General features: G+C 43.5%; 1 protein-coding gene across 5 annotated transcripts; it reads right to left on the reverse strand.

Annotated features, from left to right (window-relative positions):
* Positions 1-16,396: 16,396 nt before the first annotated feature.
* On the reverse strand, positions 16,397-112,917 carry BCL11B (BCL11 transcription factor B). Of its 5 annotated transcripts, none has more exons than XM_013181362.3 (4): positions 111,965-112,917; positions 98,119-98,487; positions 70,081-70,296; positions 16,397-23,644 (listed from the first exon to the last, which is right to left on the reverse strand). In XM_013181362.3, the coding sequence occupies exons 1-4, from the start codon at positions 112,020-112,022 to the stop codon at positions 21,633-21,635; spliced, it is 2,655 nt and encodes an 884-aa protein (XP_013036816.1). In that variant the 5' UTR covers positions 112,023-112,917; the 3' UTR covers positions 16,397-21,632. The 5 variants fall into 5 exon arrangements, with proteins under 5 accessions (XP_013036816.1, XP_013036828.1, XP_047925796.1 ...); XM_013181374.3 differs by having other exon boundaries at positions 98,119-98,484; positions 111,965-112,913; XM_048069839.2 differs by lacking the exon at positions 111,965-112,917 and adding an exon at positions 109,364-109,868 and having other exon boundaries at positions 98,119-98,484.
* Positions 112,918-144,179: the final 31,262 nt, after the last annotated feature.

Consider the following 144,179-nt stretch of genomic DNA (forward strand, 5'->3'; position numbering starts at 1 on the left):
TTCATATTCAGAAAGTCAAGCTAGAGAGCTGCTGTAGATGACCTGGTCTGTCCTTTTAGAACAATGTAATCATGTGAGAGTGATCAGCTGAAGTAATAGACAGGCAGCTTCTGTGCTAACAAATAACCCCATCATGCCTTCCCACTACATATCTCCCCAAACCCTACCAACCGAGGCAGCACTCAGAGGGACAAAGAAATTCCTTAATTGTTTTCCCTGAATATGTCACAAACATCTCTTGCCCTGTGAAAAAATATCTCCTGCATACCCTGAAAAATCACAAAGTCGGATTCTCAGAATCTGTAAAAAGCATCATATTCAACAACCTCTACAATACTACGGCAGCTGAAGATTGGATCCAGTATGTATAATGGTTATGGGCAGCAAATTCCAAGAAACCATCATCATTTCAGTCGTCCCTGTGAGATTTATGTCAGACTGTATTAAATGATGGCTGTTAGTTGTCTGAGGTTTAATTTTCAGGAGGATTCTCTTCAAAGTCCCACTTCCAAAAAGCAACTGAGAAATTTGTTGTCCCCGCTGAAAACATCCCCTTATTTTGGGAAGTATTGGAATTGATTATTATTAATCTTTCTGTGTGAAAATTATCTCCTACAGACAAGTAGTTGCATCAGTACCTATAATATGCACCTATAGACTCAACGTGGTAGCAGAAGTGAAGAATTTCTTCCTTTGGTCACAATATATTTTTCTCTCTGTCTATCTATAGCTTTCTCTGTAGGGAAAGTGATTTTTGCTGTCATGGCTTCATCCTCACTATGTAAGTTAAAAACATGCCCTGTCTCCACTACATGATTACAGGCAGACTTTCAACTCTGATAGTCTATGAGCTAAAGTCAAGGAACGTGCGCCAGCTGTTACAAAACAGTTTTCCTGGAAAATAGCCACCGGACCAGCAGTCAAACTAGGACATTCTACATACAAGGAAGAATAAAAAAAAAAAAAAAAAAAAAAGCACAGCAGTACAACACATGATTTTAATAAAGTCAGGAATGCCATGAAATGTCCAGAAGAAAACATGTCTATGCTAACCACTAAAATTGATGATCCATGAACATTCACTGCAAGAAGAGTACCGTGGCACTTAAACACTCACCCCAGCATCTTCACTTTCGATTGAAATCTCTTGTAGAAATTCAGGTGTCGTTCTGTCCTGTTGAAGCTTGGATACTTGCTAATCTGACTATCTGAGGCCATCACATTATGTGATGTGTCTCACATCCATCACATGTTCTTTGTTCTCTCATCATCTCCCCATGGAGGAGGAGTATGTGGCGCCAGGCCTCTTGTTTTCCTAGGGATTTTTTTTCTGGTTTTGTCTGCACATGTTGCTGCATACTGGATAAAGCAAGGTCACAAAGCATGTCTCACACTTGGAGTGGAAGATTGTGAGGCTTGTGATGGCCCTTAGTTTCTTAGGCTTTTGTTTTCATTGACAGTGAGCTTTCCTAAGGCTGTGCTTCCTGCACAGACAAGATTATCCAAGTGGAAGAGTGCTCTCTTGAGCCAGAAAAAAAAAAAACAAAACTAGTGTCCACCACCAGAATTCTGTTTATGTAGCTTTCTGCAAACTTCAGGGGGAAAATCTCAGGTGTCCTCCAAAGAATTCAAGTGAGGAGTTGGGGTTTGAGTCCATTTCTGATCAGAAACTAATGACCCCTCATACTATGAAACATGAAAATAAGAGAAAATACAGGTACTGTAGCTTTATTTAACTGCAGAAGCAACCTCTGCAACAAATGTTCACACCGCTCAACAAGGAGAGATCTTTGGTAACTAAGCTAAGGCTCTGAACTCCCCACATAGTCAGAGGCTGGTGGTTCAAAGCTAGGAGTGAATGAACTTTAGGACTTAGCTCCCTCCAGATCACAATGTTACGTAAAAACCAGGAGAAGCAGTCACGAAATGTGACAACAGTACGTGGCCATAATTGCTGGCATGCACCAGAAGAGGAAGGAGGATGTTTAATAAGCTTGTCCAGGATGCATTGAGAGCTGATGACAGCTAGGAGGGACAGTTTTGGGCAGGCATCAGGGAAATTGCAGATGGATTAAACATTTTGGAGGGTCTGCTGAGTTACAGGAGAACAAACAGCAGGAAGGGGAAGGGGACTGTGAGCACTCTCATTGTGGCTTGGTGCTTCTGCAGGACTGTCTACAGTGGTCTACTGTGTGTCTTGACGGTAAAGCAAAGCCATTCTGTCATGCAAAGCTGAGGGTGCAGAAGCCAAGGGGCACAGGAGGGCATTGCTACCTGTTTGGGTTGAGCTTCTTTCTTGGTTATTCTGTTGCAGATTGCCCAAAGCAACTGGTATTCCTGGTGACTGAGGTTCACAGCGTGGCACTGAAAACCTAAGTCAAAGAAGGGGAGAATGTGTGTGCAAGCGTGTGTGTGGGTATGTATGTAGATATTAGCTATACTGAATATTCAAAACAGTATTAATTTTTTTATAGGCAAGAAAGCTCACATTTAGGACAACTAAAGCAATGTCAGACCACCAAGAAAAAAAAAAAAAGAGGATCACATGTTTAGCATATGTATATCAAGGTTTTTAATTTTATCAGAAGGGAAGTTCTTTCAAGAAATGCAAAGTATCCTGATTTGGCTTGAACACAAATATTCCTTTAGAAATGCTAATCAGTTAGGTGAAAATCTGCAGAAGAATATTTTGAATTTTTACAATACAGATCTTTTGTCCTAGGTATGGGTGAAACAGAAATAATTTCATGATGAGATAACTGCTGCATTCCCCAAACAGGTCTCAGTAAAACATCAGTTCTAGCTCTCCTTAATCTATGAAAGCACCCCTCTCATATTTTTTTTTTTCATTAGTACAGGCATGAACATTTTACTATTAATTGCAAGCATCATTTCAAAGCACCATATTTATGTTGTGCTTCTAATCATGCACAGATGTGTTTGGACAGGGCAATATGGGTTAATTGTAACTTTACCAGATATATATTACAAACAAAACACTGACAATAAAACAAGAGACAGAAAATCAATATGGTGTCAGACAAATTAATTATCAATGGTATATGGAGTTAAAAATAATGGAATGAGATCATCCACTTAGTTATTTTCAATGATCTGCCTCTTTATGATCTTCTTTTGAGTTTAGAAAATTCTCCACAAGTCTGCAAAAGCAGAACAATTACCTGTTCAATCACGCTCCTTTCCCCACCATCTCTGCAATGAAAACTCAACCAGCCTCACTTGTAGTCCTTTGCTTTAGCTCATACCACTTGCTATCTTGCTGGAATCTCCTGGTGCTCTAATGGCTTATTATCCCAAATGGGCAATGAGGACCTCCAGTTTCCAAATGCTTTCCCCTTCTCCCACTCCTCTGCCCAACACAGAAACCCACCTAACCTCTCTGCAGACCCTCACCTCCCACAAAGCCCTGCTCTTTCTCAGGGCTCCTCGCATAATGCCTCACTGCCTTCCCATTTCTCTAGCCTGGATTTTATTCCCATGTTTTCTTCTTTTGCTCCTTGCTTCTTTCCACCTAACCCATATTTCACGTCTTCCACATCACCCGGGTTTTCTGAATCTTTTCTCCAAGGTTGTTTGTGGAGCTTCCCCAACTTCATTCCACCTGCAGTTTGTCTCCTATCATTCTCCAGACAATCTCCTGCACTTTATGCCTTTAGGCCAGATTTCCAGCTTGAATGATACAATTACAGACTGTCCCTTTCCCAAGACAAAAGCGAATGTCTTTGGGCCAAATCCTGAACTGATATGCATCAACTTGGCTCCACTGGCTTCAGGGGAAGGGGCAGGCTCAAAGCAGCTGAGTCCAATACTCAGCTTTGCCCTGGGGGATGACTGCAGTACATCACACTGTTAGTTGAGAAGTTCTCATTACCCCAGTAATGGCTGCAGCTAGTTCTGCCTAAAAGCCAAAGACGGGAGCTGGTATATTGTGTTTTTTTATTTGCGGGTCATTCACAGTTCTGTTAGATGCATAATAATCACAGCAGACTTTGTTTAGTTGTTTTCAAAAACTTGGAATCGCTTGGGGGAAAAATGGGTGAAAAGCAACAAAAGGACTTAATTAAAACATATTCACTGAGGTCACCAAGTTATGACACATACATTTGGTTAAACAATTACATTTTTGTTCATTGTCACAAAAACTGGCAGTTTGGATTTACAAGGCCAGTCTCTAGCTGTTAACTCTGCTGGTCTGTCTGGAGTCTCCCCCAACATCAGCATGTGAAAGCAGTGGCCTCCCACAACTAATATTAGCGCAACATGTGACTGTAGGGTCCTCCTACCTCCTGGATTACCAACTTTTAATTGCCAGGACTCAGAGGTCAGTAACTCAGCCTTCCTGCATTAGGAGATCCTTTCATCAACAAATTACGGCCCAGATCACACCTCCAGGCACAGCCTCGGGACAGCAGTAAGAGATGACGGCCAGACCGCCCAGGAGCAGCCCTGGGAGGCTGAGCAGCTCCGAGACAGCCCCTGAGGTGCTCAGTCTTCCTCCTGCCCCGTCCTTAGGCAGAAAGCATTACTTACCAGCAGCCTATAACCCTCCCGGTGACAGCTCAGCCGGTCCCCCCAAGCCCCTGCCCACACACCTGCCTGTGGGAGAAGGAAGCAGCTGAGGAGCTCCACCCTTAGCACTGCACACCTGGGCACAGGCAGGTTCAGAACATCCTCGCTCCTCTGCACGGACACAGACATCTGCCCCAACAGGTTTCTCACCCCAGCTGCAAAATGACTGAAATATTCTGCAGATGATAGGTCTCTGAGCAAGATAAATGAATTAACAGCCAGGGCCAAACCCTCAGCTGGGGAGATTTCGAGCTGCGCTGATTTGATGCAATATGGAGATTGGCTCTATTTAAATAAAATAAAAATGAAAAAATAAAAATAAGAATCCCTGCAAACCAAAGCTGTTATCCTGCAGATTCTTCTTGCAGTAACCTTAGGACTAGAGATAATGCTATTGCTTTGGTCATCTTTCATTTTCATTCCTTCTTTTTATACATTTTAACATGATATCTTTTAAATAAAAAAATTCAGTGCTTACATAACTTCCAGCGTGCACTTCTAACTGATGAAATCTAGCAAATCTCAGCACAATACCTGTCTGAATAATGGTGCCACAAATGAAGAAATAGAAGACACTTAGCAAAAAGTTGCCAAGAGAGGCTGAGAGAGAGATGCCAGATAAAAGCCAGGGTTGCATCTGAGGAAACAAAGCAACTGCAAAAGATAAGAAGGCAGATATAGAGATTTAAGCTCAAGAAATAAGGCCGATTATTGTAAATCAGGACAACACTATAAAGACAAAGATGAGAGAGGAAAACAGGAAGAACAATATTGAATTTATCAAGACAACACTGAACCAACAAAACAAAACTTGAAAGTACAGTAGTAGGAAGAAAGCACAAGAGAGGGAAATATCATTTTATTGCAGCACCAGGAAAAAGACAGAACTCGATAAGTGACAGGGCAAAAATCATTAAAAGGACTGGAGTATTCTACAGAGACTTGGAGTCCTGCGTTTAGAGCAACTAGCCAAGAAAAGAGTTTTTGCCTTCAAAAAGCACGTCTGAAATCACAAATGAATGAAATGCGTGGCCTGACCAAAGCATACAGTAGGTCAAGGCACTGGCAGGCAGCTGCCTTTGATAATCCATGGAGCAGCCTGTCAGACAGCAGTGTGCCCTGTCTGATGTCTGTTTGGTGTCCTGTATAAAAAGAGCTGTTGGTTCCTGTTTGCAGGATGTTGCAGAGAGATGTTTGTCTCTCTCATAAAAAAAAACACTAGGGCATTTGGCAACAACTGATTCTCTGAGCAGAGATGCTGAGAAATGACTGGACATAGAGAAATGAATATATATATATATTAAGTAATATATTATTATTTGGACTACAGGAACAGAGATGTTTTGAATGAACAAATACAACATCACAACTACAAACATGCAAGATAGCCCCAACTCTTAGGGGCTTTTAAGGCCATTTCAGAAAAATTTAGAAAGATGCCATGAAGAGCATACACCAGCCTATAATACCATCCATACTGATTTGACTGTCAGCACCTGAATGTGACCACAGAAGCACTATATGTGATTAGTGTGATCAGAGCAAAGGTCTGTATATTCCTTCTCCAAGAGCAGCCAAAAACAGGTGCATATGAAGAGTCTAAGTTCAAGACAACATGTACAGCATTTCTCCAAATAGTCTTCCAGTCTCCAACCATTTGTGGCTCAGTGACTTTCATGGTCAGAGATGGTTTCTGTGTATTCAGAAATCCTCAAAGATTTTCTCTTCCGTGAGCTTGCAAAGCCTTCCCTCTAAGGCAAGTAAACTTCTAGAACCATGTGGGAAGTCGTTCTGCAGCTAACCTGCACACTGGGTGAAGAATCATTTCTGACCTTCCCCAAATAGTATAATTTCATCCATCCTTACCCACCCACACAAGTTTACAGGACTCAGATTATCCCCTTCCTCACCTGAAGACATCTAGTTTTCTTAATTGTCCTCTTTCCACATCTTGGATCTTCCCTGTGGACCTTCTTTGAAGAAGAACCACACTGAACCACTTCAAAAAGCAAGTACCAACAGTGGTCTTGGTAGCTGATCTGTGGTTTAATGGAAGGCAGTTTTGTATCAAGATTGATGTTTACTTTCTAGACAGATGGCAGAAGAGTGGAAAACATTGTTTTTATAAGAAAAGAAAAAAAAAAAAAGGCTGGGGAGAGTGAGAGTACATGGAAAATAATTTATTTGGTCCTGATGCATGTACAGACATCTATTGCAGGCCTAACAGAGCATTTCTTTAACACAAGTGGCTTATGCAATCAGAAGGGGAAAAGAGCCCTCCTCAACCTTTTTGAAGCCACGTGGCTCTGCACGTGAAGTTGCCAGATCTCAGGCCAACCCTTATTCGTTACCTCCTTACTAAACCGCTCCAGGCTGCCACAGCATCCACGAGCCAAAGCCCCTTAAGGATTGCATCAAGATATGTGTTCCTCCTGATGAGCAGGAGGGCATCTCTGTGCTACCTGGGCAGCTTCACTCTGCCCCTTTCTCTAACTTTAACTTATTCTAAGGAGGTGATTTTGCACTGCCCGTCTCTTAATCTCCATTAAATCATCCTTAACCCTATAGTGCCCCTTAATCTTAATGAGATCAACCACTGAGTAAAGCACTAATCAGTGCACGAGTGACTCTACCCTCTATTTTTTCCTCTAAGAATCCAAGTGCAGGAAAATACCTCAGAGTTGATACCTGTTACCTCCCCCTCCCAGGTATTTAAGAGACCAGTCTATGCACTTACAATATTCACTTGTCCTAGCCTAAGCAATCAAGTGCTATCCAGGGGAGCACAGCAACTCTGGCAGAGCAATAATGGACAAGCACTTACAGAGAAAAACAAGAGAAAAACAAGACAAAATGCTCTTGAACCCTTAAAGCCTCTTTCAGCATCATCTACAACCCTCTCCCACAAACACCATGGTAATTGCTTGCACTGTGGATTTGGGCTCCCATTAAGCAATCTGCAGAGGGCAAACACTTGGGCCAGATCTTGGAACTTTTGCTGATTTTTAGCAGCTAGATCTGGCCTGGGATCTGCTGTTTACCCGAGACAAAGGCGAGAAAGAGTATGTCTTATACTTCCCGTTAGCATCTGAGCAAACATTGTGTTTAATATTAGAAGCCAGTATGCATGTGGTTGCTTAGGAATGAGAAACATTCCTCCGATATGCCCTCCAATACGCACCGGGTTGCTGTGGGATGTTTTTGTGCATTCTACTTGAGCAGTTACCAGGGTCTAGAGTCCACGGGAACATGACATTGTAATCTTGGTCATGTTTTATTTATGGGGAGTAGTGCGGCAGATAGGGTGTGTTAACAAACAAAGATGATTGCTTCAGGGGCACTCTCTCGTCCTGAGGTAATTAAGACAAAGTAGTTTCACTGGTTGGGGGATTCGTGCTGCAGACAACCTTTTCCTTGCAAAACTGATCTGCAGCAACTAGGCCAAAAAGGCTAAATCAGAAGCAACATGGGTAGTGCTTTATCTTTGGTTAAAGGTGGATCATTAAATGGCACTGGCATAAATTATACTTCTTAAAAACCCATGCAACATTGAATCCTATTGCAAAGAAAATGTCAGGTTTAGAGATGTGCAGATTTTCAGCAGGAGAAATATCAGAAGAATTGCTGCTGCAGCCCAGTGTCTCTATCATGGCCTGAAAACAACGGCTGCCACCAAAGCTGCCCTAACCACAAACCCTGAGAGATGCTGGCCTGACAAAACATGTAAACTCGGAGTCAAGCTCAGCTGTCAGAGAATCTCAGCATCACGAGGGAAATCTATTCCACCATCAAAGGTCACAACTCAGAGACTTATGGATGCTCGCATTTGTTGGTTATTTGCAAGCTGTGCGGCTGAGATCACAGCCCTGCAGTACTTGCTTCAGAGGAAATTACAGAAATACACACAAGGTACAGCCCAGGTTTCACAAGAAAATCCACTAAGACCCTCCTCCTTCTCCATCACCTCTTCTCCCTTTGTTTGTCTCCATCTCCATTCCTTCCACTGCAGCAAACCCAGCAGGAAGCCTTCCCCCAGCTCCTCCTTGACCTCCTTGACAGGTCAGGCTGTCCCAGGGTCTTGCAGGTGCCTTGCCTGACTCTGGTCAGGTTGATCCCCTGATGTCCAACACGGTCACACTGTGCTCTCATGAAGGCAGAGGATAGTCTTGCCCCTTGCAGATTTTAGCTCACCAATGGAAACCAAGGCAGCTTTTTCACCAGTTCAGACAGGCTCTAGCTAAAGATTGTATGTAAAAGCATCTCTTTTTTGAAATATTAAAATGTCACTTGCCATAACAGCTCCTTCACTGAAGGATGGATGTTCCTTTAGGATTGAGGAACAATCAGAAATCACAGGAATTGGACTCAGGAGATCTGTACAAAAATTCTGGTGACTCCATAGACATTTCTTTTTATGATCTTGAACAAATCACTTAACCTATTTGTGCTTCATATACCTATTCGTAAAGCTAGTGTAATAACACCTTTTCTCCTACTGTTTATATGTGCTGCCCAAAGATGTTAAGTCTCTCACAAAGTCACACGTAGCAAGCTCCAGTGTTGCTTTTCTAAGACTGTTACAGGCATATGGGGTATTTCAGAAGCATCACCAATGAAGTATTTTATTTTCAGGTTTCCCCATCTTTCACTAATAGGCTACATTTGCTGTGTAGGGTGCGTACAGCAGTGCTGCTGTCTTCTGTCACCATTAACCCAGAAGAGTGGTCTTCTGAAATGAGAGACAATTTGAAAGGAAAGAATAAATACATTTAATGAAACGTGACAGGTACCTTTCACACCTTTCCAGGGAAAGACATTAATTGCCCCCTTTGCTTTTAACTGTCCTACGTTGATATTTTAAAATAGATCAATATAGTATAAAACCAGTATCTTGATTGCTTGAACTGTATGTTTAATTAGACTAATTTGCATTTTTCTCTGAGTTAAATTAAGGGCTAAATTCAGGTTTGGTGGAAGAAGGAAGAACTCTTTCAAAGGTTATGTTGCACTAGCTTGCATCAGCTCTGAATCTGATCCACAGGCCACTACTTATGTTTGATAAACCCTGGGTTCTCCACTTCATGTGAAGGCAAGTGTTACCACTGAACTTCCTTCAATGTTTAGTAAACATTTTAAAAAATCTTTGCTCTTTTAAGAAGCCAGTCAAGGAAACCATGACCACTGGCTTGTGAGGAAAGGAAAGGATTGCAAAGGAAAGGACTTGAGTTGTATAAGGTGAACATCCCTGTGAAGGTACATTGGATATATTTCATCTTCATGAAGGGCTACAAAACTATGGAGGGGGAGAATATGTTTACAACATGTTTTTGCCTACTTGACAACAGTTATTTTCCTCCTTCGCTTTGACTCATTCTTCTGTTGCTTTGTTATGTTTGGTGCTTTTTTCTTTCATGGATAAAGAATCCAAATGCTTTCAATATTTCCTCATCAAACTTAAGCTTTAGACTTCTGATCATTTCCTTTGTTCTCTTCAGGACTTCTCATTGAACTTAAGTGTTCCCATCACCTTTCACTGGTGGGTGAAGCACACGGTGCCATTGTGCAGACAGTCTTACTCAAAGGTAAAGAGGTACCTTCTTTTCTCCCTGTCTGAAATTCATACTCATAACAGACATCACCAGCTTCTCTCTGTCTGAGGTCTTTGGCAAGTCAAGGGATTTGGAAGATAACCTGAACAGAAAATCAAAAGCTCGTAGGAAGTCTAGCAAATAACTGGTAGACACAGAAACAAGCCACACAACACTTTACTTGCAGGTATGTGGGTTCTTCATGTCCTTTGTGCTCAGAGGATCTGAATTCACTTTTGGTTAAGCTCCACAAGCATCTGTTGTGTGGGAGAACTGCAGAAACAGAACACTAATCCTCTGGGCCAGGAGTGTTTCACATGAACCAAGAAACTCCCCTCGATGCACAATTGCATGTACAAATTAGTTCACACAGCATTTTAGGGAGGACGCAAAGTCCAGTCTTGCACATCTGAATACACAGGTAACAAAAGCAACTGCCTCTGATTGCAGAAAATCACGTGAACTCTGTGGCCAGAGATTCTGTCCATCAAGACAAGTACATACTTCTGGGAAAAATTGTTTGAGAGATTACATCAGACGGAAATGACAAAAAAGCTACTTAATTCTTCTGGCTGATCATTCACATACATCACAGCAGTTCCTACTGACATGCACAGTGTACTTAATTCACCAAGAGCTAACTGCTTCCCACTACTCTTTTTGAGGATTAACTTACTGGGGAAGTCACACTCAGCATCACAATCAAGGCAATTTGTTTTAAAACACTTCTTTAAAAAATCTGAAGAACATCTTACTTAGTCTTTCTTTAAAAAAAAAATGTATCAGATATTAAAGCCATTTACCAGTCTGGGGTGGATAGCATAAAATGATTTTCAAGTGATTAGTTTAGACCATCAGCCATTGGAAGTAAGCCCAACTGCCCTGGTGCAATAGAGCAATGCTGATTTACATATGTCAGTGTCGCGTCATTGTTTGCTCCCCCACAAAGTAGAATTTAAAAATGCATCTCACTAACTTGCTAGAAAAAATAATAATAAATAAATAAATACATAATCCTTCTTACTTCTGAATCCATCTTCATTGATCCATCTCCAACTCCACTGGTCATTATCCCTTATCCCTGTATACATCTGCAGTGGAGCCTCGTATTTTCACAGATGGATGAGATATTTTATAGCCAAGGTCAAACATCCATTGCAGAACAAGCTGTGCCATCAGCAATTGTACTGCTGAGGTTATCCCTCATCAGGCCATCTTGGTCTGTCAGCAAGGAACTAGTTAAACTACCTGACTTTGCACTAGAGTGGATGAAGACCATGCATTCAAACTATCCTGCAACTCTTTCATGGAGATCATAAACTATGACAGAGGAGTAAACTGCAAGTACTTTACATATCAGATTTCAAAACTGACACATACTTAGAAACATTTTCAAGTGACCACTTTTCAGACAGTGACCACTTTTTCAGACAGGCTTTTGACTCAGAATATGTTTTCCTCAACAGGAAAGTTTGTGTGGTTAGTAGCTGGCAGTTTGGGTGTTTTAAATGGCTATGATTTCATATTGTTACTTCAAGAGTCATTGCAATGAGCCAAATTATAGAACTAAACTGGAACCTTTACAGGTGGAGAGATTTCCACCAGGGTGTCATTCTGAGAGTTTCTCTCTAGGACTACTGGGACACTTACGAGATGTATTGATGTAGAAATGACTCTGAAGTCTTTCATATCTAGTGAAATCATCATTGTCCTGGCCAAGTTTTTATCCCCAGTTCTTGCTACCTGGTGGGTACTACCAAGTGTAGTCAGAAGTTATGTTTCTCTTCAGTAAATGTGGGTCTAAGTCTCAAACTGAGGCAGGATGAGTTTGGAATTCCAGTTTCTCTATATTCAAAAATGTTCAGACATTGAAAATAATAATTTAACCCATTGGAATATAAGCATAATAATGTCTATGACAGGAGATTTTTTCTAAAATAAATTTGGTCCATCAGTCTTATTTTCAAAAATCATTTGGAAATGCAAAGCTTGTTAAAAATCAGTGGTCCTTAGAACCCAAGTTACCTCTAAAAGGAGATTTAAATTCACATTTCACTTAGCTGTTTTGAAATGTCTACCAGGTTTGATTCATCAATGATCCTCCAACACATTCCTTTCATCTGAACATTATTACCATGTGAAACATGATTTTCTCCCTTGTTTATATCTCTTAACATCTCCTTCCCTCTCCTCTTCTAATTCTGTAATTGTATAATTTTGTTCTGTCAGTCACTGGGGGTATTTTGCAGGAATGGTGCTTTTCTCAGTGAAGCTGCATTATATTACATCATTGCTAAGAATTCAAAGTATGCTGTGGTAAGTGTCTGGTGTCTGATTAGATTGCTGCAGCCACATCCTGAATAGAAGCTACTATTGCTATCAATGACAATTTTCTCTGTTTTTGATGGTGGTTCACATAGGGAATATATCATAGAAAGACTTTCCTGCTTTGGCCTTCTTTACTCCAAAAATTCTTCCCACTCCCACATCAAGGAGAGTTTGTTCTAAGTTTTTCCATATCTACCTAACTTTTGTGATTTATCTTAGTTTCTCTTGTCTCTCCACGTTTCACAGCAGTGGGAAGATCCATGCCTCATGACAAATGAAGCCCTGCATGCCCCCAACACACAAGTAGTTTTATCCATCTTTTTGTATAAATTAATAAGTGTAGTGAGGAAAAGCATTATAAATGTGCCTTGTAGTGGTAATTTGGTATTGTGGAAACTTCAGATTAGTGTGGCTGAACTTTGCTTTCTGCTCTATTGGTTTCTAGTCAAAAAAAAAAAAAAGAAATCTTAGCAATTTTAATACAATCTACTAGAATGTTATATGGGTATTTGTCACATGTGCAATGGCTACTCCAATTGTGACTTTTGAAGAGGATGCATGGGATCCTCATTTATCAATGCAATATCCATTTTACATCAACTTTGATAAAGAAACAAGCAGTCTTGAGGATATAGTGCTGTGGATGTAAATTGCCTTAGTTATACTCCTCTCAGCTAATTAGGAGCAATTCAAGTGAAATCAATATTGTACTGTAGCTTTCTACAGATTCACTTGAAATTTGAATCTAAAGTTATGTACTCAGAGTTATACACATAGTTTCTGCATGTACACATAACTTGTTAGTCACTGGACATACATGCTTTATGCTTACAAGCCTTTTTAAGCGCAACATGTAGTTTTCTTTATTATTGCAATTCCTTGCTGGCTTGTGGATGAATATAGAAATCCTTAAAACATGATTGTTTTCCTTCACATTTTCATTAGGTTTGATGTACTTTGATGACACCTATGGCTTCCACCATAATCAGCATTGGCACTTGCCAACTCTACATGAAAATATGCATGTGGTCTTCACTTGCAAAAGAGGTATTTCACAGGTGTCCTGACAGATTAAGAAATAAATAAAAATGTACAAATAAAAGCAAACCAATGTCTAACTTCTGTGCAGGAAAAAAAAAAAAAAAGAAAAAAAAAGAAAAGAAAAGCAATCTGTAAAACAGTACATTGTCTGTATAATGCAATGGGCTCCTGATTAGTATAGGAAGTATAAGAATTAGAACCATATTTTTTGGAACTAGCTTCACCCTCAAACTACAGTCCTGAGGCATGTGTCCGCTTTCAATAAATGTAATACCATATTGTTAAATTCCATGATTAAACCCATGGGGAAACAGACAGTGACAAAACTGGATGAAGAATCTTTTTACATTCCAGTGTTTTTTTCAGTGGGTAAATACAGAATTATATCTGATTCTGTTCTGCATAAAACTGTGCTTAGGAAATGTTCTGAAAGGACTCATCTTGCATCAGTATTGGATAGGCAAAAGGAGTGAACAGGTCTTTCCCACCTCCAACATGTGTGATCCCTTACTGGAGAGAGCGGTCTGTCATCTGTCAGACAGTGAAATACATGTTGTCATTGAGTAACTAAAGGTCAGTGTTTAGCTGAGCTAGGAGAATAATTGAGAGCAAATCAACTATTAGGCAAATGTTGCCTCTTTTTTGCTTACAAGTTGTCTGCAAATAGATCACAATTTTCTCAAATATATCCATTATTCAGAATTATTTCCTGAATGATTTTGGTGTATAATTATTGGTCTGTTCACAAGCCTTTCATTTTGAGTACTCAGTTTTCAAGCTGTTCTAATTGGACAGATGGATCACATGGTGTGTTTCTGTCCTTTGACAGGGTTACTCTTTGACTTCACTTTGAGGTAGCATCTTCTCGATTATAGAGTTAGAGTTTAATGGTCACTGCTATTCTCCTATATGTTCTTATCATCTATGTAAAGGTCTTGTATGTAAATCAACTCACCCAGATTCAGTCCAAGGCATACTTATGTAAATCGGGAGTAAATCTATTGAATCCAAAGAAGTAATATGGTGCAGAACTGGTGTGAGGAATAAGGTCCTTGAGAAATCAAATCACCTTCATAACACATTTCTTCATTATAATGATTTTAATGTTGACTTAAAGTACCTCCCATCTCATATCAAAGTTTGAACTCCATTAATTTGATTTGGATTTCACAAAGATTTTTCTAAACATTGTTCCTTTACTGAATATAATAGAGTTCTTCTTGGGTTACACAAACGTGTGAAACAGGAGCATCTAACCCGAGGATGCTGCAAAAAGACTCATTTGTTTGCAGCCTTGTTTATGTCATTTCTCACATTTCCTCTGTCAAAAGGGCCTGATCCTGCTTTTTCCCTCATGCTCAATATGTATGAGTAATAAGCACTCTGACAGACAAGCTCTAGCAGATCCAACAGTGATGATTTAAGGCATTACCACTGCCAAGCCGCCCATGCTTCTCCTTTCTGGGCAGATACCACCTGCCCTAGCAGACGCAGTGGATGGAAGAAAAGTTCCCTTGTTCCCAAAAACCCGCCCGCCCATGGCCAGAATGTACAGCAAGAGCCACTGGATCTTAAAACACCACGGCCACATCTGCAAAGCTTGCAACACCTTCGGAGATAATGAAATGACATAGCCCATGTAAAGCTCCCTTAAAGTCATGTTTACGGCACGTCAAAAACACCCCTTTCAAATGCAAACTGTACACAATTTAGAAGTAGCATGCAACAGCCTCTATAGATCGCTGCAGAGTGCATTCAAAACAAACGTGGCATTTGGGAAACTACAGCGTGAACTATAGTCCAACGTAATTGCCAGAGTTGGGTTCTGATTTCATTTTCACTGGTTTTTCATGAGTGCAACTTTTCAAAGACTGTAACTTTTATATCATTCTGAAACCTTGATCCAGCAAAGCACTTACACGCATACCTAAATTTAGATTGTAGATTCAGGGAGCCCGAGATCAGGAAGGGACCATCTGTAGGAGCTCTTCTGTAGCACAAAACACTGAGCTTCCCCTCCTGACTTCTGAGTTGAGCCAAATACTTTAAAGTCCAGGAGCAGTTCCTTTGAAATGAATTTCAATTACCCACCTGCTTTGAATCACAAGCCTGTTACATGGTTTGTTGGACCAAGGCCTCCAGGAAATCAGAATCTGGTCTCCGGCACTCCACATCTTTCCTGAGCTTTCCAATAATTGTTTGAATACAATTCTCTCATTTAAGATTTCCATGCATTTGCCACTAACAGGTTGGCTTGATAAAGAGTATCAGGACAGTGAACTGCCTGTAGCTGTCAGCTCTTATCCTCAAACTGCAAATCGTGCACAATTCTGCCTGTAAATGTGCATGCCTTTGTCCCTAGCTGAGGAGGAGGAGCAGATGTGAAACTGAAGTTGTATTGCAGTGCTTCTCACATAATGGCACACAGTCTGTGGCCCAAATTCAGCTCCTGGTTATATCAGTGATTGTTGTCCCCATTTACGTTGGCATCAAAGAAGCAAAACACATTAACCAACTTAGGTGCATATGACTGCTAGCATAAGAAATTTGACTGTTTAAAGGATTATTCTACAATTTTCTCTCAAGATGCCTGTGTGGCTGAGGGGTGTGCAGAGGGGGGAGGTCTTTAGCTCCAAGAAACATAAGCAGCATTTAAGTGTATTTTTAACGTCACATTTACGTGTCCTCCCCAAACAAGACTTCTCTACTGATGGACCCCCACAAGAATTGACAGAAAACACCGCACAGGATCTTTCACCCATACTGAAGTTCCAACTCCTCACTTCCTTCTGCTGCTTTTTTTCCCTTCCCACCCCTCAATTTCAAATAAAAACAGGAAAGACAAGATTTGGAGATCAAGTCAAATGTCCAATTTATTTTTATAACTTGAAACTGGAACAAACGTTGTTTTGAACGAGCGTACAAATGAAATGGTAGACACATGCTGAACTCAACATTGTGACAATAAGGGAAAAAAAAAGAGGCCAAAAATCTTGTACAGAGAATAAAAGGAACAATAAATATTTCACTAAGCCATATTGAAATGACCTCCAGCCATCTCAACATTTTATCCATAATAAAAAAAAAAAAAGTGCTCTCGTTTTTTAAACAGAGCACAAATACCAAGCAATAATAAATAGTTCCAAACTTGTAGTAAAAGACAAAACCTCCAAGTACACAACAAAAGCTCATACAATAAGTAATAGAAAAAGGTAATAAAAATATTTTGCCTTGCCGGTACAAATGCAAACAACTTAAATCAACGTTACTTTGCTTTGCAGTTCTAAAATACAAAGAGCACCATAAAAATGAGTTTGCCTGTGATAAACAAAACCTTGGACTGTCTTTTACATAGGACTGGGATGAAATGCTGATTTTTTGAACCTTTCCTTAAAAATAAGTATTTTTCTTCCTCAAACCAGGTTCTTGGGCCTGTCCTGTTGCCAAGGAAGTCATCTGGAGTTTTGATCCAGACTTCAAAGGCAGCAGGATTAGACACAATGCAAGTAATAAATTCAACCTTGAAATAATAATAATAATTAAAAAATAAAATAAAATTGTGAAGAGAACTATGGCAGCATTCTAGCTATTTTACATCTATGCTATATTGTGCTTATGGCCTAGTAAACTACAGTTCTCCTAAGCAAGAAGAAAAGGAGGGCCATTTCATTACCACTATATCACTACAGTCTGCAGAAACACAACCTTTGTGCTTTTGGGGTGACTTATTGTTAGTTTCAGTAGTCTAAGTCACAAGACTAGACAACTGCTGGTGTTAGCTATCCTGGATTAACAAAAAAAAAAAAAAAAAAAGTAGGGAGACCGGAGCTCCTAAGCAGCTTACTCTAAAATGAAAGGTGAATTAATTCTTAAAGCAAAGAATCATGGACTGAAAACATTGATAAGTGGACCGTTAACTTCTGATCTTCATTACACTGATGTACGTCCAGGCCATTCTGCTGAATTCTGTGATATGACTCTGGTTCTATACAAATATCAGAGTTCTGAATTTTCACCAAAAAGTGAAAATATGCCTTTAAGGGATCAGATTCCTGCCTCAGCTGAGCTGGAGTAATCCAGCACTAAGAGTGATGAATAATTCCTGATTGTTATCAGTTTAATTGAGATCCAAAATTTGTCCAGAAGTCTTAAGGGTAGGTTGCTGGAGCCAGGAAGACATATCTGTTAGGTAGCTGGACCAAATTCTCCCTGCTGTCACACCCATGCCTCTCCAATTGCTCCAGCCGTTCTGCACTGATGAAAGCTGCAGAAGAATTTGGCATGGAAATTCTTTTTGTTTGTTTTAGTTTTACCGTCATTTCCTGCAAGGGCGGTGAGCACTTTCTCCTTCTCCCCTTCACTAGAGCATCAGTGCCTCTTCTGCCACCTGTCTTCCCCTCGACCCAAAAGGGAGAGAGCATGAGAGAGAGAGAGAAAGAACAGCAAAGAAGAGAGACATCAAAAGGCACAGAATTTCATCCCAGTCCCTCAAACATTCAGAAATTTATGGAATGTACAACTCGGAGTGAACAGCAGCAAAGCAGCTAATAACATGGACTGGCAAGACCTGTACATGGAGTAGGTCCTGTTCTGACAGGGAAGAGGAGGACTGTGCCTGGACCAATTTTACTTCAACCTGGTCACAACTGTACCGACAGCGGATCATTTTACCTGTGTCAAAGTGGACGCGCCAGCTCTCATTTTTTGCTATAAAATGCCTTTCTTCCAGAGGGCAGTGGCAGGGAGCAGTGAGTGGGGTGGCCGGGAGAGGGAAGATGTGTTGGACATCTTCTTTTTGGGGGAGGGAGGGATCTCCTCTCTCTCTCTTGAACCTGCAGGGAAGCTGTGGGATGTCGCCTCAGACACCTTTATGGAAACTGGATTTCATTTCTCACGAATAGGCAATAACCATCCAGCCTGGTTCAACCATACCTGGTAAAACCTTGATGCAAGGGGTCCAGGCAACTTTGAAGTTATTTAGAGCCCTGTGGGAACAGCACTTTTTTGTAGGCCATTTCTGACAAAAAAAAAATAAAAATTATATATACAACTAAAATTATTTCTGAACAACAACAACAAAAAAATTAAAAATAAAAAAGCACTTAATTATTTTGTTTTGTTTCTTTTACTCAAAGGTCGTCTAACAACCCCCTTTTTTCCTGTACAATAAGGACTTCACATACAAATTTTTTTTTATTTTTGTAATATTTTATCCTGCCAAATTAAAAAAATATATTATGGCAGCCTGTTTGTTTGTTTTTATTTTTATTTCCAAATTCACTAACAAAAAGGTACATTAAATCCCTTTAAAAGGACAAGCGTACAGTTAAAAAATTACAAGCTTCAGTAAAAATACAGCAAGTGCCTACATCATATGAATCAACCAATATCAATATCCATTCCAGAAGGGGAAGGGAAGGAGGAATGGGGGAGAAAAAAAGAGAAAAATAGGTACAGGTCAGAAACGTGATTTTTTTTTTCTGCAAAGCAATAACAATATTAAGCACTTTTTTCTACATACTTTTTCTACATGGTGTAGCAATCACCTTTTAATCCCCAAATACAAGATTCTATACATTTTTGAAATAAAAATTCAACACCCAAGGCAGAAAAAAATTTACTAAAACTCAAGACTTTACAGTTACAGTGACAAGAACAAATTTATAGACCCACCATTTAAATTTTACTGCAACATTTTCAAGGAAAAAAGAAAAGGTTTTTTTTTTTTTTTTCTTTCTGGTTTTGTAAAATGCCCAGGCATTCTCCATTATTACAAATACTGGTCCACTTTTACAGTAATCAAGAAATTTTAATATATATAATATATACTAAAACCCCGTCACCAAAAGAAAACAATATACACATGGCCATTATGGCATTTTTTAATAACCTATTAAGCAAACTTTGAAAAAAAAAAAAAGATTGCTCAAACACACATACACACAATTTCTTTTTTACCCTTGTATGTATTCAATACTGTAAACGTATTTTAAGACAGAGTGCACTAAATTTAACTTTTAAAAAAAATTAGCCGTTGTTCCTGAATTGTTTTTTCTCATTCAATGATAACAACTTGTAATTTGTGTCATTTGAGTTTTAATTCAGCAGTAAATCATTTCCATTCCATTTCCTAAGCAGCGTTGTCCTGAAAAAAAAAAAAAGGCTGAGAATAATTCAGCTAATGGATGTCCGAAGTTGTGCTGGGTATACATCTTCATTTGATTGGGTCTTATGGCATTTTCATGTCCACTATCTTCAACCAGTAATATTTTTTTTTTAAGTAAATGTGGCTCTTTTTTTCTAAAGAATGTACTTTTCTTGTTTTACTTTTTTTTAAAAGTCTTTTCATTTCACAAAAACATTTTGCATTTGTCTCAAGAGACTCAAATAGGAAGATCAGTTTTCAAGGCACTCACGTCAAATTGAATGGCAGTAGAAAAACTGTCCAATAAATTATTTTTATTTATTTTTCTTTATAGTGCCAGTATTGTGAATGCCATGCTTAGCAACACTGACACTTAATCTCAGCTGTTCCCTTACAGTTTAACCCACCTTTGGGCCAAGTAGAAGAATATGATGTAATTTCTTGTTGAGAAGCCATTTTTCTCTTAACCACAAACAAAAGCTTTAAAGTGCGGGTCAACATAATTAAAATCTCTAACCATAATTGTCCACTGTTTGTTAATATTAGTCATAATGGGCTTTGAAAAATTTAAAATTTGAAAGTAGAGCAGGTGCATTTTTCTTTTCTTTACTTTTTTTTTCTGTCATAATGCTTTTCTCATAATACAACTAACTTCTGTTCCTAATTAAGTCAATGGGAAAACTCTTAACGACTTCAGTGGGAGCAGAATCTTGCCAAGATAGGTAGATCAACTGTAATTTATTTTTTCCTTTCCTTGTAATAATGCCATTGTACATCATAGAAGATAGTTCTGATATTTCCATTCACAAAACAAATGACTATGAGTTGAGACTTTTCACTGAGAAATTGCCACTTGCCCATCCTCTAGTAATTATTTCAACTACAGCAAATCTGGTCTAAAGGAGAGGCACATACAGACATCCTGGACTCAGAAATATGTTTGTGCAGTTTAAAATGAAAAAAGATGGCATTTGGCTCCTCTGAGGTTTGAAAAGAATATTACAATACTTGAGATGTACTTTTACTGTCTCTGGGAAAAGTGGCAGGAGGGGAAGAAGGAGGGAAAAAAAAAACAAAAGTGACAAAATGGCACCGTTCTGTTGCCATAGCTTTAACAACAAGAAGAAACTATCTTGTAATAATGCACAATTAAGAATGTTACTCTTTTTTGAATGTAGCTGCCGTCTGCACCTATGTCTTTTTAGCTGGCATGACTTTAATGATGAAATCCATCTATAAAAGGCCTCTATCGTTAGTGACATTGTCAGTGCTACATAATCCACCCAATTCCAAAAGAAAGTGCTAATTTTAAAGATTGTTATCCGCTGTACAATTTTGTTTTCACTAATCTTCAAGGTTATTTAAAAGAGGAAAGGAAAAAAAAGGAGGTGGGGGGAGGATTTGGAAAGAAAGAAAGATCTCTGTTAAAATGCTGGCTTCTTCACAAGAAATTACACATGCTTAGCTTAAATTTCAACAAAGCAGCGGCCCAAAAATTATAATTTAAAAAGATATGTTTCACCCCTACAATGCAAGTAATCTCAGGCTACGACTGGGTAAAATTAAAAAGGGATACCCAACAAAATTTTAAAAGAAATTTAAACAGAAAGAATAAAAAAAAGTACCTGCACATGCCAAAAAATTACAAAAACCCAATAAATACAGAAATTATTGCACAGTTAAAAGGCTCCACAATTTTTACTGCCTTAATCAACCCTCGGGTTTAATAGAACTTTGTAGACACAGGTTATATTTAAGTGCCAAAGTCTGGCACCTACCATAGTTATGCTAAGTTATGTTTACGGAGGCAAGTTAGGTCATCTTTTCTCAGTTGGCAATAGTTAAACTGTACAAATAAAATGTTACCTAGACCCCTGAAATTTAACCTAGCGGGGGGGAGGGAGGGGAAGGGACAGGGCAGGGCGGGGGGGGGGGGGGGCTTAGCTTCTTTCTGCCTGCTCAATTTTGACGTCATTTGTCAGCAAATGTTCTCCATGCCACTTTTTCATGTGTTTCTCCAGGGTGCTGTAAACACTGAAGGGCATCTGGCAAATGTCGCAGCGGTAGACCTCCTTCCCTATCTGGCCATGCGTTTTCATGTGACGCGTCAGCTTACTGCTCTGGGCACATGCATAGTTGCAGAGCTCGCATTTGTAAGGCCGCTCTCCAGTGTGGCTCCGACGGTGCACCGTCAAATTGCTGCAGTTCTTAAAGACCTTGCCACAGTACTCACATGTATCGCTCCTGCGCCCTTCCTTCGAGCTGGGTCGCCCGGGGCCCGGACCACTGATGTGGGGGGTGCTGCCTCCGCTGGCTGTGCCGCTGCGCCCTGAGAGCCCCCCGTCCAGCATGTCCCCCGGCGGGGTGGAGAAACGCAGGCTCCCGTTCTCCGATGAGTGCTCGGAAGAGGTGGCGAAGGGGGATTGTCGGGAGTCTGTGAATCCTAGAAACGGATCCTTCATGAAGTGCCTAGATGCTGCGTACCCTACCAGCCACTGGGAGTAAACGTTTTCGGAAGGTATTATTGTTGCTGGTGGCAAGTCCAAATCTTTCTCAACCTTTATTCTTTTAGACGAGTTGTTTAAACTGGGGCTCGTGATAGGTGTTGGCTTGCGAGGGAACAAGTTTGGGAAGGGCTCGCCTGGGCCAAAGTTTCTTCCATTGACCGTCCCTTCCTCGGTGCGGTCCAGGTCTCCTACCACTGAGTCTTCATCACCTGTGTCTCTCGGACAGAGGTCTCGAGGACACAAGTCTCGCTGGTCAGAAGACCTTTTCATGAAGCTACTCCTCTTCTGTTTCTCAGCTAGCATGTCGTTGTATTGCTGGATGGCACCGAGACTTACATTCTCTATAACTTTTCCTAGGACGAGGGACTTCTCGTCCGGCAGCGATTTGGAGCCATTTTCTCGGTTACGACTCAGCTCTGAGTCCATACTGAAGCTTGACTCTGGCCTGCTTTCATTTTCCAGCTCCTCTTCCTCCTCCTCCTCCTCTTCCTCTTCTTCATTGTCATGGCCCAGGGAAGGATCACTCTCGTTCCTGAAATCTGTCTCACCGGGTTTCAGTCCCTCTCCAGTGAGTTCACTTGTGCCTGGCTCGGGGGAACTCGTGGTGGACAGTCCATCGTCTGACCTGCCTGTCATGGAGCCAGCTTTATGCATATGCGTTTTCATATGACGCTTTAGCTTACTGGCCTGGGAGCAAGCGTGGTCACAGAGCTGACATTTGTAGGGCTTTTCTCCTGTGTGACTTCGCCGATGGACAATAAGGTTACTCTGGAACTTGAATGTTTTCCCACAGAATTCACAGGACTTGCTCTTGGCCTGAGGCTGGGGAGGCGTAGTGCTGCTGGGGGGCATGGGGGGCAGTGGCGGGGTGCTCAAAAAAGGTGATTTAGGACTCGGCTGGAAAGGATTCAAGAGGCGATGCATAGGGTTGGTGCGACTGGGCGAGACTGGCGGAGGGGTGGAACTGTTTCCTGCCAGCTCTCGAAGCCTTCTGGAGAAATCCATCGCTGGGGACTCAATTGCCATGGGGTTTAAACGCATAACTCTGTCAAAGGCACTGGGATGCTGGGCAACTAACCCCATTTCTTCGGCACTAAGGCGATGTGGATCCAGATGATGACGAGGTGGTGGGCTGAACAGTGGAGGCGTGTTTGGGAGCCGACCCTCACCAAAGCCTGGGTGTTCACGCAAGATGGGTCCTGTCATCCGTAGAAGATTGAAAGGGTTGTTGTCTCCAAGGAAATTCATCAGCGGGGACTGTGCAACAGTCTCTGGTCCCAGAGGAGGAGGGATGGTGATGCGTGGAGTAAGGGAACTGTTTGAAGGGCTTGTTTCCAGGTAGATGCGGAATCCATGTGTGTTCTGGGCATGCTGTAGCAAGAACCAAGCGCTATTAAAAGGCTGCTTGCATGTTGTGCAAATATAGCTTGAAGGCTCATCTTTACCTATAAAAGAAAAACAGAAAGAACACTCAAAAAATAATACAGTGGAGAACATTTAAATACAGTTGGCATGCACTTTATTTTGCTAACACATTTCCTCCTTGGCATTTCTGAAAGAAGGACTTAATTGCAATGTATTGACTGATATAAATTGTTGAACAGCACATTTACTCACCACACTTATTCACTTAACATGTATGACAAATATCACACATACGCACCGGTGCTATATACATTTATATCCTCCAACTTGCAAATAAAACCTTTTATGACGCATGAGGATCCAAATCCTTTCACATGTTTATTCCACAAAAAGGAATTTGTTTCAAGGGATTTATGGCTACATGTGAAAGTCAAAGAAAATGCGGTATAGTAGGTTTTATGGGGCACCTGCAAGGAGCTTCAGTATCATTTTCACTCTTTCATTTTATATTTTTATATACTTCACGCACCAGTCCCCTGAGATCTTGTTGAATTTAATTTATACATGCTTCAGTCATGCCAGCACTTCCATTTTTAAAATACTATGCAAGTATTTAGCTGCACAAGTCCTATCTGAGTCAACAGGAGCTTGGAAAATGTACCCTTGCATAAGCCACTTTGACATTATTTTTGCCAAAACACCAAGAAGCCACTCAAATGAAACATCCGGTAATCAAAGCCGACAGCACAGTTGCAATTAACAGTAACAAATGTCGGGCCGTGCTTCAACTGTGTCCCGAGAATTTCTGAGCCTGAGCCTGCCCTCCAATACAGTAACGCTCACTGGAGCCAGAAACATTGTTCTGTTTGCCTTTCTAGCCTCTTTGAACAACTGCATAAAGGTGGAAAGCATTCCTTTAACCTTGATTCAGCTTTACATAAAGGACAGGTGTGGACAAGTCTGTGCTACAGTCATAATTTTGCTAGCTAGAAAATTCCAGTCCCGGGCACAATATAAACTATGTGCTATCTTCAAAAAGCACTTTCCCCACACACACACCCCCAACCCTTTTTCTATGCCTCTGAAAGACTGTGATAAATTTATAAATACCTGTCATCCTGAACATCATGATCCAGGATTTATTTTTTTTCTTAAAACAAGGGAGAGGCATCCTGAAAAACAACTCCCCACTTTGGAAAATCTACAAGTAATTTTTTGCTGGACAGTTTGTTTGTTCATGAAAGCGTGCATTTTAACCCCACTGTACCTAAATGCACTGAACTTCTTGCAAGTTCAAAACCTGGACCTGGCTCCCCACCATGTCTGTGTAGCACCCCCAGCCTCCCCACCAGAGCGCGGGTCCAAAGCTGAGCTGTACAGCCCATGCCTAGATAGGGAAGTGCGATTCAGAGCAGGCCATTGCTTGAGTTTGAAAAGGGAAAAGTTTATAAGGTGAGCAGAACTGTATCATCAAAACTACCTTTGTGAAGAAAAATGACTCATAGCAGTAAAAAAAAAAAAAAAAAAAAAATTAAATCTGGGGCACACCAGGAGCGGAAGGATTGCTGCTGGCTGAATTTTCCTCTTCTAGCTGTTGCGGGAACGGCTGCTGCTAACAAAACCTACAAAACCCTAGACAAGGAGACTAGGGGATTATCTGCCTACCTATCAGCCTGTCAGTCTATCTAATCTTATCACCAATGAACATCCACAAAGGCGTAAAAGAACAAGCATCTATCAGATTGGGACTTATATACAAAGGTATGTGATAAATGTGGTGCAGTTCCTCCCACTCCTATTGATTTCACAGGGCTGTTGCTGTGGATAGCAGCTTCAGACCCTGATTTCAGAGAATCCAGGTGTCCACAGCCAAGAAAAACTCTGCCCAACGCCACGGGCATGTCCGACTGACGCACCCCCACACCCAGGCCCTTCATGCCGCTTCGCACCGAATGCGCTCAGTTGTTCTGATTAATCTCTAGCAACCACTACTGAAGAAAAAAACAAGTTTGGGAGCTGTGTTCTGCTTGGAAAAAAAGTGCCCATAACTGCTATTGACACTAATGAAAGCTACATACAAACACTGAAAGGAACTGATACATTATCCCTTAAAATCTACTCAGCACTCAGGCAGTTAGGGAGTTTTATGTCAGCTCTGCAGCCAAAGCAACAGTAAATGCTCCCATTATTACTTCAAATATTTAAATTTCTGTTTCTTACAGAAATATGATGAAAATGTCTAGACGTTTAACTTTTCTTGCCCGGCAACATGTGTAGTATGAAAAGTGACAGAAATCACTGAAGCAGACTAAAGTATATAACATACTCTGTCAAAAGCTTTTTTTAACAATATGTTTTACCTCAGCTCACCCTAGAATAGATTTTAATAAAGCCCCTTCTGAAGTGTGATCTAATAGCAAATGAAGTGCAGCATCTTACAAGGTCATATATCTTCAAATTAAAGAGTGCTCTGCACCCTTCACCTTCATTTTATCCACTCTAATTAATCTATTTATTACCCACAGCTGTTCGATTCTTTCATTTTTAAAGTCACAGGGTGTTTTCTTTTTTGTTTTTTTTTTTGTGTTTTTTTTTTCCCCTTTAAAAAATAAAGCATGTGAGTGTGTGTGCATGCATTCTCCTTGCTTAGCTCAAGAGCTGACAGGAGGAAGAAAGCAGCTGTGCATTAGACGGCAACAACAGCAACACGTTTACTTCAGCAGTGGTACATACGTAAGGAGAAGAATTCCTGAGCAGGCTGAAGATCAAGGCCAATCTAAAACTGAAATGGCTGATTAAAAAAATTACCCTCAAAATGGCAGCTGGCTGGATTCTTGCTACTACACGTTATGAGGAACTGAGATGTTTTGTTTTGTTTTGTTCTCCAAAACTTCACCTCCATGAAATCCAAGTGAGGAAAGTAAACCCTCTCCTTTTTACTTTTCTTTCAAACAGCAAATTAGTGCTATTAGTGATGTAAGATTTACAAGCTAGAAGTCGTAGAACAGCTTTCTCTTCCTTTTTCGCTTTTTTTTAGCTTTTATGCTCCTAAGCACTCATCTTCAAGAGATCCCTGCACAACAGCAAAATTAACTGCAGGCTGCCTGGCTACCAACCTCTGACTGCTCTATGAGTGTTTGTGTGTGTGCCTGTGTGTACGTATACATATATGTATGTATGTATATATATATATATATAAACTTTCACAACCCTCAAAGACTCTCCCCAGACTCCTCCTTTAAAAAATAAAAATAAAAAATAAAATAAAATAAAATAAAATAAAATAAAATAAAATAAAATAAAATAAAATAAAATAAAATAAAATAAAATAAAATAAAATAAAATATAAAACGTTCATTTCCATATTATCACTTCATGGTTATCTTGCCTAGAAGTTGCCCTGAGCAGTGTAGATGCTCACTTTTAAGAACAGAACAATGTCAAAAAGTCTTTGAAGATCCACTCCGAACATTTTTGTATTCAAAAACTTACTAAATATTTTAAACATGCCCAGAAACAGCCACGTATTGCTCAAGAATGATCCTTGTATTTAATAATGCAATGCACCTACACTATAAAACTCTTTGTTATAAGGCTATTTTTGATATATGGCTATCTTAATCCCTAGCCACCTGCACTGAAGTCTGTCTAAATACCCACTTTATGACAACTAGTCATATAGGCTTTGCCATGTGTAGTCTTTATTGCTTTAGCATGTGCTTGACATTAAGCATGGGAGTAATCAACACCAGAGAAACTTAAGCACAGGCTGAAGTGCTCTGTTGGATAGCGATGAAATTATTCATGTGCTTAAAGTTAAGCACAAGCCAAGACTTCATTAACACTGTTCAAGGAATTGCCCATGGATTCAACCCTCCAGTCTGTAAATAGGCTTGATTTTAGCAACCAATGGCTCAAGTATAATTTTTTTATCTTTATGTTGTGGGAAGGTATGATGAGACATCCAGGCCACAAACCCTGAGTATGTTGGCAGTGGTGGCTTTAAGACTGCACTAAATATGAAGAAGTACTATCATTGGAGTTCAGACACCTCACAGGTTTGTAGGGCCAAATCCTACTGAGATACCAGTGTACAGATACAGAAATCTTGACTTTAATGCTAGCAAGGACTATGAAATAAAGAAGTAAAGGATCTTAATAGCCTTAAAGGTTACTCTGGTCCCATTCCTGGGCCAAGGGATGTCCATATCTTTGCATCTGTTCATACCCATGTTAGATGCTCTATTACCCCACTTCAAAGGCCACTCAGATGGAGAGTCTATAACTGTTTTAAGTCTATCGCATTCTCTCACTTCTTTACTATATGAAGGTTGCCCAGTTGCCTAATCTAAACCTTTCTTCCTGCAATTTAAGATGGTAATATTGTGTCCTACCTACATGGACATGAAAAACACAGGAAACAATTTAGTCTTCTTCTCATAGGCCATACAGATAACATCCAGCCCAGTGATTTGCAGTTGAGCCAGTTCATGTCTTTTAGCAACCCCTTCCCCCAGCTCAACTTGGAAATATCAGCTGGGAGAGAATCTACTGTGCCTGTCTGTTGGGTAGTCTGTGCCAATGGTTGACTATCCTCAGTGTTAAAAAAAGCTGTCGTCTTTCTGATTCAAATTTCTGAGTTCAACTGCCAGCTATTAGATCTTTTTATGTTTTTATCTGGTAGATTAAAACCTCCCTACTATCTTCTCCCAAAGTAGGTAATTATAAACTACAAATTTATTGAACACTCACCCTTTCTGCTTATTGTGATATAAGATGGTCTCCTCCAGAAATATTAAAATGTGTTCCCTCCATTACTGCATGACAGATTATATTCCATTCAAAATGTCAAAGCCATAATGAGCTTTTTTTTTTTCTGTTTCATGAACAGCACAAAACAAAGTTAAATTTGGATTCTGCTTGCCAAATTCTGTCCTTGTGGAGGGCACTAAGAACACACAGGTAGGTTTGCCCAACTCAGAACAAGAGTAGCCTGGATCTGTGGACATTCATCCCACTGTAACAGGCAGCATGAATTCCCTGACTTACATGTCCTCTGCAGTCTGGCTTGTATCACGTAGTGATACACAGATCTTCCATGCCCAGTTGGTACATGACTTTCTGTACACTCTGAATGCTGAGCGCCTTTGCTCTGGAGATAAATTTCCTTCAAAATATCCTCAGTTATTCTGGATACCATAAACAATAATCAGTGTGAGATAAGAACTGTTAAGAATTCATTATTTTCTGCTGGGCTACAGTGACATCCAGTGCCTTACAAAGCCTCCCCTCAGCATGCCTGAATAATTGCATTAGCTTTAACAGAGAATGAACCCCCCCCGACTTTTAATCACCCACCCATAGCCCCTGCCAGGAGGGGCTGCACTGCGTACCAAGTCAGGTCCACATAACTACTGCCATTCTTTACCTCTAGCAATACTTTCCAGGTAATGTTTCTGGTTCCCTTTACAAAGTTACAAAAGCAGCAATAAAAATGTTAAGGAATTTTAATGCTGCTTTACTGCACCTTTAGAAGTTCAGGAAAAGTAGAAACTTGGAAGCTTTAAAGAAAGGACAACTTTTATTGTAGCACTCAGGAACAGACATGTATCAGGTTCCTACAGTCTTTCCACCAATGTTACTCTCTTCTCCCACTTGATTTTTAATGAGCATTTAAATAATTACTCCTTGTTATTACGATGGTTACTCTAATAATACCAATAAAGGTAGCGTAGATGCTCCATAAAAAACACACCTTTAATTGAATTATTATTAAATTAAAATGCCATAATTGAGAACACTAGTTTAACAAGTCTCCTTATAAGACCAGCTGACATTAAAGAGAAGGGCATTAAATACTAGAAAGATTTAGTGCTTCATACTGAAGAAAATATATGCTTCTACGTGGTTTGACAGATCACCTAGACAAGGACCAAATACTTTCCAGGTGCCTGCAGTATGGATCTGCAGTGTGAACTATTTTGGTTCATAACGAATGCATCATCAGGTATGTAAAAATATCTGTAATATAAGTCCAAAACAAAGCCATTACCTTCACTGTCTTTCTGCTGAAGAGGTTTTATAAGCCATATTACCATTTAAACTACTCAAGTTAGCAAGAACATTTAGTTACGTAGTTTTATGACTGAATGCTGTTGAATACTATAGCTGAACACTCCCAATATTCTGGGGGAGTTTTGCCCTCCCTGCATTCCTTAGGGTGTTTGGAAGTGCTGTTACCTCCATTTCACAGAGGGACTGACAGTCTTCACTAGAGAGACTGAGGTGTTAGGTTCAAGACCGAGTGGGGATCACCACTGCCAGTCCAACACCAGTCATTAGTTTTAAATACCAAATGCAAAGGAACCATTTCCCTTTATACTTCTCTTCATTTTAATTTTGTTTTGATAGCCACACAAGCTGAAGATGTAAAACAAGTGCAACTCCTCTACCGATCCCCAGAGCTAACACAGTGCTTCCATCCCTACACTGTCTTCTCTAAAAAAAGGGCTTGAGAGAGACTTGCAGCACTTCCTGCTGAGGGTGACAGGGACTATCACCAACAATTCATGAAGTAAGCATCAACTGGCGACAAAAGTTGGTGTTTTATAACTTAGCAAGATGCCTGCAGTCTCACAACCTAAGCACCTCCAATTCTCCACTCAGATAAACAGCCACACTCTCTCATAAAGCTCAGCCGACCTGAAGTGCATCTTAGTCAAGGAGAGGAGATGAAGGTTCTAGTTGCAAGAGCCCAAGCATGAGGGGCCATACAGCCTGTCATCATCTGGAAATGGGGAATCTCAAGATGAGGTCGGTGAAAGAGAAGAATGTGACAGGGAAACAAAGATTAAATGTTTTTAAGAGGTGGATGGAAAAATAATAAAGTCTGAAGGAGGCGAAGTAACTGAGAAGTGTTACTTCTCACTAACAGAATCCTGTCTCATCCCATACTTGGCCCTGTTCTCTTTTCTTGCCTTGTCCTTTGAATAGCCTATCTCCTCCAGTGCCATCTTCAAACAGAACAAAAATCACGACTTCTTGCAGTATTCTTCTCCCACACACTGCCTGCGTGCTTTACAGCCTTCCCCATCCTGTTCCTACCTTGACTACTGGGACTGTGCGTTCTCTACAGAGATTATGCAAGAAGATTTATGCCAAGAGCACCTACAAACCCCACAAGACCCTCTTATTCCTGGCTCTGATTTTAATTAGCAATGTGAATATTCTTGAGAGCATTTTCCACCTGTTGAAAAAGGTCTACGATAGCACTGGTTAACACCTTTATTGAAATATATTAATATTACACTAATATTAGTAATATGCTTAAACAATTAATTATTTCTATGCTAAAGCCAACTGCCAAGCTCTGTCTTTGCTGGATTAAATTCTTTGGGAAGCCTGTCTTGTTTTCTGAAGTCACTTGTGCTTTTCAGTAGTGAGGGCAATGCTGATCATATTTAGGCAGAACAGAAAGTCATCTCTTTATCATTCTTGTAATAATAAATATATTTTTGCAAAATAACCTATTTTATCATGAGTGGAAATTCTAAAAGATTAATTGCCAATCATATTGTCAAGAAGTCACACCGTCATGCTGTTTATCTACAGCCAATCCTCTCACAATTCCAAGAACAAAGAGCATGAATCCTTGAAAGACTGAGATATCCAACTGATACCTTAAAATCATACTCTTAGACAAACTCTGATTTGAATTACCCTGCTATGAATTCAAAGTAGCTCTGACCACCACTGCAGCATTCTGAGTTTTTCCACATAAGTTATACTAGGTTATCACAAACAAGGATCTTAACTAGGCTTATATAATAATATTAAAAGTCGTGATTTTTTTTCATTTAACTTTCCCCAGAAGTATTTTATATGTCCTCCCCAGCATTTATGCTTACAAAAAAAAGGAGGTTGCAGGCAGAATACAGCCATGCATAACACAAACAGATGCTTCCTGCTTCTTAATGGACACAGGCGACCTTTGGCTGCAGATACAGCTTGTGTTCAATAGTCCCATTTTCAGTGAGACTTAATCATACCTCAGAACTGTACTGCCAGATTCACATAAATGAGCCAAATGCACAGCTCAGTTTAATTTCTAGTGCATTACAAAATGGCAATATTATATTTTTAGGTATAAAATGTCAATAGTCATTTGGGGCAACTTCCTTCTGGATGTCCAATTTCTCATTCCTTAACAGAGCTTGTGGCTTACTGGAAGTTAATGTTCAGCCTACAGAAGTGTAAGAAGTGCTTTTACTTAGTATAGAAAAAAAAAAAAGAAAGAAAAATGCATAGCAAAAACTGGACTCACAACATAGGAATTTTGACCCAGAAGGACTATTAAAATAGAAGATAAAAAACGTGTTTTTCATCTCTGAACATCTTCTTCTAATTGGTGTTAAATTCTAAAATACAAAGGCAATTTATAAAACCGAGAAAGGGAGAAGTGTGAAAAGTAAGGAGCAAACAGGAAAATCAATATCAAAAGATCAATAGTGAATGAGTTAACTTTTAAATTAGCCCTTTGTGATACAACTGTTTCAATTGACTCCACCTTTAGCATCCAAACAGCTTTGTGTCTTTTAGTTAGTTTCTTTGAACCATCAGCTGGCAGATTGTAAGGACATTTTACAAACCTACTGCATAAAATAGTGAAAACCATCAGTGAAAATGGGGAACATAATAAAAGAGGGTAACTGTACCCACTGTACAGATGAAAAGACCATAGGAATACCCCTGGCTGGTGGTTTTATATATAGGATCCCATTTACTGCATTCATGAAAAACCCTTGTACTGCTCAAGGACACTTTTAGGCCTTTTCTTTTGCATAAAGTATTCAAATGCATTTGAAATAATGTCAGTCTTTTCTACAACATATGAAATATGCCAGCAGCTTCCCTTTAAATCGGTTTCCTGTAAGTAGTTTTGTTTGAAAACTGGCAAGTGCTGGGATTTCTTTTTTTTTTTCCCACAGAGTTTTCTAAGGTGCCATTTTCTCATCTTACAAGCAGGAATTCTGAGTAATCTGAATAGGAGCTTAAAGGAGAATACATAAAGGAAATTGTCCATGTCATATATGGAAAAATAAAGAGTAAACCAGTAAACAGTAAAAGAAAAAAAAATAGAAAAAGCCAAAGGGTGAAAACAAATCTCCTTGTTGGTTTTTTTTTTCTTCTTTTTTTTTTCTCCCCAGGAATACTTCAGTCTGTTTTACTACAACTCTTTCTTAAGGGTATTAGGTGCCTATTCATAGTTAGTAAATGAAATAGCATTTTTGTTTTAATTCATTGCTTCTTTAACAAATGCTAACTCCCATCTCTGCTTCTTTAAATCCACAAAATCTCCACGTTCAATCCTAAGAAGTAATATAAAGGCTGTAAATCTTGTTTTAATGGAATGTACATTTAGCTATGAGGAGATAATTGACGTTATGGAGGGCCTAGATGCTGAATTATATAGGTTATCTAATACAAAGGGGACTCATTACTGAAGCACTACAAACAAGTAGTAATATATGTATATTGTTCTGAGTGGCGTTATAGCAAAAGTGTTCGGGTCTGCAGGGATTTATAAAACACAAGAAAACAGCAGACATGCACTTGTAAATTTGTCTCATTTGTCTCTGAAGTTAAAGGTTATTCCCTTGATCTGAATTTGTAATAAAAACATGCTAGACTAAGGTTTGTGGAGAATGTTTGAATATGTAAATTGTGTATAATGATAGGCAATTATAGGGTAAAAACTGGACCTTATGAATGTTACAGAATTGCATGGAGCATCAAAGTATTTTCCTTCAGATGAAATATTTATCTTTTATGCATGTTATAAGCACTTTTTCAAAGGTATTCAGCAACCTATTTGAGCGGAGAGTTGACAAAAATCAAACCATTACAACCGACTAAGACTGTGGGCTTATGCACAGGAGAAGCCACAGCTTTTTACAAAATATACATAATAAATCTCTTGAACTAATGGTTCCGGAGATGGATCCTCAAGGACAAGTTCCACTGATTTTCACTCCCTTAGATGAAAGCTGGTCAGATGTTTCTGGATTTTTTTAAAGAAGCTGTGGGGGTGGAAGCGTGGGGAGGGAGGCTGGGGAGGGTAACTAGGTAAGAATGTGCATTTTCCTGGACTGATTCAACAAAACCCTATTTCCCTTTCAGTTAGTTGGCTGCTGTTTTCAGGAATTTAAAAAAAAAAAAAAAAGGAAAGAAAGAAAGGATGCTGCATCAAGAGAGGCAGGAGTAAAGCCAGGAGATGATACTGTAGTTTATGCTACTGAAGATAAGGTTTTCTCCTTCTCTGAGCACGACAGTCTGTTCAGGTTAACCAACTGCAGTGTTAGAATAACTCCAGCCGACTTGTCACAGAGTACAAAAGTCATCAGCAACTGAATGTTCTTTTCTGCACCGCAATTAAGACGAATCAATACGACGTGCCACAAATGGTATTTTACTCTCAATAAGAACTCGGGCTGAGTTTATTCAGAATATTTTAGCGCTTCCCCAGGGGATTTTGGTCCGACGCAGATGGCAAATAAAGTACTCAGCCTAGGGCTAGAGCACATTATGCTAATTCTAATGTCAGATGTACTTTAATATACAGCTCTATTTAATCACCCCATTATTTCACATTTCCATATGAAAAACCTGCGGCACTTCTGCAGAGCTTTCACTCTGCGACAATGCCAGCTTCCTTCAACTAGCTCCCTGCGAAACAGAAAAGAAGACTGGTCATTCTCGCCAGTCAAAATGTTACAGTTTCAAAGTTTTAGTATTCCTGAATTTAAAGTGGGTCTTCCAGCACAATTAGCAAATCGCTCTGCTAGAATGCTGATATGTACAAAATGCTAAGGAGGTGTGATTTAAAAAAAATAATAATAACAGCCCTCCCTCCATGCCGCATCCACTTGTGCACGCAGACATACGCAGGCACACATCTTGAGTCTGCTTGCAGAATAGGAATAATAAAAATAATGAAAATATTTTCCTAGTGCAATTCAACCAATATTCTCACCACTTGTCACCAAAACACTGCTATTCCTGGCTGGATGGCTTTCGTTACTTAGAAGAACAGACATGGCTGGCACAGCTGCCAACCTACAGATGTCTCGGAATAAAACCTTCCTTGTGTATCAATAATTTTTGCCTGTAACAAACTACACTTCTAATTAGATTTAGAAGCCATACACCTTCAGCATGGGCCACTATCCAAATTATCTGAAAATTCACCTTGATGCCACATCTCTGGTGACCACAGAAATTGAACGATGGACTTGAAGGCAAAATGATTCCAAACTGGATTTGCATTGAAAAGAATGAGGGAAAAACCTTTTCTATGGAGCTGGGTTTATTTTCAAGCCATCTAGACTTTAGATGCACAGGCAGGGAAAGCAGAGGCAATCTTTGGAGCACCTCTTCAGTGGCTTTCCCAGCTTTCCCTTCATAGCATTTCTGTGAAGGACCCTTAATTCAGTGTTCGTGTAGAGTCACAAGTGAAACGAGCTGCATGGTCTCAACAAAATCCTCCCCCAGTTTGGCATCACTGGGGCTCCATGATAACTACCACTGCACATCAGGGGGAGCCAGGTCAGGACTGGATTATTCTGAGATGCTATCAGAGGAATGCACGAAGCTTAAATGGATCAGTTTTCTAATGATTGCACTAAACCTACAACATATTTCACCCCCCCCCCAAAAAAAAAATCTATTTAGAAAAAGACCTACTTTTTCCTCCTTCAGTTACCCAATCTGAATCCTTTAAAAATTGTTCAGCAAAGCATGCAGCAGCCAGCACCTGGGGCCAGACCTCACCTGGTTTCACTGCATCAACATTTAAAGATACAGAACTGCTCTGCTGTGCCTTGACACGGCATATGTCACAACTTCCATGTCCTATTTTAAACACATTGCATGATATCCCTCACATTGAAAGCCAAAATTCTTATATTCTAAAGCTTTTGTTATATATATAATGAAATACATATATATAACAAAAAATATATATACCCATATACTTTTAAATATATACATCCACATATACACCAATGTGTCTGTGATATATAGATAGATATATATAAAGTGATTTGTTCTCTCTACGAATGGCTATGAATATAGCATTGTGCCGGAAGGAAAAAGGGGGCTGAGTACAGGGCACAGGTGCATCCTTTTCCAGCTATTCCAACTAGACCTTAAAATACCCAGCTCGATCCTAGGGGAAGCAGATACAACAGTTTCATCCTCTCGGAAGTTTTGCCTCAATAGAAAATACAGCACAAGTTAATTTAGTAAATTAGGGCAGCTTTAAGATTTATTAAGTAGAGAATATCTCACCCTGGATATGAGCAGTTAAATTCCAAAAAGGAAGAGGAAATGAATGTTTAATATCCTAATACAAAGCCCACCAAAGTCAATGTGAATCTTTCCACTAACTTCAATGGGCTCCACACGAGGGTCTTCTTCCACACTGGGATTTGTTAGTCTCAAGACACCGTCTTCAATGTAGGGATAAATCTGGTTTGTGGTGGTGTAGTTAAAAGAAGAGAACTGAGTTCACAGCAGCTATAAGCTGTAAATACATTAGCGGAATAAATGGAGACATAGCTAGTAAAATATCTTTTATATCTGTAGTGGGGAAAAAAAAAAAAACAGCTGAAATAGGAGAAATACATAAGATGAAATTAATCCTTGACAATTCTGTTGCTTTTTCTTATGTTGATATTATGGGGTTTTTTGGACGTAAAAAAGAATAATAATAATTCTCTGTAGATCTATCTTATTTCTGTAGCTCACTTTAGATAAATTGACTGCATATTTAAGCTCAGTTATTAAGAATTCTTTGCAAAAAATGTAGCTGAGAGTAGCAAAACATTTTTAATAATATATTTATTCTTGGTAATAAACAAATTTGAGGAACCCCATTCAATTTCCATCATTATGGGAATTTTTTGAATGCCAGAATGTCTACAGACACATCTTACACTAAAGGGTTCCTACAGGACTCAAAGTGCTGCAAAGGAAAATCCCAAACTGGCTGAACAAAGAAGCAAAAAGAGCAGAAGCATTAAAAGTCTAAATATTAAGGGAGCAGGGCAGGGGACAGGGAGGAGTTGTTGGAGCAAGAGATAGGAGGAGGAAGGTATAAAATACTTCAGATGAAAAATAAAACCCATCCCTTGCAGAAGCAGGGATCTTGGGGATTGCTCCAGATGAAGCGGTTAAAATGCAATCTATGTCTATGAAGTTACGAAAGATGAATATACGATCATACTTCCTGAAGTGCAAAGATAAAAATACAATTTTTACTCTTTAAATAGGTGATGTTTTATGCCACTATAACAGTGCAGAAAATAATGCCAATATTGGCTTAAAAGAAGATGCTAAAAACTTCACATTTTATTTCTATACAATCCAGATTGATCACCTAAGAGAAGCATAATTAAACAATGCTAAGCATCCCAACCCCTTTGAGAATGTGCTGCCTAAAAATATTTTTAGAACAATCACTGTAGTAATTCTTCTTAGTTGTAGAAACACTCCAAATCAGAAAGTCAATTTTTCCTCTATTTGCAGAAGTGTGCTGGTTTTCACTGGAAAGGCGCCTGTGTTTTGTTTGGCTGCTGTTCATATACTGCCTTGGCAGGATTTCCTTGGATTGCTTACAGTGAACATTGCTCTTGCATACAGTAGCACTCCCATTTTAACCGTCCCAGCCACACGTTTTCTAATAACACACGGAGAGCTGCAAAATCCCTATAAGCACAGCTCTTTAAAGCAGCAACAGAAGGGGGTGGGGGCGGAGAGCTGGAGGGGGGGAGGCTTTGCCCGTTCAAAACCCAGTGCTGCAAACAGGGGATAGTCCTTTTAAAAACAGCCAGTGTGAATTGTGTTTAAGGAGCAGCTTTCCAGGAAAAGAAAAAAAAAAAATCATCTCCGAGAAGAGGGCCTGATTCAGCTGATTCACTGAATCTGATCTGCGCTGGCTGGGCTCCGAGCGTTGCTGACTTGGGTCCTAAGCAATGTTTATTTTCTTTCTTTTTTATTATTTTTCCTCCTCTTCCGAGGGGAGCACAGATAATTTAATAATCCCTGGCATTACCTTGTGTGTTGGAGCCCTGCACCTGAGCCTGTTCCCCCTGCACGCACGTTTCCCACCCCAGTACAAGCTCGGGGCGCACGGGGAGCACTGTGGGAACCACACGGGCTAGCGAGGCAAGGGCATCGTTTATCTGGCCAAAATAGTCGCGGGAAACAAACACAGCATTTCTACCTACGGCTGGGGCAGAGAAAGCCGGTAACAAACCCGTTATTCAGCTCCGTGCCCTCTATAGATAGGGCTGACTTGTTCGTGGCCAGCTGCGGCGTGGCCCCCCCACACCATCCTGACTCGCCCGCGCTCGCCACCCTGCTTCTGCAGCTTGGCGGCGATTTGCATCTCCATGCATCTCATTTCTCGTTAAGTAACTTGATTAATTTGGGCGAGGGAAGTTGTCATTCAAAAAAAAAAAAAAATTTCCACCAGCATTATTTGTGCCTTTCAGAACTCCCCGACCTCCCCCCTGCCAGCCTGGCCCCCACTTCGCACTTCTCTTTCTCCCTGTCCCTTTCTCCCCCCTCCCTGCTCTCACTCTCCTTCTTTCTCCCTGTTGTTTACAAAGGTTTCATTATGTTTTCAACTAATCAGAAAGGCCTACTAATACACAATTAACATGTGACTATAAAAAAAAAAAATAGCTTCCAGAAGAAGGAAAAGTAATTAAGTAGAGAATGCTTTTCAGTAAGTGCTCGCTTTAACCCATCGTCAGAGAACAGAGTCTAGGTTAGTCCACAATGGATGGAACAGATGCCAAGGGCGAAATGTTAAAAGCAAATAAAAAAGGACATTATTTTCTTTGGGAATAATAACTATCAACGCCACAAAAACGAACATCAGACTGCAGTTGTTTTTATCTGACCTCCTCCTCTTTCGTCCACTTTTCTAAAGTGCCTTTTCTGCATGTTTCATTAAAATAAATACAGAAATAAAGGTATCGTTTATTGCGTCTTTGCTTCCAAGGTGACAGGAAGTCAAATAATCAGCATCACCATCAAAACAGCACAGAGCTGGAGATTATTAAAAAGATTTTAGGCCTAAATGTACACATAAACTAAGCTCCCAAAAAGTCAGTAGAGTTTCTGCCCCAGCAATGACAAGGGGAGCTGGACCCACTGCAAGTGGTATTGTGTTATCACAACACACAGGCAATATAGGAGAGAGATTAAAAGTTTTAGTGTTTGCAGCATTTCAGTTATTAACTTTGCATCTATCTGCTGACAGAGTCCTCAGTCTGAGTGTTGCCACACAGGTTGGCAGCCTGAGGATGCTTGCATATATGTAATATATACCATACATGTGTGAGCGTGTAGGCAGGTGTATATATTCATGTATGCATGTAGATAGAGACAGAGTAAACCAAAATGTTATCTAAATAGTTTCAACTTTTTTCTTTAATCCAAGGATTGTCAAAATGCATCCAAATGCTCCCTGTGTTCTTGATGCATTCAGCTGACTTCCAAAGAAAAATGGTTCCCTTTGGAAAAATATATTTCTCTAGACGTCTGTCCTTGGAGCAGAGTATTTGGGATATTTTTTATTTCTGTTCCCCTCCCCCAAATATCTTCTAAAACAAACAGATGCTTAGTTGAGTATCTTGAAAACCAAATTCTGCAAGGAGTTCAATGTTTCCAGCAAGGCTCCAAACATCAGTTAGGTCCCGCTGAAATCAAGGGGGGGATGCAGGGTGCTGGGAGGAACAGCTCTTCCAAAGCCACAAAGGAGCCTATGCAATAACAACTCCTTTTCCTTGAATTCCCCACCCAATGAATTTATATTCCAAACTATGTATCATATAGACAGTATTTTTTTTCTATCCAAAATCCCATTAGTTTCATTGGCACTTTAGGTAATAAGATTTGCATGGTAAAAATTCCATTTCTATTAGATTGGGTCCATAGGACTCACCAGCCTGATATGATTGTCAGAGGAAAGGGAGGATCTGTGGGTTTGCTACAATATGAGGATTTGTCCACACAGAATTTGGCACCAGTTTAATCAAAAGGACTCGCTTTAACCACTGCAAACCCCAGTGTAGCCTCTATTTCTGTCAGCTTAGAACTGGCTATATCAGGAAATTTCTCACTGTAAATGTATGTAGGTAGGCTGAAACAGGTCAGCTAAACTGAGGTGACAATCAATTAAAACAATTTGTACCCAGAAGTATTCTGGATTATCGGTCTGAAAGACCCCTTTAGTTAAAATACAGGAGAGGGCACTCAGGCCAGACCTAGATGTTGCATTTGCTTCCACATCCGAAGCCTGTAATAGAACTGGTGGTGTCCTGGGCTGAATCACCCAGTTCTCTGCAAGAGCCAGGCACTGCTGCTCTTGCTAATAAAAACATAACCCCCCAGGTCATGTTTGTCATCCAGGTGCACACACAAGACCCTTCTTTTCAACCATGGCCACCAGCAGAAGCTTAGGGAAAGAATACGTGAATCAACTTCACAAGCCTTCCCTTTCAGCCTCCCTGCACCAAGCGACAGGTGATTTAGTCCTTCAGTGCCAGAGACTGATCCAGAACAGATCAGCATAACCACCCACCAACCTATCTGCCTGATTTTGCCTAGTCCTTTTCTGAAGGCGTTTGTTCCTTTTAGCTTCTGCAACATCCTGCAGCCATGAGTTCGACACCCTGGTTCGGTGTGAATGAAAAACTACCTCCAACTGCCTTAAATCTGCTGTACGTCTCCTGGGGCATTTAATGGGAACACTTGCATTGCTGAGAGGACCTGAATGAGTCCTGGAAACACACCATCACAAAATACTATCTAGCAATATGAACAGCAAAATCTGGCTCTGCTTTTATGCAGTTGATACGTAAACCAAAGCCTTACCAATTCCACAGAAGCCTATCGTCTAACAGCCGATGGAAAACAGTGTTGGGCACAAGTCAGGTATAGCAGCTCCTTCCCAAGCCATCCTTCCCTGAGTGTGCTTGCTCTTGATTTTCTGATCTGCTAAATAGTTTCTTTTTCCACTCCTAATCTAAGTTTAATGTCTAATCTACGCTTAAATGTCTCAGACAACAGAGATGTATTCACCAAATGCTGGGAGATAGATTTACAAGAACTTTGCTGAAACTTGACATTTTTCCACCTCTTAAGAACAGTATACAACCTGAAAATCAGTCATGGTCTGGAAGTTTTTCCTAATGCTCATTTCACACATCATTCAGTTTACCCATTATTCATAGCTGCAGCTCACGTTCTGAAAATGCACCTGGTGCTTAGCATCAAGCAGATCCTGAAGCCCCACCGCCTTCACGGGCATCCTGACCTCACTACAGCCTTTTGGAAATGGGGGACTGACGGGGATGTCACGCTACTGAATTACCCCTAATGTTCCTTGCTACATGAATCATATTGCTACCTATCCACTCCTTATTTAACTTCCTCATATATTTTTAGTTCTTTTCATCTTTCCTTGTGAAATGGTCCTGCCAACATTTTAATCACTTTTGCTGTTGTTCTCTGAATTACCTCCAATTTGACAACACCCTCCAATTAGCAAGGTGTACAGAATTATGCACAGTCTTGGGTCATTGTTCTGCATAAGAACAGTTTCCTATTTAATGTCTTGCTGTGGATCAGATTCTGACTTCAAGCACACTCTGGGTCTGAATTTGGCCCATAACTAGGGCTGACTGAAGTGTGCAAATTGAGAACTGAGGGCATTTTGCACAGCTCAGTGTCGTTGTCCCTGGATCAAGCAGTGACCAAGTATGTAGCCTCCTCTACCACCCCTGAGACAGGCAGACGGAGTCAGGTGATGGTGCGATCAATTGACCACCTTCAGTATGAACTGTTTTGCCTCTATCAATCTCAGATAAATGCTTAACTCTAGTGAGAAGTTATTTTCTAATCAAAACATCACAGCACACTAGATTTACAGAAAATGCAGTTCAGGGATATGGGATGCAAAACAGCAAGAAGGGCCCCAGGCACACACGGTGCAGGCAGCATCAGGCTGACCTATAGCCTGAGTTTGGTGGGAGGCACCAGATAAGCATCCAGGAGTGTCTGACAGGGGACAGATAGTGAGGATGTCAAGGAATTGTTTGGGGGAATCCCCTGGGGTATAACAAGAAGCAGTGGGATTTAATTGGGGCAGTGATGGTGCAGGCTGATTATCAGGAAAGCGCTTCCTAATTGTGAGGCTGGCAAATCCTTAAGAGAAGCCCCAACTCGATGTTGTCTCTGATGAGGAGAAACACTTGAGAGCACACGACAGAAATAATGTCACATTGCCAGAGTCAGGGCAGCATTATGTAACCAGCATTTTCTGCTTTTTAAATTCATGGGCGTGATTCACAAAAATTAATCGGGGTGCTCCAAGCACCCCATGTGGAAATACCATCCTCAGTGTGAGCTCCACACACACCCTCTGCCTTCAGTGGTGTCTGCGCCTTACAGGAGCCTCCGTGCACTCTACAAATGAGTGTTATCAATATCCGTCACTAAGAGATCAGGTCAGAACTGTTAATATCTCATCAGTCATGCGAGCTGCACATCTCTTTCCCAACACACACCTATGGATTTATTACTAGGGTATTTCAGCTCTTTTGTATTTTCAAATCAAGCTGATTCATGTAGTTTAATATTCACTATACAATTAAAAACATATGATAATAAGAATGTTTTCCTAGCTCATTACAAAATACATATGATATATATTTATATAATTCATATTATCATCTTTTTAGATCAAATTATATATGCTTTCTCAGGCAAGATGACCTATTACACAGACTAATTGATTCAATATCATATCTACAACCACAAGGTATTTTTACCTAAGCTTGGTCATTTCAGCCTATCCACAAAGCATGCTCATTGGGTTTTGCTGGAAGGGTCTGGGGGAGGGAAAGATGATTGAACACTTGAGTCAATATTTACCCCTTTGTTAAGATGGATGAGGAGTGGATAAATCTGGTGTATGTGCTTTGTCTACTGAACTTGGCAACGTGGACTCTGCTCAGCAGACCCATCAAAGTCAACAAACACACTCCCAGCTAACTAACTGTGCATGCTAGGTAGCTGACATGCAGAGAAGTCCTGACTGAGTGAATAATGTGAACTTTCACGGTGACAAAATGGGCAGCACTATCCATTACCCCAAAGAGTAACACTGAAGGTCACTGAAGCATTGGGAGAAATAATAAAATAATTTTTGAGCTGCAGATTCAGAAATGCTAGTCTCTAAAGCCACTTCCTCCACTGAGGAAGATCGCCTCCATTTAGTGGCCTTCAATTCTTCCAATACCAAATGCATGCACAATCATTCTGAGATTTTTGTATTTGGGGGAAAAAAAAAAAAAGAAAAAGAAAATAAAAAAAAAAAAGGAAAAAAAAAAAGAAATTGGAGTAACACATAAACTTTGCCTTCCTGAAGACTAAAGTGGGACAGAGGCATGAAAACTCTCCTAATTCTCTAGCCCTGAAAGCATGAAAGGGGACTTGCATCTTTTTATTCTTCATATCAAAGAGGACTTAAATCAAAGTGGTCACTCCTGCCTCAGCCTGCAGACCTGACCTTCCTCGGAGGTTCTGAGCAATTTGTCACATCTCTTGCACAGTGTGGGGTACTCTGAAAACACAAAGTACCGGCCGGTGAAGGCTGGAGCTGTATTTCACACAGCTGCCAGATCTCCCTCCCCAGGTTCCACCAATGTGTTTGTGTCAGGATGTGGAGCTGGCAGCTGACTGAAAGCAGACCAAGTTCCTCTGTGCCCCAGCCATGCATTGCTCCCCTTTACCTTTGTCAGCTCCGCAGGGAGAAGAGGCTGTGGCCACAGCATGCAGAATTTCAGCAGAATGGGGAAGCAGCACGGGGACCACGAAAGATAACCAGAGGTGGTTAACTAGAGAAAAGGACCGTGAATCTCCACTGAAGCCATAGGGAATCAGAGATCCGAATGCCTCCCCGGATCATCAGCTACTGAGGTGTTTAAATGCACAGCCTAGTTTCAAATCTCACTCTATTTGGGTTTCCCATCTTTTGCTAACTAATTATAAATTAAAATGTTCTTCCCTCCTTTGCCAACTACCCCTTTGTTTTACCTCCGATTATCAAGCTCTCTTCAGGTGGCTTCTCTTTAATTTTCCACTGCTGAAGTGCCATTCAGAAACTAAGCAGACCAAATTTTGCCCTACTGTAAATCTGCTAGAGGCTTTTAGCAGAGATAAATGTAACCCTGCAGACACAATAGGGTGCAACAGAGTGGCATAAGGAGAGATCTGATTTTTATTACTATAAGGATACAGACAATGCAGTTATGTGGTGATTATTGTATAACCCACACCTCTATAATGGATAAACAGGAGTCAAACTTGTGCACTTAAGTAATAAAAGGTTTACGAATGGGCCTCTTCTATTAATGTAAATAGTCTTCCCTATTTTATTAAGATCCATCTATTGTACGGTGCACTGAGCTAACAAGCAATCTTCAGTTGCCACCTCGCGTGTCTGCATTGCATAGTACAATTCCTCCTAGATAAATATCTCGAGAGAAGCAGGAAAACAATTAAAACTAGAAGGTAATAAATGATGAAGAAGCCTATGAACAGCATGCTGGCCCTCTTCCCAGTCTTCATTCATGCATCAAAAAATCCCATAGCTCTGAGTCTTTGAGAGGGCAGCTGGGCAGTAGGGATGTCCACAGTAATATAAATGGGAATTAGATATGATCAAATGTGCTCATTGCATTTTCAACAGCACATGTAATCTTCTCCCCCCCTTCCCTCCAGTTCCCCCACCTCTCACCCTGCTACCAGAATAGCTGACAAATGATCCTGTAACCAAGCAACTGGGCAACTGAGGAGTTTCAAAGTTTCAATATGTGAGAATTTAGCTATGATCATTTGGGCGATCAGGCTCTGTCTGAAGAGGCCATCCCTGTTTTCTGTGTTAAACACTTTTGCAGTTTCCATGCAGTTGTACCCTGGCAAGGGTTTGCAAGGGTTGTTGGAGGAAAAATTTTGTCCTCTGAGCTCATCAGCTCTGTCCATTACTTCTGCTCCCTGACATGGGCAAGCGGGTGAGGACCACAGAGGAAATGAAGATACATCTAATTGACAGTCACCTCCATGGCAGCAACGGAGTCAGCACAGTTAATGCTGCCTTGGTGATTCTCCATCAATGATACATACCCCAGTGACATTTCATCCCTAACTCATGATTGCTCATACCGAGTCCAATGTTAGGTAAACTCAGCACAGTTCAAACCACCACCAGCATTTCATTTCTTTGCATATTGCAATAATGCTGATAGTAATAGGACAAGGGGGGACTGTTTTAAACTAAAGGAGGGGAGATTTAGATTACAGGTTAGGAGGAAATTCTTCACTCAGAGGGTGGTGAGGCACTGGCACAGGCTGCCCAGAGAAGCTGTGGATGCCCCATCCCTGGAGGTGCTCAAGGCCAGGCTGGATGGGGCTTTGGGCAACCTGGGCTGGTGGGAGGTGTCCCTGCCTATGGCAGGGGGTTGGAACTGGATGGTCTTTAAGGTCGTTTCCAACCTAAACCATTCTATGATTCTGTGATTCTATGAATTAACACTATTTAAAATAATTAAGTCAATGAAAACATTTTAAAATATATAGATCTTTTTCATGGACCTATTCAAACCACAGTAGTATTTTCCATGGGGGGGCACAGATTGTGAGATAATTGATTTTGATGCCACCATGTGCGCCCTTGCTTTAGATTCAGGACACATAACTCACGTGGAGGTCAATTATGTCATAGTACAGCCTCAAGTGCCAGGGTCTATGGCTTTAAACGATCCTATGCTAGAAAAGGTATACTGTTATCACAGGCTGGCATTTGCTTCTAAACAAAAATGTGATGGTAAAATTGTGTTTTTTGCCTACCCACATATAAATGGAGATACAGGTGCATTTAAAATATATTTTGAACATGAAAGGAGTATGTTGAATGTATGTTTATTTGTACAGATAAGTCTGTAACTCACCACTACGCTATCTTTGACATAGATTTAGAAAAAAAGTACAGCAAGGATTTTTAATTCTTGAATTGCAAAGAAATGGGCAGATAAACAGATCCTTACTATAGGCATTCAGTTCTACCCATTTAAATAAACAACACCAATCTTTAAATGAAATGCAGCCCAGAATATATATAAATTTATTTTAAATTCTGAGCTGTATTAAGCCTTCTCAAATCCTTGCACATCCTGGTGATATTAAGTCAGTATTCACGTATCATCCATAATTGTCAACTAGCCACCACAGGTCAACTAGCCACCACAGATGAAAACTGTCAGCGATAAAACTTGACCCTATTAGGTTGACCCCAGATTAAGTTTTCTGGCTGATCACTGAATGGGGGTGGTCAGACAAGCATTTGTACATCTCCATTTAGCAACAGGGGCCCAGAAGAATGCAGCATTATTCTAAAGAAAACTAGTCATAGGTAACTAAACCCCCCACAAAAGACTTGGCAAGCCACCCTGAGATCATGCTGCCAAATTCCAAAGAGGGGTGAATGCTTTCCAATCCCCAGAAAGCATTTGGGTTATACTCTTTGGTGACATAGAGGTTAAGTCTAATATCGGGCAGAGAAAATCAGTGCAAACAGTGGCATCCTTACCAGGCTGGCGTTCTAGGCTGTGCAATAAGGTGGCTTACGGGTAAGGGGATATGACAGGACAATAAGTCAGCTGAAAAATATCACATATCATTTTTTTTCATCCCAGCTCCTTGTTGCTTCTCCATAAAAGCACACTTCTCCAGTCTCAGTTTTTAAGTTACATCCAATTTCTGACCCCAGGTGAATGTTGAAAGTATTCACACCTTCCCGCTTACACCTCCATTGTTTTTTTACCACCTTAAACCCACAGAACATAGCTTCAGCCATTTGAACACCAAGCTTCAACAGCCCCATTGTGAGAGATTTGCCTGTGGGACCAAGATGTGCCTCACAGTGAAGACAATGAAAGAAATTAGGAAAACTATCTTGGGAATGTGCATCACTGGAACTCTTTAAAGTGAAATGAAACCTATGTTCCTCTTCTAAGTCAGGCTGAAAATCAAAGAGCTTCAAGTATGAAAACACACACTTCGGGAAATTAAGAGGTTAGTACAGCTGGAGTTTTTCATCACTGCTGCTTAGTGTAGGTTTATTGGCCACTTTTAAGTAGAGAAAAGAATGTCTAGCAAAGATCATCTCCAGTGTGCAGGTTTTCAAACCTGGAACTATTGCCATGCTCTTCAGGGTGAATAATTACAATTAATAAAATCACCCTCTTCATCCATGTTAGAATTACTGTGGCTATGGATGGTGCAGATATGCTGGAGGGATTTCAGGAGCTTATCAACTCCTCCAAGAGTAGCCCTCCCCACTGCACTACTCACTGAATTTACATCTCATTGCATGGGGCAGCAATTAACAAAAACAAAAGGAGGGAAAAAAAAAAAGAAGAAAAAAAAAGAAAATTAAAAAAAAAAAAAAGAAGAAGAAAAAAAAAGAAAACCCCCTCCAGATCTTGTGAACTAAGGGAGTGCAGGAGGCCAGGTCCCTGTAGAGTCTGGCTGGTTTAATAACACTGGTAAGAAAACAAGAGTGGTAAAAAGAACGATCAGAGTGTTCAAGAGCAGCGAACAGAATATCAATCACGGCACAACTGCCAAAACGCTGCCCGTTCTCCTCCTTGCAGAGCCACTAACCCCGAACAATTTGCTGCAGCAAAGGAGCAGATTTAATGAAACAACGGGGCCGGGAGGGCTGCCACAGCAGGACGCCCAGCAGACCCCCCTACGCAGCACGCAGCAGGGCAGTGCACGGGCTCCCACCTCTGCGCAGGGCGCCGAGTCCCTCCCCTGCTGTCCAGCTCCCTGGCAAGATGGCAGACCCCGAACAGTGCTTGCAAGAGGCAGAGCCACAAGGCCACGCACTCCTGTTCCCTCCTGTACCCTTCCTCCCCTAGAGAAAACCCTGGGGATGCAGCTTGTGCACGCCAAAGGCAGACTGGCGCTGGGAATGCTGTTGTGAGCTGAAGCAGGAGAGAAATGGAGGATGCCCTCACGGTGGTGTTGGGAGAGGCCTCAGTCTTACATACATAACCAATTTGGAGGCCTCCATGGATTCTGACTTTGCTCCCCGAAACAGCTCGCTGACCCTCGGGAAGATCTACTTGCAAACAAATTGCCCCTTGGCAGGAGCCAGGGTGGAAGGATTTAGGACCAGAGGATTACCTTGGCACGAGTCACCTGACATTTTCAACACCTCAGGTTTTGCTCCAAAACGTGCCCTCCTAAGTTTGGACACAGGTGACCAGCATGCCCTACGTTTGCTCTAATGCTGCCCACTTGATTTATAAGCTGCTGGGTGTCACAGAGCCCTGTGTGTTGCAGGCTGAGCACCACAAGGCTATCAATTTGGCATGACACAAATTCTCATAGTGGAAAGATGTTTTGCACTGGGCTATTGTCCACAAACCTTTATTTGTAAAAAAAAAAAAATATATAAAAAAAAAACTAACAAACAAACAATAGGAGAACATTGGAGATACTTTTACATGATACTTTTCTGGTTCCTGAAAATGTGAGATAATGAATAAAAATGTTCATTACAGAATTATTCACTTTTCTCCATGATTCACGTCCCGGTAATTACCGTGACCAGCCTAATAAAAACTGCTACAAAACGAAGGTCAACTAGCAGTTAGAAGTGTTCATTTTCATTTCAATGTATTCATCTCTGGCTCCTAATGGCCTCATTTTCTCCTATGCTCTTTAATAAATACCACTGAATTACAGGTTAAATAGCTAAATTAAATTATTGCAATTACAGCGTGTGGAGCACTGAAACTGGTTTACCTTTCCCAGTTCAATTAGAGGGGAAGTTTCAACAGCCTGAGACTCCTGATTGCTGTCAATATTCTGAATCACTAGGAATCTGCACTAAAGGCCGAGTTATTTGGTTACAGGCTGGCTAATTTCTACACCCCTCTTCCTTCCCATACAAAGATGAATGACTTGAGCACTCTCAGCTAAAACAAAATCAGGCAAAGTATTTTGGGGGAAAGCCACCACAATGCATAATTGATTCTTTTCAACTGAATAGAAGGAAGCCTTGAAGTGGCTCAGGCTGAGGGAGAGTATAGGAAATGACAACCTTCTTCCTCTAAAGGAGAAGCAAGTACATTTTAATAAATATGAATGCTTAACCTGCCATCGGCCCACAATTATTTTACATGTACAAATTAAAGATGTTCTTCATTATTTAAATATATTCCAGCATTTGTTGATGTTGTCCTTTCCACAGGCTTAATTATTTAACATCCTGTTATAAGAATGAATATCTTAATAATAAGTACTGTTGGAAGAAAATTTAAAAAAAAAAAGGTTTGTCTCCAAAAGATCCCAGAGCATGAAGCGATATTTGTTGTGGAAGAGCTCCCCCTTACTTCTTCACTCTCATGTTTGCAAAAAGCACCAAAAAAAAAAAAAAAAAAAAAGAGCTATCAAGGATGAGGGATTCTTTCCTGCAATGATAACAGGACATGAAACACAGGCACACTCATGCACAGTTAGAACAAGACAGAAATATTTTGACTTCTCAGGGCTATTGCCATTTCTAGCATGAAGGGAGGAGGGAGCCTGTCTTTCACCAAAATCTACATGTTCAAAGCCACATGCTCTGCACTGCACTTAAACGGAGAAGCGATACTGTCACTGTGGGAAAAGTGAGGTGGACCACACAGCTAAATTACTCACAGGCTTTGATTTTTCCTTCTGGACACCTAAGGGAAGCAGCAAGAAAGGGCGTTACTTCGTGCCAAGTTGAGGAGCCACATTAAAATGTCTCTGCAGCCGAAGTAAAAATATATATACTCATTAAGGTAATTGGGAGCATATACAAAATCCTGTTCTTTTATTACCTCATCTTTAATAAGGTTTGCCACTGAAAGTATTTAATTCCTGGTAATGTCAAGTGGGTATAAACAAAAACAGAATACGGCCAACACACTAAACCACAGTGGAGAATTAATGTGATTGCTCAAGAAGGGGACACTGATACAGACACAGCTGTGTCTTCAAAATGCCACCAAATCCTTGCACAAGCCACATCAAAGCAGTGGAATATAAATACAGTTTTGCCTACAGGATTTTGGGTTGGGTGTTTTTGGATGTGGATCCTGCTGCAAATATCATTTAACAAGTCACAATATTGCATTGGGGTTCGTTCTCAGCAGCTTGAGCTGACCTGGATTCCTATCAGATTTTGTACAAATTACAGACCTCACTTTTCATGAACCTGGGTGGACAGACAGATTCCACATGTGATTTACCAAAAGGAGATTAAGTCTGCAAATGTAACGTACAGTATGGGGCAGATCCTGAACATACTTCATAACAATGCAAGAGGTAATTAGTGACAGCACCTAGAGCCCCGAAGGACAGGAAGGTATTCTGTAGTGTTTTGGGTGACTCAGCAGAGAAGTCAGAAGCACAAATGGAGAGAAGGTATTACCAGAATCACTATGAAGTCCTGATTAAGGAGTACAAAAAGGCTCAGTGTGAACAGAGTAAGAGGATGAGGAGTTCTGAAAGTGTGAATTTATCAGACTCATCCCTCTAAGCAAACCTGAAAGGTTTGAATCTCCACCACCCACCCTTCCTCAACCTGAGAGCAGGGTTCATTTCACAAGGTTGTATGTGAACTGAACCCTGCAGGGCTTGAAGAGTTCCAGCCAAAACTGTAGCAATGGAAATGAAATGAGTGTTTTGTGATAGCTGACAAATTAGGTTACATCTTTCCAACTGTGAAGCGCATCCATTCTACAAGGTATGTTTGCACTGCTTTCCTCCCAGGTCTAAGAGGGTACCTGTAACACCTCAGGGCTGAGTGACCCATATCTGGATTTTCAGATCCTATTTGGAATCCACCTGGGATACACAAGGCATGCAAGAGATAACTGGAAGGCTTTTTGTATGTTCACCACATTAGAAAAGCTTGAAGGATAACTGGACTAGGCAAGCAATGTAATCAATGTACAAGACTCATTCCTTTCCACAGGATACCATGGATCCTACCTTGCAGATTTGATTTATATGGATAAAATTAGAACAAATTGGAAGACTGGACTAGAGCTGGAACACTTGGAACACTTCTTGCAAAGCTTCCTGACAGCTAATCTGGCCTGTTTCAATAGCTGAGATCAGTGAGCCTTCGTCAGAAAGACTGCAAGAGTGAGAAAGAAAGTTGTCTAGTGGTCAAGGACCTGTCCTAGCAGTCAAAAGACAAATATTCAACTACCTTTATCAGACTGAAAACGATCTGGGAGAAAAATGCTGAAACAGCATTGATACTGACCTAGAAGCCATTGTGACTGAACCAAAATATCATGATTTTGCCTTAAAAAAATGAACACTAAATTCCATTTCTCATAGATCTTTAAGTTTGGGTTTCATTCCAGTAGGAAGAAAAATGCAATTTGAAATTTTAATAATTGATGCAAAGTGAACATGTGCTAGTCTTCTCAATTCTCAGGACACAAATCCGTAACAGAAACCTGACAGAAGTCACCATGACACTTTTAGTGAGTCATATAGATCACAATTTCACACTTTTTTTTTTCTTTTTTTCTTTTTTCTTAGAACACCAGTGCTAGCACCTGAAAAACTGAAGGAAGATGAATATTTCTGAGCAATTTCAAGCTAATATATGATTGTGAAGTTCAAGTTTACTCAGCTAGAAGACAAGTAGGAAGGAATGCTAGTATATTAGTAGTAATAAGCAATGAAAGGAAATAAGGTAAGATGCATTTCTACAATCCCTTTAACTGCAGAACCCAACAAAGCACAGACAAGTTAGGAACACCAGCCAACACTAACTTCTTTTTGACTGTTTTTGCTCCACTCTGTGAGGCATAGTTTGTACCCTCTTAGGGTGAAGATCTTAATACATTCCCCAAGGAAGAAACTTCAGCTTGCTAAAGTCTCTCCCCTTAGGGCTGAATTGCCACACCCTCCTTCAAGGGGAAAGGGGCAATATCACCATACTGCACTGTTGAGATCTCAGCAACTTCAGGAGGCTTCAGACCAGCTTCTCAGGGCTGGTGGCGAACTTCATTGCCTGAGGGAGAAGTAGTGATAAAGTCTAGAGACTTCTCCAGGGCTGACAACTGCATCACAGCAGTCAGATGCAATTATGGATGGGAGCAGCTGGCAGGAAAGGGGATTGACGGTGACCAAGGGAGTGGAAAGGCCTATGAGAAAGCAGACCAGAAATTAGTAATGCAAAGCCCATGCCTAGATTGCTAAATCTATGCATTACACAAAGGACCTCCTCTGGCAACCGTTACTCAAGATGAGTAACGTTTGCTCATGCTGACTTCAACGAAAATTAAGTGCCTGAGAAACTGCTACCTATGGTGAGGAAGGGTATGTCTACATGGTATCTGGCAGGCCGACAAAGGCTCACCCTGCCTGCACTCCAACCTGGCCAGATGCAAGCCAGCACCAATGCAAGAGGCACGTAGCTGTGGTTAGTGTAACACCAAGCCCAAGCGAACAAGCCCTGCAGAGATACGGGGCTCGGGCTCAACATCCTCGCTCGCACAGCTGAACGGCTTCCGGTGTGGGGCTGGCGTGCATCCAGTTGGCTTGAAGCATGGGCAGAGCAAGCTCATGTCTGCTTGCAAAATACCATGCACACCTACCTTAACACAGCTCTGCTTTCACCAAGAGGTTGAAGAAGTGAAGAAATCCCACATAAAGAGGCCATTCTGGATTCGTGGCTTCTTCAACACCCAGAGATTAACACTAAGGAGCCAACCCTGCTTTCCTAGCGGGTTCCAGGTATGGAGTACTTTATCTCAGTAAGATAAAATAAACTATATTTAAATATTTTAGGTCCTTTCTTTTCTCAGTTTATTTCACGTGTTCTCAGCTACAGTGGAAGTTAAAAGCCTCTACCTTGGGCCAAAATACCCTTATCTCTTGCAAGATAACTTGATGACTGCTGACCTGGATTATGGGTCTAATCCAAAACCAAAGCAAATCACTTTCAACCATACAGTCATTTTATGCCCGTTGTTCATGTAGCAACGTGACCAGAGGAGATGTCTAGAGGCTCGAAATCTACTAATCAAGTCTGTGCCCAAGCCCACTTTTTTCCCTGCCTGCAAAGTGGTTATACTTACCTGTGTGGGCTGATTAGGAGAAGTCACAAAAATGAACTATGCTGCATAATCTCGGGCAAGTGGTAGTAGTGTTTTTAAGGATCATTGCTGCATTTCTAAACTACCAAAAGACTATACTTCTGAGAGCATAAGGGTGAAGAAACAGTATGCTTTCTAACACCTACACAGCTTTACTTCTTAGAAATCTACATATCAACACGATGGCCACTAATCATAAATAACAAACCTGGCCAGTGTACCATGGTGCTTTCCAATCGGACCAGATCACTACACCCATTGCCAAAAATAATGACTAATGAAATGACTAAGAGGGATGGGTAACTGAAACGCAGATGCTGCAAAACGAGTGACACAATACTGAGAAGCATTAATTCTGTCAGGCAGCCTGGCACTGTTTTATGCATTTTATATTGTTTTCTCTTAGGGAACACAATGCCAGTCCAGCCTGGTCATTTTATTACAGAGCAGAGGGGAATTCCTCCTTGCGGCAAGAACCTTATTGCTGCAAAGCAAAAAGTAAAGATATCCAGAGGAACAAAAACAGAATGTTAAAACAAGTTTGTGTATTAAAGCTTAAAGCGGGACTCAGAAAGGCAGCAAATGGCAACTGAAACAGACATACACTCTTGCTACTCATGGTATGCAGACATAAGAAAAGGGAGAAGTGTGACAGGAGCATGGCAATGGCAAAAATTACTGGACTGTGCCAAACCTTCTCTTACAACCTTTGCCAAAATGCCCTGCTGTCTCCTGAAATACAACTTAATGGCAGTCAGAGAGCAAGAAGCCTGATCTAATGTCCACTGAATCAATAGCAATTGATTTTTCTGATAACTCCCATGGACTTTGTCTAGGTCCTGCCCTGAAAGAGTTCATTTCTTCCCTGGCTATTCGATCGTATTTCTTTCTAGAGTGGATCTCCAAGGACTGAATTTCTCTGAATATATAAGTCTATTCACAGTAATCCTGTTTAGATTCTTGCATTGCTTTCTTTATCCGCATACCTGTTTTCCTGAGATTAAGCCTCACGTTATTAGCCCTTACATGTCCCCAGCACAGAGACACAACAGGGGAAAGGCAGCTGACCACATTCACAGAGGGACTGACTAGTGGGGGCAGCAGCAAGAAGCCCCAGTTCCACTTGCTTCTCAGTTCAGCATTTGAGCTACAAAGCCATCCTTACAGTAATGACTCATATTTTATTGTTTATTGTTTGCCTGCTCTTCAAATTAGGAGTGCTGTGGGCTTCTTGGGATGAAAGGTTCCAGCTAAGTACATATTGTTGTTATTTGTTATTATCATTAAGATTATTCACAAATAGAGATGTCAAGGTAGATTCAGAACAAGTTCTGCTGAGGCTCATATATCTTCCAGGCATCTATCCATGCTGTTATATAGTATTAAGGTGTGAACAGGGAAAACCCAGTCAGTGCTGTGTTTAAGTGGCCTGCCAATTCCAGCTAATCACCAAGTTATTTACTTCCAGTTTATTAGGCCGAAACTGCCACTAGCTGTTGGCAGCCTCTAATATTTACACCTTACTTTCCTGGGGTCTCTTCAAGCACTGCTGTAATAAAAAAGCCATTTCTTCCAGGTTTAGATGCAAGAATTAACACACAGAGCACCACGCAAGGCCAAGCCAAATTCCAATCTCAGTTACAAATGTGCAACCCCATTGATTTCCAATGGCTTAATTTGCAATGGTCTTGAGCTGCTGTACCTGAGAGCACAATTTGATCCACCGTTTTCACAGAGAGGAGTAACAGCAGTGCCTCTTCTACACTTGTGAGGATTTCAAACACTCACAACAACAGTTGGACAAACATCACTCACCATCAATGGCCCTCAGTCTCATTTCCATCATATCCAAGAAAACCCAGGAAGAGCAATTACTCAAAAAAAATTAACCTAAATTATTCTCATTCACTTTATACACTTCTGTAGCTTTGTATTATTTTAATATTTGAGTGCCACAGAAACTTCCACATATTTATCCTCATAATACTCTCATGAGAGACTGAAGAGTTGGAATTCATTACTGAATTGGTGGGAGACTTTCCATGGAGAAATTAAGGGACTTTTCCAAGATCACAGGGGAAATTCAATGGAGAAACAAGGCTCGGATTTAGATTTCCCAAACTATATGGAAAAGGACATGTGACACAAGAATCTCTGTCTCTTATTAATACTTTTCATGGGATACCAATAAAAGCACACAGCAAATTCTCAAATCCACTCATGACAGTTTCCAACCTGGGTTTTCCCTTTTTAGCCAGATACAAGGTTGTTTCAGAGGTATCACTGGGGGCTCCTGTTCTGTAATGCTTCCCTATCTCCCACTGTAAAGAGAGCCTGTTTTTTTCTCCTAAAGCTGCCTTTTCCACTGGAACATTCCCTGTGCTTAGTGTTCTCCTTTGATTTTAGACGTGTGATTAAAACTTGCAGCCATGCCCTCGGTTGTGTAAGGCCAACAGTGTATTTGCCTGTGCAGACCAAACATGAGATTTCAGATGCCTCAGATGAGTGGTGAGCTGTGCGCTCCACGTGAAGTTCCCAGCCCCTTTGCACCTTCCTGGCTGCCAACACAAGGGAGTTCCACAATTTGCTTAGGGCCAGACACACCTTTGTTCAAAGGAAAACCTGCTAAGGAACAGCCAGAGCAAACCAATACTGACTCATAGCACAAGTGTGCTCACACAGATGACCACTTCCAGAAACAATAAAAAAGTACGGACAAGCCCTGTCCTGCAAAATGTATGCATTCACAGCTCAGTACAGCCATCTGGGCTCACTGCAATGGGGAAATCCACCATATTACAAAAGGTTACTTGCTTTACACATTTTCTCAAGGACATTTTCTCCTATCCCCAAGTAAGGATGTAGCAACAACCATCCATGAGACCACATCAAGGGACACTGCAACAGATATTGCTGAATGCACTGCCAGCTGTACCCCATCGCTTGAATGTGAAGTCCTGGCTCCCACCCACAGAAATTAATTTTACCATGCACTGTAGACTGAGCAGTGACACTATCAGCCACATAAATACAAGAATCTCACCAGCATCATTTAGAATAGTCATGTTCACATCAAGACATTTCTTCCCTACAAAAAAAGAAAGCTAAGGAGAGAGTGAAAAAGAGAAAAAGAAGTGAAAGACAAAAAGCAGGGTTTTGGGGGGTTTTGTTTTGGTTTGGTTTGGTTTCGTTTTTGGTTTTTTTGTTTGTTTGGTTGGTTGGTTGGTTTATGTTTGTTTGTTTGTTTGTTTGTTTGTTTGTTGTTTTTGTTTTTTTATAACCTGGATGTATGACCTGGTAGGGAGAGAGCTACCATATATTTTCTTTTGGTCCACTTTCAGATCTCCAATCACAGCATATCAGTTGGGTACTGTTGATTTTATAGCACAGTCAGGTAGACATAGGTCAGGAAAAATCATTAGAAGCAATCTAGAAGTCCAGGTTTTACCCCGGTAAAGTGTGGTTACTTTAATGGAGAAAATCTAGCTGCTTAGTTTAGCACCAGCTGTGAAAAAAAAACCCAAGGATTTCAAGAAATAATTACACTTGAAATGAATGTCATTATAGTTACTTCCCAAATGGAGAAGCCAAATAAATGTAAAACCGACCTCTCCCATTCTCAGCTGCCTGTTGTATTACAGTCCTGTTCAGGTACCAGGGAAGTGGAAGGTCACACTGGAAGTATTTTTCTTTGCTGTAGTTTTTACATCACCACAGAAGAGAAACCCTATGTAACCAGAGCTCTGGGATTCTGGTACCTATCCTTTTCCATGACTCCAAGTCCTCTCTCTGTCCCTTTCATCCTCCATCTCCCCTTCTCTCTCTTTCCCTCTCTCTTCTGTGACACAGAGGCATCCCAAATCAGCCTGATTTACAGACACCAAGGAAGATTTGTGTTGGGCTTTACATCTCTGTCTGTCCATCTGTGAAATAGCTTCTAGTCACAGAAATTATATGAATGGTAATTCAACATAAAATAAAAATGAAAAGGGCATTTCACAAAATTTAAAAAAAAAAAATCAAAGTGATGAAATGTGTTAAGCAAACTATTTTATCACTTTGGTTCACAGTAATACTGGAGAACATTTTTTAAAAGTCCAGGAAATATTTTTTAAAGGGGATTTAAAAAACAAGCACTCTCTGTTTGTTGGAAACACTGACAATCCTATTGCCATTATCAGAAATGCCTGCCCATAGCCAAAATTTCTGAACTTTGACATGCACTGGCTGCCGACCTAGTGTTACACACTGGTTGGGAAGGCGTACTCGGATGGCCAGGATAGCACTGCTTGTGAAAAGACTGTAAAGCATCACGCATTACCAAACTGGAGAGCCCACGTGAAGCACTCTTGTTTATATCTGCTTTTATCTAAAAAGCTGTTGCCCTTATTGTGTGCAGGTGTACGACAAAGTTGGCTGAACGCTGCAAAAACTGATCTTGTGCCCAGGCAATTTGGTCTTTTGCTCTTTCCCTGCATGCTCTCCACAGATCTTCATGAACTCAGGCTAGAAAACTTTGAAAAGCATTTGGCCTTGCTTGCCAGCAATGCTTGAGCACCTAGCCAGTCCACTAATATAAAAGAGAACTGTACCAGCTACTTTTGTTTTTTTTTTTTAAGGGTTGGATTAGCTTCAGAATCAGAACTGCACATGCAATAGCACTAAAACTGAACTTACCTGCCCTTGGACAACATACCAACACAGCTTGGTGAGTAAAAACCCAGACTCAGAGTTCTGGTTGTGATCAATTCACAGTGCATTTCCCTGAACTGGAGTTTGTCAAGCACTTCTGACAATTTGAGGATAACACTGTCTTGTGTATAGATAGCTCACAAGCAGAGAAAAAAAAATACCTGGAATACATTATTTGTTAACTGTTTGCTCAGCTCATGCTAGGTGTGTGACTCTGAACTGTATTTGGCATCTAACATCTTTCTTTTGATAGATAACGATATCTCAGCAGCCTGCTCTCTGAGCCAGTGCAGACAAGGAATGGGCAGCACACGTTCATCAAACCAGCATCTGCTTTCAATTCTCATTTATAGATGTGGAATCCTTTCAACTGGACATTAATCATTCTCTACAGCAGCAGTTAGATACTTGAGACAGATCAGAACAAATCAAATTAGCCTTATTTATTAAACAAACAAACAAAAAAAATCCTAAGGAGTAAATAGAAAAGACACTAGACCATTCTGTGTGCTGAAACATAAAAAGAAAATTAAGATACTGAAACACAGGAGCCTAAAAGCTTTCAGGTGCTATTTTCAAAGCCTCAACTGTAACCAAATAGCAGAGGGCTCTACTGCAGAATGCCTCATGGATTATTTTAGCAATAAGGTATAATTGAAAGGATTAACGTGAATGTAATGTTTCCCTTCCAAAAATTCCAGGAATGCAGAAATGACTCTCATCTGCACTGTATGACTCATGGTTTTAATGCTAGAACTTCATTTTCACTTCTGAGGAATTCAAGCTCAGGGAAATGTTACCACAGAAATAGTCAGACAATTGACAAAGGAAAATCTCTCCCTCTCTTGCTGCAGTTAAACTAACCTTAAAAAACATATCTTTGGAGAGTCCAGCTTGGTTCAGCTTCAGGCAATAGACATCCTGCACACCTAGGGGACCTGATGAGGAGCAAAATTCTCCAAACTAGCTTGTACCAAGCAAAGCAGCTTCCCCGTGCTGGGTTTCCCTGGCTTAACATGGCAGACAGCTTTCAGCAAGATGGGGGACACTGCCACATTCACGTGGCAATTTGTAGCAAAGCATCTGTAGACTTCAAGACAGATGTGGACGAGTCTAGTGGAAGGTGTGCAGCTACACACCAAAGATATGGCGCTTGCTTTCTCTGTCTTTCCTTCCACATGGAGACAATGCTTTTGTTTTTTAATGAGGAGGTGATGTACTGTGTTTGTCACAGCAACTAAGTGGAGAAGAGCTCTCACCATCTAGATTACATGTATCAGCAGCACTTTAGGGTTTGTTATAATGGAGGCTAAATGTTAAGCAGATGAGACGTTTTTTGAAGGAATATGTTTGAATGGCAAGCAGGGCTTGCCCTTCCACATGCACAATGATCCTCGTCTGTCTGTGCAATAGATCACAAAGCCCATCATCTGCCCTTCGCCAAAAAGCCAGCCCCTGGCAAGCACGGCGGTGGGACGAACAACTCCAGATACCCACAGCCTCCCAGGCTAATCCTTCCCTCTCCCTTCCCTTCTCCGCATACACCTGACTGCAATAACAGCGGAGATACCATCTGGGGTTAGCTCGTTACATGTTTATTGCCCCTTTGTTTACTTCTTCATAAATATAAACTGTTGTTACCTGCGCAAACCTGTGCATCCAGCCTAGTTCTGGTGAGCCTTAAAAGCCCCAAATTGAAAATAGCCTAAAGATGTGAAGAATTGCAGCACCACAGTCCAAAAGGCAGCCAGCTATCTGAGGTATATAGGGAGAACCATTGCAACATACGGCATGTATGTATGGTTTTATATTTAAGATTTCCTGGCTCAGAGGTACTACATTAGCTAGTTAGATGTGGTTATAAATAGAAGCGCCTGCCGACATTAATCACAATAATTTGGCGATGTGGCTACCGATGTGAAATTACAGGAGGGACAGGTACCTTGCAAAACTAAGCCCGCTTTATCGTCGGCCAGATCATTTATCAGCCAGGGAAAATAACCTTTCCTCTATGTTCTGTGATCTCATGCAAACAGGAATCCGAGCGAGAGAGGGAGGAAAGGGCCTTGTTTTTAGATTTGATTTGATTTTTCATTTGGTTCGATGTAACTTTAAGAAATATTAATCTGTTCCTTCGTTTAATTTCATCTGTACCACTGGCCAAGAGAAATGCACTAATTTATAAGTTGAAGCAAGCCTTGAGATAATGTCACCCACCATTCATCCAAATTTGTCACTAGCATCCCATTAAAGCCGTAATTATTTTTTAATTAAAACTAAGGAAGCTGGCATGCGTGTGCCTACTTTATACATCTGTTATGGGTTAAAATAGCTTTTAAAAAATGTTTTTTTAGACCGCAGTCTTTTGTGGCCATGGCCTATGCCAAAGAAAACGCAAACTTGCTTATTTTCTCCATGGGGCGCAACACTGCCTATGTGTGCCTGAACAGATTCGACTGGCCGTGAAAAGAATTCTAAATAAAACACAAACATGGAATTTGGCAACGCCACAGAAGCGAGCTTAAGACTAATTCCAGCATGCGGACGGCTCTCACACAGCAAGTCTGGCTCCACTATAAATGAAACCAGGCTCTGTAAAATCGCCAGTAAAGTTTGAGTTAGGATTTAAAGCAACAGCACACTTATTCCGTGGTTTAAGGGGGGAAAACACACGCGCGCGCACACACACATGCTCCAGCTTATTAAGGAAATTCATGCTGGCCCAATAAGTCTGCATGTTGCAAGCTGTGTTTACTTTCAGCAGTCATTTCCATTTAAAAAAAATGTTAAGGGGGGGAAAAAAGAAAAAAAAATACTTTGGACTTGATTTTTAAAAGGAAATTTAAAAAAAAAAAAAATGCTGTCATTACTGCAGGGCCCAGTGGCAGAGGCAGCAGTGAATGAAGGACCTACCTGACAGCAAGGATGAAAAGCTGTGTTAAGAAGGAAAGAGGCTCGAAAGGCAGGGGCAGAGGAGGGGAAGGGAAAGGTGCGGCCAAGGAGAAGCTCCATGGCCAGGGCGGCTGTGGGCAGAGCAGGCCGGTCCCCGTTCCCATCAGATAGCCCAGCCAGCGGGCTGGTGACTCACTGGGACTTGCTGGGAGGGAGCCGAACACTGCATGCTGCCAGGAGAGGAGCAGAGCTAACCCGGGGCACTGCCAGCCCCTGGGCAACCCCTCCTGGCAGCCCCACTGGCCCCGGGGAGCAAAGACATCTGCAAAGGAAGAGAAAGTAAGGAGACAGGGAGCACTGGCATTCGTTCAGTTTTACCTTTATAGGATAAAATAAATTTAAGAAATCGCAGCTTAAAATCATGAGGCATAGCCTGACAAACTTAACAGGAAAGGGCAAGGAGCAAATTATTTAAGGCAGTGATAGCAGTGTCTCCCACACACCCTTATGCTCCCTTACGGATCTGGGTGTTATCAGGCCAAAGAATTCAAATTAAACCTCAAGTGCCCACCTCAAACCCTGACCATTGGGCTTTTCTTCAAAACAGGGAGAGTAGGTCGGAAGGTTTGCTGGCTGGAAGCCTCCGAACACTGGAAGAGCTCAGACATTTATGAGTGCACTCGAGTGCGCTAATGAACTTCGACAGTGGTGGTAGAAGCAGGGGTGAGCACCGCTGTAGCTTTTACACTGCTCCTTCTGGAAAACGCGCAGAGAAAGTACGAAGGAAATTGGGGGGAGTTCACAGCCATTTCTCGGGATTATTTCACAACTATTCGATGTATCTACTGATTACAGCATGACAAGTTTGGCTTCAATAGGCTACAGAGTTTTGAAGACTCTACATTGACTTCTACAATCAGTTTGAGGAGAAACAAAAAAAGATTAGGGAAAGAACTTCACTTTTTTATTATATTTTATAAGGTTCTGCAGAAAGGTAAAGTTACTCACTAATCTTGTCCTGACCGTAGGCAAAACCACAATGATCCTATTCCCAGTTTAATCAACAGTTCACACGTTTTTATAAAGGATTTAGATTAATCAATTCGTAAACACTCAGACCTAATTTCTGGACAGCCTTTGCATTTTAAACCTGCCACTGCCATAATAAGTGAACTTACTCTTTCCCTGTTCAACCAGAGGAGAGAATACCCCAGATTTCTTTTAGAAGATCCAAAATGGAAAAAATACTTCCCCCACAGGCAAAGGGCTCTACTGCCATGCTGAGGTCTATCTGTATTCCATTAATTTTTGGTTTTTCACCTTAATCCCACAATCACTTTTAAATGGTACTTGTTTCCCAAAAATGCTCTGATACTCACTCGATTCTCTGTAGTTTCCTGAATTCCATAGCCCAGATTCACTGCTGGCGTAACGATACAATGACACTGAACTCAGAAAATGCCTCCTGGAAGGACGCTCAGCTAAGCATCCCGCATGCCACAGCAGTCCCTAGCCCATCCCTCAGTGGACCCCTGGCTCGCTACAGTGTGCCCTGGAAGCATCATGTTCGTCACGCAGCCAAGGAGGAGATGTAAAGATCAGTTTTAGATCAGGGCCTCACGTGAAATAATCTAGGTCAGTACAGGAGATGTAAGGAGACAGTCTGACACACGAAGAGGATGGGGTGCTCTCCTTGCATTTCCAGGGAATGGACTGAGCACAATACATGGACAATTGGCTCCAAATAGCCAAGTGACATTTAAACAAGCATAACGGCTGCAGGTATGCTGTGCAAACTGGCCTCCCTCTAACCAGCAGTCCTTACATTATTAGCACAGACAATAATTTTAAAAAGCATTGTTTCGTGGCATGATTCCAGTGCCTGCTTCTCCCCACTGCCTTGCTTAGTGCCTGCATTAACCTCATTCTATAAGTCCCAGGACCTCTGACTCTTACAGCTGAATTCATAAAAAATGTAAGCCCTCACTATGTGGGATTTTTGCTTGCTTCCTTCCAAGTGCATGTTTTTCTGACTCATTGAACCTGGCTTCCCCAGCTTGTGCTACAGCAGGTTGCATTAGCTACAATAAGCACCCATGGAAATGGATTGATTAAGAAAAAAACAAGAGGGAAAAAAAGATAGCAAAGGCACATGCTACGCTTTAGCCTACCAGATTCCTGTACATGCTACAAAAATGCTTGGAAAAACCCTGTCCAAAAGAAAGCAAACAGCATAAAAACGTATGTTGCCAACAGTTGCTCAGCTGTTTACTGCTCAGCAGAAAGGAGGACCAACACGCAGCACAGAGGAGTCCAGTGGGACACACACGAGGTGCACCAGCATGGCTTCTTTGACTCAAATCCCCTTCTGAACATAAAGAGTCCCATCTGAGAACAGAACTCTTCCTTTCATCTATTTTTATGAAGCACGCGGAAAAAAAGAACCCGGGTCCTCTAAACGAGGCAGCTCTGGAGGGACAGCAGGTTATTCCTTTGCAGAACCATTCTCTGCCCTAAACCTGAACTACACCAGAAATGCGTGATCCAATTCCTTTATTAAAATAAATAAATAAATAATGTTAAATATATCCATTTCACTACAAAATGTGCAATGCCCCGCTCTTGATTCTACCTTTCCTGCTCTGGCCTGTGAACTGAAGAGCAGTCCTCATCATAACTACCTACACCATACACCACGGCTTGCCCTACTTTTGTCGACACAAAGCATTATATTTGTGCACAAGAGTTCCGTCTCTGTTCACACAAACAGAACAGCCCAGTTCACTTCCTGGCACAGACAAGTACACGAACACATCCGCCTGTATCTGACAGAAAGAGAGAAGAGAAGTGATGACAAAAATCTACTGCGGAAGGGACAGAAGACGCCATCCTGAATACGCCAGGTGAGGCTGTACAAGTGAACTGTTTAGCATATGCTATGTACAAGTAAATGGCAATTTACCATGGGAAAGAAAGAATAATTGCAAACATTTATGCCTCATACATGTGTATGAAACAAAACAGCTCTTAGAAAGCTCGCGCATTGCCCAACCAGAAGGCAAGGCACCTGACAAACACTACCCCTAATTTTGTCGCTTTGTAGGTGATTGCTTCCTTCCTTCTCTTCCTGCATTTGATTTCTTATCTTCTTAGGAAGTGTTCACCAAGAGGCATGCAGACAACTCCCTGAAAAGGGTGGAAAAGAGGTGGAAGCAGGGAGAGGCTGGTTCTATCCAGCAAACCAGCCACCAAACACGAAAGCAATTCCTCGCCCTTCGCTGAGTACAAAGATGCACCATACAACAACTTCAAAGCCAGGTCTGTTCTTCCTTCAGACAGCCGAAGTGTTTCTGGATGTATTGGCTGCCAATAGCCATGGCGGTGCCTGAGCCTTGACTACTGTGCCCCATTACAGCAGTCTTTATTTATGCTGGTGTTTTCTGGAAAGTACTGCACAAGTGCCAAGAAAAGAGAAGACTGATTTGTTTGGGTCTTCTGTCAGAGCAGCAGGCAACCTGCCATCAGCGATGCCTCTTTGTAACCAAACTACTCTCTCCCTTGCAAAGTACTGATACTCCCAAATATTTCATGAATCAAGAGGAAAACCAGGGCGTTATTACTGATGTGAACAACAAGGCACAAGATAGGAGCCTTGTACAAATAACTGCTCAGTGAGAGAGACCAAAAATGTCCTTCCTTTGCTTTCTCCCAACCTCGCCTTTCAACTCACCTCCCACCTAATACCGATGAAGCACATTTGAGCTTTAACAAAGATGGATCAGTTGCTGCGCAGTCCCCTGGTGCTTACCTAGACACCGAAGTCACCTAGTCCTAACCCAGTCATCCCTCAGCAAACTCTAAAAGGAAATAAATTCATCCATGCCAATAAGTAAATTGTAAGACCACCTTCATCCATCTTGTTCCTGTATTTTTAAAATTTGATTGTGGCCAAAGAACTGCTGGCTGGAAATTACCCTTCCCCCAGCTCACGCATACACCCTTTAAAAATGCAAAATCTAGCCCTCTATTTCAATATTTCTGATGTCAGTGACCGGTGTCGACTCTCCCCATACAGTAACTGCTTTAAAGCGCTGCATACAGCACTGCATTAAAAATTAATTACACATGCTATTTTATTGATAGTGCATAATGTAATGAGCACCAGCTGTGCTAAACATCCAAACTCCTTTTTAAGACAGCTATAAAAAAAGAAAGAAACTGCACTTCCAAATGCTTCTCCTGTCAGAGGAGAAAAACAGCAACATCTTGGATGGATTTGAAACAGGATTCTTTGATTTAGCTCTCCATTTGGAGCGTTTGAAGAGTTCAGACTCTTGGGCTCAGCATAGTGGTATGCGATCGAGTTAACTCTCTAAATGTTGGACCCATTGTCTTTACTGCAGGCAATGTTTCTTGCACCCTTTTGTCTTGAGACTACAAGATTCAGTTCCACCCGTTAATATTGCAATTAAGAGCTTTTCATTTTCCTTGGATGTCTGGAAATTGCAGGCATCCCCTTTAAAGCACCTTTAAATATCTCTATTGCCCCTGCTGGTTCTTAACTTTAGGTAATTAGGACTTACAAAGTTAGAGTGATAGGGCGCCTGTCTAGAACAAAGCCTCAGCCACGCTTAAATTGCCAGTGCTGCTGCCCCATGCAGCACCCTAATTTTAGCTGCCTCTTTGCTCTGTTAAGATACCTTCGTTACCTCTTGGCAAACACACCACCCAGTCAAAATATATAAGTTTGCAATTAGCTACATCTCTTTTGAGTTTAGATCTGAGTTTAATATCTGGTGAGAAAGAGAGCTGCGCAGACAGACAGGTCACATATGATTTTAATACTTGAATAGATGGATGAACACAGAGATTGATAGACAGATGAAAAGATAGATGCATACATACAAACTGATGCATATCTGTTTTTAGCACATACATCTCTCACACAGCCCTGCACTCTGTAAGTACTGTGCACAATGTCAATTCTACTATAGCACACACTAAATATTTCACTAAAATAAATAAATACATGTAACCATGACAAATAGGGCACCTCTCCTGAATGTTAGCCAGGTACTTTAAGCAAACCTTTTCTTTATGGAAGAAAATGAAAAAATACATTTTTAAAGGGTGTCAGGGAAGCTGCCTTCAGTCTTTTTCTGCCCTCAGAATCATATACCCAAAATATGTCTTTCTCCTCTCAAAAAAAGCACCATGAGCTGATCAGAAATTGAGTATTACAGTGGGTTTTTTTTTAGTTTTTTTTTTTAAGATTCCACTCAGAAAAAAAAAAATAGGAGTAATGTATCAGCCATCGTCCTGGGACTTGATGAGTTGGGAGGTTTTTGCTGGATGAGTTTGCATTCTCTGCTCTGATTACTGTTTTGTTTTCCATTGATCCTCCTGTGTTAATAAAACCCAGTCTGGAGTGAACAAAAGCTTGCTTCTTGTTCTAGTAAGAAATGTGCCGAGCACATACCATATCATTAACATAAAAGTTTTTGAAATAATACTGCTTTCTAGACAGCCTGTATTAATTGCAGCAAGCTTTTTACAGCAGGGTGGTCTAATCTAGCTCTTCTTATTGGCTGATTCCAGTTATAAAACCAGAACAAAATGAATACTGTGATGTACTTGAAGAAGGAAAAATCATTCTTTTAAAACCTATTATTTACTCGCAGGTACTTCTTTTATCTTTATTGCCACCTTAACCTTTGCTAAAAAAACAGAAATGATGCAGTAAGTAGAATTTCAGCAGCCAAGTAAATTGACATTAACTTTACAAGATGACCGTGTGATTTTCAGAATGTCCTAATGACTAACACAGCTGATTCCTTGAATTAAAAAGAGCTTGTTCCACTCTTCTGAGCTATGCCCCATGCCTTCCTCTGTTTTAGCCCTTCAGCTTCACAGCCCTGTCCATTAATCACTGCTGTCCATGCCCGCTTGCTGTTTTTATACATGCAACTAAGTATCATAATTGCTTTCCACCTCCTTCCATCAGCCTACATGTGGGAAGCAAGCAGTTTTGCTGGTTGGCTGAATGTATGTGTACTGGGCAGATTTAATTATCTTTACAGAGATATATAAAACCCTCGCTCATGGGCCCAGGTCCAAAGACTTTGGATCAGGTATGTATCTGAACACAGGCAGAAGGGATAAATTATTGTCTGTGGCACTGCAATCCACTTTGTCTTACACTGATCAGAGCTCCTTTCCTGGGGCTTTTACACGGTAGGATCTTCAGGGCAGGGACTTTTCTCTTTGGAGAGCACATTGTAAAGTGCCATGCACTTCTGTGCTGAGATTTTCAAAGCTCGTTTCTCGTTAACTTTAATGGGAAATGGGCATCCAAATCTCTTAGGCAGCTTTGACAATTTAAGACTTAATGTACAATATTAATAAATCAGCATCATAAAAAGAGCCCAATGAAGATGTATTGTGAAAAAATAGCCCCACAAAAAGCATTGTAGTGTATGTGTGTATGCATACAGGCATATACTTTTCTTTACATAATTACGTCTCTCAACAATCATTTGCATGACTCTTATGCAGAAAAACCTGTGTGCATTTTACAGTTACTCTAAGCAGTTGCAATTCATTGAAATGAAATAAAAAGCAGGCTCAGAAAAGCACCCTAATCTGGCAAGGGGTAAAGCAAAATGAATGCTTTGCCCATTTATATTTTAGATCCAAGCTACACAACCCTGTGAATTTCATGACTCTATTCCAACTTCTAATTAAATAGGCACTAAAAACATTTAAACAGGAGAACCCAATTCAGCAGACAGAAGCCTCTGAGGCAAAAATAAATAAATAAATAAGTAAATAAATAAAGAGACAGAGAGAGAGACTTTTCCAGTGGCAGATATTTTAAAAAATCACATAGAAAAAACATAGAACTTCACCTGCACATTCCTCACCCTGTGGTGCCTTGAACACAAAGAAAGGAACAAAGACAGGAGGGACCACAACCAGCACTGTTAGGAGAGGTGCTGGACACCAAGCGGACTTCCCAGCATCGTTTGCTGTGATCGAAGCTGCTATCAACAGCACATTTCCTACAAATCACAAGCCACTCTGGACGAGGCAGAGGACTTCCCGTCTGCACGGCTAAATGCTGTTCAGCTCTCTAGGCAATTGCTCTTATCTAGATCCAAGATTTCCAAACACAACTTTTCCACCTGCAGACCCCAAACCCAGCAGGTTTGGGATCCCCAGCACAAAACTGCTGGGCCTGATCTGGGAGTGCCTCGCAGAGATCTGGGGGTACCTGCAACTTCCAGCCTTCAGGGTCGCAGCCTGCTTGAGAACTGCATTGAAAAACTCCAGGTCCTGCATTAAATGAATGCTGAAAAACAGGAAAGGTAAGAAATGATGAAGGAGGAGAAGAGGCGGGAACTGTTGATGGCTTTTGTTCAAAGAAGGAAACAATTCCTCAGAAGCAAGAACGGAGCTGACAGAATAAAAGGCTAATCAAGTCAGAGAGACAAGCAGATCTCTAAAGCTGTAGCAAGTGACTATTGTAAATGGCTATATTAAAAAAGAGGGCACAATGCAGGGATCGTCACTAGATTATTAGTCAACACAAAGAGCTCACTTTTCTTTCATTTCCACAAAACATTTTGAGCGCAGGAAAGATCCTGCAACTCCTGCTACAGGGTTTAAAGCATGCCCAGGCTCATTTACTAAGGGAGCAAAGAAAGGGTTAAACAGATATAATCTCCTTTTCAAGGGAAGAAAATGCTTCTTTCAAGCAGAGCTTGACCAACTACTGTCATAAACACGTATCATGCACTTTGATATAACCTATTCTCTAAGTGCCACAGACTGCAGCAGTAATTACAGGAAGCCATGATAACAGGTCTCTCTCTCCGCAGAGCTGGCATCCTTCTCCCAGCAAACACACCACTCTGAAAACTGGCCCTGCACAGCTCCAAAGCGAGAAATGAAAGTATGTAACACACTAAAGCATCGCCCTCCCACCTCCTTTAATCAGTCATTCCTTCCTTCCTTTTTAGTTTTGCTTCCTTCCCTCCCCACCGGCTGTTGGCATCAGGAGCAATGGAGAACCAGGGCATCCAGTTTGCTCTTACAGCTACCTGCCTACCAAAGGCACCTGCGTGCATCCTGCGTTGTTGAAGAGAGCAGGCAAATGGGAGATCAGTTCCAGTGTGCTTTACCAGCTGGTAAAGGGGGGAAGCGGGGCACCTATCTGACTTTCTCATTGAGCATCCACCACTCAGAAGCCCATCTCCACACCGTTTGAGGCCAGCTGGTCAGACTGATGAGGTCAGAAAAGCAGAGCTCAATGAGAACAGCATCCCGCCATGCTGCATATGGTAGCATGGATGAGAAATCAGACCAGGTCCAGGGGCATCATGCATCGCTGCAAGCCCATCACGAGCAGCTGGGCGCAGGCTGAGCCCAGCCAGGAGGCTCGGGAGCCTTCCTCGAGCACCACGAGCTTCACCCGGGGTCCACAAATTGAGAAGTGCAGGGACCTTCTCGTGAGATAGAGCACACTGCTGCAGTACCACTGTTAATGGAAAGAAAAAGTTGAACAGAGCTAACTTTTGCCACGTTAGGGGGGCAGGAGGAGCCACTGGCCAAAGGCTTTATTCATCACAGTCCTTGCTATATCTCTAAATCTCCTGGTCCTCACACATTGCTTATCCAGCATCGTTCTGGGAGCTCCCTATTAAAGCTCCACACACATTAGCGTGAATGAAGGCTGCAGGGTCTGGCCCACCACAGTCAGACTCCACCATAAGTGCTTGCGGATTTCACCACAGCTGTATTTTCTTTTAAGCCCCCCACCCCCCCCCCCACCCCCCCACCCCCCATTTTCACCTCTCCAGCCTGCAGTTCACCACAGCCCCAATCTTGCAACTGAGCCACACTCAGAAACACCCACTGATTTCAAAGAGATCGCTGGGTCTGAAAGGACGGGGTCTGGCAACCGTATGGCCGTGTCCTCTTGGGCTCGCTCAGCGCACCCTCATTTCCACATCACTTTCCCCTCCTTGCAGTGACAAAAGTCAGGCATCCAAAAGGAATAAAGGAAAAGAAAAGCTGCTGGGGGAGTGGGGAGGGATGTGTGGCAAGTTACCAAAGAGCATTTTCTCAAAGCAAGGGAGAAAACTGCATGGAGCACATACATCCTGCGTGCACATGGACTCAGAGAAAAGCCTTTAATACGAATGATTAGGGGGGAAAAAAAAAAAAAAGGAGGGGGGGAGACCTCAGATGTTAAATGTTATCCAATTAAGCTTAAAATAAACATCCCAGAGAGATGAAATCTTGATACCAGGGTATCACATTCTGCGAGGAGTCTCAGACATTTGTTCACAACGTGGCACAAACGGCCCGGCAGCGGCCGCTGGTAACATCTGAAGGTGGGCAGGCAGAAGGGGAAGGACGGGGGAAGAGGGAGCCACACACCCCTTCCCGCTCCCCGTCCTCCGCCAGCACGGGGAGAGGGGCAGGAGGGAGGGCAGGGGGTGTTTGGGACATTTTCACTGCCTTCCCCACACGACCCAGCGAAGGCAGCTCTCCCACAGCAAAGATGACATCACTTGGCAGCACTACTGACCTTCAGATAGCAACAAAAAAAAAAATGTTTCTATTACCTGACAACTGACAATGACATCCAAATGTGCCTGACGTCTCAGTCTGAATCTCAGTCTGAGTCCCGCCAACTGAGACTGCACGTGCACCACAGCAGGGCAGGCTAAGGCAGGGCGGGAGAGAGGCCAGTGCGCGGAGAGGTGACGTGATGACGGATGTGTGAGGGTGGGAGGAGGCAGCTATGGGAGCCCCCGGCAGGTTTGCAGGCCTGGACGGCCCTGGAGAAAAAACAATAGAAAAAACTGTCAGTCGGACCTAAGTTTGAAGGGACAGAGGAGGCATCATCAGCGGGAACGGGTGAGGCGGGGGCTGGCTGCCTAACGCACTACGCGCTTGCTCTGCACTGCTCCCTGGGGAAAGGAGCCCTTGGGGCTCGCGTTGGGCTGGGAAAGAGCAAGAAGGGACCTGGGGGCCCTGCGAGCCCGGCTGGGGGCACAGAGAGGGGCGAAGCAGGGGCACAGCCGGTCCTGGTGCGGAGGAGAGCCGGAGGCGGCGAGCGTCGCCACCAGCACTTGCTCAGGGACCGAATCAAAAGGGGGATTATTGTTTTACGGCTGTGTTAATGCATTTAGCTGACACAAAACCAGGCAGGCTCTCTGCCGAGCCGCTGCTGAAGCAGGCTCGGCACACCAGTGCAGACAAAGTGCAGTGACTTGGAGCTCAAATGGCTTCAGAGGGGTGCCAGGAGCCAAGCTCCCAGAATGAGGCATTCACGGGCCACTGTGCTGCCCGCCCGCCTGAGCCGCAGCCAGTTGTGCATTTTGCATGCCCCCATTATGCAGTCCGCTTCCCTGTCGAGCCTGCAAAGAATGGAGCAACCTTTTTTTTTTCCTGGTAGCTAAAAAAATGATATTGTAACCTCCAGCTGTATTATTTATTTTTAACCCCTCTAGGAATCACCTGCCATTTCAAAGCTGCCTTTAGACTTCTCTCCTGCTCCACTGGAAACGCGCACTCCTCCTGGCACTAGTCCAGATGGAGCTCCGTGGTTTAAAAAACTCAAATGCAAGCCTTACATATCGATATACACCTGTACAAATACAGACAGGCACAAACAGACATGCACACGCAGAATCAGGTAAGAGCCACATTTTTGGCTGGCGCGAAATCAGCAGAGTTCAGAGGGAAGTTGCGAGAACAGCACCGCTCTGCATCCCACCCCATTTATTTAAAACTACCCTCTCTGCTTAATTATTACATAAAGGGGAGCTACTAATCAAGGGCAGTTTCTAAATGAAGATATGCGGTGGAGTGGTCGCCATTAAAAAGCTGGCATTTGCCAACAGCTACCGCACAGTGGTAGGTCAGAAACCACAGTTTCCCCCTTTGTTTAGATCAGGAAATACGTGTGCTAATTGCGGGGTATCGTTTGGCAAATGCTCTCTTTTTTTTCCTAAGGGTGGCGATTCTGTCTGTGCACACATGTGCGCCTTGCATACACATGCAAACACCATGGCAGCAAGGAGAAATATGTTCACCCGTCCTCCCTTCAGACCTAGAAGAGCAATGCTTAGAAGGGACAATGTCCACCTCGAGGATCCTGGTTCAGAAACCAGGCCTACATGTTGATCTGACAGCTACACATGTGAGGCAAACGGGGATACTTCATCCTTGGCACAGCATCCAGCACTCCAGTCTGCAAGGACTGCATTTGATTTTGTCGTTTATCTTAAATGGCTAAGAGACCACCAGAGCAAAACATTTGTGTGAAGCTTTTGCCAAAACCACAAGTGAAGAGGCTAAATTCCCTGTGTAAATACTTGAGCTTCAAGCATCAAGGATAAAATTTGTGCTCTTTTGTGAGGACTGGTTTTAAATAGAAGCCATCTCTGTGGCACATGGAGCAAGGAAGGATTTTTTATTTTGGGGGCTCAGTTGCCTGGCTTTTGTAATTGTTTTGATCTCCCTGGAAATACTACACAGGCAGGTAATGATAACTACTATCTAGAATGTACTAACGTTGCATTTGGGGTAGAAATGTATGCTAGGTGCATGGAAATGGATGTCAGACACTGATTTCTGTCTGTTCTGTAACACACATGAATAACAACCTTTTTCATGGAACAAAAACTTAACACAAATTCCCTCAAGTTACTTAACAATTGTATCTTATATTCCTGATGTTATAAAAACAACTAGGCTGGCCAAGACAAGGTTGAGCTGCCTGGGCACTCATCCTTGCTGGGAAAGCCATGAGCTGGAAATCTGGTTTAGAGTTGGACCACAGCTGCATCTCAGGTGGCACCTAAACATGTCCACAGCCCTGCCACGACAAAAGACACAGGTCTTGCAGTCAGTCAGTCCCTCCCACGTCATGGTGCCATACTACAGCTCTCAATAGGGTTTGGAAGCAGCCCATCATACAACGAACCACATGAAGCCCACCAAGCCCACCAACAACCACAACTGCACGGGGTTTTAATGTGGAGGTGCATGGGTCCTAGCCTGCAAAACTACCCTGAAGGTGACAGCCTCTCCCCTAGTTCTGGTGGGTCTCTCCTTTCTGTTAGCAATGAATTTGATATAATCTGCACAGCTCTGAGGTGTCTGAGAAGATGCTAAGAGGTCACCAGGAGGGTACAGAGAGGCCCTCCCTTCTCTTACCCAGTATATTTCCTCTAGTGTGGAAAGGATGTTAAGGTTTCAAACAAGAGATTTCTAACCCCTGGGGGAAAGGGATCCTGTAAGAGCCTTCCAAGAGAGGTAGTGGGGGCAAGCCAGCCAACCGCTTTAACAAGATGCCTCCCAACTTTATGGGAAGGACTATATGGTCTGGTTGCCAGTGAAGGGGTGGAACTGCAGATGTCACTCAGAAGGCCTTTTTGTGTCCTTTCACTTATATATCAGGAAATTTAAAATGAGCCAATCTTGTGTCAGAAAGGAAATGAGTAGGAGGGAGAAGAAGAACGGACAAAGACTCTGGCAGATCTTCAAGGAGTACCACTACCTCTCCCTGAAATGATGAAACCGGGGCTGTCAGACCAGAAGGCTGAGTCTGCCCCTACAAGCCACCACAAACCAGGAAATTCTTTATTTTCCTTGCTACTACTTCAGGGTTTGCTTCTTTGTCACGGATAACAGGACAGTCCTCTAGAACCAGATTGATTGGCAAATCATGAAGAGGAAAATTGTATCCACTGCCCTGGAGGAAAGGCGTGGAGAAAAGGAGCACTCCACCGTTAGGTACTCAACGCCTCTTTATAGCTATAGAAAGAGTAACAGTGGAACTCTGAAATACTCACTTGTGTTTGCTAAGAGAATGCCCATGTTTTACCTCTCTAGCTCCTCTTCTGCGGTATTTTTTCCCATATAGCCTCCCTATTTAAAGCTGAAAATGAAGACGAGGGCTCTATGTTTCCTCACCTTAACTGCTGCAGGTAATGGACATACACAGGCTGAACAAACAGATAAAAACATACCCAGCTATGGGTAGACAGACAGATAGCTGCTATCCTAAGGTGGTGCAGGAGTTTTCTACTCAACCCATGCAGCACCAGATGAGGGAAGGGATCGAGTCTCTGGAATCCTATGGCAGATTGACTGTACCACATTGCACACTCATTTCAAAAAGCAAACACTCCTGCGAGCCCTTGTGTGTCACACAGGGCACAACCACAACCTGCAAGAAGGGAAAGCAGACTGCAAGGACAGCAGTGCAATCGTAGAGGCTGATCTGGAAAAACTGATCCATTTGGGGTGAATGTGAGCATGCATGCAGCTCTGTGTCTCTCCATGCCCGCTGCCACGACGTGTAAGGTTTGAGTCTCCTCTTGGGCCAGCACCATGAAATCATCCACCTGCACTGCAGATCTCAATTACATATTCTGCATTCATTCTGCATGGATGCGAGGGGGAGTTTTGCACGTAGCATGAGTGTGGAACATGCACAGGGACTGTCACAGTGCAAATAAAAGATCTGCATTGCTGATAGGAAAGGAGGATTTTGTCCTTATGCTTTAAACAGGCTCAGCATACGCTCACTGCCTGCACACGGCAGTAGCTCCCAGGTTGTGTTGACTCCCAGACACTGCTAAAAGTAATTTTTTTGCTCTCTGCTATTTTTAAACTTGCAAAGAAGAAAATAAGGTAAATTGGACATGACCCCAGAAGATGGAAATGAGCATAAGAGCCTAGAAGAACGTGACAAAAGCCACAATCAAGGCATAAATTGCATCCTTTTGTTGTCCCTCTCCCTGAGCCTAGGCATGACTGGCTGTATGACATGGTATATGTAAAACATCACGTTCCTTTAGCACATCTGCAGAAAAGTACCCGGGCAAAGCACAAAGATGGGGCTGCAAGCAACATTCACAACGTCCCATCTCAGGCAGAGGACCTGATCTTAATTTAAGAGATCTTGCCTTATACCTCATGTTGTGTGCAAATGCAGCCATGTGTAGCTATGTGGCTGGTGCATCCCTCGTGGTGCTGTGTGCTTGCTGGGAGGGTGGCTGCATGTGCGTCTGCACGGGCAGACAGGCAGGTGCACACACAGACGTGTAAGCCACTTAACAGGGCACGAACCAAGTTTTTGTGTGTCTCTCTGTGCCTGTCTGGTGGTGGAAAATCAATCAATGGCTGGTTAAAGACTAAAGCTCAGTTCCATTATTAAAAAACTCTCTCTTTTAATAAAAAGAAAAACATCTGTTCAAACAGTGAACAGCTACAAATTCAGAGCGCAGGCTGCAGCCTCATCCCTTCCCTGTGCCCATCGTGTTCAGGGAGAATATTGCAGATGTTCTGAGATGGGTTTTACATGTACCATTGCAGCAGCCTTAAACAGACACATCCAGAAGTGAAAGACAGATCCATTCACTAATCTTTCCAACAGACTTTTTCCAAGCTTTTTCTCAAACAAGTTGTCTCATCTGTATTATACCATCTCACCCGGACCATTCCCCCATGGTGTTATATCTTTCTACCGTGTCTTTTCACACAGGCACCAACAGGATTGATGGAACCAAACGTGCACAGCACACGTGCACACACACACGCCTATGCACATACACACACGTTAGTGAGACAGAGGCAGAAACGTTTCCAACAGCAACTAGGAGAGCAACGAACGCTCACCCTGCAAGGGGCAGACACACGCAGCATCCCCCAGCGAGGGCAGAAGGACTCTGCAATATGTGCAGGCAGGCTGTTACTCAAGCACAGAGCCCGGCTCGTGGCCAGACACACCTGCACACCAGCCCACTCCTCGTCCCCCTGCACACACAGCGGTTTTGGAGCAGTTCCCCCGCACCGGCTCACGATGCGCTGCTAAGACTAAAACTTTACTCGAGCTGGAAATGGAAAGGCTGCACTGGGGAGAGAAGAAGCGGAGCAGGGAAGGGATTTCTTGTTATATTTTGCTCAGGGATTTTTTTTTTAATGATTTTTTATTTTTTTTGGCAGACAAGGATTCCCTTTGAATTGATACATTTCTTTCTCTCAAGAATTTCAAATGATAATGCATAAATGAGTCATAGATCAAGAACAGCGACGTGGTGAGCAAGAAGGAGAAAGAGTGTGAGTGAGGGGCACTGGCACAGAAATTTGACAGTACCCCAACTCCCCCCCTTCCTCCCCCCATGCCAAGACATTAATTCTCACAAGTCGGAGAAAATTACTATGCATGAATGCAAAAAGCATGATCAGGAGTAATTAACATGGCTTCATATGCAAATTTTATTAATGCAGAAGTACAAAGTCATTATGCAAATGAAACTTACGTCAACTCTCTTGACAAATATTCATCTCTAAAGCTCAAGTTTCTCCCTTCTATTTTTTTTTTAATTTTTGGTGTAAAACGAAAAGAAAAAAAAAAAAAGCGACGAGGACTGTTTGACAAGTTTGCAAAGTTGTTTTTCAACCGGAGAAATTTATTCTTGCATTGTTGATATTTTTTTGTTGTTGTTGGCAGGTACACGACAGCTCATGGAGGAGAGCGGGAGGATGGGGGGACGCGGGCTACCAGCAGCAGGCAGCCAATCAAAACGCCAGCGGCTGTAATGAGCGCGATTGATGACTGTTTGGCTTTACTGCAGGGTAATGAACTAGAATCCAGTCTGAGGAGGAAAAAAATATGAATATTCATGAAGCTGTGCTCCTGCCTTTGATGATTAAAGAAATTTTTAATATTCAAATAAGCGCTTGCCAAGTGATTAACAAAGAACAAGCACGCAGGAATATGGAAATGGAGCTGTGGAAGATTTGGGAGTCACAGTCTGTGCAGAAAAGACAGCACAAAATTTCATAAACAAGATAGGCAGATAACCCAATTCAAATCTGAGCAAATAAAGGGGAAAAAAAATCCCGTTCTTTTTCATCAGTTTGGATATTGTATCAGTCACTTTGTTTTAAAGTGCGAGGGAGAATAAAAGCAACCGATGCAATAAGACCAGGGGAGAAAATCCAAACCCTGAGAAACCCAACCCAGCAATTACAAAGTAAGAGTCCTGGGTGAGATACTGATAGGAAAATGATGGCTAAGTCCACTGTCTGCTGTGGGCTATTGCTTTTCAAAAGAGGGAGCCTGCCTGATGCTGAGAGCCTACCAGCTCCTGCAAACCGCCAACTTGTTGTGCGTGACCGGAGGGAGGCAAAAGTATCCCGAAATAACTGAGCCAGTCCCTGCCGTTAAATCCCTTTCCTCAGCTATAGAGTGCATGGTGGGGCTTGACCGCTGTCTGGGAGAGAAGCGAGGGAGTGCAACACAAAGCAGAAATGTTATTGCCAGGAAAAAAAAAAAAAAAAAGAGGGGGGAAAGTGCAAAAGGAGGATGCAAGAAGGTCTCAACTGCCCACCCTGGTAATCAGACGGTAAGAAATGTGCTTTCTGTGCCTGAGAGAGAAAGGTCCTCCCCTCCCCACAGGTTTCTGAAGAAGGATACAAAAATCCAGCCACATTACAAAATGTCTGATAAGTTCAGGCTCTCACAGTTTAATAGCTTCACTAAGGATTCACACTGAAGCACATAATAACAATATTAGCTGCTAAAATGACTTTGCAGTTAAAATACATCTAATTAGCAGCCAGCGACATCCTTTTTTTTTTCTTTTTTGGAAAAAACAGTTAACTTCAGGGCTACCTTATACCAGAATGAAATGTGGTTGAGCTCTTTCTGTTTTCCAAAAACAAAGTAAGGATAAGGATGTCTTCAAACACTTATGGCATTGGAAAACCGACTCACCTTCTTTGTTATCCTGGGGTTTCACAGGCCTGTCTGGCTTTTCTGCAGAGCTTTAAAACCTCTTGTTAATTATTACTTATTTTAAAATCTAAAGATAGGATAGTCTAGGTACCATTTAAAAATTAGCTGGTGTATTCAGAATGTAACGTTTCCACTCTACTCCAAAAAATACTAATGACAATAACAGCAGCACAAGGACAATGCTACAAAATGCACAAAACGTCCACGACTGGAACCTTCATAGTTGCCGTGAAAACACATCAAGAAGCTAATGGGATTTCCCCCCCCCAAATGCTCCATTTTTAGAGATACAAATATACCCAGTGTTGATATATTACAGGAAGGAAAAGGGGGAAAAGAAGAAGGAGTGGGGAAGAAAAAAAAAAAAAAGGAAAGGAAAGAAAGAAATGGTAAAACATAAGTAAAGATAAGGTTAAACACCACGCAGAGGTATTGCTGGGAGTCTTTCCTCTGAATAATGCCAAGACCTTTAGAAGATGCCTCTTGTCTCTAGGTGCGTGTGGGAGGGTGAAGTGTGATATTACATAACGTACATGCTGCAGTGGCTATGAACAACCACACTGATTAAAAAGCTTGACTGTGAAGCTCAGCTTTCCGTTTCCTGGGCTTTTCGTAGCTTGTGCCAGACCCTTGAACATCGTAAATGTTATCCTTTGTCTATGAGATTCCTTGTCTTTACTTTAATCAATGCATTTTCTTTCCTAATGACACAGAAGCAACTAACAGCTCATGCAGTCGGTTGCTTTGAAGCCCTTCTTAAATGGCAGTTGAGTTCTACCATATAAATGTGAATACTTAATATTTATGCCACATTTTCTTTTTCTTTCTTTCTTTTCTTTTCTTTTCTTTCTTTCTTTCTTTCTTTCTTTCTTTCTTTCTTTCTTTCTTTCTTTCTTTCTTTCTTTCTTTCTTTCTTTCAAAGCTCCCCATCTGCATATTTCTGGCGAATAATGATACTTCAGTAGGGCAGGTGAACATACATTTCAGCATACAGAGTCAATGGGAAAAAGTATTAAGAGTCAATACTGTAAAACTCAGCCCCTAAATTTAAGTGGCTTGAATTGAGCGTGCAGCTGTGGTTGCCTGTCAGTAGTTAGATGCTGTAATAATAATAATAACAACAACAACAACAACAATAATAACAATAATAATAATAATAATACGCCTTTCATTTCTCTAGTGCCTTCCATGCAAAGATCTGGAAGCACTTTACAAAGATAAATAAACTGAGCTTGGAACACCCTGTGTGGTTAATAAATATCCTAATATATCTAAATATCCTGTTTGGAGCATGCAACTCTTCTCACTGCGTAAAATTCCCCATTTTAGATTGTCCACATGTTTGCACATGGTGTTTTGGAGGCTCAAACATCGAGGGTAGGCCGTGGAGATTTTTACTTACCTAAGAGGCCATGTGGGTTTCCAGGAGCAGCCTGCTTATGCAGTGCCAACACCTGTCTTTTGGGCAATAGGGGTGCTGGTTGTGGCCGGACCCGCTCCGAGGTCTGGGCGTTGCAGCATCCCGGGTCCCCCGGGGGCTCCGGTGAGGCCACCCACACCCCCCGCACCACCCACCTGATGCCCATCCAAACCTGACCCTGGCCCCGTGGCTGTGCTTTGACGGAATGTGGAGCTCAGGTTAAAATTGAACTTCTTGGCTCACCCCCATTAAATATGTGAGGAAAAGGACTTGTCCCAGTGCTGCATCCACCGCTCCCTCTCACCTGTGCCCCCTCCCAGCCCACCCGCATGAGGGACTGCGGTAACCCCCCGCTATGGAGAGCAGCCAGGAGTGAGAGGAGGGGAAATAGGGCCAGGGTTGGGCCTAAAATTCCACTAGGGATAAGTAAGTACAGTGCATCAACAGATGCTGTGGAAATATAACGTAGGAAACTGGAGCTTTTCTCATTGCAGGAGGGGGCTCTCACAGACAGGACTCAGGGCTGGGGATGTGGCTGTGGCTGCGGTGCATACCCCGGGACAGAAGCCACGTCCCTACCCCAAGCTCCACTTTCCCCTTCCCACCCTCTGCATGCTGGCCTCTGCAGCCCCAAAACTTTCCCAAGCCAGGCCTGGCTCTCGCTCCGGGGCTGCCAAGCGCCTCACACAATGGTTCCCTGATCTGAGCTGCAATGTCCAGAAGCCACCGCAATAAACTAACAAATAACAATAATCACCCTGATCTGTGGAGTTTGTTTTCCAAAAGGAATAGAGGGTTGACAATAAACAGTTCATCAATTTTCCCAACTTTTTTCCTCAACTCTTGTAATTAAGTCCTGAGGAGTTTCAATGGTCATAAAAATCCTTGTGGGGATTAAAGTTTTCAGTCCCAGTTATACCGTGAGTGTTTCTACATGCCAGCAAATATTCCTGATATAATTAAAACATATAACCACCCCAACAGACCATCACAGCAATTTAACAGGCCCTGGAATTAATAAACGATCTCAGTGGATGGAAAGAGCTGTTTCAAAGAACAGTTATACAGGCAAAATAATATAGGGAGGCAAGCAAGGGAAGAAATACCACAGTAAACTGAGGGCTTGACCACAGAAGCATATGGCCAAGAGGCTAAAACTGAAGTGGTCAAGGCAGAGCCACAGCCCTCCAGGAGCCAGTAAGGCTGCTGGCCTTCACCTCTGCCGTGGCCTTAGGGAACCGAGCCCTGCCCACACCTGCAGATGCTGCACCACAGCCAGATGTCCTCGGGCAGGTAAAAAAAAAAAAAATACAGAAAAAAAGAAGAAAAAAAAAAAGAAAAATCAGTGGTGGAGTTAGGCAGGAGTGAGACTTTTGCAGCTCTGTAGCTGCTTGGTAGCAAAAACAGTTCCTGGAAGGGGAGGGAGCTTGGGGAAAGCGAGGCAGGTGAAGTCACTCTTCCGCTGCGTGCCTCAGTTTCCCCGTCTGTGAAAATCAACTAACGAGATCTACCTGATTTTGTTCAATGTTCTGGAAACCAAAATGACTCTGTAACAGCAATATATTAAACGGCAGCACCATTAACCGCTTCTCTGCTGGAAATGCAAAGCAGGACCATCAGGTGATGCCAATGTCCCTGCAAAGCACAGATGGACAAATTTAATACACAGACACGGTTAGCTTTGAGAAGGAATCACAACTCTCGTTTTTTTGGCTCAGCCCTTGCCAAAAGCAACGTAAGTGCAGGCACCTTTATAAGTGCTGAATTTCAATGTGAAAAATAGTCTACCTGTCGAGTGTAAACGAATACATTACACTTCAAGTAATTTAACGGTGTTTGGGGGGGGTCCATTAAAGTGCACATTTAAAATTTGCAATTTTGCCCTTGTGCACTGAGCACATTCACACTCAGCTGAGCATTTCATGAATGCCAGGCAAACTTAAAAAGCAAAGCAGGGCAAGCAATCGTAAGGGGGAAAAACGAGCAACAGAAAATTTAAAAATGAAGAGTTACTTTGAGTTTTGGATCTTTCAGGGGAAAAACATTCCTGCCGTGCGTGTACAAGTGGGCCAAACTTTGATAACTGAAACTGTCAAATTAAATGAGTGGAGAAATCAGCTGAAAATGGTAAAACAGTCCACCAGACAAGGGGAACCCTGGGGATGTAAAGCTGCAGTCCTCAGTTTACTGGACAACGGACCACAACTGAGTAAATAAACAATGCTCTCTTCATGGAAAAGATGCTAGAAAATTAACCAAACAATTTGGTTTTGATTAACAAAAGAAAGCAGACAAATAAACCAGAAACCAAGGAATCTAATTCAGACTGTTATATAAGGTTAAAAAGGGAAATAATCAAGAAAGAACCGACATTGCATTTGCATGAAGACCGATGTCGCAAACCTGCGCCCAATCCTGCTGTTAAACTGCACAATTAAAAGTTTCACCCAAAGACTTCAATCTGAATAGAACTGGGCCAGCACTAATTAGACAGGAAAACCGAACCCTATCTGGAGAAGTAAAACACAAGTACGGTAAAAACAACCCCAGACTCCTTTCAATATGACACAAAACTGCTAAGAGAAAAGCCAACTATGAGAAAGGAAGAACCATTCTCAGTACAGGATTTTTCGTGGGTGTATTTTTTCTAGACTAGATTATCCTGTAACTCTCAATTCACCCATTTATTTATACAGAATAACATCTTCCTCCGTAAGATAAAAGTATAAGGCACAAAAAGCTGTTTATTATCAGGTCTGCTTGAAATGGAAGCTGAAGTTGATTACCGTGGAAAGCGTATTCAAAAAATAAATGAGAACAAAACAGATACGGTGTACAAACCAAGGCAAAGCAAAAGAATTCCTTAAAACATCCACAGTCAGGATGAGGAAGTTATATTAAATTCATATGTATCACCCCGATAAAATAAAGGCTAGTGGTTTTTTGTTTTGCTTTTGATGAAAATGTCAATATGCTCAAACAGCAGCTCATTGCTGTGTATCACAGTCTAACCAAATCTTTCTATAACCTCTTGCATTACAAGCAAAATCTCTGAAATGTCACCAACTAAAAAATTGAACTACCCTGTAATTAGTTTCAACAAAGTAGTCCTTTTAACCCTAATTTTCTAGATGTAGATGGCATTTCCGAAGTAAGTGTTATGAACCTTCCTTAAGGACAAGCGGAATCAAATTGTAAAATCACAAGCAGTGATCTAGGGGTTCTTCCTCTAAGCAACCCTTCTATTTCCCTGTAATAAATTCAAACCCAATCTCTTAATAGGTGATCAGAGAAAATATGCATGCACACCTAAACCACCACAACAAACTATTTTTTAAATACCACTCCAATTGCTAATATAATAAAGGCTGTTATAACACGTTAGCACTGGTATCATTATTCCTTATGATTCAATATTCTAATGACTGGCTGTAACAGAGGTTTATGTTCTGCCGAGGTTTATACCACTATTTAATGTAATTAAGCAAACTGGCAGCCAAAGCCTCTACGGAAATATCATTTCTGTTGCAGAGTATTCCCACCAGAAATTCACAGCAATCATAACATACAAACTTTGATTCTGTTTATTTTTTCCCATTCTGAAACTGATCCGGCATTTCTTGGACTTACTAAAGTGGAAGAAGGAATTAATTTGGCCTTTGAAGACATGTTATTATTGACAATACTAATAATCCACGGCAGTTGGGCCTTCCCCTTTCCTCTCCTCCACCAGGCAGCGCAGCCTGCAGCATCGCTTTGCAAAGCCCCAGAGCTGGACTGCCCTTGTACCGGGAGTCTGGCGAACGTAGCAGCACCGGGGTTTTAAGCAAGCCATTAAAATGCTAATATTCAGCACGGACCAGATCCCTGCTACCACTGAAAGCTGAACTAAAGCTCCTCTGGAGACAGGATAAGGCCCTTCCAATGTGATCAAAGAGTAAATACATGCAAATCTCTGAAGGGAAAAACAATGGTGTTTCTTTCTAATTTTAAAACCAAACAGGGAGAGTCCACCAGGTTCGCAATCCATGTTACAGTCACACTTGGGATGCCTGACACCTGGGATCACAGCAGAAAGGAGGATGGGAGCAGGCTAAAAAGTTGCCATATGAGGTCAAAGAGGAGCTCGTAAGGTCCAGGATGACCTCTGCTCGCTCAGGCACGAAGTTACCTTCTGGGCTGTGCTCCCCACCACTACTGCGGCTCTGCTGACCAGAGCAGCTGTGCCACAAATGTACATACAGGTTTTGTCAAGTCCCCCTTTAGCCCCACCACCATCCAGGGAGCTCAGGCCCCTTCTGCATCCCTCGCTCAGGCAAGAACTCAGCCCCACGTGGGCTCCAATAACCAGAGGAACCTGATGAACGTGAGCCAACTGCACCCGCTGCCCGCAGCAGCGCAGCTTGCGAGCCGACTCGCTTAAAATAAGGGTTTAGTTACCTCTTGCTCCCAGCTGAAAGGCTCTCTGTAGAAAATAAAACAAATAAACAAAAAAAAAAACACTGAAATGAAATCCACACCCATTTGGGGGGGTCAAGGAATAGTAAAGGGAAAGGGAAAATGTCTGGTTCCTATTATTGCTATCTCCAGTGCTTTCACCTCCACAAACAGCTTAAAAGAGGGCTTCTGTAGCAGAAGTTCAACTTCCCTTAATCTGGGCTCTTAAACTGCCAGGATCTAGTTACATTTTCTCCTTCTCCAGATTTTAATACTTTTATTTTACATCCTAGCGTTGTGGGGAGGGAGGGGGAAGGGGGAGAATCTCGGTGTCACTGCACGGAAGAAGTCACCGGGTTTTGCGATCCAGCAGCTTCCTTGGCAGAGGGAACTGCTGGTTGGCATAATCCACTCGCTTGACAAAACTACTATTTCTGGGCACGCGCTCAAAAACAGGTAGGAAGCAAATGCTGAGAAATAAGGAAGTAAAAACAGCCAACAGATTTTTCACTACCAAGAACGCCAAGAGTAAACATGATTTATTTAGCTGTGTTTAACATGTCTCTTCTGCACTAGACTGCAGAAATCTGCTTGCATTTAGAGCAGGAGGAGGAGGCGGGGGGGGAGGGGATAAAAAGGGAATCCATTACGGCGCTCGGCTGGTACTTTCTGAATTGTTCAGTCACACAGTTTTATTGAGTACAAGTATTTTCTAGCCCAAAATATATTCATGTGTCAGAAGAAAGCAGCACTAATCTGCTGTTAATTAACAAGCTGCTGCTAACAAAAGATGAAGGACCCAATTCATACAAACAATATTTACGTGGGTGTCGCATGATTTTGTCACAGATCTTTTCTTTTCTTCCTCCATCCCCCTAACCCCACCGCCTCCTCCTCTTCCTCGGCAGCGAGTTGTGGGGATGTGGCGTGCGGAGCCCCAACTCCTCTTGGGGTCGGCACCCACAGCAGAGGATCCCGACCCAACCACGCTCCCCATCCCCTTGGACAGGCTCTCGCCACGGCTCCCTGGGGCACCCAGCTCCAAGGGCTCCTTTCTCCCCACGCCAGGCAGAGCCCTATTGCACGCTCACAAGTGAAATTTCCTGAAGATCCTTATTCAATTAGGAGGCAGAAGCCATCTTCTGGCACCGTGCCCATGGCAGCAAGGCTGCCGAGGCTCTGGAAGTGGCACCCTCCCATCCTCCATCCATCCTCGCCAGCGGTTTACAGGCCACGAGAGGGAAGGGCGAGATCTTGGCCCTCCCCGGTGCCCTGCCTGTGATTTCACGTTTGTTTAATGCTACCGTTTTGCTAAGGAATCTGGGGAAGGGAGAGACTTGCTAAAGGCACCGAGACCTGGAGGGATTGGGGCTTGTTCAAAAATACCAATGCACGCACAAAAGGGTAGAGCTTTGAGCGCTGAACCAGAGGGCAGACTCGTGGCAATAGCCCTGCTGCCATCACCTGCTCCCTGCTGTGATTTTGGACTGTAGCCCTTGTGGCCTCATCCAGAGCAGTGCTGAGCACAGCAGGCGCCCCCGAGCCCCCACCGGCCGCAGCCAGGCACTTTGGAAAATCAAGCCATTCACATCTTTCTGCCTCATCTGAGAAATGAGAGTGCGTATCTGCATATCTCCTGTGGGCGGTTTAAAGCTGGCGCTGGCAAAGAGATGGGAGGGTTAAAACCGGCATCAACGAGCCAGATGAGCACTAAAAATTCCTGGACTTGCTCCACTCCCGGGAACAAAGGTGGGATTGCGGGTTTAGGGAAAGGGCTGATGGTCTCCTGTGCTCTGCCCCTCACGCCACGCAGCCCTGCCCTAAGCAGGCTTACAGGAGACCGGCTCTAGGCTCTGCTCAGCGCTGCCATCACCCAGCCACGTGTGGGGGAAATGCAGGGACAGGAGGGTGGCAAGAGCACAAAACAGAAGCATCAGAGCATGATTTTAGAAGTGCCAAGGTTCTTCCAAAACAGCACACTGGGCTGGCATTTCTGCTAGCACAGCGCTCGGCACACCCAGGTTAGCATCTCACCCCTCCAGCCACACTCTTCCCTTCAGTAAGAACCAAACTCTGCTGGAGCAAGTGCACATGTGCCCCTCCAGGTTCTCTCTCTGTACCCCAGCCCTGTTGCCCAAAGCATGGGATTTTCACCCCTGGCAGCCCTGCCTGCTGGCGCCCCTGCAGCACCCGGTCTGGGCTCTGCCCTGGAGGGGTCTAGCCCCAAATGTGAACTAGCACCGACTCCTCCCACTGTGCACATCCAGAGTCACCTCTGGCATTTCTAGGCCAGCACTTTAACGAAGCCCTGGCCTAGGGTTTTACAAAGTCTAATCTTTTTTTGTTAACAGTGATATTTGAAACATTGACATTTACCATTTGAAAAGTGAAGTGAACACATTTAAACAAGCATCTTAAAAGAGCTAATGAAAGAGAGAAACAGATCCATCTGTATTGCATTCTCCACCCGCTATCGCTCAAAAAATAAACCTTTCCAGACAGCGGGGAAGTCTCCCAACAGCAAAGACAATAGGAGTTCCCGCAGGGGAGGGAGCGAGGGCAGCCACACACCGGTGCAACTCCCCTCGTGGGTAGGCTGCTGCCAGCTGCCCGTCGCCCCAAACAAACCCCAGCCTGAGCAGAGCTCCAGCACTAACGGAGACCTCATCCAGCTCACCAGTCCTTCCAGCACAAGCAGGTGCCCTTGTCAGAGGCCTCTGACAGACACCGCTGCACCCATAACTTCCCTCTGCTTAACTGTTTCCGATGGACATTAATTGTTAGATTGGGAGCAGTGAGGATTGAGGGCATTTTTCCTCAACCATAGGACCGATACATTGAGGCTGAAGCCAGCCCAAGGCAATGCACTGTCAAAACCCGTGACCCGAGGGGTGACAGCTGGGTGTTGCTGGTGGCCAGCTAACACGTCCTCCGCCCCTGTGTACTAGCACTGCTAACAGAAAGTGCATCACGCGTCTCTTTCAAGAAACAGCTCCAATCAGGCATCCTCCATCAACTTCAAAATCAAAAATAAAGCGCATCTTCCGAAATGATGAACTTTGCAAAAAGAGGAAGCGTTCTACGGTGGAGTCCAAGGGGGCTGGAGTGGGAGCTTGTTTTTTTTTTTTTGTTTGTTTTGTTTTGTTTTGTTTTTGTTGTTTTTTTTTAGGAGGTTTTGGGGTTTACTGCTTTATCTTCTTTTCACAAAGAGGCCCTGCACCATAAACATTAATCACACACTATATTCTGCCTTTTAGTCTTGAACAATTATGAGTACAGTTTTGTGATCTTTAGCCATATTTACTGATACTCAAAGGCAGATTCTATCTTGTTAGATTGTTATAAATGAGACCCCAGGGAATCGGCGCACAGGCTGAGGCAGATGTGAGAGCCTTCTCAGAGCTCGTGTGCGTTTCAGTTTTCCAATGCCGAAATTATGAATGTTTTGAAAAAAAAAAATGCACTTTAGATTCTTCTGCCAGATCACTACAAAGAGTTGTCTATAGACCTAGAAAGGTTGAATTTTGCTGAACTTAAGATTTTTAAGGTTAACTGTTTAAATTTCAAAGTTTGGCTTACATGTGCTTGCCATTTGTTTGCACAAAAGTTTCACAGACAGATACAGAAAAGGTCTCTGGTTATAAACCATTAAAGAGAAAAAAAAAGAAACCCACAAATTCTATCTCGTTCTCTCTTAGTTAAATATATTGTTTCTGGTCCAGACCTGTTTCATAATACCATAAAATAGAGGCATGTTTCCGACACTAGATTTGAGAAGCTGTCACATTAAAGGTAAACTTTTAATCTGCTATAGACAAACAACACACATTTTTATTTCCTGAGTAACAGCTTTGGAGAAATGTTTAAACAAGAATTTAAGAGCTCTGCGGTAAAGCCACATATAGGGGTCTCAGACAGCTACTGGGTTTGAGCTTCTTTTCTTTGTTGTTGTTCATTTTTAATTCTTTAAATAACCTACTTAAAAGTAGACTTCCAGGAGCAGAATAACCAAGATGCGCAGTAAAGTGAACCTCTTGGCTTGCTTTTCTTTCTACTTAATAAAAGAGAAATGTTTGAACTGAAACACAGGCCTGAATTCCTAGCTATTCATCTTCATCTTTTTATTTTCTCGGGACTTGCAATCGAATACTTTAAAGAAGTTAATTGTGTCACAATTAGTAACACATTAGTCCTCCGATATTTTTAATAGCAACCCAGGTTTTTCCCCAAGGCACTTAAAAATGGCAGGCTCAGCTATACTCTCCTTTTTTAAAACTCCCATGCACTTTCTTCTTTAAAAACCTCCCACATGCATTTCACTTGGTCTGAAAATACCAGCACAGATCTTAATCCTGCCAACGCTTACAGACATGCTTAACTTTCTGCACATCAGTAATCCCGCTGAATGCAAGAGGACTGTTTGCATGCCTACAGCTTGGAGCAGGCGAAGGATGAAATCCTGCCTTCGCTGAAGCCAGTGGCAAAACCCCCACTGATGCCAATAAGGTTACGATTTGACATCGAACTTGTTGCAAGATTGGGACCATCCTCGTTTTAAGGTACTTTCCCAAACTCTTTTTTTTTTATTATCTCCATTTTTCTTCCTGCTGTTTCTCCCTCTCACCTCCCACACTCACTCTTGTGGGGCCCCATATTGAGACCACTTGAAAACTTCTGCCTTTCAAATCCCTCCACGAGGGAAACCCCCTCGCTGAGACAGGAAACATCCTTTGCAGGTAAAGCTGAAAGAAACTATTTTGCCCCGCTGCGTGCGTTTGAGTAAACTAATTAAAACCTGGGAACTTTGGTTCCAAACGATGCCAAGAAGCAATCGTTAATATGAGCTGAAGTGAAATGGGAAGCTCCAGACATTTAAAATTAGCTGTAGGGAAGAAAAAAAAAAATAAGAAAGAAAGAAAAAAGGAAAAAAAAAAAGCAGAGGGAAAGCAGTTTTTAATTTTACCATAAAGCTGATGTGGTGCAGTTTGGATTGCATAGGGTTAAAATGAATTTGGGAAGGGGTGCTCTACAGGGAAGGGGGAAATCGCTGTTGAAAAGCGGAGGAGGGGGAAGCAGCAGCAGCCGCCTCGGAAGCGATGCGATGCTGTGAAGAGGAGGCAGAAGTGAGCAAACCAGCTGAACTGCTTGCAGAATTAATCAGTAACAAAGAGGCTGGAGCTGTTGGCGGGCTTCAGCCCTTGAACCTGGACTCTGCTCTATAAATTTCAACTTGGAATGGCTCTCTACTTGTTGAAAGACAGGTTGGCTCCGGGCCAAGCCATAGGGGAAAAAAAGAAAAAAAAAGCCGAAAAAAAAAAATTCCTTCTTGCTCAGGAAACTTCCCTTCAGTTTCTAACTTTTTTTTTTTATGAGCTAGTAACAGGGCACTCCAGAAAACGGAAAACGGAAAGCGGGTATTGAAAGCAAAAAAATGAGCCAGGAGTTGTTTTAATAAAGAAAATAAAACAAGTAGGTGCTAAATTCAAATCAGGATCTTGCCTGCACGCAAGTACATCAGCTATTATAGAAGACTTCAGAGCACCTCACCAATAATTCAAAGGAGACTTTTACAGTTATATTAGCTGGCTACAGGTTTGACTCTGAAAATAATAAATGTCTTAAAAGAAGAACAGGGCTGTTCAATCCCTGTCTGCAGTCTTGTCTTGTTCTCTCCTCCCCCACCACTCCACCTTGTTTAAATGACCGTTACAAAAGCAGTGTGGTATAAAAAAATGTAGAGCCATCATTTATTCAGCAGCATCTCTTTCCTTTCTTATTTTCCCCTCCTTCAAACAGGGTAGTGCAGGAGAGCCGACGCTCTGCTCTGCCTCTGCTTATTGCACAGGCAGTTTCAGTCACAAATACCTTTCCGATGCGGTGCTTTCCCAGCATGAGCAGACAAGGAGTGGGCTGGGGCAGAGCGAGGGGATAGAGCACAGAGGGGGGAGCTGTCAAAGTGGAAAGAAAGAAGGCAAACATCTACTCAGAGGCCAGACGAGCTGAGCAAGGTCAGCTGCAGAGACACAGCCCCTTGCCGTAGCTATGCAATTACGTCCAAAGTCTGCATAGCACCAAGAGTCCCAGAACCTGCATGCAGGAGCTGGACCGGAGGATCTAGGGCAGCGGGAGGAAGGTGTATAATGATTTTAATTGCTCTTCCGAGATGCTAAGGGTAGATGAGATGCTCTTTAGCTTTAGAGCGGGGGGCTGATGCTATACGCTGCTTGCAAGAATACGTGCAGATAAAATACCCTAATGAGAGAGTGGAGAGAGAAATATGGTAAGTGCCAGCCATGATCAAAAGGTGAAATAAAATATCGAAATAAAATGCAGCCTAATCAGAGCATGGAAGACAGGGATACATAATCCCTTCACCAAAAGTTGCTGTTAAGTTAAATTAGATTAATCACTCCCACCTCCCTTCCTCCCCAAACTCCCTTATTTTTAATGAAGGGGCTTACTGCTGTAATGCTGAATGCCGTCCAAGCTGCTGGACGTTTAAAGCTATATACGTAACGCGCCTGTGACACACACACATCCTGTGCTTCCACTTTCCAAGAAAGCTGGAATCTGCTACTTGGTAGGTCTTTTCCATCTGCAGTTTTTATGACCCTGCTGAGGGACCAGCAAGCAGTGTCCCCCCTGTCTCGCTCAAGAAATACACTACCAAATGCCAGAACAGAGGAGCAAGCAGGAGCGAGTTTAAGAGCTGTTGGGCTTAACGGTGGTTTGTGCTGATCGTGCTTGAATCTTTCTGCAAAGGCATACATGCAAAGAGGAAAAAACAACAACCACTAAGTAACCACTTCACATCTGCCATTAAGATTATTAAACTTCTTACAAGCGGTATCTACCCCACCTTCCCCACTACACACAAATGTACACACACCCCCAAGCTCTCCAATGTGGCAACTGAGAGCCAAGAAAGCTCTCCTTTCCCTGCTGCAGCAACCGCATTTATTCCTGTTAAGGGGTTAACGATTCGTTTCCACTACTTCTCTCGAGAAAACCTACAATGAAAACATTGGCTCACGAAAGCGTTCTCACTGCCAGAATGCCACAGCGCGAGTGAAAAGTCCGTTTTGTTTTCATTACATCTCTGGGATTTCCGGCTTAACTCCTGAGCTTAGACACCAAATCCCTAGATACCCCACCCACCCACTTTAAAAAAAAAAAAAAAAAAAAAAACATTTATACTGCACAGCCCACCAATTACCATTTGGAGGGTGGGAGGGAACGGGGAGAAGGAGCCATGCTGAAAACGATGCTCTTGCTGGAGCGAACGCACGCGTCTCCCCAGCCCAGAGCTACCCAGTTTCTCCAGACTTCTAGTGTTGTCCACTGAGAAATGCAGTTTTATTCCTATACCTGGCCTCTCTCTTCTGTTTCTCACCCTCTACACTCCCATCTTCCTACTTGGCCACGGAAGCCAGAGCTGAAACTCAGACCCAAATCTGTATGCCCTCTCAAGTTATATGACACGACATAGAAATCCAAGCCTTTCTTGTACAAAAAGTATGATTACTTCACAGGTTTTTTTTCTCCTCGTACAATAGAAAAATGTTTCACTCTAAGAAAAAAAAAAAAGGAAAAGAAAAAAAGAAAGGTTCAGCCTTTATGTTACAGCTGATTTGGTCACTGTGTGTATAGGCAGTGCAGTTCAAACATGGGCTGAGAAGGAAAAACAATCTATGGAAAAGGCACGAAGGGAGGCTACCTCATGCTATAGCAGCACTTCTGTCCTGCTGAAGCAAAGGAACCATTTCTGTGCCTGTATGTGTTTATTCACCACAGGAGAGTACCAGCAACTTTTTGTATCTACACAGGAGCTTTTCTGTTTTACAGTACTTCCATGCAACTGCCTTTCTTTTGCTAGGTTTCACTGCAAATTCCCCTGAAAAATCATGCAAGCTCCTTTCTTGCAGTCAATACACCACTGAGCACATAAGCCTATTATTATTAGTCAAATCAAAACAAATGCCAAAGCGGTCTATATGATTATTAGGCACTACTTTTTCTTTGCTTCTAACAGTTCTTGGCAAAATTGTCAGGAAAAATGACTAATGACTGGCTGACCAGTGCCATTTCATCATTTACCATTTGTGTTTTCTAAAAATCTACCAATCTTTCCATACTAATAATAATCAAAGATATACACATGGTTTCTGGTCTCCCACACGTGGCCCAAGTAATTTCACAAGAAGTCCCAAATAAAAACAAAAAGACACTTTATTGGGTGACATTTTGACTGGGCTCTACCTCTGAATAAATGCAGAGACCTTCCACCAAATCAGAAGATATCGCACCACCAGTTTCAGGGCAGTTAATCCAGGTGAAACCAGGGAGGAGTGGTGCCGGTCGGATTCTTGTGGGCAGCCACTCTCTTCCTGCACCGTTACTCGCCGTCCCTGCTCGTGGGAGCTCACCTAACCGTGCACAGAAAGCAGACAATAACTTTGAAAAACAGGATGGCGAAAGGAGTGAAACAAAACAAAAACTGGCAGGGAGAACTGAGGGCATAATATTCCTCAACGCTTTTTCTCAGTCTGTTTTTAAAGCTCGGTGTGATTAATTTCACACTTGACTATCACAAATGCCAGGAAAGCCTCTGCCAGCCCCAGTGCCTGGCGGGTCTGGACCCCAGGCAGGGCATGGCTGGTGGCACCGCAGTGACAAACGTCAAGGAGAGCAGCCGGTGGCCCCAGGGGCCACTGAGCAACTGCGGCTGAGAAGATGAGAAGACGGCGCTGGAGCGGTGCCACATGGGCGCGGTGGAGTTCAAGCAAGGGGAAGAAAGGGTTTCGTAATAAGCAGATTTCTCACCTTTAACTATTCCCCAGATTAGCGCCCTGCTCACCGATGCCTGTGCAGGAGATGCCATGCAGTGCCAGGCAGCCACGTCCCTGATCCAGAGGGGCTGTGATGGGGCAGTTTCCCCCTTCACAGTACTGCCTGTGAGGTGAGAGCCTTACGGGGACACGCATGCAGCCAGTGGTGCTGGCATGTCCCCACGCAGGCTGCCGTGCTGCCTCCAGCGATATTTCCCTTTCCCCTTCTTTCCTCCCATCCTGCCCTGGCTGTCCCTCCCCACCAGCCCAGTGCTGTCTGGGGGAAACACCGGGGACAGGGGCTGCCAAGCTGGGTGCCCCTAGAGGATCCCCCACAGGGGATCATGTCCCCCCAGAGAGCCTCTGCTCCCCGCCCCACCACACACACACGCCCGTGGCTGACAGGGCCCCTCAGGCTGGCTGCCGCCTCGGTGCCGGTGCCAAGGGAAGGCCTCATGCCGGTCCCCACCCTGGCTTCACCAGCAGCCTGACAACTTTAAGCCGTCAACATTTTGGCGGCCCCTCGTCATGCTTCAAACACGCGCCTGGAAGCCGAACGAGGGGGAGGGCGGCCAGCGCCATCAGGCCTGCACCTGGGCATGGGGGCCCCGGAGGAAAGCCAGGCTCCCCTGACATGCCCCTGGCTCGAGTAGGGCTGTGGGTGAGATCACCCGGCTTGTTTTCCTCCCTGCCACCCAAGGCAGGACCTCAGCCGAGGTCCCCGCGGGCAGGAGGCTTGCTCATTAACCCACCACGAGCCCTACTGCGGCTTACGCCTTCGCACACCCCCCACCCCGCAGCGTCCCCTGTGCTGCTCAGAGGCACCAATTAGCAAAACACGTTGCTAAACACCTGATAGAGCAGCGGCAGTGGAGGAGGAGGAGGAGGCCAGGTAACTCCTCTGCCACCAGGGAACGCCTGGCAGGCACAAGGGAAGGAACAAGCCTGGAAAAGCCTTGCAAAGGGGATTTCAGCTGCAGCCTAGGTTTCTCAGGCACTGTTACCACACACTTCTGGAAGCCTCGTCTTCCCTGCATGGCATTTTTCCTAGCATGGCTTTGACAGGGCACTCCTGCTGGACCCACCAGTCTGGAGAGGTGCTGGAGGCAGAACCCAGTTCCACAGCAGCCCTGGGAAGGGGAGCAGAGCCCAGATGATGGCCCCATGTTCTGTGATGCTCAAGACACTTCTTGCCAACCTGCCCAACATGGCCACCATCAGCCTCGGGTTTCTTTCAGTTTGTGGCTTCCTTCCCTCGCATGTGAAGGCATCACGATGGCTGTCTGAATCCTATAGTTAATATGGGTGCACGGGTCCATAATGGTACATTGTAAGTGAATGTCTCAGGGTAGACAGCAATAATAATTAGCTGTCATGATTTGAAAAAAGGATAATCCATGCCATTGAGTTAACAATCACTCACACAACACACATGGATTTAACTAATCTTAATTTAGAGAAAAATAACAATTCTAAATATATCAAATAGCCTATTTCATGGCAACCTGCGGCGGTGTTTATCTCTGGCTTCCAGCACATGCAAGTTATTTAGTTTCTCTCACTGGCAGTTTTACCATTCAAAAGCCTGAAATGAACATTCATGGAGCAGGGGTTGCAGTTAAATCCTGCCTCTGACAGGGAGCCTTTTTTCATGATGCACATCTAGTTCAAGTACATAATGCATGGAGCCCAGCATTGGCGGGATGAATGAGGAATTCAAATCAACCCCCTTCCCTTTCCTTGCACCGTCTTTGCAGAAATTAACTGCTCTCTCTTAATGAACTTCTGCTGCTGGTGTCATTATGTGTCTGTGAGGGTACGCTGCCCAAAGCACAGAAAAGGGAGAAGGTCTGGTAGAAGTGGTTCCTGCCTAGAGGAGGCCCCCTGCTCTGACAGTTTAGCTGCTCCTATACATTCTGCCAAAGTTCACTGAAACTATCCAATGTTAAAAACAAGACAATTGGTACTTTTTCTTTAATCTACCCCATTTCACAGAGCCTAACTGAAGAAAAAACCTGGCAGCCAGCAAGCCAAGCAGGGCTGAGAGGAAGGTAGGAGATACCAACAGTCAAAGGACAGCAGAAGGCACCTCTCCAGATCCTTCTTTAGCAAGGACTGGTCACCTGGTCATGCACAAGATCTCACGAATACGAAAGCTAAAAAGAGGTACAAAATACATCTGTGGTCAAAATTTTTCAGAATACCTGCCACTGGTGAAATGAAAGAAGCAGTGGCTGATAACTCCTAGCTAATTCATTGGCCTTGCTTTGTTTTGCTCTGCAACAATCTGGTACATCTGCTTGATACTATCACACCCTCTGTATGAGAGGCAGAACTGCTTTTCAAACAGGTCAGCCAATTTGAAAAAAAAAAAAAAAAAAAAGCCTTTACAGGACAAACTGCTCCTAAGCAAGTCACGTCCTCACAAGTGGCAGCTAACATGTTACCACATACCTTACGGACAGTGGTAACTAAATGAAAGCGCCTTGAAAAGCTTGGATTTGCAAGTTACAAGTCCGGGAAAGATTACAGAGTTCATTATCAGAAGGTCTTTAAAAGCTGATTGCGGAGATAAAGTTGCTTTGTCTCTACTGAAATCTAGAAATGTCAGTTGGAGATTTGCATTGCATGCATGCAAATTCTTGTAGATTCCAGAGCTCTACCTGCCTCCCTCTAAGCGGCACAAGGTCTGTTATGTGGTCAGGAGGGGTTCAGTGACCAGGGCAAGGAGAGTTCCCAATAAAGAAAAGCAAAAAGAAAGAGAGAAGGAAAGACCTCACAACTCCAGAGCACTCTGCATCGAGGTTAATTCTCGGTGAGGCGCTGCATCCCAACGCACCACATGAAGCACCCTCATGCCCAGAGGGGAGAAAGGTGCAAGGCGTAGAGCCGAGCTCAGCGCCTGATGTACCCTCGCTACGCTCAGCTCTGGGAAGCTGTAATGTTTCGCGGCTTAGTCACGCAGCAGAAGGCCGCACAAATAATTTCGACCAAATAAGAAGGTCTACAAAAATAACACAAGATCAAGGAGAGTAGCTGAAACCTATTTGAGGGCAGCAGCGGTGGCAGCATATTTCAGGGAGCTGGAGTGGCGAGTGGGTGATTTCTGGTTTCCCTCTTCAAATATAAAGACTCAATTATCTTTGAACAGCTTGCTTTACACATGAATTGACACATTTATTTTACAATAAATAACTGAAAGTTATCTATGTTTCCTTTACTGTTAATCTACACAAAGAAATAATAAACAGAGCTTGTCTACAAAAATGCAACTACTGCAGTCCTCAGAATTCAATTACGCTAAAATAATTAATGCTTCCACCATATTAAATTACTTTATACATTTGAGCCACTGAAGTTTTTTCATTCTTTAATCTTTTTTGCCTTTTTATTTAATAATTAAAAAAAAAAAAGTTATTTTCAAAGAGGGGGGGCTTGGCTAGGAGGGGGAAAAAGAGCATGATTTGCTGTTAAAATGTAATGGTCTCCTTTAGCTGACACAGCATGTAGAGTGTTTTGTGCCTTTGATTAAAATAACATTTTAAATGCTTTGAACAAACATATCTCCCCATACTTCTAAGGGATTATTTTACATATTTCTTGGTGGAATAAAGAAATTCATTCTTCCTGTCGCAGTACAGAAAGGCTAAGAATATCTTTCGTCACATATAAAGTAAAAATACTGTAGGCTGTTGCATTATTACCAAAAAAATAAAAAAATAAAGGGAGGGGGTGGAGGGGTGGGAGAAAGCTGCCTTAGAGATTAAGTTTCCCTTTTATGAAATCGTATTTAGTCTCTTTTTTTAACAAATCTAACAACAATGCTCTACAGCCGCTCACTGGGAAATACCTTTAATGTTAAATGCAGATTCTGATTTTCTTGGCTAATGCAGAAAGCCTTTCTATTGAAATATAAATAAGGGGTTTGGTATATCCCACTAAAGCCTTTCCAGTGAATGACTTCTGTGGGTTTTTCATGGCTACCCTCCATGGCTGTAATGTGAGGCTTTTATCCTACTATTGAAAACTATCCGCTGCTATTAAAAAAAAAATATGGAAGGACACTGCACCTTTTTATCTCAGAGCTGGGCTCCTAATTGAGAAAGCATTATTACTGCACTATTTAGTGGATGTCCCTATCTCTGTGCACTGTTGAGAAAATGCCAATCAAATGATAAACCCTTTTATTTTTCTCAATGCAAAATCTTTCCTACATATTTTCATTTGATATTCAGTTTAGTCTGAAAGAGATTAGGTGCTCCAGATTGGCTTTTAATTTTTTTTATGCCTTTTCCACATATGAATATAACCTTCACCCTCTCCCCCAGCAGATTTTCTGTATGGCAAAAGCACTGGTTATATCGATGCTGACCCCCAGAAGCTGGGATGGGACAGCACCCTCTGAGCTGAATGTAGCCATTGAAGTACTTCATTATGGACTGATCTTGGGCATAGATTGGTAAGAGAGGAGATCTGGAGTACAACTGCAGCGTAGGTCTCCTGGAGTAACCTCACAAAGCACTGGGCACCCTCTGCAAGGGGCTGAGCACCGTCAGCTTGCACAGAGATCAGCAGCTGTTGAGAGTGCTCAGCACCATTCAGGAGGCCTTCAGCAGACAGGAAGAGAAGCTCTTGAACACTTCTCTTCTGCTCCCATCAAACCTAGCCATCAGAAAGCTGTTACACCATGAAGGAGTCATCTCTGCCAGGAAACGAATTCAGAGCTTCAAAAGCATAGGGTAAGAACGGGGTCAGGTCTTACAGTGGGGATGCTTACAATGCTACAACAGCAGCTGTCACTGCTGTCGCCCCACAAAGCCACCAGCTGCCCCATGTCAAGATGGTGACTGCACCCTTACGAATTCCTGAAAAACAATGTAGTCAATGGGTGGCATATGCCCTGTCTTAAAGGTCTGAAGGAGATCTGAAGACTTCAGTAGTTCAAAGCCTGCATCTTCATTTATATGATGGCCAAGCCCACCAAAGGTGCTGGGGAGAGACTCAGACACCTCCAGTGATAAAACGGGGAAACTCTAAAGTTTTAATTGGAAAGATAGGAGCCTAGTACCAGTCTTCTGGGAATTCCCTCATGGGAACACCTCTACTACAGACAGGATTGTGGACTGTCAGATCTAATCCTGTAGGACGATTCCTAGAGAAATCATCTAGTGGCAGGAATGACAACTTGCCACTGGTCTTCTGTACGGGATGCAGTCGATTTGAACATAAAGGCCAGTTTGAGGGAAGATCCTGCTGTGTAACATGAAAAAAACACTGACTAGCAGGGAGCACAGCCCTTCCTTTCACCATGGTGAGCAGCGTGCGCTGCACTGCAGAGAGAAGAAACGCCCTGCGCGCCGGAAGCTGCCCCACGCCGCGCGCTCTGCAGAAGCCATTTCACAGCAGCTCACCCAAGTGGATGCCAGCGCTTGCCTGCCCACCACTGAGCTGGGGGGGTCTGCTGAGTAAATGTTAACTGCACCACGTCTGAGGGGGTTAGGAAAAAGAAATGCCTGCTATCTGCTCATCTGGGCCAGCTTGTGCTTCTCACCTCTTTCAAAAGCTCATTTTGAGTGTGTGTGTGAATGGAGGTGTCCCCCACCCAACTCCAGCCTTCTGCAGAGACCCAGGACAGGCAACACAGTCAGTAATTCAGGTCAGGAAGCTGAAATCTACCCCAGTTGAAGTCAGTGGAAGTGGATTTTGCCACTGACTTCAGTGGGGTCAGGTTTTTATCCTTCCCAGTGGGTCTGCGTGTTATGAAGTGTATCTGAACTGGACTGAACTGAGCATCTCACCAGAGTCTTCCACCACTGCTACCTGCTTAAGGACGCTCCTGAAATGGCTTCTCTGCCCAAAAACTTCTGCTTTTTCTTATGTGTACACACTGCCCCTTGGCTCTCCCAGGGGATCGAGAGTCCCCAGTCTCAGAGAGCTGGCCCTGCACAGAGAGCTGTGCTGAACCAGACAAGGGGTGGGCAGCCCTGCTGAGCATCCCCCCCCTTTGCCCCCCCCCTCTCCCCGTAGCTGTGAGGGCCCTCCAGGCTGATGGCTCCTATAAAGTCCTGTGACTGAAGCCTCCGTTTCATGGCACTTTCTAGAGGGCTCTCGTTAAAAGATTACCTAGGCAGTTGATTGAGTGTAAAACATGCTGTACCTGCAATGTTCTCCTGCTTGGGGCAAATTCCTTTTGTAGGCGTGAGAAGACGGTCTTCTTCATCGGGTGTGACTTGGATCCCGATTTCCACTGGCTCTGACACTTTCCTGAGCTCGGCGCGTGAGGAGGGGGGAGGGCTGCTCTTATCCATGCTCTTTTCATAGCAGGCACCACCAGTGCCATTGCACTGTTTTCTCTTGTGCTCTATAAAAACCAAGATGTCTCCCAGCGGGAAGTTCATCTGACACTGTCCACAGGTTAACAAGTCGGGGTCTGTCCCGCCTGCGGCGATGCTGATGCCACCTGGCTCTGCTATTGCCAGGCTCTCATCCTCGTCGGCGAGTGCCGGTTCCACATGGTCAGCCTCTGCTTTACATGGACAAGGAGAAAGAGGGAGGAAAGGGATGAGGGGAGAAGAGAAAGAGATTGCTTTGAATGTTCACAGACTCTGAAGGATGCATCACAAGAGGCCCAGCCTCCCCCCGCACCCAAAAGAAGCCAAGCCTGATTAGATCTTTCTTTCATTTTTCAGCTTTTCCACTCTCCCAGAATGATTTCAATATATTTTGCAACCAAGCCTGCCTGAAACAAAATGGAAAGGCTGACCTGGCATAGCTTTCCTGACAGCTCCTTCCCACTGCTGCCAGCACTGCAAGGAGATCAGCAAAGAGCCATTTTGCAAACGTTCAAGCCCCGAGTCACTTTCTGAAACAGTTTCTCTCTTTTTATCCCACCTTCTCATTCCCACTGCATCTCCCAGCCATCTGGCCAAGGTCCTATCCAGCAAATCTTATGCACCTAAATCTCTCCTTTGATTTCAGTGAGAGGGGAAAAGCAGGGAGGGAAGTGCTCAAGTGCCCTGAACAAGCAGGATCAGGCTCTTGTGGCACACAAAATTAGTGCCACCACCCTTTCCCTTTACAAAGATACCAGCAACCAGGTTAAATGTCCTCCCATCAGTACAAGATACAGCAGAGTAAGGTAAGAAGGATGTGGTCTCATGAGAAGCTGAGGGGGTTCAAAAGTGAGTACAGTAGGAAAGAGAGTAAGGCATTTATTTAACGTACAGGAATATTGGCTGAGCCCGAAATCTTCCACTCATTTTCCTGATGCCAAATACCTGTGCAGTTGCTATATAGGTTAATAAAAGTTTTTTGTATAAATCGTGCCCATGGACCGGATGGACTTTATACCATTAGCCCCAAAACACTGAAAGCGTTTCTGAGTGACCTGAATCAGTTTCTAAGGAATAAATAATTTCTCGTGTCACAGTTAATAAAACACAGTGCATTTTTAATGGGTATTTTGAAGGTAATTGTTACATTATAAAATAATTGTGGATCACAATCCATTTCTGGGGCAAAATTTGGATTTTGTTTTATTTTCTCTTGTTCTGCTGTGTAACTGCCAAATCATACAAACCTTGGTCTTTACTTGGGCAAAATCTCCACTGACTTTTGCCTAAGGCTGTTTTGCCTCTGCAAGGACTATAGGATTTGGGCTGAACAAAACAGAGGAACTAAGAGTATGTAAATCAGGGAGTGAGACCTCTAATCGAATCAGGATTAAAGGAATAGTAGGAGAAATGTTCTTTACTGGCCTGAGCGGATTGCTTATGGTTTTCCTAGGGAAAGCGAGTTACACAACTATCTCAGAGAAGTGAGACTGAGATAAACAGATGTCATAATCCAGATCTGGATTCTCCTCCTGGCCGAAATCAAAAGGAGTTTTGTCCCGTTCTTCAGCAAATTGAAAAACAAAACACAACACACACACACACAAAACATAGAAAAGGAACAAGAGCTACAAGGCGAAATGTATTACTTGGCAGCAAAAACTGGTTGAGCCTCGAAAAAGACAGTTTAGAAAAAGAATCGCCCCCGTTTTCCTCTTCCAGAATAAATAATTGATTAGTGTATCTACCAGCTGTATTACAAGTTGCATCAGAGCTCTCTAACAGCAAAATAGAAAGCAGCAGCACCAGCAGCAGCAGGAAGAGGACTGAGACCCTAGAGAAGTGCCCAAGCACGACCCATCCCGCTGGAGCAGACGATGGGCACAGAAAGGCTTTGGTTTCCTAACTCACCCCAAGGTTACCAAATACACAGCATAATACTAGTTCTGAAAACCAGTAATTACTTTTTTCCCCTTAATCTAAGTTTAAAAGGAGTTTGAAGACAATACTATGTAATTAATTCACCAATTTATATTATGAAAAGATGCCTCCTTGCCTCAGTGAAAACGCAACCATAACCCCGCGCTGAACAGGGACTGCCGGGAAGAGAGCGGATGTCTGTGAAGAGTGTGTCACAATGCAAAAGGTAATTATTTAGTGCTGCGGTTCCCTTTAATGATCTAACATTGAGCAATATTGTTTATATTGAAGAGAGCTTGCACCTTTAATTACCAATTACATATACATCATTTTAGAGCCAAAAGAAAAGGACTGTGAAAAGGGTCCTTTAGAAGCGTGCGCACTATTTCTAGGAGGAATTCCTACTAAGGGGGAGCAGAGTGTCAAAATATTAAAAAAAAAAAAAACACACACACAGGGACATACACACACGCACATACACACATGGGAGATGGGACAAAGAGCTGGAAAAGACAACATGAAAACAGGAACTGAACCAAGGGTTGTAAGAAGAAAAGGTGGCAGAGGGGGAAAATGCTTGTTACGAGTTTCACGTAACAATCCTGTAAAGCTTTCAGATTAAAGTCTGTCTCTCAAATTACAAAGGCTGAATTTTGGCATATATGTAACAAATAAAAAGAAAAGCACAGATCTCAACTTTATTATCTTTTTTGATGTGAGGATTTTTTTTTCTTTCCCTGTGATTTAAATTGTGCTCTTCAGAAAACGTAGCAAAAGTGCTGCATTTGATAAGGGTCCTGACCATGCATCTCTGGAAACATGAAGGAGGTTTTAGCAGCTAAACTGTTGAGAATTCTTTCCTTTCAGCCATACAGTTCATTTGAATATTAGTTAAATCCACATATGCCTATTCACTTACACTCTCTCACTCTCTCTTTCCAAGGACTCTGCAATGGCACTTTTTTAAAATAACATCTGGTATTCCTTCATATTTTGGCAGTCGCCACATTACCGAAAATCAGCTTTTCGTTTTCTTGGTACGCTGAGCCCTCATGATCAGTAGTAATTGGGTTTCAAACTCTCAAAAGGTTTTTTTACTTGACTCTATTTCTGATTTTAGCTTAATAAATCATCAAGCACGAGACCAGTCGTATACCCAACAATGCAGAAGCTATATTACAATCCCTTTTTCAGGACATGGAAAATTGACATAAAAGAATGAAAAACAAAATACTGAATAGATCTTCAAATGCATTTTATCCATGTCAATTTGCATTTTTTTTAACACAGAATAAAATAAAAATAAAATAAAAAAAAAGGAAAGGAAAAGAAAGAAAAGGCTTCTTATTGACAACTCAATTAAGCCATTAAAAACCTACATTCAAGTAACATTACAGGAGAGATTTAAAACCCACAAAGGAATAGAGAAAAAAGCCTGGAAGTCCAGCCCATAACGCATAGGGTCACGCCTGGTTAATACAACAGCCAGGATCTTATGCTGTTTAAGGAGTCCTTTAATACCAATGGGGCAATTTAGTCCAGTCTCAATCTAAAGTTCTGACTCCACTTGTGTCTGTGGGTTTCAAATGAGTCGCTTCACATTATTTGAATTTAACTCTGTGGTTTTATTTCTGTTTGTTGGTAGCTGGGTTTGGGGGAAGGAGGGTGTTTCCTCCCGAGCATTTATCTAAAATTAATTATTTTTTTTTAAGAAGGAAAAATCAAGCCACACGATAAAGGAGAATGGAAAACATCTCCTCTGTCTTACGTGGGAAAAAGGAAAAAAAATGCAAACAAGCTATTTCCAGCCAGGACTCATGCCCTGGTTCTCCCAGGTGTGTTGAGGTGTGCCCAGCATTTTCACTGCACCCAGAGACTCCTCAAAACAGCCCTGCACCACCTTCTGAGGGAGCACAGTGAGTCGGGGATGGGTGATCTATGGGGACATCAGTGACACTGCTGTCATTCGATGGCTTCATAAAATTAATGCAGCCGGACAATCTAAATCATTTGCTTTGCCAAGTGTTACACTTGCTGGCTGGACTCTAAGCAGCATCTCAAAGCTCTCTGGCTGCCTACAGTGCAGTGGACAATTTTCCTAATTTCACAAAGGCACTGTTGCAAAACCGCCAGCGCTCCTCTTTCTGCGTGGTGACATCATTACACCATATGCGCCCCATGCAAACAATATTCTTATGCCCAATATTAAAGCAAATGCACATGCTAAGTACTTTCTGCCTGTCAAATGTCTCAAAATCATGCCCATTAATAGTAGAAAAGTCTGTTACTCAAAATCATCTCAAAGGCCTCAAAAGACAAAACTGTATATGCTTGTCTGTGGGCTTTGGATGAGGCCGGGTCCAGATACTGGTGATTTATTTTCTTGTGCTTTTATTACACTGCTGAACGAAAGGTGCAAAGGAATCAAAAAGTTGTCCACCTATTCTCTTTTCTTATTTTCCCAATCCCACAGTATCAAAGAGAGGCAAAGAAAGGGGGAAGAGGGAGCGCTTTGGCAAGAGACTGAAGCGTTGCGCACTGAACTTCCTCACCGCCTTCTGTTTCGGCAGCGGGGTCACAGATCAATACCGGGGAGTTCGGGGAAGCGCTGCAAGTGCTCTGCCTGCTGTGCTACCACCCCAGCCCATGCTGAGCCCAGGGTACCCCCCGGGACAAGCTGGGGCTGCACAAATTGTCACACCCCAACCAGGGAAGCCACTCTCCCGCATGCCCTGGCATGAGGGGCCCGGCCCCGCTCCCAGCGCACAGCCACCACTGCCTTGGAGGCACAGCCAGGAGCTCAGCCCAGTTCAGGAGCAAGCACAAATAAGTGACATGCTTTTTAGGGTGTTGCCCAAAGCAGGCCTGAAAACGATGTCCCTTCCATCAACACCCACATGTTACATTTACTGTAACGTCAACACACTTAGCAGAAATGGCTTGGATCGCGTGCGCTCGAGCTGGGTTATCGCAGCGATCGGTGTCAGGATCCTTGCTGCGCAAAGCCCATGGCCACTCAGAGCAGGCACTGCAGCTCCTCACCCTCGAAGTTTATCAATAACCTGCTCCCAGTTCCCCCCTGCAGCCGCAAGGTACAGGGTTTAGTTTACGCCCGCACGTTGCATCAGCATCGCGCTCGGCGGTCTGAGGCACCGCTTGTCTGCCATCCATTTTTAATTGTTCTGAGGACTGAGCAGCAATTACTGATAGAGTGTTTAACAAATAAATAAATAAGTAAATAACGTGTGAGGCAGAGTTGACCGAGAGAGGCGACGTGATGGGGAAGCCCCAGAAACGCACGGGCCGGCAGCTCTGCGCTACTTTTCAAGTGCGTCTCAGGGCGCAACGCGAAGCGCACAAAAGGCGGCTCGAGGAGCGGCGGGTCTGTGCCGTGCCGAGCCGTGCCGAGCCGTGCCGGGGAGCCGTGCCGGGGAGCCGTGCCGTCCCGCGGAGCCGTGCCGTGCCGGGGAGCCGTGCCGTGCCGGGGAGCCGTGCCGTGCCGTGCCAGAGCGCAGCGCAGCGCGGCGAGGGGTGGCCGGGGGGCACCTGCCCGCGGCAGGCTCCCAGCGGATTGGGGGGGACAAAGGGGGACGTCCCGCAAACCCCGCACGGCGGCGAGGTGCGGGGCACCCCCCGCAGCGCCCAGCTCGGCCGCCTCCCGCAGAAGTGGCCCGAGGGTATCGGAAAGCAGCACAAACCCCCGGCCGCACCTGAGACGGAGCAAGCCCGGCCGCGGGCGTAAAGAGCGGGGCAGGACCTCGGGGGCTGGGAAAAACAAGGAGGGAAACGGCACGGCAACCCCGCAGAACCCAAACGGAACAAAAGCCAAGAATATCCAAGGATCTGCTTGGATCTCAAGCGCTCGTCAGATGTTATTTCACCAGGAACTATGCACAGTGTTAAAGAAGGGAGTGGCGTGTCTCCCCTTAAGTAAACTGTACGTTCATAAAAAAATATTTACTGCTTTTGAGAGCGTAAAATGCATAGGCTCTTCTATAGACTGCAGAAGCTGTAAATCTCCGCAGATAAAATGGAATGTGATGATGGGATATAAAAGCATGCTTTGTTCCCAAGTGAATAGATTTGTTTTATTTAAAACTAAACGACAACCAAGGAGAGAAAAGAGCGCTCGGTGCCACAAAAGCAGAAGGAGCGGTATTTTGGTACAGGCTTTTAACTGGCTTAGAAAAGGAGATTTGAAGCACGGATTCTTACCCAAAGATTTAAAAGGCATGATCAAAATTAAGTAATTAGTTTTGAACGCATATTAAACACACGACAACTCTGTTCTTTTTTATAAATATCGGTCTCAAAAGAGACTGCTCCTCAATTGTGTATGGAACTCTGTTGCTCATATACAATTTTCTTAAGCCTTTTTTTTGCTCTCATTGAAGCATATTCATTATAACATTCAGCGAATTTATGGCTTATTCCAGTGGCTTAGTAAAAGGGGTCATAAAAAAGTTAAGTAAACCAGTGTTTTTTTCCTTTCCCTTAACTTTGGATTCCTTTTTTATACTGTGCTGTCTAGTGCTTAGTCTTTGGAAAGTACCTTGGGCATATCCAGCACACACACAAATTATCAGCTGCTCCAGGAAAAAAAAAAAAAAAAAAAAAGGAATTTCTTGCACCGAGGCAACTACACAAAAGACTTGCATATGTCAAAAATACAGAACTAAGTCCCTGTGAATGCTGTACCATTAATCAAATCCCCGATCTGGTGTCACTTTTGCCAGTAAAATGATGATATTCTTCTAACCCCCTTCTACTGGCGCGTGCCTGAAACGCATGAAGTGTGTCCCTCTGCTTTAATTTGTTTTCGAATAGCCTGCTTTAGGCATTTTTTATATATTCCTTGAGAAGAAAAAAAAAAAAGAAAGGAAAAAAAAAAAAAGCTGCTACTTAAAGCTTCAGCAAAGGTCTACAGTATCGAGCAGGCAACAGCTTTTCAGGAGCTAGAGCAGTGGGCAAATTTAACTGATGTTCAGGAGCTGAACACACAACTGCCTTTGAGGCTTGCAACCGTGGGTGCAGAGGAATGGTGTGCAGCCTGCCCAGATACAATTTAAGAAAGTAAATAAACACAAAAGAGGAAGGTGCTATAGTAGGAGCAGCTGAATGAATCACACATTTATCAATGTGCACTGTTATTGATGCCTTTTCCCTCCCTCATTAGAAAGACACATATATATAAATCTATCTACAGCCAATGCTGATACTTCACCAAGTGCTTTTACGGCATCACTAACTTTAAAGCAGGCGGTAAGCCCAGCCACCGTTTATTTTTCCACACGCTTTCTCTTGAGGCTACCAAGACCAAATGTTACCGACATCTGCAAGGCGGTGCGTGGAGCAGCCCTGAAGAAACCGCTGCCCCACTGAACAGCAACCAAGAGGAGGAAATGCTCGGGCAAGGAGGCGGAGAGCCATTTTGGTACAGCGTGGCTCCACGGGGAGACTTTGCTGATGGGCTTCAGCCTTGGCGAGTGGGATGAGTGGGAGACAGAGGGAGGAAGGGGAGCGTGTGCGTGCATGTGCGTGTGCGTGCGCCGGGGGCAAAGGCACCAGGGAGGAGGAGAGGGGGGTTCTTGTTCCTCTTAGCAAAAGTTAGCAGTCGTGGAATGGAAACAAAGCAGCAATCGGCAAAGTTTGAGGAGTCTGGGGAGGAGAGAAAGGCAAGATTTCCCCATAGCTGGGGAACCTTTGCCGCACCAGAGGCCGAGGCACTGTGCTCTTCATGTTACAGGTCTGTCAAATGAGCTGGCTGCTGTCTATATGCTTCCAACGAGCTTGATTCAAACACTAAATGAAGTAGAGAAATCATCAGATAAATTGCTGGCCCTCTCTACCCAAGAGTGAAAGGTTTTTATACAGTTGGCGACAGCCCTGATCTTTTGTCTGACCTAATTTATTTCTCTTTCAGATTAGAAGAAAGCGTGCTTTCCTGTCTCGGGATAACCTACATCCCCATATTGAGCCCTAAAAATAAGAATATGCTTGTGATATGTTAACAATACCATGATTTGATGACTTTCTCATACTGGGTGAAGTAAACCTTCTACCCTGACATCCAGCGATCAAAGCTTCCCATGCGTACACCACAAAATTATATGTTTGGGCAAGAAAATGTCCCGCTAAAGTCTGTCCATGGCGGGCAATCAGACAAGCGGAGAAGAGCACAAGCTCAGTGGAGCAGCCTGCGAGCTGCAACTTCTATATCACATACGTGGTTTTGTGTTTATTTCTTCAGGAAAGAAATGCTTATTTTCTTTCACAGGAGCTGCAGGTTTTTTTGTTATAAGGACCTGAGAGGATCAAAGTACGGTGAACTATCCAACGGCAGATCCTCGCGGCAGGGGCACATGTGGCTTCCTGACATGTAAGCAACCCCAAATGGTGTGTGTGTGTGTCCGCCTTATTGCCGTGCACACCTTCTCCCAGGACCCCAGCTCCCTTTCTCTCGGTGTTTACGTCTGCTGGAACAAGCCAAGTGCAGTTACGTGGGCTTCCCCCCCGATGCACGGAGACTCACTCATGTTCAAGTATCATTACCCCGATCGCTATCTGACAACAAATTGAGAATTTAAACACTGTACGCTGGCAATAAAAAGCATTGTTAAAAACTAATTTTAATTAAAAACTCCTGTCCGCCCGAGTCAATTAATCAGCCGCGCTTTAGCTAAAAATAGATCTGCCTCGCTCGCAGCCCCCCTCTCAGCTAGCGCTCTATAGATCTTCGCATGGAAATCGATACTACAACTTTACACTGCAAACATTTTGCAGCGCCGTGAAGTGCCCGAGCTCCGGCTGCTATTTCCCAGGGCTGAACATCCCGCGCAGCGGCGGCGGCGGCGGGGCCGGCGCCGTCCCCGCATCAGACGGGCTGCGAGCTCCCCCTAGTCGTCAGCAGCCGCCACTTGCGGCCGGGGCACCAGGCAGCCCTGCGAGGCAACTGCGAGCCAGCAAAGTTTATTTTGGAAAGTCTTTTCTATCAACAAACGGCGCGGAGAGCAAAGCGATCGAGATAGGAAACGGGGAAGGGAAGTCGGCGAGCTGTGCGAGGCGTTTGGTTGACCGAAAAGGTTTGCGAGCTCGGCCCGAGGAAGACTTGCCGAGGAGGTGTCAACCGAAGTCGGTAACTGATATCAATAATTTGTACTTGTACGAGCGCACACACCTCTAAGTCATAATTATTGTCAAATATGCCACAAGACAACCCTTTGTTCTGCGGAGGAACATCCATTCTGCACAAGACAAGGGCTCCAACCGTTCCTGCTCGAAGGCAGCCAGGTTGTAAAAGCTTTAAGACTTTATTTCTCAATATTTAAATAAGCCTGACAAAATATGCTCTGCATCTGCCGACCAGCGAAAAAATGCAAAATGATTTCTCACCCGCTGTACATCTATTTAAACCACTGAGCACATCAAGCAAAAAGGACGAAACAATCAAGATCCACGATCTAGTTACTCTGCATCAGTTTTTCAAAAATATTTTAAACTATGAAAATATGCCAGTATTTTTGTTCATCTTATGTGTCAAATATAAATATATCCAAATGAAAAGCAACCTGGAAATCAACCGCACGCAACCTCTTTTTTTTTCCTGTCCTATTTAAAGCCGACACATGTAATGCCTTTCAAAAACACGTTAGGCTTTTCTGTGGACAACTGTGCGGGTATTATGAAAAAGTCAGCCATCTCCAAAATAATTTCCTCTCTAAATCTTCAGTCACAGCTTACATTCTCTTTACATGAGAGTTAATTACATTGGTGTGGGTTTTTTCTGTGAAAAAAAAAATGTATTAATTGCACTGAATCTAAATGCATTTTAAGAGAAGCTCCTTGAAGCAATCTGCAAAACTTTGACATGCAAAAAATCTTAGTGTTTTTCATTATTATTTCTAATGACTATGTACAAATACAAAATGGTATAGGAAATTATTACTCTTCCTAGGGAACCTGTTGACCAGGTATTGAAGAGCCTTCTTGGGAAACCTGGCTGTCCACCTGGAACTGTATGATTTCACTGTGCCTTTCCCTCCCAACCTTTGCTGCTGCCCTACAGAAACGTTCTTGCTTTGCCGCCTTCTGCAAAACTGCTATCAGTGAGCTTTTCACATGCTCTCATTTTTCGCATTTCCTTCAAATGCAAAATGCAGGGCTAGTATGAAAACAGATTTCTCAAGTTAAAAAAAGAAGATCTTAAGCTGGAAAATCAGCAATTTGAATCAAACCAAACTAACGTTTCTTTGCACGGAGCAGCTCTACAGCTCTGTTTCCTCTTTCTCTACCTAATTGCCTCTTTTGCTTTGTCCACCCATTTAAGTGAGCGCAGCTACCAAGTTTGTTCTGTCCACCATCACTGAGGAGAGGTCCAGAGCTGCTCTTTTCTCCCCACATATGTCACCCCCTTTTTGTGCTGCACGTGCATCCATTACAAGGCTGCCTGGGTGAGCCTGGCAAGGACAAGCAGGCCACTCAGTTTTGCAGCCTTAAAGACCATGGTGCAAATGAGACATTGCAACTCTGGAGCATAGCTACGTTGCAGCCCCTCTGCTTTTTGTGTTTGTTTGTTTGTCTTACACTCAGGATCTAAACGTTTCTCTGAATACCAAGAGCATGAAACCCAATAAACTCCAGCTGAGCAGTGTCAGAAAACCCTTCTCTTTCTCTCTCTCCCCATCTCTCTCTCTATCTCTCTTTCTTTGCCTGGCACAGACCTCCAATCCATCCTGAGATGCAACTCTCCTGACAGATGCCAAAGAGGGAGAGGGGGAAGGAAAAAAAAAAAAAAAAGCCCAAGCTAAACATGACATAAATGCAAGATTTCAGGAAACAGCACCAATTCATCCCGGCTTTGGGGGCTTGGCTTGGGGCTGGGTTTATTTAGTTGCAAGTGTTTTGGTTTCCTATTCCGCTGCCTGCTACTTTCCCAACACCCCCTCGCAGAGGCCGGTCTGCTGGCTGCTTTGCCCCCACGAATGACACCTTCCCGAGAAGTGCGGGGATGGCAAGCCCCCCTCCTGCACGCCTGCCGCTGAGGCTCACTGCCTGTGCGCTAAAATGCCTGCGCTTCCTGCTCCCCCCAGCCCCAACCCCAGCCCCAGCCTCAGCCCCCCCCCGGCTCCCACCCCCTCCTCCCCTGGATACCTTCATTTTTTTCTGCCACTGTTCAGTATGCAGCCTGATTTCTCCGCCAGCTTCCTCAGGATGGAGAGATAGATAAATACAAGAGGGGAGGGAGGGAAGCTGCGTACCGCTCTGCTCTCCATTCCTCCCCAGCCTCCCCGCTAAACCCATTGTACACGCAGCTCCTCGGCACCTTTTAATGCTCTCCTGCCTCATTATTTACTTTCAAGTAAAGCGATCGGAAAAAGGAGATCAAATTGGAAGAACAAACCTACCTGGCTCTCTCCTCCACCCCACCTCCCCCCCCCCCAGCAGAAACAGCAGCAAGAAAAGAAATGTTTCACCCCTTGAAACAAATTCAGACGTGCGCAACAAACCAGATTTTCTGCACACCCCCCTTTCAACACCCCACATCTCCTCACAACTGAGACAGAAAAGAAGTAGGAGAAATTGCACAGGGTGATTTAGAGAGGGTTCAGGTTGTTGATGCTTTTTCTTAAAAAATAAGAAATTGGGTGGGGGGAAGCACCAAGAAAAAGGGAAACGCTTTTTTTCTGAACCGGATGGTTAAAAACAAAAATGCAATTAATGAAGAGGGAGCGGGGGGGGGGGGGGGGAATCCACCTTTTATGGTGATGCAAATCTGGCTCCCAAATAACAATGAATTAAAAACAAACCCCCCAGAAAGAGAGCTGAATACCAGATGCATCTTCATTTGTGTTCCACCAGCTGATGGGCTGGGGGGGGGGGAGGGAGGGTGAGGAACGGGTTAAAAAAATAAAGGAGCACACCAAAAAAAAAAAAAAGGAAAGAGAAAGAGCGAAAGAAATTGAAATTTCGGGACCCGCACCGTTTCCCCAAAACCCTCACCTACGAAAACAGAAAAAAATCTCCCAGGAGGGGGAAAAATTATATAGGTATATACACATCGATTCACGAGGAAATCTTACAAACAGAAATTTATCACCGGTAACAAAGAAAGAGAGGAGCTCGCAAGCACCAAATGCTCCTGGCAGATGGCTCCTATTCTTGGCTTTCAGGGGAGGGGAGAGAAGCCGGGGGAATATTTTATTTATTTATTTAAATTCTTTAAAATCGGAACATAAATATTCGGATCCGCCGCGGCTCAGGCTCAGCCCGGGGCTGGCTCCGTGCGCGCCGCCGCCCCCCGCAGCACAGCAACTTGCGGACACGTCGGGGGGGGAGGGGGGAGTCCGGCCGGCCTCCCCGGTGGGGTGCGGGGCCTCAAACCGGCCTCCGCCCCCCCAACAACCTCCCCAAGGCTTGCTCTCCTTTCCTAACCCCCCCCCCCACCTCGAGCGGGTCCGATGCTTTCGGGGGGAAATGCAGGACCACCCCCCCCCGGTTGTCCCCGGGGCCCGGTGGCGGAGGAGCAGCGGGGAGCTCTGTGGGGTCCCTCACCCGGAGCCCCCCATTCAGCCGTGGCAGAGACCCCGGCAGCTCAGAGAGGGGTGCCCGGCATGGGGGGACCTGCCCCGGCTCTGCCTGCAGCCGCCCGCTCGCCCCTCTGAAGGGTGTAGGGTGGGAACGGGGAGGAGAGGGGGGGATGCTGGGGGGGGGGGGGGGGGCTCCTTCCCTTCCTCCGATTTATCTTTTTTTTTTTTGGGGGGGGGGGGGGGGGGGGGGGGAAGGGGGTGGTGATGAGTATTTGCATTTCACAATGGGAGCTTCGGCAAAGTGCAGCCCCCGCTGCTGCCCCGCCGCCCGGCCCGCGTTTCGTGCCCCCCTCCGCCGCCTCGGCTCTCCTCTCTGCACCCCCCCCCTCCTCTCCCCAACAGGCACCCCCACTCCTTCCCCCGGCCCCTCTGCACCCCCTGCCCTGCCTCTAGCCCCAGCCGAGCCCGTCGTGCCTCCCCCCGCCTTGTGCAGGACGGGGACCCCCCCTCCACTGCACCTGGGGCTGCATCCTGCCCATCTACCTGCCCCGCACCGGGGGGCTCGGCGCCCGCCGCTCGGCCGGCCCACCGCCTCCATGTGCTTCCCATCAAGCCCCCCGGCCTCTCCCCTTCCCCCCACACCCCTCCCCGGCCCCCTGCCCACCTTGATTCTCCCCGAACCCCCCCCGCATCCCTCGCACCCCCCCCCCCCCCCCGCCCCAGCCCCGGCTGTCACGCCGATGCCAGGCTCCCGGCCAACTTTTCCCAGCGCTCCGCTTTGCAACCCCGGTGCGGGGAGCGAGGAGCGGGGCCGGGGGCGATGTGCGGAGCCCCTACGGCCCGGTACGGCCCGGCCCGGCCCGGCACGGCCCCGTGCCCCCTCGGGGGGAGCCCCCCGCCGCCCCCCGCCGGCAGCGCCTTTCCCCCGCTCCGCTCGGCACCGCTCGGCGCTGCCCGCCCGCCCGCCTCACCTCCGCACCGCTGCAAACGCACGGCAAAACTTCGGGCTTCTCCCCCCCCCCCCACCCCCAGCCCATCCCCCCTAGCCGCACACCCCCCTCCCCTCTTTAATTCCCTTCTCCTCTCCCTCTCTCTGAAGTCATTTACTAGCTTTGGTTTCTCCTGGAGCCCCCCCCATCCCCCCCCCCCCCCCCAGCCCGCTTCCTCCCCTTCCCTAATTTTGCTCCTTGATTTCGGCTCGATCTGGTTCCAAGTTCAAACTTACGTGTGATAATCTCTCTTTGTGACAAGTGCTGCGGGTTTCCCTGCTTGCGACGGGACATTGCCCTGGCATTTACACTGGCATCGCCTGGAGAGCTGCACTGGTCTGGGGGGATGTGTTGGGGGCCGATCCTCCTCCTCTTTTTTTTTTCCTCTTTCTTCTTCTTCTTCTTTACCGAGTTCTTCTTCTTTCAAAAAATAAAAAAGAAAAAAAAAATAACACCTCCTTTTTGTCGCTGCTGTGGTGCACTGGATGGGATCTCCTCTCAATTAAAAATCATCATCATCAGGAAAAGCTTTCTCGCTCTTTTTTCCTCTCTCTTTCACACACTCTGTCTTTTCTCCACTGCTTCTGCCACTTGGACTTCCAAATCTCTTCTTGAACTTAGGAGGATATGCACCGCCAGTGACACTTTTCTCTTTCCCTCTTTCCAGAGTGCTTGGCAAATTGGCAAGTGCGCTTTTCCACCAGGAGGGTTAAAAAAAAAAAAAAAGAAAAAGAAAAAAAAAAGAAAAAAAAGAAAAAAAAAGCAGGAATATCAAAAAAAAAAAAAAGTACTTGAATTGGGATTGCCCACAAACAAAAAAAAAATTGCCAAAAAAAAAATGTTTTTCAGAGATTGACCCTTGCTGGGTAGATATATAGAGAGAATTTTTTTGAAAAGGGGTAGCCAAAACTGTGTCTCCTCTTTCCCAGCTCAAGTGGCACTGCTTTGCCCTGGTGCTTTTGGATTGCCAGTGCTCCTGCACCACTTTGCACTCTTCCCCCCTCGCCTGGCACTGGGACTGGAAGGAAGGAAGCCCCCAGTGCAGCTGGGCTGGTGCTGGCTATTACTATTATATATTGCAATGTGAAGATGGCGGAGTCCTGGTTCTCTGGGAGCGCTCTGTCTCTCTATGGCTGGGGCTGCCTCTGTACAATGGGATAAAATTCAAGTTCAAGTGCGGACGTGACGTTTAATCTGCACTAGAGACAAAAAGACCCAGAGAGTAGGAGCACTGGGGGCGACTAGCGGTGGCTTTTTAACATTGTACCCTGCAAGAGAACAAGAAACGCCACTCGCACACACACACACACTCGCACACACACACTCGCACACACTCGCGCACAAACTAAAGCACATGCACGGAGCGGGGAGCAGCTCCGGGCTTTGTGCGCTTGCTGCTTTCTCGCCTAAGCGGAGGGAAAGGGGAAAGGGGGGAGCAGAAAGCCGCATCCTTCCCGCACGGCCAAACTTCCCCGAGCCCGGGAGGGGCTCGGCCGGGGGCGGCCCGGGGCGGGGGTGGCTGCCGGGGGCCGGCGGCCGAGGGATGGAGGAGCGGAGGGGAGGATGCGGAGAGCCGCCCGGCCCTGCCCGTGCCCCTGCCGGTGCCGGGGGTGCCGGGGGTGCCGGTGCCGGTGCCCCCGCCGTTCCCCATCGCGGTGCGGAGCCGGCAGGAGCCGCGGGCAGGCTCGGGCTGCCCGTCCCTCCAGCCGCCGCCGCAGCTCCTCGGCGGCCGGCGCGTTCCCCCTGCGTTTCTTTCCAACAGTTTTGCACCAACACCAGTGTCTGTGTGGGCTGGGGAGAGGTGTTTGGTTTTTTTTTTGTTGTTTTTTTTTTTTTCCTTTCCTCCTCTCTCGCTAAGAGAAGTGTGATGGGAGCGGGACACGCGCGCACACGCTCCCGAGCCGCACACGCACACACACACACACTCCGACCTGCTTCTCCCACCCCCTTTTCCTTAAAATCCTGGGGGTGAGGATTTCTCTTGGAGGAATTAAAGTCTCGGCCGCGAATCGGGAGACGCCGAGTTCCCAGGGACCGCATCTCGGTGCACTTTTCCTCCTATTTCCCACGCAGGTAAATGCCCACAGCTGCGTGCGCCTCTAACTTGGGAGATTCTTGGGAACCAACTTTTTCCCCTCTACCTCCGCTCTCCCAGCCCAGTTCCTCCGATTATCTTTTTTTTTTTTTCTTTTTTTTCTTTTTTTTTCCCTCCCTCTCCCTCCCCAGACAAGCAAATTGCTCGTGCAAAGAGCTTTCAGCACCACGTCTGGACAGGGCGAGGGGAGCGGGGAGAGGGGGAGGGCTGGGGGCTGCAGGCAGATGGAGCAGAAACCCAAGAAACCCAGCCTCCACCCGGAGCACGCCAGGAGAGCCGCTCTGCAGTCGTGTCGTTTACTTTCTCCGTTAAATGAATATATAATATTTTATTTATTTATTTATTTATTTTTGTATGAAATCGCATGAGAGCCTTAGGGGACCAGAATTCATCTCGGTGCCCTTAATCAGCTTTGAGAAGAATTTGGCTAAACAGCCCCGCTCTCGCCTCCTCCAGCAAATCTGCCTTTCCCTATCCCCACCCGCACACCCGCTCACACCTCGCGGTTCGCCGCTGCCAGCCCCCGGCCCCCTGTCCCCTGTCCCTTGTCCCCTGTCCCCAGCCCCCTGTCCCCGACGGGGCGCCCAGGGCAGCCGGCCCCCCGGTTCCCAGGCCCTGCCGTGGGCTCGGGCCCCCCCCCCGCGCCCCGGCTCAGCCCTCGGCCGCTGCCAGCACACGGCAAACCGCAGCGAGCAGCGCTTATAAGCTGCCGAGTGAGGTTTTCGCCGTGGTTTCCCGGGGTCCTGCGTGGAAAAAAATAAAATAAAAAAAACGAGCAGGGTGAATGCAGGGGGCCGGTAGCCCCACGCACAGCCGTGCCGGGGGGGCGACGGCAGCCGAGGCCCCCGGGACACACGGGGGTGCCCCCCTCGGGGATGCTTCAGCCGAGCCTGCGGGGCCGGGAGGGCAAAGGGAAGGGGCTCCGCTGCGCTGCCCTCTGCACCCAGGGCTGGGGGCTGCCCTCCCCTTGTCCCCCTGTTCTTTAAGGGCGAGGGGATAGTGAGTGCAAGGGGGGAACTGGGGGGGAATTGGGGAGGGGGGGGCACTTTTTGCCCTCGGGGGTGCAAAGTCCGGCTCGCAGAGAGCGCGGCCGCTTCTCGGCGAGCCGCAGGGAGCTTATCGGGAAGTTGCTGGGCATCATCTGTTGATTAACCAGTGTCTTCCAGTGGGCGCTCGGAGCGGGAGATAAGGGCCGGCAATGATTGACCAGGGGCTGCCCGGGCCGGGGGGGCCGCCGGAGCCCCCCTCCCGGCCGCAGTGACTCGCAGGCTGCGGGCAGGGCTGCCGGGGTGAGCCTTCCTCCCGCCGCCTCCTCCTCCTCCCTCCGAAAATACATCCCAATAGGGAAAGGGAGGGGGGGGGGGGGGGGGCATAATAATAATAAAAAAAAAAATCCAAAGTGATTTCTCAGTCTCCTCTTTCCTCCCCTGTCTGGCACTTGTGATCATTAGCACTGAAAGCTGTTAATGTCTTGTCTCACAGCTCCCCCTTTAGTCTCTCTGCTCTCCCTGTCTCGCGTTCAAAGCCAGATCAATAGCAGGCTCTTTCTAACCTTGACCTATCCCTCGACCCGCCTCCATCTGCAGCTGGCCCCGCTGTTGCCTTGTCCCCCCCCCGCCGCAGCCGCCCCGCCGAGGGCTCGGGGTCCCCGGGGGCTGCCCCCGGCATCGCCCCGCTTTGTCCCGGGCAGCGCGGTCGCGATGGGGAAAGGGCTGGTGTCCCCCCGGCCCCCACCCCACCACCGGCCTGCAAAGCAGGAGACAAGGCTCCCCATGCCAAAAATTTAAAAATAAAATAAACTAAAATAAAATAAAAAATAAATAAAGAGGGCAAAGAGGGAGCATAACCTGCAAGAAGAGAGCAAGCTCTTTGCTCTCTCTAAAGGTGCTGCTTGCTGTTTGTCCCTTGTTTAAATTACAGGGGAAAGCGCTTGCATGCACAAAATATCTTGTATTAGGGTAATCATCTTCTCTGTCTTCATAATATGCCAGGGATTTGAAGAGTTCTCATCTAGAAACACCGTCCTTATCATAGGGGAAAACAAGCTAATATGATGTTAAATATTCCATTTCACCCTACACGCGAGGCATGCTGAGTCAAGAACTCTCAGCACACACATTCTCAGCTTCTGGGTTTCTCTTTCTTTTCATTTTTCAAAATCGTGCAATGTCTTTAGCTAAAATTTGGCACGGATGTAGATACATAAATAACAGTGGGATCAGTGTAAAGAGGAAGTCCCGATATCCTCACGGAAGATAAGCTTGTTGTGTCACTTGGACACATTTTGAATGCATTTCCACTTTCTCCCCATTTGCTCAAATAACTTCTCAGTGGAAGAAAAATTGGAGCTGCAGATTCTGTGTGATGTGATTTTAGTTTCTTCCCAGTCTTTACTGAGAAATCTCATGCTAAGTTAAAAGGAAATTGTTTTTGATACAGGTCTGGGAGTTGGGGGAGAGAAGAGAGGGAGGGAAGAAGGAAGGAAGGAAGGAAGGAAGGAAGGAAGGAAGGAAGGAAGGAAGGAAGGAAGGAAGGAAGGAAGGAAGGAAGGAAGGAAGGAAGGAAGGAAGGAAGGAAGGAAGGAAGGAAGGAAGGAAGGAGGTTTGAGATAGTCTTGACATAAATGAGGCTGTTGTCCTCATTCTCTTTGAATCTAAATGTTAATGCTGAGGAAAGAAGAAAAAAAAAAAGAAGAAAGAAAAGAAAGAAGAAAAAAAAAAAGAATAAACACAGGGCGTTGATCTGATCGGCTTATTTAGCCGCTCCACCTTGTGAAAAGACACAGAAGCACAGGATCTAACCAGATCATATTTACATACATATTAATAAAGCTCCCGAGGTGGCAGTTCAGCCTTCACATACAGTGCAAGGATCTCTGCGAGTTCTCATTTTAGACCCATAAAAAAAAAGATAAAAAGAGGTCTTTTGGGCTTCCTTGAATATTTTTCTGCAATGGTTTTATATCATTTCTGAAAATTACATAGTTAAGTGGCATCAAATTTCTGGGTGATATAATAACTCAAAATGTGTAATTTTTTTTGTATCAAATCACTTTGCAGCCGTAAACAGAGCTTCAGAACCTCAATCAGAGGAATGATTTGGTGTTTTTTTTTCATTTATGGCAAACAGTAAAATTGTTCTTGTTACCTATTCAGATACATATAAATTGCAACATTTATTCACTTGATTTTCTTTTCCATGACACTGGTACATTTTAGGGTGCAGTGAAATGAAGGCTTAAGAGGATAATGTATTATCCCCTGCACCATTCCCGAGACATTTTGGAAAGAGGCAAAAGTGATGCAGATTGTACTGTGTTTTCAAGACATTTGGTGTCCCTTCATTTTTGGTGGCTGTCACTTGCTAATGTTTCCAGGAGTTAATTTCAAAAATGAGATTTCCTCAACATTTACATTCTAAGCCTTCCCCAGAGTCCCCTGCTCATTCAATGGACTTGGGTTTTTTTTTTGTTTGTTTATTCATTTTTACTTTTTTCCTTCCCTGCAGAATCCTTCATTTTTCCGGCTCTTCCCAAGTGGTAAACATACTAGATAGCTGTCCAAATGTTGGGACCCAGTTTTTCTTCCAAACCTTTTTTCAGGTAAAACAAGCAAAATCAAAACAATGCCTATTTCACTCCACCCCCCCCCCCCCCAAAAAAAAAAAAAAGAATCACAGAACCAGCAAGCAAGAAGAAAACCACTGGGTTTTATTTTTAATTTATTTTTTGATCAGACAAAATGCAGGATTGAGGTCTGTTTTCCTTCTTCAGTTTAAAAAGTACATTCCTAAAGACATAATTTGGTCTGTTTGAGCTTCAGACTTTCCAACAGTAGAGATTTAGTTGAGTTCCCATTGTAAGGGGACCCCCAGGGACTGCAGGGAGATCAAGACCTGCCCCTACCTTTGAGGCTCTCTCTGAAAGCCCCGTAATAAATTTCTCCAGCACCTCAGTTTGCTCAGAGACGTGTCAGGGTGAGAGGAGGGCGATCAACACACATTCCACACCAGGCCACCTGCATCTGCATGTACACAGGCAAAGGTAAAGGGGAACACACCTTCCTGGATCCCAATGCCAGTCACGCATCCCGTCTGCTGTAACTCAGAATGCCACCGAGGATGCCACTTGGGCATCCACATAATTTGGGGCTTGTCATTGTTATTCACCGAAAACAAAAAAATAAAAGAAAGAAGATGGGCAAAATCTGCTGTTGCTGGGGAGGCTTTTTCAAAAAAAAAAAAAAGCTGGCACAAATTCCCTTACGAATTCAGTCCAAGGATTGTTTGTGTCTTTGGAAAGCAAGTGCCATCACTGCTCGATGCAGTAAGCTGAGCTTTGTGAACTAGCACTAGTTAGCACAGGCTTCCCTGAAAATAAATAAATAACACTACAACCTCCTAGAAACTGAGGGATATTTTCCTCCAAAGAAGAACTTTTAAAACTGGCTCCATTATGTAAAAGCATAACGTTGTCTCTGCCCAGAGATTCTTGCACAACTCGGTTTGCATGGCGAGGGGGACAAAGAACCCCTCCTCCATACCTACTCCTTGGATCTTATATGTCCTGAAATACAGGATCCATACAGCTCTCCTCTGCTTTCAAGTGTAAGTGAGTAAGTTTCAACCAATTTCTTCTCTTCCTCTTCTCAGATGATTTTAAGAGGATTTGAAATCTTTGGATTGTTTAAAATAACAAAGGCCTCTAAGCTCTGAATGTGGCAATGAAATCTTCAGCTTGAACTCATGACAGAAACATTCCAGCCTGTCTCTTGTGAATCATGAAAATCTGAATCTGAACATCAGAAAAGAAAGGCACCTCATTCATTCTTGTTCTTTATTCCTCTCTGTTCTTCCTACTTTATTTTATTCAAATAGGGTGCATTCATAGTAACACGAATGGTGGCGGTGCTTGTTTTTGTTGTTATTACCAGTATTGCTATTATTATTTTTATTTTAACTTGGGCAGCTGAACTCAAATAGGGAAATTCATCGGTTTTTGGATTCAGTAGCAGCCTCTGCAGTTTCATTATTCCTGTTGACAATTAGGGAACAGAGAAGTGCAGATGCCTGGCCTGGGAGTGCTTGTGTATTGCACCCAAATTACACATTCTTGTTCACACAGAGTGAAGCAAAGTATGAATGTGAACGTCATTGCTCGTGTCTCAGGCAACTACTCACATCTTAATTGAAAATGATCAAATAACAGCATTCCCATGGACAAACAAGTGCCACCTAGCTCTGCGCTCATTGAGGACAGCAGAGCTGAAAAGCAGGGCAGGAGCTGCCTTGGCCATCACACCCCAGAACAAGATGCCCTGGGCTGGTCTGTGCTTCCTCCCCTCTCAGCTCTTTGGAGGTGGCCTCAGTGGCGATGGCAGGGACGTGCTCCTGGTGCTGGGATCCTGCTTGCCACTGTTCCCATTCTGATTTCGCAGGTCCCCAGACACCTTGATTTTCCTTCTGCTTGGGGGCTACAGGTCAGCACCAGGACACTGGGCGGGTTGTTCCTCCCTCCTCACCTGGCACTTTGAAGCTTAGGATGACTGGGCCACCTTGGAGCTGGGTGGACCAAAGGGTTGGTAGTACCATAGTCGTGCTCAGAGGCCGCAGAGATGCAAAGCATCTACTGAGCAGCAAATGAAGTCTTTTCTGAGCCAACTGTTCCACCTGGACCCCACTACAAATTATTGTTTTCAATTACCACCTGTGTACTCTTTCCCATGCAACTTATTGATGTAAAATTACAACAACACTGGTATAAATAAGTTATGCTGCGGTTGTAAAATGGAAGAAATTTTGTTGTAGCAATTATGTTCAGCAAGATGACAAAATAAATTTCCAGTGCTGTGCTTGCAGTAACCTGGGGAATTTAAACCTCATAATTTCCATTCATTTCAGATAATTTGGAGTAATTTCTATATGTAATAACTTTGTAATGAAAAACACAGCGGTGCTGAAGTGATTTCAACTCTTTTTTTTTTCCTATGGTATACATGGCACAAAATAAATAATAAAAATAATATTTCCTTTTTGTATGTGTTCAGTAATTCTTTCAGCAAAATCATAAACTAATACCAGGACTAAATCTCTGTCCATGAAATGAAAAATAAATTGAGTTAAAGAAAGTGAAAAAGTATGAAAGGCCTTGGATGTTTTATTGTGACTTTATTAAATTGTATCATCTCTATGCTCTATGGTATCCCCAGGGGTTACTGTTCTGGGGAAGGGCAGAGAGCTAGACAGGTACACGTCCTTAGATCAAAAGCAAAGATGGTTGGAGGAAATCCATACAAAAGTGTTTAATACAACCCTTTAATTTTTCAAAGAGAAACTAGAAATAATAATTAAGAGAAAAAAAAAAAGAGAGAGGTGTGGGATAGTAGGACAAAAGGCACAAGTTGCTTTGGGCACTGATTTTCGTTACTGCTTTTGATGGTAAGTTACTTAGAGACAGTAAACATGTGTAATCACAGAATATGTTCCAATACAAGGGAATAGCATTTAATTAGAGATAAGAAAGAGTACTGTACATCACTGAAGAGCTGTATCTGTGTCCTACTTACCATCACAACACAAGGCTATTATTACACAATAAACATGAAATCCTGTGCTCTGCTCTGTGGAAAACGGTGATTTCCTTAGGAAAAATAATAATACAATATCAATAATATGATTTTTGCATTTACGTCTCACTTGCATCTCTGGGTGGTTCATAAAGGTGGTCAATGTTTGAGATACTCCTTGTAGTGGTAAGGAAAAGGAGGCATAAAATGTGTTCCTATAACCTTGAAATGTTATACCCAGCCAAGCTGTGGCACAGAAGTGAAAATGCAAGATTTTCAAATTTTGACTGCTAAAAATCCATCCCCCAGTGGTATTCTGACTTCTCTTTTTCAACAACAGCAATATTAAGAGGTTTATTGTTGTGTATTATGAGTATAATAATACCAAGCTGTACCAAGACAGGGTCAGTTTGAGTAAATTCCCCTGGTGGAATGTTACTCAACCTGGATGGTACTCAAGGTTGCTTCTGTCCGTGCGCACCCTTCCATATGCAGATGCCTGCTGCCTGCAGGGATTCACTCCCTTGCTGGCTTCTCCAGGGCCAGTGCTGTAACCCAGACCACTTGAAGATGACATGAGATGCAGGAGGACTGAAGATTTTGACAGCCTTCTGGGAAATTTTGTCTGGGGGTCAAGGAAAAGCAGAACAGGATTATCTGAAAGCTATGGTCTGCTCAGAGAGGAGGAAAGGAAAGCCAAGAAGAAATGAGGGTTATCTAATGTGATGGCATTAAGATAAATCATTACAAAATATCTGACTAAAGGTTTGACTTGCCTGTGGCTTGCTGGAGATACTAGCAAGCAGACTCAATGAATTCTACCTGTTTAAGGTCCTTGTACAGCCTCACGGCCTCAAACATCTCTCCAGAGAGGAACACCCAGACTCTGATTTTGAAGGGGACACAGAAAGCCACAGAAAGACTCATGCACGAATTCTCAGCCTGGGGCTTACCTCCTACCACAATCAGTGGCCATTAGGTGCACAAATAATTCCTGAGGCTCTGTTGCTGATTTGCTCAAGTCAGGATTTACCATACCACAGATGTGTGTGTCCAGAGGCCATGCCCTCCAGCAGATACTTAGGACAATTCACATCTAGAAAGACAACAGGAAATGTAAGGGAGGTGAAAGTCAGCCACAGTACAACAGCACACAGCAGTTGGCAACGAGGTTTTAAAAATACAGATTCCCATCCCCAACCTTCACACTAAAGAAATGGAAATGGAAACAAAGTTCTGAAAGCTAGAGGCAGGTAGAGGTCAACAGCAACATGTAATGGCAGGGAGCTGAAAAACTCTGATCCCTTCATCAAAAGCAGCCTCAAAAGCAAGGACCAAAATAGAACCCACTTGTGGTCACAAAGTTGAGGGGCTACATTTGAATAGTGGCTCCCGTGCCTCTGTATTTTTGTGTAATGATGTTGCAGCTACTGAGAAGAAGATGTCTGCTGTCACTCTGAGCATCCACACCAAAGGCCAGGAATGTTGTTTGAAAGCTATTTTTTAAGCATAACTATATAAATATGCTCATTCTAACTTTTGTGAATTTTCTGATCCCCCTCCAGAATTACAGGTAATTACATTGCCTTCCACTAAATTGCTCAGAAATTCAATACATGCTTTCCCAAATGTAATTTCTTAAGACAGTAAATTAATAGCTGTAAGCAAAGAAAACAAACATCTACCGAAGTACACACCTAAAATCAAAGACCTGTTTCCTTTGAGTCAGGTTAAGACAAACCTTTTCAAATGGCAATGTCCTCGTGTATCAACCATCATTCGAAGATTTGACCCTTCCTGAGCCTTTTCTGCTAGATAAGGTGTTTTACACTGAATCTTCACAGGGACAGAGCATAAGTATTTGTTTTACTGAGTATATGTAGATGAGGTCAGCCTCTAAACTGAGATCCTTTAAAAAAATCACTGTCTTTTCTGCATTCAAAATGTAATTGGGATACAGAGCTCAAATTATCTATCCAGAAGCAAAAGTATATTGGGAGGGGGAAAGAAGAGAGGGATGAAGACAAAAGCAGGTGTCATTTTAAGTATATGACTAAGTCTTCTTACATGTTAGATTATTCATGTGTTTGCACAATCAAGGCCTTAGACTAAAGTACACCCAAGACCACATTTGCCTATATGCACAGCGATGAGCACACTACCAGTGTTTGCCATGTAAAGGAGCACATAGAATTAGAATAAAACAATGCCAACAAAATCCCCCTCACCCCATGCGCAAATCAAATTCATGATGAGCAGGCCTGAGGGAGGGAAGCAGCAGTGGAGGCCTGGCATGCCATGTTAAACTGAATCTCCCTTCTGCCTACTCCTCCACCTCTTTCTTTTCCTCCTCCTCGCCATGTGGCATCCTACTCTCCTGCTGCTTGCCTGCTACGCCTCTGCATCCAATCCACGAAGCACCGTACGGTAGCAGTAGCAGCAGCAGGAGCACGCTGTCACTCCCTGCCTAATCAGCCCCCACCGTGCTGTCCAGGAAGACCTGCTCATCCCCCTCGGCCTCCTGTCCCACCACCTATCACGCAGCTAATTGGGGGAAGCCAGGCGCCAGCACCACAGCCAGAGTCCTTGGGTGCCTTCTGTGTAGCTGGTGGGTATTCCCCCCACAAAGACCCCATCAAAGCTGTTGTTGCTGCCATGGCTGCAATTTGTTGGGCAATCTGGAAGGGAATTTCAAACAGTCTCCAGGAGAACCTCCTATTCCTCATCCTCTGCCACCCCTCACTGGGATGTTTAACTGTTCTGTGCCCTTTTTCAGGATGAAACCTCACAACACACTCCTCAGGGTGGGTTTCACTGTGGTTAACCCCATGCTGGTCACTCCTGGAGATAGCTGCTGCTTTATCACCCTCAGTCACAGCCTCACCACTGGCAGTCACCAGTGTTGGTGGGTGAACTTTGCTGAGCTCAGGCTGCAGGGGAAGCCAGGGAAGGAGCTGCAGGACTTGTGGGAGAGGAGGTGGGCTTCTCCGGACCTCACACAGCACTTGTATCACTCTGACAAACCAAGGCACTTCTTATCTCTGAGCCTAAGTACAGTGAATCTGTCTGCTGCCAGGCTGGACATTGTTCTCAGATGACCAACCCACACAAATCAATTTATAGTTTCAGCACGACACGTCCTGCTGATATTATAAAGGATATAGAATACAACAGCAGTAGTACCATTGTGCTCTGTTTGCATCAACTTTCCATGGGCAAAACCTGCAAATACTCACACCCCTGAATACCTCCCTTCCTCTTGTTTGCAGAACAGCATGCAAACATGTTCTTAAGGCTGGGGCTCTGCACAGGCAGCTTGTATTGGTGGGCAGCCTTGGTGGGCTAGCACTGCTCTTCCCAATGCAGGGCTGAACAGCCCCAGTAGAGGCAGGGTTTGCAAGCTCAGTACTGTGCTGTGTCGTGAGACCTTGCAAACTCAGCTTAGTAATAGGTTGGGGATCTCGTTATTTCATAATGCAAAACTGCCCTAAAAGCTGTAGGCACAGCCTCGCTGCTGTTTCATTGCTGCCACCTTCAGATTTTATTAAGATTTGGGCTTTTTTCCTTTTTCTTTTTCTTTTTTTTTCATGAAAAACTTCACATCTAAAAAAAGAGATTTTCCTAACTCCAGAGGAAAAAAAAATATTTAAATGTGCCAAAAGCCCAAACTGTGCCAACCAAGAGTCTCAGCATTCCAGAGAAAAAAGGACACTTCACTAAACATGATAAAAGGAACTAAAACAGCAAATGCTTCTTCAGTCACATGCACAGAGCTTCAGGCTTACCTCACCAGTCCTGAGTGCCTGTGGTTGCCATCTTTGTCTTCTTTATCAGCCTGGGCTTCATGTGATTTCAAGAATATTAACCCTGAAGCCATTCCACAGCTGGCCAGCAGCCACTGGGACAGAAACATGCAGAGTGAGAGGTCTTTGGCTGACCAGAAACCATCTTCTGGGCTACAGCAAGGAAAAGCACAGTAAAAAAGCTGAAGTAAAAGCCTGAAACCTCACCTGAGAGGTGAAGACACAACCATGCTCCCCTCAACTGGTAGAGCTGGGTGAGTGAGCATCAGTATCCTGCAGCTGGAAAACACCCAGAGGTCCAAGGCTGGACTCACACAGTCTGGTGTTGACCTGGCTTTGGCTTCTCCACCCGCCTGCACTGGGGGCTTCCGTGCAGTGTCTGCTGCTCCCCAGTGGAGCATATGGGCGCTCATGTGTTGTTGGGTACTGCTCGGACCTAACTGTACATCAGCACTGGCACATTCGCTCTACAATTATCTTTAAGGAGGCTATAGCAAGATGGGGATCAGTTTTTTCTCCCAAGCACCAAGGGATAGGACAAGAGGAAATGGCCTCAATTTGAGCCAAGGGAGGTTTGGGTTGGATATTAGGAAAAAAATCTTCACTAAAAGGGTTGTGAAGTATTGGAACAGGCTGCCCAGGGAAGTGGTTGAGTCACCATCCCCAGAGGTCTTCAAAATACATGTAGAGGTGGTGTTTTGTGACATGGCTTATTGCTGGATTTGGCAGTGCTAGGTTAAAGGTTGGACCAGATGATTTTATAAGTCTTTTCCAAGCCAAATGATTCTATGATTCTATTATTCCTGTATGCTCAGGGTCTTAATTTTCTTTCTGGTGAGTGTGGTAAAATGTTTGGATGTCTCAAGGAGGCCCATTCATGTAGACATTTGGAACATTTGGTATTCAAATCGCATGTTTCTAGGACATGTGTGTAGAAACCTTTCAACTTTCTGAGACCTGCCCATTGCTCCCAAGTACCATGGATCAGTCAATTTGAAGGCTAGAGGCCACTTGGCATAATACGGGCAGCAGAACCTGACCCAGGCATTGTGCAACCAAACACATGGCTCCCACCTGAATTTTAGAAAGTCATCCAGTCTCAACTTAAGGATAAGTCCATCACAACACTAAGTAAATTGTTTCAATAATCTATTGCTTCCTTAAAATAAATGTACCTCGTTGCTAACCTGAATTTGCTCAGCTTCAATTTTCAACTGGCTGCTTTCACTAACTGCTCTCTGCTAGGATAGAGAACTGTATCCTTTTCTCAACACAGAATTTTCTGATCAGAAAATTTCCAAACTTTCTCACTAACAAATCTGTTGTGGTCCCTCGATAAAAGGTGCAGAAGGCAGAATTCAAATCACCTCCCTACCTCTTTTTTAAACTTTTTCCAGCATTCACAAAATCACACATGACTTCCTTCAAAGTGCTAAAAAGAAAAAAAACTGATATTCTCACCTTGTTAGCAGAGCCAAAGCAATCATTCAACAGGAACCAGAATAGATGTATTGTACATAGCAGTCCTAGACAGCTTGTTTTATTTGTTTAAATGGACCGGTGAAGGACTTTCAAAATCCAGTTTACAGATAGAGCTGTGCTGGAACTAGTCTGCATCAAAGGTGGATTTACTGAGGAGGATAAAAAAAATTAATCCTCATCTTCCCTAATTAGCTCTAATCAGTGAGAGGTATTCCTGCCACAGGATGAGGGAAATGCCACCTGCCTGCAGAGCCCCCATATCTGTATCACCACTGCCTCACGTCCTGCCTACTCAATTGGGTGTCTTCACTGTGATTACCCTTGTCCTCCCTCTCCTTGGGTTATTTTCTGCACTTTGCTTCAAAAGAGAAGATGACTGGTATTTTTCTGTTTCCATTGAAGCAGATATCAACCATCATCTTCTGCCCTTTGAAGACTCTACTGAGGGGTTAAGTCAATGTTTATGGGACATATATACTGTCCCTGGAGGTATGTAAGAGACGTGGACATGGTGCTAAGAGACATGTTTTAGTGACGGGACTTGGAAGGTTAGGCTGATCATTTTGAAGATCTTTTCTATCCTAGATGATTCTGTGATTCTAAAGTCCTCCTGGCCAGACCATGAGGCTGGGACTCATGAGAGGCAGGTGGACGTAGTGATAAACACTGACAGCATCAGTGTAGGCATCCGGCTTTTCTTAGATTCTGGGTTAAATATTACTTAGAGCAGAATGTAGACACTGTCCTCAGTCAAATAAAGTCATTAAATACTGTTTTTTTTATCTGCAGTTGTTGCATGGATCTTATCTTAACTCATGTTTCAAAATTATATATTTACAAAAGAAATACACATTTAAGTAGATGTTTTATGTTTTACCTAGCATGTATTAGAATGAAAAAGCACACGATCAATAAGACCACATTTTAAAGTTAGATTATCTGTGATATATTTATTGGAACGAATGTCATATTTAAAATGTCTTCCTGTTGCTCTCCTGTTATTTCTCAAAGTATTCTACATAATATTTAACACAGGTCAGTTAAGTTATTTTGATAGTGAGAGGCAAAATTTACATAGATAAAGTTTTGTTACTTGTTCTTTATAAAAAAAAAAAAAGGCACAGCTGATTCCTCTGAAATTTCAGCTGTCAGGAAGTGATGATTATTGTGTAAGTTATCTTTTTTTATTGATAGTCCTAGTATGTCGGTTACTTTGAAATATCTAAATACCTGCACAGAAAGATACAGATATTTATATAAACTGGTGCCAAACAAAGAGGCAGTTGGTCCTACTGTGATTTCACCTGAGCTGGTTTAGATGGCATTGCTTCAGGTGTAGGATGGCACAAATGGCTTTAGAATTTGACCCCATCATCTGCAAGGAGACATGTGAAAGCGTGTGGCAACATGCCAGGCTCTTGGCACAGCATGCGAACCACAACTTTAGACATCTATTACAAATACAAGCTAAAGAAATAATTTGTAATGATTATATAAGTTAGCAGTATTAGATCCATTGTGAAATATATAGTGTGCTTTCTAAAACAGCAACACATAGGCTGTGGGCCTGATTCATCTCTGCCTGGTACCTTGTGTAGGCATTCACACTTGTCCAAAAATGCCTGCACAAAGCTACCAGGACAGTTTAGAGAATTTTCTCCTTCGCTTACCATTTATACGAGATGCACAGCAACGTACAGTCAGGAGGTCCCTGATCACAATGAAGAAAGTGTCTGGGCCAGATTTGCTGGGCGATGTTATCTTTTGTGACGTGGCAGAGGGAACAGAGCTGTGCCCTTTAGTCCTGTTCAAAGCCTGGACGTGGCCCATGGGGAATGTCATCTCCTCCTACAAGCTGAGGGTACCGAGGGTTTGTACTGTGATCGGAGGAAGGCCGTGCACTGCCCCAGTGCTCTGCGCTGGGTGGTGATCTTGAATGTCAACCATCATAAAGTCTGAGCGATAACATCTCTTGTTTCATGGATTTATTATCAACAGCCTGCCTTGCCCATTGACCTCAAGATGGTTTTATTGTACATCACCACGACATGGTCACATTTCTACGGGAGAAAATTGCTGCTTATCGCTTCTTCCAACGACATCAGGGCTGGCTTCACAGCCCAGCTGGCTCTGACCTGGCTGCCAAGGCAGGGGCAGGGCAGGTGCCGGAGGCTGCTGGCCACGCTGTGCTGGCAGCGGCCTTGGGCCTTCCTCCTGCTGCTGGAGCCACGCTGCAGACACCCAAAGGCATCTTGCTTCTTAATGCCCTGGCAGCTGCGGGATTGAGTTAAAGGTTTTGTTTCTCCACCTTTGTTGTATGTGTGCCCTCTCCAGGCATTTTTCTTGCAGCTTTTCTTGTTTCACTGCCGAGCACCTACTCTGGCCTCTGCTGCCCACATTATCAGGAGGCTGTTCCCTACCACTTGCTGCCTTCTTTTGCTGTATTGGTTTGTCCTTTTCCCAGCACAGCTAGCTGTTCCCTCACTAATTGCAAGTGTTTGCTAGGGCTATACCTCCTCTTTTTATACTTTCCAGCAAGAGGGACTTATGTGTCCTACAGATGATCTTGGCTCCATTTGGGAAATGTTCAACATCTCCAAAGCCACAACTTTTGCAGCTCTGTAACGTGGCTATGTAGCTCAGCTCCTACTTCTTGGGGTGGGGTAAAAAATACGATGTTTCACCAGTGTCTCGTTCTGTCTTCTGGCTTGCAATCCTAATCAAACACGTTTATCAGCTATTCCAGCGTTTCAGATATTATTCCTGGCAACAGCATCTCACTTGTGTCTTGTCCTTCAATTCCCAGTGAGACAGTAAAAATCTTTACTTTCATATTCTCTTCTTTATCTCCTATGGTCGGCTCTGTATACAAACCTGGTTCTAGCTTCCCTGCTACTACAAGGAGGTTTTGTGTGATTTTTTTTTTTTGTCTCCTTTCCCATGATATAAACTTGCTCTTCCTTGCTTGCTATGGGTCTCACTGCCTGGGTTCCTGTACCACATGCTGGGTGATCCCAGGAGAATACTGTACTGCTTCTAGGTGTGGCTCTCTGTTAACACAATGTCTTGTTTTATGCTGATATGCTACGGACACTGACTTCCTGGTGCCAATAAACTCCTATCCTGCAAGCCATGTCTCCATGCCATGTTCCCAGGAGGGGGACGGAAGTGTCCAGTGAGGCACCATCTGATGCCAGCAGTGGTGGGGTGGGACCTGCGGAGACAACAACTCCTTTGCTCGCTCATTCTCTGCTTGGATGCAATGATGGGTCAGAGTCTTTACCAGACAGAAGGAGAAAATTGGCCAGAAGAGGTGGGACTGCCCAGATACAATGAGCAGGGCTTGTCCCATCATACACACACACACACCTGCGGAGTCTGAACTCTGTCACACTTGGAGATAAGACGCACTCTGGGGGACAATTCGTCTTAGTCTAAAATGCATCTGAAGAACTGCTCCCCCCAAAATGCTTGTTTCCCTCCTTCCTTCATAAAAGGAACAGAATATCTCCAGAATGGAGATAGCAAGAGGTAAGAGTTTGGGAAAAAAAAAAAAAAAAAAGAAAAAAAAGTCTAAAGAAATGGCCTATGGAAGAATATGGATTTTGCTTTATTTTTCTAGGAGAAGAAGGATAATAATTCCTTGTTCTTTTGTACTCAAAAAAAGACAAAACTTTTTTTGCTGTTTGCTGCAAATATTCAGGGTCCAACTCTTCCCTGCTGCAGCCTTTGATGTAGCTGCTATCTCCCTGACTCAGTGCAGATATCCCAGAATAAGACCAGCAATAAAATAGAGAACCAGGCCATATATTTTTTCAAAAAATAGAGGGAAAAAAAATAGATGAATGAAAAGCACTGCTCTCCTGGTGTTAATGGAAGGCTTCTTTGTATTTGATACTGTGAAGAAAATTTGCCCAAAAGCAATTCAACCAAATGTAAATATTGCCCCCTACTACTACTGCCAAGATCAATGAGAAGCTGGATTATCTGCCTCATAAGTGCTACCATTTAAGTTAGATCAATGCTGGGTCTGGTTACATGTATGCACCTGATTTTTCAGTACTTTTCTTTTATGATTCTTTTATATACATATATATATATATAATTTCCTCTCAGTGAATGCAATGCTGATGAAAGCTCTCAAGTTGAAATCTCTGGAAACTGAAGTCATCTGGCTCTCCCTAGAGCAGCCTCAAATGTGGCATCAAGATGTCCCTGGGGTGTTTCCAGGATACGCCTGAGAGTAACTTCATTTTGGTGCCCTCTGGCCTGTTGGTCAGTCTGACAAAGACACTCACATGAGTGCAAACTGCAGGACATGTCCATACCCCAAAGGTTTCCTCACTCAGACTAAAAGGCCACAGAGCACATTCCTCACTGTTCATGTAAGCTTAGGTCTCCATTGCTATGTGAATTTGTTTGATGAACACAATAACGAAGTGGAAATTCACTTTGATTGCATACCCACAAGTTTTTATTCATTTTCCACAAACATTTATAGAGGAAATATTTTTGTTTCCTCCTTCCAAGAACATTCCCAGAAAGTGAAAGCCTTGCAGCATCTACTAAGAAAGTTGCAATCGGATCCAGAGAAGCAATTAAGCAAATGATTAAAACGATAAACTATCCCACTGGCTGAAGTGCTCTGCTAGAACCAGAACATCTTCTGCAGTCCTGATTTTTCATTTAGTATTTATAAATCGTCAGAGTAATGGAAGACAAGGCAGTGGCACAGGGTAGGCTTACACCACAAGTGTAGAAACATCTCACCCATGCAGCTAACCCCAGAACTACCTAGCTGGGGCCTTGGAGTACATTTGTGCTTTACAACACCTCCAGATCTAAACTCTCACATCCACCTAGCACTGCCCCATCGGGGCCTCCAGCTGCAGTCAGCGATCTTTGCCCAGACACCTCTGCATGGCGCAGATCCCATGCATGTGCCCACAAGCTTCCTACAACACCAGGACTTTCCAGGGGGTTTCCTACACCAGGTTTTCCTTCCCCTGAGGGAGATCAGCACCAATTCTTTGGGAAAATATTCATGTGTCCAGGCCCCTACAGCTCAGGCACGGCCACAGCAACGTTTCAGAGCAGCTTGGGATGGAGTCAGCAGTGCCAAAGCCCTGCAGGAAATCTGCACTACGTGGAGCAAAAACGGTTCAGGACACCCTGAGAAGCCTTAAAGCAATATGACATTTTGTCAAATTTAATTCAATTCCACATATTTTGCCAGCTCTTTCCAAACTTCTTTGTCCTACGAATTTGGCACCTCTTCCTTGTCTACCCTTACAAAACAGGATCAGCTTTCAAAGAGAAATGTGCCCAAGCAAAATCTGCATCTTCCTTGCCAGCAATTATGGGAACATTTTCCATCTCCTTTGCCTTTCTCTAGGAGTCTTCTCCCTCCCTTTTGGAATAGCCTTTTAGGACATTCAGTCCTTCACCCTGATCTTCCCCAGGACTCTCTACCTAAGGAACTTCCTGAACTTTCTTTTTTAGAAGCTGGATCTCCTTCCAGAAAATGACCACAGTTTGGAAAAGGAGTTTTCACTTGCTGCTGTGATAAAATATCCTTCATCCACAACAGTGGTGGAAAGGTAGCATCTCTTATGAGGGTAAAAGAACCAAATAATTCTTTTACAGTCCAACAACAACTGAGGGAGCAGTGGGCTATATAAGTGAGCCCTCACAGGTGCGTTCATACCTTGCCACCTGCTGAAGACAATCAGAACTGGCAAAGTTGTGTTGCCTAAATTCAGAACTGCTAAGAGTTAAAGGAGACTTTACTCTGGCTTGTGTTGCCTGTGTGTTTGTCCTGAGAAGCTGAGAACTAGGACCACTGTTGTCACAGTATAGCAGCAACTCTGAAGATTCAGTGAGCCAATACTCTTGCAATAGCTTGCATTTTTAGTGTTTTCCATTGCAGAGGGTTTTTTTGTTGTTTTTTTTTTTCACATCTCATCAGTGAAGGGATTAGGTGGGGTGAGGGGAGAGAGAACTATCCAAGCAAGTAAGAATAATCTACTGTGAGTCATCACTTGTCTTAACAGACCAGTCCTGAGAGCAAAGAGTGCTACAGAAATGTCTATTTTAGTCAAAAAAAAAAAAAAAAAAGTTTGGAGAAGTGAACATTTCTGCACAGATTGTCACTACTTTGTGAATACTCACTGAAAAAGCCATGAATCTGGTACAGCTCTACAGCAGACAACTTTGGAGGAAAGCTTATTCTCCGGCCGTGAATTATGCACAGATAATTATACTGTTCTTTTTTGGCAGCCCACTCTGTGGTTCCCATCTTGGCACATCGTCTTCTGTTCCAAGTCATACACCCATTAGCTCAAGCCTGAGAGCCCTTCCCCAGGTCACACGCACAACACCCTCTGAAGGAGTGGAACCATGATGACAATTTGTCAGATATGATAACTAGCAAATTAATGCCTCGCGTCGCCGTCAATGTTTGGGGTTTCTGATACAGTGCATGTAGAGCTATTCATTAGGCATGTTTGACAGAGGGTGGGAGTGGAGAGGTTGTTTTGTCTTCCTTCACTTTTAATTCTGACAATTGCAAATGCGCTGCAGGCTCCTCAGCTGAAACACTCATTGCACTATCCTGGCTAAATCCTAGTGAGAAGAAGAAATGAGCTCTCTTGGGTGACCACTCCAGTGTGTAGGAGTGAAGCATCCTTTTCATATTCTGTCAGCGCTACAGTAAAAGCAAAAATCTTTCAAAACATCCTTCATGTATATATTCAGATTTCTCATACTTTTATTCCACTTTAGGAACATAAGATCATTGGAGACGTCCTGGTTCTAACAAGTATTGTGGAAATACATTGTCAAAGCCTTTTAAAATGTTCCCTTAGATACCTCATCTTAAGAGGCAGCTGAGCTCTCAGCAGCTGTGAGGTACCCTAGTTAGCTACCACTGCTACAATTTGTTGCAGCTCAGCCTCCTGGAATAATTCCTGTCAATGAATCATTATGGATTAGGCCATACTTAAAAGGTTAATTTATATACAACTGCTGGAGCTTGTATTGACCCTTCTTACACTGGTCTAAGGCACTGAATGTTTTATTGCCTCTCTGTATAAACAAAAGTTCCAGATAACTGCATATCCTTGACAAAATGTTCTTAACTCTTTCAGTGATGGGCAGCCTTTCTGAGGCAGCTCTGCCTGTGAGGATGCCAGGAGCAGTGCTCTGGAGACATATCCATACCAGGTTTGGGGTCCCTCTCTGCTTGCAAAGACTGTCTCATTACATCACAGCAATGCCAAACTGGATTTTGCAGCTATGCATCCCTGATAAAAACATAATAAAGAAAAGGTGTGCAGGAAGAGAGAAAATCTTTCGTTAGATGAAATGATGTGATTTAAGGGATATAATTTTGCTTCTGCCAGGAGGAAGGAGTTATGCGCCTGGAAGGTTGTCCATTTCTTTCCAAGATTATCACCTTCCTAACAAAAACGTGATTCTTTCTTACAAACATCATGTCACCTAGTGCATGGCTTACTCATCACACAAGTAGGTATTAGAGTGCTATTCATGAATGAAGTTAACATATGTCTTGGTCGTTTCTCTACACCATAGCCACACGCAGTGTTCAGGTACCCAAGGTCTTCTTTGATCCCTCATCAGCTATGGTGCTAGCATGGCTTGGGAAAACAGTAAAAGCACACCGCAATAAAAGCTCAACAGTGGTTTAAATGTCTGCAGTTGCTCTGTGCAGTAGAGATTGTGTTTGCAATCCTTCACGGCCCAACCATATGTTACGGGAACACAGGCTGATCTCAGCCATCTTCTCTGCGTGTCGGCTGCTGCTGCGCTGCAACCTGACCCTCCCCGCAGGAAGGCCTGGTGGTGCGGCCAGGGCCTCCACCAGCCTGAAACCATTGCGGTGCAAAAAGCAGATGAGAGACTCCCTGGGTTATGCTCAATGTGGCACAAAGGTGCAGTATTTCATGTTTCCAGATGCTCAGATGCCTCCTGGAACATGCAACCATATCCCGGCTGGAGTACACCTGGCTGTAGCAACTGCGTCGCAGCGCTTTGTGCTACACAGGTGAGGACTCCGGCACACCATGTGCCTCACACCCCACCTGATTTCGTTGTACGTGTAATGCCCATCCACCATACATGTTCTCAGCCACCTGTTGCTCAGGTATCCATTACCAATGTGTGAAGCCACGCTCCTTGCTGCTGCTCCTCTTCCCAAGGTCGGAGAAGGAAGGGCGGTACGCAATTCCTACATCTTTCAAAATGGAGATCTAGCCCTTCTGGAGCCGTTTCAGACCATGTTTGCCAGAAAACATTTTCCATCATCTCTTCCTTCTGACATTGGCCTTGATCACAGATATGACATACAACTTTTTTTCAGCTTAGGATATTTCTGATGGCAAAACGCCACCACCCACTCTTTCCAAAGGGGTGCCAGCCATCACAGTGTCAGGATACAGTGAATCTTGTTGCTGCCACGGGCTGTGTGGTTATAGCTGGGTAGTGGCGTCCCTGAACTCCTGTGAGACCTGTCTCAGGGCTAATCAGAGGGACATGTAACCTAGTCTGTATCCATCTCAGTGTACCTGGACACTACCACTACAGGCAGCCCTGTTACCTGGGATGGCAGGAAACGTGCACGGCCATCTGCACAAGTGCAGCTCAGAGCTAAGACCAAAATACTCTTAACAGACAACACCTTGGTCTGGTCAGCTTAAACTGAGCTACCTTATCAGTACTCATAAACCCTACCCTCACATATCTAACAGTAGCCTTGCCTTCACTCAAGACAGTAGAACATTGTTCTCGTCCAGATACACAGGATATAAGCAAGGCCTCTGTCTCCCCTTCCCACATACCCAGAAAGCCCAAGCATACAGGGCCCTGCTGTAAAATATAAACACCATCCCTCACACGGAAGATTGAGGGCCTATCCTATTTCCCTCATGAACACAGTGAAGATATAGAAAAGATAGAGGCTTGCTTTCCTTTTACCATACTGCCTGAGCTCAAGGGTAGGTCTGCCCGGAGAAAGGCCCAATCCACCATGCTCTGTTCTCAGCAGTAAGTAAGATGTCTCTTGCATAAGCCGTTCTACTTGCAGTGGATACTAAAATATTTATTTGTCCAGAGACTTGGACCTCTCTCTTCCTTATTCCACATTACTCTGCTAATTTCTGGCAGTAGATTCAGTCTCTCTCCCCCTCACATGTGTGCAAGTTCTCTCTTCCTTGGGTTCAATGGATATTTTCTTTTTCTTTTTCCTTTTTTTTATTCTTTTTTTTTTTTCATATAAAGTAAACTAACTGGAAGACCAGAGTATCTGATTACCTGGGGGCAAAGCATGATGCTGAGGTGATGTGCACCGGGCAGGTAAAGAGCTTAAAAGATGGTCTCCACATCCCATGTCAAATGGTGAAGTTTCTATTGAGTACAATAGGATTCCTGTATGTCTTTGCAGTTTTCTTGAGCCCATATTCAGTCTAAACCTAAATAGCTTCAAATGTAACTGTGCTTTTCTAAAGGGAATTCTCTCTAACGTAAAGCTTATTGCTCTGATGGAACTGAAGTCACATTTGGCTAATATCCAATTTTTTTTCCTTAAAAATGGCATGGAGTTTCCGGATGATGAAAGTTCAAAACCACAACGACCTCCTTATCTCTCTTGGCTTAGATGATGTGTCTCTTCAAAACAGAAATTTCTAGCACAATTTCTATTCTGACACTGACCTCTTTCTGGGGATATATATATATATATTGTCTGAGAATTTCTGTCATTTGAATTATTGGGTCCAAGGTTAGCACAAGAAGAGGCTCTCAAAGACCTTTCTGAAATTGGTCTACGTTAGTGGACTTGAAAATAAACAAAAATCTCAACTGTGTCATGAATGCTGTGCTCTCCTTCATACCCAATAATCTTAGAAAGTGTCATGGGACCACTTGCATGAGTAGACAATTACAAATGCAAACAAGAAGAACATAATTCATCCCTTAGAAGATCTTTCAAACTTCAGGAGAGGACAACTCTAACCCTTTATCACCCTTCCCCCCCCCAAATCTGCCATTGTAACTACCTTGAAAGTTAGCTGTACCTAGAATGCTACTGAGAGCATTTTTCCAACATTGCAAAAAAATTGTCATGACAACATATTATTAATAACTAGACCTGCTGCTGTTCTTCCTCTGTGGCACCAAAATGCTAGAAACTACTTAAAGCAGGAAAGATAATAATCTGTTTAATAAACATGTTTGATTGTGGAAGACGGTGCTTCTAAAGCTTTTCTAGTTGAAGAATCACTTAATCTGTTTTTAAAAAGAAAGAACAACCAGGGAAATCTACAAACTTTTGGAAATCAAGTTCATTTATTTTTGTCAAACGTTTGTTGTTCTTGCTGTTGTTGTTTGTTTGTTTGTTTTTGATGATATGTAAATGGGAGAACGCGTATATATTCAAGAATTTATGTTTTTTTTTTTACAGTGTGTCTACAGTATGTCTCTGATCAGGGTGGACCAGGGTGTCAGTTCCTGGGCCAGGTTGTGGAGACTATGTGGTCTGAGTGACAGGATGCTTCGACAGCTAAGCAATGAGAATTAGTAATGCCTCTTTTGTTACTGATTGCAACACAGCCCTGGCTTGTAACTGTCCACTTCTGATGGCCGCAAACTGCTTGCTGTCTCAGAGATGACTAACGCTAGGACTGGCTTAGTTACAGCGCCCATAACTGGTAGGGTTGCATGGTGCTTATTTTCAGTACAGACCAGCAAAACCGTGACTGTAGTTAATGACTGACCACCTATGCAAATCTCACCTAATCTTGATTTCTGCTCCAGGAAGTGCGCTGATGGCCACCTGTGAGTAGCTGCAACCTCTAATGTACACAGGTCGTAAGGGCACTGCCTCCTGCGTAAGCATCTCTATTGCAAACCCGGGTAGCTGCAGCAGTCAGGCTGGGCTCACACAGAGAGGGGCTCTTCTGCCCCCACCAGGCACCCTTTCAGAATAGGACTGAAGCATACTGGCAGGGTGTGAGACATCAGTTTGCACAGTTACGGTTCAACCTGCACCTATGTTGTGGCTGAATACATGCCCTCGGGTCTACAGAGAGCAATACACAGCCTTTCTTTAAAAAATATGTTATATTGGAAAGCATTCAGTGTACTACAAAGCCAGTAACTGGGTGTGTCTGTTGAAACTATGACTCATTTCTCAAGTCCACTCCAAAGCCAAGTCATTTGAGTCCTAACGGGCAAAAGAGCAGTTAAGCAATTACTGCAGCACTGCAGTCCATGCTGCTGATAAAAGAGAAGTGCTCGGGTTCGTAAAGCTCAGAGAAATGACTGTCCCCATTTTGATATTAACCAACAGGGCTAAGGTTTTGATTCACATCCTTGTCAATTTAGCTGCTACAGGATGTTAAATAAAATTGGATACAGATCCCTTCCAATCAAGCCAAGTTATAATTATTGGTCAAAAGTCACAATGCCAGACACATTTATTGTTGGTTATCTGAGTAATCTTTAACCCTCCATGGCAAAAGATCTCCAAAGAGAAATAGAAAATAAACAAGGGTTGGGCATTAAAACATAATGACTCAACTGAACCTGAGCTAGCTTAAGGCACTATTTTATCTTCTTTTGTTTTTAATGTCCCTCCAAGCTTGTAAAGCAAGCTTGACATCTGTATCAGGGCACAAGAGGTGTTAGCTTAATAGTGATTTCGTTCATGGAGCATCTGTGAAAGCATTAGGTTCTCTGAAATTCATGGGTCTGGTCCATCAAAAACAAAAACATTCCCTACTGCCGTGGTATATTCACACATTGCTTAAAAGTCTGGCTTGAACAGAAGATGTTCATTAAGCCTGTGCATAAGTTCCAGCCTCTTTGTTAGGTTCTGAAAGGGTAGATACTTCAAATGCCGTGCAAAAAGCTCTGAAAAAGTGCATATCACTGGGCTGAATTCATATGCCACTTGTTATTATGTGCACCAGAGCACATAAGGTATGTCCAGAGAGAGATCACTCACCTATTCTTTAAATATGCAAACTGAATCATGAAATGTCACTGGTACAAACAGAACTAGACAGCATTTCAGTCAGCAAGGCAGATGAGTTTGAGTTTAAAGCTCTAAGGAGACTTGGGTTCAAGCTGTAGCAATGACTTTCTGTTTGACCACATGCCAATTAATTACTCAGATAATCTTTGCAACGTGATGTGAGATCTTTTATTAAGAGACAGTATAAGAGCAAGGTGATACAAACTTTTGGTGCTCCATGGTGTCTGCAAACACAGTACTGAAAAAAAAAGAGCTGCATGCAACACTATGATTTCATTTCTCAGGGATTCATTTCAGTATGATCTGCAAAAGAATTACACACCCATATGTCATTTTTACTTTTGGGGTTCAAAATATCCAACTTTGTCCCTAACACTATAATAATCATTGGCATTACTGAGACACTTTCAAAGTAGATGCTCAAAACATTGATGAACTGAGTCTGTGGCTCATAAGTGTGCAGGAACCGAGAGAATGTTAGTTGTGTTTTTTTTCTGGGAATGAATCACCTACTTTCACCTGGTTTTGAATTGACACCATGAGAGAGTTCTTTTGGCAGGTTTTTTAATCCATACCTGTGAGTCCTCCTATCTCCTAAATACTGTGGAAATAGCTTTAGAAATTCAGGCAGATTAGAGAGAGAAAGAGAGAAAAGGAGAGCGCAAGGGAAAGAAAGAGGGAAATTTCTCAAAGGGCTAGCAAATCTCAGTAACCTTTTGACAAACGTGGTCTGAGTTCCAAGTTTGTGATGAAACCTGAAGCCAGGCAAGTTTCTTGTGATTTGGGGCTCTGCTATGAACATTTTGCACAGCTCCAGCTAAAAGGATCTGTCCTGCTGTGCTGCACTCTGTGCCCTGTGTGCAGTGCATTTGTCACTGTGCAGAACAGAGGAGGGGAGTACAGATCAAAGGCAGCAGAGAAAGATGGGCTCAGCAGCATCCGAGGATCAAGGTGCCCCTTCAAGTTTTTGTGTTTTTCTGTTTGTTGTTAAATATTTTTATTTGGGGGCAGATGGGGGAAAGATGTGGAGAAGAATCTGCAGCCCTCTAGTTCTGTGTTTTGCTGGTCTTTTCTGTCCTTTGCATGCTGTGCATCAGTCACTGCCCTAATGGCAATAGAGAAGCATGTCTGTGATCTTCACATACAGAAAATCAATCTGATTCCTTTCTGGATAAACACTTTTCTTCCAGAGCAGCCCAGCTCTAGAAGCCCATTTCCAAAGGAGTGTTTGTGGTGCTGGGAAGGAAGGATTTGGATTAATTTCCATTGCCCTGCTTATGTGCAGAGTTCTTCAGACAATCAGAAGCATCACCTGCAAATCTTCCTGACAGTACAATTTTGCCTGTAGCTATAAGGCTCAGTCATACACAACACATATTCCTTCTAGTCTCTTTGCTCTTAGAACAGTGCTGGGCACATTTTCTGTTTGCATTATGCTTAATTCACAGACTCAGCATTTGGCATTGTTTGTAAGTCTATCATTATCTTTGTTCGTATTGACATCAAAAGCTTTCCTTCGTGTGTGTGTGTGTGTGTGTGTGTGTGTGTGTGTGTGTGTGTGTCTATGAGCTCGGTGGAGCCTCTCTATCAATCAAGCAAGCAAGCAGGCAATCAATCAACGTACAACTATCTGAAGCTGCTAAATACAACAAGCGAGCATGTCAGGCAGATACCTGGGTTCTAATTAGTACTAGGTATTATTCTAATTTCTCTGACTTGTTCTGTACTTCGTAGGACCTGGGGAAGTTCTTTGTCATTAACATGTCAATAAAGCGATACAAATGAGGCTGGAGGGAGATATCAGATCCCAGCACCACAATGTCAGCCCCAGTCTCTGATGCATTCTTCTGCTGGGGGGCAAAAGGGGGGAACGTACTTTCAGACGTAGTTGATCAAAGAAATATCATATACAATAGATTTTCTTTTCTTCACTCTAGTGGCTGGGTGGCCCATTGCGATTGATTGAATTTTATGAATTAAGTGAATAAGTGAACACACAATGACAAGGAGGTTGTATTACAAAAGCTAGGATGCCGGATTCTGCATCCCTTAAGCTGGTGTCAGTTGGGAATAATTCCTCTGGCAGGAATGGAGTTACCCTAGATTTCTTCTGAGGCAGCTTGGGTCTAGCCTGCTTTGTTTTTTGATGGCTGTAATTTTGTTTAATTATTTATGCTAAGACTTCATGTCATACTTTAAATGTACTGTGATATATTTTCTCAAGGTAGAGAAAATTTAGTAATATAGGTCATTACTGCAGCATTAACACTATTGAATCTTTGGAGAGATGAGAGCCCACTGCTGATGGTGTGAAAATGATGAGGTATGTAGATTAGCATCAAGAAGGAGAAAAACATTCTACTGTAAAGGAGGGAAAAAACTATTCCTTTTAACATCTAGTGATATTTGCAAATATCAAAATCATATTTTTTGTGGAATTTGTATAAAGTAGAAGTAAAAATAAGGGAACATTTTAGAGATCTGAGATCCTGAAAATATATGTTTGGAATTAAATGAAATCATCTAAAAACTCTTTCCATTAAAATGTTCTTTCCCCTGCTCCCTGAAAATTTCTCCACTGCTTTGATGACAATGAAAAAAAAAAAAAAAAGGAAAATAATACCAGAAATAAGAGCTTTGATGACTCTAGAATCTAGGTAAGCAAAATGATTTTGCTTGGTAGATTATAAATCTATATTCTTAGATGGTTGCATAACACAAGTAACTTTAAGGAAGAGCTGCTGTGTTCATGAGCTTTAGGGATCGTTTAAAGCATGAATGAACTGCTGCCATCTTCTGACTTTTCTGAGTTCTGCAAATTGAAAAGACAATATTCTACTGTAATCAAGTGCCCTGGGGAAAACACTTGTAGTGTTAGAACTTGGAGGTACCAACTTTTAAAATCATTTTTAAAGATGATGGTGTATTCTGCAAGTATTAATATATATATATATATAAATATATATATGTATGTTTAATTGGGGTTGGCTTACTTTGGTAGTTTACCTTGAAGACAAGCTGATGAAAGTTTCCAACATTGCCTGAAAGAATGTTTCCTAACAAAAAATTAGGGTTTAATTTGTTCCTCTACTGCCATATGGTAAATTATACTAAATCACTGGGCAATGCCTGTGTGTAAATGTGATGAAAACATGACTTAAGGAACTGGAGATAGTACTGAAATTAGGATGCCATTTGATAGTGCAAGCCTTAAGGGAAGGTTCATACTTTACCCTTTCAGGGGAAAAAAAAAAAAAAAAAAAAAAAGAGGAGAGGAGAGAGGAGAGGAGAGGAGAGGAGAGGAGAGGAGAGGAGAGGAGAGGAGAGGAGAGGAGAGGAGAGGAGAGGAGAGGAGAGGAGAGGAGAGGAGAGGAGAGGAGAGGAGAGGAGAGGAGAGGAGAGGAGAGGAGAGGAGAGGAGAGGAGAGGAGAGGAGAGGAGAGGAGAGGAGAGGAGAGGAGAGGAGAGGAGAGGAGAGGAGAGGAGAGGAGAGGAGAGGAGAGGAGAGGAGAGGAGAGGGGATAAATTGAACTTCTGGCTCAGAAAATCTGAATTTAAGCAATTTACTTTCAAAATTTTCACATGACTCCTTGGCTTTACGAGAAGCCAAAGCTGAAATCCTACTTCTGAGCATCCTCAGCCTTGGGGGCAGTTGAAAGGCAGAGCCAAATTCTTCAGCGCAAGCCCTTTTGAGTGTCACTGTCCATTTATTTATTTGTGTGTTTGTTTGATTGATTGATTATTTATTTATTTCAGATGCAGTGTTTTTGCACATAGAGGCTGGATTCCTATTCGTTTGTTTATCAGTCTTCCATCCACCATCAGAAGACTACAGGGCTCTGCTAAAACTGATAGTTATTGCCTAGAAAGAAAAACTTTATGGGTAGCTTTCAGTGAAATATGGTTATTGCCTGGCATATTAGTGGCTGCTGGATTTGTTTTTCCTCCTGTGTGGACCCTTCTCAGGTAGGACTGCCTGAAGAAAGACTCCAGGCTGTCTGCAGACTGGCTATTCACGTGATTAGGGGGAGATGTAAGGATATTCTCCTGGGAGAAATATGGTTTTGAGAAAGAGACGTCAGGTCAGGTAGGACATTTGATAGGACATTTTTGGCTGCCACCTCTCCGTTGTGTTCAGGACCAGCCATTCACAATGTTTATGGCTGATTTTGGAAAGGTCTCTGTACTCAGGCCCTAGGTCTGGGTATCTGGACACTGATTTTGGTAGTGGATGGGGGTAAGCCTGGTCACAACAGCAGGCGTCTCCTTCCTCTGGTGAGGTGGCAAATTTCCCAGGCCTCCTAAGGTGCGCCTCCTCTCCCAGCAACATCTGCCCCTCTCAGGCCAGCCCTGCCTCTAAGTCTCGGTCACCCACCCTCCCCTTTTCCCTTCACCTGGGTTAAAAATGAGCAAAGTGCTATTCATCGTGCTTTTGTGCGGGTGGCTAGGAGCCCCTCGAGGCATGGTGACCTGCTCTCACCCTGGCAGCCTGCACCATCATGCCTACACAGTATTTACAGCTCTCCGGTGCCAGCCCCACTGCCAGCTGTGAGAGTGCCAACATACTTCCTCTCTATTGCCTGTGGAGAGCCACGAGACAAGAAGGCTTCTGCCTGTGTGCTGAACCGGTGTTGGCTTATGAAGCATATTTAACATCCAAAGGCCAGCTGTGCTCCGTTCCATCCCTGAAATCTCGAGCCGGTGAATAAAATGAATGAAATGTAAGTACTGCTTTATTAGCTTCTTTTATGTAGTCACCTCAGGCTGCACAGGTGTGCTAGGAGCTGTTGGGATGTTAGATGTATGCGCTCGGTACGTGGTTAAACGCTGCGGAGGCATTTCATCTCGGAAGCACCCGGCGAAGAAGAGAAGAGCTCCCCAGGGGCCAGGCTTGAAGTCCATTTGCCTGCTCAGAGACTGCTGACCTGGGGCGTTCTGCGATGTAAGGCTGAAATATTGACCACATATGGTTGTCAAAAGTACTCTCTCCTTAGCCTTGGCTAAATACCAGTGTGGGTAAATATATTTTACAAACTCATGTTCTTCTGATATGCTCCAAAAAAATATAGTATTTTCTTCTTCCTGTCTTAAACTACTGGCAGAGCTGCCTGAAACACCTGTACTCTCCCATCCCAGGGATGCCTGCAGCTTTTTTGTTCAGCTTCTCTGTTTGGAATGACCTTCCAAATACCTTAGCAGGTTTCCACATTACCTTTGGTTAGGAAAGGCATTTCTGCCACGTTATAAATCCTAACCCCAAGAGTCCCGAGGAGAATTTCATGTTATTAGATGATACCACTAAGGGATGAGAGTGACAGTTTTCCCATATGTTCTGTTTTTCTCCCCCCTATCTTGTGCCATTAAACTGGAGATCCAACTTTTTGTCATTCTCCCCAGGAACATGCACAACTGCAGTCATCTCCACAGCTTCAGAAAGCGCCCAGTACTTGCTTGATGAGGGAAGCTCAGATTCCCTAGGACACCCTTGAAAATTTGTCTCCACCTGCCCAAGAAATTTAGCGTTCATGATACATCCTGCTGTTACTGACTATGAAACAAAAGAAACTGAGATTTTAGAACCAAAATACATTATTTTTCCCCCCAGCCTGACAAGTGTTTACTGCAAAATGTTTTTAACTATGCTCATTTCATTAATAAATTGAGCCTTCCTCAAGAAATCTGGCAAGATCTTGTGGTGATTTACAGCCCTCATTTGTAGCCGTGCAGACTCCGGTCTGTACGACTAAGGACTAGCTGAGCAACCTTGCATGTTAGAGCTTCTGCACTTACAGCCTGCACCAGTGACTGAGCTCGGCACAACATCTGATGAACTTAGTCATACCAAGCCTGGATGAGGCAGAGACCCAAGACCCCAAGGTGGCCACAAGTCTCAGCTGGGCCAATTCAGAAGCAGATGCTGCCTATGAGAGTACAGCAACATTTCTAATGATTACAAGTCACAGCTTTGCTTTCCTTGTTCTCATCTCCAAGAGTAATTCCAATCCCAGGACGAATTTGTCAAAGAATTTGTCAAAAAAAAAAGAATTATTTCCCACTGTGAAGACAACTATATTTAGATAGCTCTCAGCTTCTCCTGTTATGCTTTCCTACCAAACTCCTGTTCCTGTTCACCTTGGGGAAAAAAGATCTACTTCCTCTTCTATGAATGAAAAATGGTTGGTCTTTAATCAAGACCAAGCTTGATTCAAGCTTGGGTCACTTTGGGCGCTTGGGGTCCTGCTGCTGGGGAGCAGGGGTGAAAAGCTTCAGGAGTGACAAGTTGCATGAACTCTCTGTCCCAGCTCCAGACCATCAGAAATTTCAACAGGAGGAAGACTTCTGCTTCAATGTGGTTTGCAAATAAGGGTGGGAGGCGTAATGGACATCTTCAGTTGCATACACCTTCAGTGCAAAAATGCAGTTGGTGACAATTTAGGAATTGCTATGAATAAATACT

This window comes from Anser cygnoides, chromosome 5 (assembly GCF_040182565.1).
Source record: "Anser cygnoides isolate HZ-2024a breed goose chromosome 5, Taihu_goose_T2T_genome, whole genome shotgun sequence".
NCBI lineage: Eukaryota > Metazoa > Chordata > Aves > Anseriformes > Anatidae > Anser > Anser cygnoides.

What these genes read in the sequence shown, in the direction of transcription:
- BCL11B (XM_013181362.3), bottom strand. Translation starts at nt 112,022, where the DNA reads ATGTCCCGTCGCAAGCAGGGAAACCCGCAGCACTTGTCACAAAGAGAG. An exon ending in ACAAAGAGAGATTATCACAC is followed by an intron (nt 98,488 to 111,964) that starts GTAAGTTTGAAC and finishes GTCCATGTAAAG; the next exon opens with CAGAGGCTGACCATGTGGAA. An exon ending in ATGTCATTGTCAGTTGTCAG is followed by an intron (nt 23,645 to 70,080) that starts GTAATAGAAACA and finishes TTTCTTTTATAG; the next exon opens with GTAAAGATGAGCCTTCAAGC.